The 144,179-nt window shown below is 38.4% G+C and overlaps 3 protein-coding genes across 3 annotated transcripts; 2 read left to right on the top strand and 1 right to left on the bottom strand.

Moving 5' to 3' along the window:
• Positions 1 to 16,988: 16,988 nt before the first annotated feature.
• Positions 16,989 to 35,281, top strand: FAM174B (family with sequence similarity 174 member B). The gene is made up of 3 exons (XM_053461808.1): positions 16,989 to 17,742; positions 30,989 to 31,126; positions 34,471 to 35,281. The coding sequence occupies exons 1-3, from the start codon at positions 17,459 to 17,461 to the stop codon at positions 34,472 to 34,474; spliced, it is 426 nt and encodes a 141-aa protein (XP_053317783.1). The 5' UTR covers positions 16,989 to 17,458; the 3' UTR covers positions 34,475 to 35,281.
• A 32,157-nt stretch (positions 35,282 to 67,438) lies between these two features.
• LOC128491455 (F-actin-capping protein subunit alpha-2-like) lies at positions 67,439 to 68,311 on the top strand. The gene has a single exon (XM_053463776.1). It carries the CDS (start codon positions 67,439 to 67,441, stop codon positions 68,309 to 68,311), a length of 873 nt encoding a protein of 290 aa, XP_053319751.1.
• Positions 68,312 to 76,505: 8,194 nt separating this feature from the next.
• ST8SIA2 (ST8 alpha-N-acetyl-neuraminide alpha-2,8-sialyltransferase 2) lies at positions 76,506 to 129,427 on the bottom strand. The gene is made up of 6 exons (XM_053461807.1): positions 129,066 to 129,427; positions 103,916 to 103,978; positions 89,369 to 89,497; positions 88,060 to 88,317; positions 84,584 to 84,877; positions 76,506 to 77,351 (listed from the first exon to the last, which is right to left on the bottom strand). Exons 1-6 carry the CDS (start codon positions 129,161 to 129,163, stop codon positions 77,066 to 77,068), a joined length of 1,128 nt encoding a protein of 375 aa, XP_053317782.1. The 5' UTR covers positions 129,164 to 129,427; the 3' UTR covers positions 76,506 to 77,065.
• Between the last annotated feature and the right edge of the window lie 14,752 nt (positions 129,428 to 144,179).

Here is a 144,179-nt window from a genome sequence, read left to right as displayed (position 1 = left end):
TGGGGGGGCATATGGCATTTCTGGAGGCAGGGTGCTCTGTGAAATGCCTTTTAACCCCCTTAATGCCACTCTGCCTCCAGAAATGCCTTTTTAACCCTCTATACGCCACTCTGCCTCCTGAAATGCCTTAAACCTCCCTATATGCCACTCTTCCCCATAATATGCCTTTTAACCCTCTATGTGCCAGAGTGGCATATAGGGTTAAAAGGCATATCATGGGGCACAGTGGCATATAGGGTTAAAAGGCATATCATGGGGCACAGTGGCATTTAGAGGGTTAAAAGGCATATCATGGGGCACAGTGGCATTTAGAGGGTATAAGGCATTTCTGGGGCAGATGTGCATAACTGGGGGGCAGGTTGGAAAATAGAAGGAAATAAAACCAAAATATTTTTCTCAATCATAGCTTTTATTAAAAAAATAGTTTAAATGAATTAACATTTACTGGTAAAACTTTTTTCCTATAGGGCAGTCTTATATTCAGACTTTTTCTTTTTTTTCCTAAATTAATATTAAGATTTGGGGGATCGTCTTATAATCGAGCAAATACGGTATTTTGACAGTCTATCCATTACTATTACTGTTTTGGACCTAAAGTGTATAGGATGAATAAAAGGTGTGTATGAGCTAGACTGAGAGCAGCCCTGACCAAGAAGGCCCAGAAAGCCTCCTGTCGCCCTGAACAAGCTATAGAGACTGCTTGGCTGCTGTGTCAGGCAGCTGTTTATCATATATACGTTCTCCAGCTCCTCCTATTTTGTAACAAAGGAGGACTGGATACTTTTTGTGCCATTAACGCAGGTCATGTGTATGATGCTCTAACATGATTCTGCCACAAAGAGTGGGATACAAGGGGTTGGGGGTGAGGTTTTGCCTAAGGTGGTTACCTGGTGATAATACATGGTACTGATTTAACAATGCCTCATATTTGAGCAGCCAAGCACATCTTGTTTATTGGGATAAGCCCTTCATAACTACTCTTGTGTTACTATTTGGTTAATCAGTGAACAGTACCAGGGGCATAACTAAAAAACTCAGGGTCCCAATGTGAATATTGCCCAGGGTTCCTCTTCGTCCCCAAGCAGCATGTTTATGCCATCTTTGTCGCCCAAGCAGCTTGTCAGTGCCCCCAAACAGCTTACGGGTGCTATCTGAAAATTGGCCAGGGGCCCTCTTTGTCCCCAAGCAGCATGTTTATGCCATCTTTGTCTGTGCTATTATAACCCCCAAACAGCTTGTCATTGTTCCAAAACAGCTTGTCTGCACCATTTTTGTTCCAAACAAATGGTCATTGCCTCGAAACAGCTTGTATGTGCCATCTTTGTCCCCAGTCTCTCTGCATCAGTGCTGTGTGCAGACTGATCAAGCATGCAGGAAGTGGGAGTGATATTACTTCCTGCATGCTGGATCAGTCAGAGTTTGAGAAATAATCAGGATGATCTCTTCACTCTGTGTGCTGATAGCTGCGGGTATTGCGGGTATTGCAGCCATGACTTACAAGAACAGGTTATGTACAGTATAAACACATACTTTATGTCACAACCCAGGCAAGGAAGTCAGGATATGATGGACTCTGTCTGCACCCCACAATGCATGACAAATAACTAGTAATTACAGACAGACTAGATGCCACACACAGGGCTGGATACACAGGCTGTCTAGGAGAGTACGGCAGGACCAAAAAGTGCAAACAGGCCTGGACTTAGCCAGGCTGGTAGAACAGACTGAAAACTCACAGACAGGGCTTAAGCTGACTGGGCCGCCCTAGGCAGGATAGCCTACGGACTGGACACACAGACAAGACAAATAGCAAGAGGACAGGGGCCAATGACACAACACACAACAGAAGACTGCAACTCACACAATACAAAGGCCCGTTTGTAGAAAGCAGCATGTAAATAAAGGGCAGGTCTGCACCAGATAACAAGGCCCAGCTGACACAATTCATCAGCAGCCAGATTCCAAACGCATTAGAGTACCCACAAGAGGCTACAAGTTGAAAGAGCACCACAACGGGTATAATATATACAGGAGCCTTGCAAGCAGGGTGGAGCCTTAACACTTTATTAGTTGAGTAGACCCATTTCTACATATGTTTTTTAGGTTGAAGTTCAACTCAAGCAGAAGCATTTATGGTTGAAAACATCCCATTTTCTGCTTAATTGTAATTGTCTTTGTCAGCTGCTGGTTTGACAGTCCAACGTCACAGGATGGAGTACATGTACCGTATTTGCTCGATTATAAGACAAGGTTTTTTTCAGAGCAAATGCTCTGAAAAATACCCCTCGTCTTATAATCAGACCTCAAATAGGTCTGACTATGAGACGGCTAAGATCCAGATCCCCCGCAGCTGCAGGGGACCTGGATCCTCCTGTCCCCCCACCCCCACCCCACTTACCGGTACTTCTGAGTCCCCGGTGTGTAGCTGGGGCAGCAGCTATACTATGGCAGTTTGATCCTCTTGTTTTGACAGAAATGTAATCTGCAGAAATCTAGGTAAGGCAGCATTGGACATCCTGGGAAATACTGACTGTTCTTGAACTACTATTCCCATCTGTTTGGATAAGGATGATAAGACTTTTGTATTAAAATGGATTGTACAAAGTTAATAGTAAACTTTAGGTCCAAAGGACTGACAAACCTTTATTCAATTTGAGGTACATGCATTTTTGTTTGTGCCAAATTATGGAATTCCATGTTCTTATAATAACAGTGGTTGGAATGGCTATGTTTGAAGTGTCCTGCATGATTGTGGCTCCATGTTCAGAACTTTTGATATTGGTCTAACTCTTCTCCCTCTGCAGCCCTTTGTCTTATTTGTTCTTACCGGTGCTTCTGACTTCCCTGACATGTAGCCGGGGTGCCCACGCACTTATGCTGCAGCCGGAAGGAGGCGTGGCTAGCAGCGGGGGTTGTCTGCGTCCATCGCGTAGACCTTCCCCGTCTGTCAGAGATCGGAGTTCCCCGCACCGATGCGGCACCGGCACCGGTGCGGGGAACCCTGATCTCTGACAGTCGGGGAAGGTCTGCGCGATGGACGCAGACAACCCCCGCTGCTAGCCACGCTTCCTTCCGGCTGCAGCATAAGTGCGTGGGCACCCCGGCTACATGACAGGGAAGTCAGAAGCACCGGTAAGTTTGGGGGGGGGGGCGGGGAGTGTTAAATGGGGGGGCATAAGGCATTTCTGGAGGCAGAGTGCTCTGTGAAATGCCTTTTAACCCCCTTAATGCGACTCTGCCTCCAGAAATGCCTTTTTAACCCTTTATACGCCACTCTGCCTCCTGAATGCCTTAAACCTCCCTATATGCCACTCTTCCCCATAATATGCCTTTTAACCCTCTAAATGCCAAAGTGGCATATAGAGGTATAAGGCATTTCTGGAGGCAGAGTGGCACATGGGGTCAAAAGGCATATCATGGGGCAAAGTGGCATATAGGGGATATAAGGCATTTCTGGGGCAGATGTGCATAACTGGGGGGCAGGTTGGAAAATAGAAGGAAATAAAACCAAAATATTTTTCTCAATCATAGCTTTTATTAAAAAAAAATAGTTTAGATGAATTAACACTTACTGGTAAAACTTTTTTCCTATAGGGTCGTCTTATATTCAGGCTTTCTTTTTTTCCTAAATTAATATTCAGATTTGGGGGGTCGTCTTATAATCAGGGTCGTCTTATAATCGAGCAAATACAGTACTTTGTTCCATTGCGCCTGCCCAGAAACTAATACATTTTGGGGCCAACTGACCATGTACAATAAGAACATCTACAGTTAAAGAAGATGGCAATGCCAAGAAGAATACCGGTAGTTATCTCCATCTGGCAACCATTAAGAGAAGAACAAATAAGACAAAGGGCTGTGGAGGGAGAAGAGTTAGACCAATATCAAAAGTTCTGAACATGGAGCCACAATCATGCAGGACACTTCAAACATAGCCATTCCAACCATTGTTATTACAAGAACATGGAGTTCCATAATTTGGCACAAACAAAAATGCATGTACCTCAAATTGAATAAAGGTTTGTCAGTCCTTTGTACCTAAAGTTTACAATTAACTTTGTACAATCCATTTTAATACAAAAGTCTTATCATCCTTATCCAAACAGATGGGAATAGTAGTTCAAGAACAGTCAGTATTTCCCAGGATGTCCAATGCTGCCTTACCTAGATTTCTGCAGATTACATTTCTGTCAAAACAAGAGGATCAAACTGCCATAGTATAGCTGCTGCATTATAAAAGTTAATCTATATATGCCTCGGGGCGTTTTGTGAGATGAGCTCCATCTCTATAAAAGTCAGCACAATATAAATTTAGTAGAGTTGCTTCTATTTTATTAGCCCCTAATTCTAGAGTAAGTCTATTAAATCAAAAGTTAATAGAATTCTAAAATGCACATAGACAATGCTGCATTGTAAACAGAGGTCCCCATTTCCTCTTATAAAAGTGGTGTGGAATTCTGTACAAAACCTTTTCTTATGACTAGTATCAGCTGACTATTCCAAAGACAGCTTCAGCATTACTGGCGGGTCGAGAGTCCATGCATGTCATATATCCCATCTTGTGAGTTCTTTGAGGTGTATCTTTGATGAAGCATGATTGCTTTCCATAATTGTAAATTTACAATTAAAAGCTTGTTCTCCACCAGCAAATGTAATAGAAACTAACGTACATATCCAAGCTTCTGCCTGTTACTTCTAAAGGACTACTACTTTGATCTAACCTTTATGTACTTAGTTTTGTGATTACTTGCAACAAACAAACCAGGCCACCAAGAGGTGGGTCCTCGTCATTCTATATCAAAACAAAGGTTACTTGAAATCCCCTAACATCACTAATTAAAACAAAATAAGGAGCACTCTAATGCTATTTTAAATACATTTCTTTTAAAGCTGCACACCCATGAAGGCCTCACACAATTGCTTCATACTGCACGTAGACAGATTGCCTACTGAGCTCGGTAGCTATCCTGGTGGGCTCAACCAGCATTGCTGGTCATCCGATACCTACACCCAGGTATAAATAAGAATGAGAAAAGTGGAAAAATAAATAGCTGGAACACACGTGTGTGTAATTTTAACTCTTTGACTGCTAATGGAATGAGAACACTGGATAGGTAGTCTAATTACACAATAAATGCATTTTTTTCAAAGCAGATGCAACATCTAAGTATAGTAGCTTTGATATGAGCGGATTCTGATTTCCTTTGTAGACCAGTGCTGGCCTCAATAACATAGTCTCATTTTGCATGGACTTCTCGCAGTCACGGATTAAGGTGCTGTGGCAGTGCCGTGTCTGATATTTCTGCTTTATGCAGCTGAAAGATATGAGAGCACAGAGAACCTTCCCATAATGGAAAATAACAATCCAGTAATTGAAAATCTATGCACTAAACAGGCTGTCTGCTACTTTGCTTAAACAGGAACGATTTCAGAAGGTTGAAGGTATGCAACCTACAAATGTTTAGGACTTGCGGGAATTTTTAATAGGGTTGATTAAACTTAAAAGCAAATGATCATATTTAGTATCTTGAGGTTTCGAAGTAATACAAATACATGAAGGTTTTATGGTTTTCTTATGTTTCTTACATATATTTTTGGTGAACAAATAGCAGTAATATTTATACACATCTGCAAAGTCCCCTGAGTACCACATGACTTTATAAAACAGACTATTACTATAAAACCTACAAAGGATGGGTTTCATGCTCATAAAATATAGCTACACTTTAAAGCTGGTGATAAGAAAGCTATACAATACATATTGTTCTAAGACCTGCCTGCTGTAACCCCAATTCATGGGAAAAAAAGTATTTTATCGCAAAAGACGCTAATCTTCATTTCCTGTTCTGTGCTTATGAAAAACAGAAGCCTTTGCAATGTACAGTAATTTGGCGATTTCATTTGTGGAAACTGTGAAGCCAATGGAACCAAAATCATGTCCATTTCTTAGAGGAAGAGTGAAAAAACAGCAATTTATACAAGAAACAATTTTACTTACAGTTAATTCCCTGTTGCAGCATATTTGCTCCATTTATATGAAGCTGCCACTTGGAATACTGACACACACCTGTAAACAAAACTGGGATCATACCAGGCCTTTCCTCACTCTTCTCTTTATCTTTAGGTAGATGCAGATTGAAGGAGAGAAAATAGGGTGAGAAAGATGACGTGAATACCTGGGAACTCTCCACCAATATATTTATTGAAAGTGTCCACTAAAGGGTGGCATTGAGACACTATGCTAGCAATATCAAACACATATATGTATAGGAAAAAGCAAACTGGGAGCTGGGTTGTATAGCTAGAGACATTAGTATCAGAAACAGAGAGAGGTGATTCTATCTTATTACAGATCTCTGGCCAAATGAGTGGCATATAGGGGGTTAAAAAGGCATTTCTGGAGGCAGAGTGACATAAAGGGGGTTAAACAGCATATGCTCTCTTTTTGCTCTGAAAAAAACCTTGTCTTATAATCGAGGAAATACAGTACTTTGTATCCCTAAAACATTATTAGATTTTATAGAAGCTAGAACACATTTTCACCAATATATTTCCAGGGCCAACATAATCCGTAGGTGTCATTTACAATTTCTAATTCTTAATTATTTTCTGGTAAGAGAGAACTGTGAGATAGTATATTAGCCAGCTTGCTCTTGCTTGTTGCTTTAGGTTCCAGTCATAAGTTCTATCTTCCTTGCACAATTCACATTACAGCAATAATAGCTTCAAATCCTGCCACTTACTTAGTTAATTAGGTCATGGAGTTTTAGCTGGAACAGTGCTTGTAAAATCCAATGAAACTGTCTGGATTGCCGCAACGCTTGTTTGCTTTACAAGGCTGGGTTCACCATGAACAAGTTCTACTTGTTTTCTATCACAAACATTACTTGGGCATTGCTTTTTTTTTTTTTTTTTTTTAGCAAACATCGGCTCGTGTTCCCAACGGATCAGTTTTTATTGTGGTATTTTGCTTCAAAATTAAAAAGAATAATAAGTAGCAGAAAGAGGCAATTTGAAATGTTACAATTTTAGAGTGGCAATCATATGACATACCTGGGAACTCTCAGGGTCTGACCCTGCTTCAATCTCAAGGTCTCAGAATGAAAGGGCTAAATCTCAGGGCCACACAATCTGGAAGAGATTCATTCATATTCTACATTGATCTGATGATATCTAAGACTCCGCATTAGTGCTTTTGCTTCGTGTCTGAGTTGGTTGATTTGACTGCATGTTAATCAATTAAGCAAGTCTTTAAATAATGACAAGTCAAGGACCAGCATTAGAGCAATTTGGTTAACACATTTGATTACTCGTTACATAGAATTTTCATGATTGGGCATTATAGGGTTAATTTAGAAAACTCCCAGGTAAACATCATTATAATATCAAGAAAAAGAAGTAGAATTGATGAATATTCAGAACCTACAGTACTAATAGTAGAAATACTTGTCTACAACATTTGTTACTGAAAAAATCATCTGAAAAAACATCGTCTTATAATCAAGGTTGTCTTTTATTCAGACCTCAGATCTGCGTCGCCGTCCCACAGTGACCAATCACGGCAAAAGAAACCTTGGATTTCTGGAAGCCTCGCAAATGAGGCTATCCAAGAAAAAGGGAAAAATATGGCCACCAAACAGCCCAAATGCTGTGCCACCCAGTCACAGTGATGAGCGGTTAAAAATGACATTTCTAACCGCTCATCAGCCAGGAGGTCAGTGATGCTGATAGCTGGCCCGTCAATCAAAACCCCCCAAACTCGATGCGGAAGAGGCAGGCCTGGAATGCACAGAAAAAGACTTGCTGTATAGAGGATCCACAGCCATCAACCCCAAAATTTGTGGGGTTGGATGAGGTGGGTCGGTCCTGGTAGCTTTGAGAGTTAGGCAGACCAGAATCAACCATTATGTTTTTGAACTTATTCATGTGATCACTGTGAAAATAAATCCCAGTTATCACATCCAATTAATGACAATTCAGTGTTCTGTGAACATGAGCTGTTTAAATCCTTCCTCTCTCTTACTGACATGAGAGAGAGAGAAAGAGAGAGAGATACTGTGTCCCTGAAAATAAAGTAATACAATTAATAATCCGTTTCTTTCATTTCCATTATTGCATTTTAAACAGTAAACAAAGGGTTAAGTCTCTACAAAATGGTCTCAAAGGAAAGCTGTCCATAAGTGCATGGCGGAGTGTAAGTGTGCATATAAGTGAGTGGCAGGGTGTAAGTGTGCATATGTGCGAGTGGCAAAAACTCACTATTTTCCAATAGGATCACCTTATATTCATGTCTTTTCTTTTTTCTTTCATTAAGATGCAAAGTTTGAGGGGTCGTCTTATAATTAGGGTTGTTTTATAATCTAGAACAGCCCCGGAGGGAAAGAAATTGGACGGAGGGGCCACATGAATTTAGTGCGGACAAGGTACCCATGGTCAGGCCTGTTGAAGGGGTTAAGGCATGACTAAGGGAAATTTTGGCACTGAAAGTGTTACGTTAGTGGCACGTGCAGGGCCAGAAGGGAGGGGGTAATTACCCTCCCTTGGGGGTATAAAAGGAAGGGTCGTGGCCTATAGGGGCAACCATTTTAAAGAAAATTTTCCCGCCCGTCCCTCCCCTGATTTTGGCATTTTGCCGGGTACTCTGGTTTTAAGCTGGTACGGTGCAGGAGTTAACCATCTAGGTATGGTTACTTGTGGTGCACAGAGGTGTAAGTGCAGGACACTCCAGGGGCATGCGCCCCTGTGAATCGTATGGTCATGTGACTGCTGCGCTAGGGGACGCCGGCAGTTCCAGCAGGGATACAGGTGGACACGCCCATACCAGCAGGTTACTTATTTGGTTATTAAGTTGGTTATTAAGTGGTTATTAAAATGTTTACAATTGGTTATGTTATTTATATATATTGTGTCAAATTGGTTGTGGTAATATTTGACACTTTGTAACATGTTAATAAAGGTTGAGTGTCGCGGTGCTGAAGTTATTTCAAGTCCGCACCGCGGACAAATAATTCCATATCTGACATTTAATAAAGCTTTTAAAATAAAGAAGTGTCTCTTGTTTTATTTTGTAAGAGGTACCGAAACTGGACGCTACTACATTCATGTATATACGATATAGTAGTGGGTCAAACTTTCAAGGGATCTGTAAGCCTACTTGTATTAAAGGCACCATTTTACCTACTGTAGGCAATATAACTGTTTTAGTTTTAGCATGCTGAGCGTAAAAAGGAACAGGACTTTCGTGTCTCCCCTGACTCCGTTCTTGCGAAGTAAGTTATAGTAATAGTGCCTCCAAGAATATTGGTTCACCTACAAAGTTCATAGAAATGCTGTACTTTGATTCAGGGAAAGAGAGGGACCTTGCTACTTTACAGCAAAAAAAAAGATAGAAAAATACTAGTTTTAGTGTAGAGAGGTAAGCGATATACTAGAAGAAGAAAAAAAAACTTTTCAAAACATGAACAAATCCCTTCCATGAAGCAGCTGTCTCTGCTTGAGGGTTGCAGTGAATACGCTGCCCGTTCTGTGTGTTCTGTGCTCTTTTAGAAGAAAATGTCTTAAGTTACAAATAAGATTTGGCTTAAAGGAGCCTTTGAAGATTTGGAAAAGGAAATAAACAGAGAGAGGCATTTCATTCCTCGCTTTTACTCTACATGCCTTTGAATTGTATGAGGTACTGTTAAGTAAGTAAATAGCACACACTACGTTTGAAGCAATCCCCTTATGTAAACAAAACAATGCGTATCGCAATAACATGCAGGTCCTATGGAATCTGGACTAGCGGAGCGGTGGCATTATATCATTCCCAAGAAGCTTTGTCTTGCAAAACAAAACATAAAAAAGCATACTTGGTACAAAGTGAACGTATGTGTATGGATAAGTATTGACTACCCAGAGGGAGAGTTGGCAAGAGAGTTTTCAACTCCTTGACTTCACTGTACATTGAAGATTCAACCCTTCTGCTGCAGGAAGAGCTTGGCTGGCCCCGTGTAATGCATAAATAAATCAGGGAGATTTCTCCAAAGTCTGCTAACAAATTGAAGCCTGGCTTGCAGGAGGAACTTGCCAGTGTTAATCAAGGAGTTAAAAACCACAACTCTACGGAAAACCTTCTTTTTAGTGAGTAAACCCCTTTGTGTTCTGTGATTGCCAATAAATGATAATGCAGATCAAATTATTAGATTAGTAAACCCTTCACAAGTGCTCAGAAAGAAACCAGTCAGGATGTTAGCGCTGCATCAAGTCATTATTATTACCTTTTATTTATAGAGCCTTGGTAGATTATGAACTATTACAGTAAAGGTGATTTAAATGTGTTTCTTTGTGCATGTCCTCTGTATCTGTTCTGGCTAGAGGTGTCATCTTCCCAGGACCCCTGTGGTGATTTGTGGCCTAACAGATAAGGATCCTGAGTTATAGGAATTCCATTCCTAGCTTAAGGAGGGATTTCCATCACCTTTACCCCACCATAACTTATTGGCACATCAAAGATGGGAAACATTTCTTGCAAAAGAGTCTGATTTAGGAGCAATTTAGCCACCTCAAAGCAGAACTCCATGATATACTCTGTTCGGAACAACATCATAAGAAACCATCTGGACTTAAGGAGTTCCCACAGGCCTACTTATTGAAGAAACTCGTGAGCGAGGGTCCTGTGTTTAAGACCCGTTGTTTGCTGTTTTATTTTTATTTTGTATGTCTTGTTTTTTGTAATTATGGCACTGTGTAACATTTGTCTTTTTGTTATTAAATTATTCATAATCCAAGTCTTCTTTGGGATCTAGTATTGATATCCACAAACCCTAAGAGAGGATCACGTTGCCAAATTGTTGTTATCTAAGATATATAGAGAGAGATAGATCATTTAATTCGGGTACCTCACGAATCTGGTATCAAAATAGTGAGTGGTGGCAGACTACCTGGGGGGATACAGGCAGGATTTGGGGGTTAATTTGGTATAAATTATGCCTTCTTAAGGGGTGAAGTTAGTAAATCCAGAGGCCTGGTGCTATTAACCCCTTCATGCCCACTCCCTCCACACTGTCACGGCTTGGCAAGTAGTCCTGACCGTGACACGAACTCCGTTCCCTGCTAAGTAGACAAGGGCATGTTATTTGGCGAGAGCAGAGAGGAAATTAAAAAATGTTAATGCAAAACATGTGATCCCCGTCTTGCAAAATATGGTTATATATAAATACACAAAGTTGAATGCAGGGATAAATATGTACTCTTCAATGAGTTCTCTTGAATGCATGGTAAATCATGTTGTGTGCAGTACTCGGAATTGTGTTCAGTGTGCTTTGAAACTTGAGCTACAGATGGCTTTTGGCTTAACCCTTTCAATGTGCTTAGGACATACCTGTGCATCCTTAAAACTTGTGGCATGAAGGCCATTAGCATACCTCGGAACTCTCCAGGTTTTTAAGCACAGTTACATCTTACAAAGGAAGTCTCATATAGTGTTTATATCATTTTATGATGCATTTCCCAGATATCTGACTTAAATTCCTATTATCCTCAGAATGATTGCTGTTGGTGGTACATAGGATCTACTTCTGTAACTAAAACCTATTCACAGAAATGTGCAAAGCGTCATTAAAATAACTGACCATGTGGGAGGCCGCAGGTGGTAGGCATCATTCTTGTAGAGTATGTTAAGTGGTTATGTTAAAGGTAAGGAAATCCAGATCAGAAGAGGCCAACAGAATCAGCACTTCAGCAACAGCTGGAGAAGATCGTAATACAATAAAACATGGTTTATATAAGAAAATACATTTTGTAAATGTTTATCTGATTAGAAGATAAAGCATTTGTCATAAGAAATATATTATCTTGTCCATTGTATGTTGCCAGATGTAAAACCTACCACTTATTTCAGTGAACCACCCCTGTTACTTCAGTAGCTGAACGGCAAATGTTATACAGCAGGAACAGAGACCTACAGGCATCTAGCCCGGAGCGTGGGCGTCTTCTTGTTATCCAGACCCACTCATTCATACAGTACTGGCCATGGTGTGGTGCAAACTGTTAGCATTGATTATGTAACACTGATGATAATAACTTGAGCCCTGTCTGCTTTGTCTCATCAGGGTCTACTGCACAATACAAAGGATGGCGCTACTTACGCAAACTTTTTTGGCAGGAGCCATGCATTCCTCACAAAATTTTCCAAGGTTTAGGAATTGTCATTTCACACACATTTTCGGAAGCGGGCAATAGTTTGCATTGAACTCTATTCATCCAGGCAAAGGGGAACTAGTTTCCTGGGCATAATAAATGCCCTATCCACCAATGGAAAAATTTTTACCGATTGCTCCATGTTTAGAACTTTGCTTCAAGTGTACCTTTTTTTTTTTTACTTATCTGGCCGGAGTAATCCGGGTGCCCATTATACAGCATGTACCAAATCAAAATTGGTAATACTGTCTGAATGTGAAGTGAAATGTTGAGAAACATCTGGAAGAGACACTTCACATGATGTCTTGCAAAAGAAGGCTGGTGGTTGTGAGTCATTCCCATAATTTCCCCACAAAGGAGAGATTATTGTGTATTTTCAGAATAAAAAAAATGATTGCTCTATCAACAACCTTTGAACTAAATTATCCGTATTTATTACAGCTTGAGTCGTTGCTTAAAATGTACCCCCTGGCAGTGAAAGGGTTACCTTAAAGTGGCACTATTTTTTTCCCCCATTGTTAAGTGAGTGACTATTCTTTATGGAAGAGAAGACCAGGCACATGAGCAAAAAGTGGTCTTTTTTGTAGGGAACTTATTCTGCAAAACCCTACTTAAAAGTAAGATTTATTTGTTTCTTTAAGAGTCAAAAAAGTTTAGTAAACATTGTATTGTATATATTGTATAGTGTTACACCTGAGGCCTTTTGTTAATTGTAGGTAGAGTCTTGGTGATCTTTGTTGACCTTCTAACAATTTCCCTGGAGGGAGCTCAAACTTGCCATAAGCATACGGATTAAGGATGATGTGTTACTAAAAATCCACAGTACTGGAAACGGTAAAAAGGGGACTTCTGAGAAACACGATCCCAATCAGTGGGATCTGGCGAGTCTGAGGTTACCTCTTGAAACGTTGACCTTACAGAATAATGTGCATCGGCAGAACTAGCAATGCTAACATCACATGTCACTCAAGTGTTGTTCCTTCAACAGATCTACATTCTGAATCCCGGGCTTGTTTGTTGAGTTCAGGTGACAGCAGAGAGAGATAGATTAACATTCAGTTGCCCCAAGGAGCTGTTTCACATTTGGCATTGTAAAAGCTTCACATGCTAAAGGGTTTCTGTCACAAATATATACACACCGTGTTGACTATGGTAGATATGACATTTTATGGGAAATACCAGGATACATTTTAAATAAAATTTACAATTAGGAAGAAGAGACATTTCCGAGGAAAAATAGTTACCAGAGATAGAAGTCTCACTCAGGGGACGGTTAATCTGCTAACAATACCTATTTTGTGTGATCCGCTTTGGCTCACACTGCTGAACAGCCAGCTTGCCCAACTTTTATGTATATTAATGATAATGATGAAGACAGGATAACGCAGTTACATGATGTATGTGACTCAGTACATGTTTACATTACATTTATTTACAGAGCACTACTCGTAGAATAAAGGGGGAGTGAAAATGATTAAAAAATTATGTATATATATATATGCAGTATATTATACGATTCAGATGGGATAAAAAGATTGGGGATCCATGGGACGCTGACAATGGCTCCAGATGAAACCTCTAACGTTTTGATACAGACTTAAAAAAGATTGAAGTCTCTTTACAATTAACATGGGTTCTCTTTCTAGTTTGTGACTAGAGTGGCAGTTATCCCAGTGCTAATATCATTACTGGACATATTTATGGCTGTGCTGTTGTGTATCCCTAATATTGTCCTTTATAAATAGGATTAATGGATAAGAGGTGTTCCTAAATTTTGCAGATCAAGTATGGTAACTAACTACAAACTCCATTACATAGCTTATAGAATGGACATATTTCTATTTATCGAGAGTTCAAAGTGAACTTTGGGTTGAACACATTCTAGAACCAAGAAACCAGTTAGGTGGTTACAGATAAAATCTGCTCATAAACAGAATTATGCAAAGACAATGCTGAAAGACAGGTTCAACGAGATTTCTTTTCGTTAGAACAAGAAGTTTACAGTATCTGAATTACCTGGAATAAATAATACCAGATTCTTAAAGTCAGTAATAGTTTTGCTTTATATGTAGCTGACGTCCTCTGTGCTGTAATTAAAAGTGCTGTTCCACTTACAGAAAACATTATTGGAACTCTGGTATGCTAAGGAAATACATCTTAGTACATGTGTTATTTTATTATTTCCTCTGAAAAGTTAAGCAAATAAAAACAAGTTTTAAGATGCTTTTACAGCTTCTATGGCAACTATCTATAAGCAGCTGCTTTGTGTCCCATGACACAAATATTCCTAGCACACATTCTGAATGAATGAATAAATGAGGGAACAGCACAGTTATATATATATATATATATATATATATATATATATATATATATATATATATATATGACAGGGGAGGGGGCAACTGGGATATCCCCATGCATTTGCAAGGGGGACATCATGTAAAGCTAGAGGGTGGAATGTCCCTTGATGGTTCCTGATTAATGTTTGTATGGCCTCTGGGTATAAAGCCTAAAGGATTAATATAAATCTATGGTGTCAAGGATAGTAGATAAGTGGAACATCCTTCCATTAGAAGTGGTATAGATTATTATATAGTCATAAAGCAATCATGAATATAACACAATATCCAAGAACAAATACGGTTTAAGGGCAGAGGAGATGGGGCTAATGGTTTGCGTCTGGCATTGAATTATTTGTTGTGATGTCCCCTTCTTCAGTCCCCCCCTTCTCTGGGGCCATTTTATTAGCCCATATGCTGGAATGACTTTATTCGCAATGCAGACTATGATGGTGCTTTAATACAAGACTTCCAGCTCTAAAGAGTTAAACTAATCTTCCTTTTGCTTTCTGGTAACATGTATTGGTCATGCAAGCTTATTCAAAATAATGGTAATCATGCTATGAGAAAAGTATAGTTAGATCCGCATTAAAAATGGCCCATTTGTTTTTCTTTACTCTTGTTTGTACAATCTGTCTATCACGTAATGGACTGTTTAAAACGCGCTGCCATTAAAATATGCCATAAACCACATTTCAGTTGTCTTTCTCAGAACTGTAGACATTTCCAAAATTGTTTAGTTTTGAAGTTTATTGTGACAATATGTAAATGTTCACAGGCAACATTTATACTGAGTGGGAAATAACCAACCAGAGAAATCTAGAATATGTAGGTGGCTAGCGCTGTGCTGGAGGGAGGAAAATATAAATATGGGCGCTGTGTGGCGCCCATGCAGTGCCCAGGGCAATCTGCTAGCTGTCTGTGCGGACCTTAAAGCGTATGGTGGACAGCAGGGAAGTAGGAGACCCGCGGGGGACAGCATGGAGGAGCTGCTGAACAGGAGCTCGCCCTTCCACCCGTTTTATAAAAAAAAACCTATATAATGTATTGGCTCGATTATAGGCCACACCCTTAAAGTTTGGTGCTTTTTTAAAGAAAAATGTATTTTTAAAGAAAAACTACACATTAGTGGAATGGTAAAACAGTATTTTAGCTAATAAACAGGAATACACGTATTTGAACATTTTTGGTATCTATTAGGCAGCATAGTTAGCATATATTATATATAAACAGAATTTTGGAAAACCAATAGCCATTTTAAGGTCCCCCCTTAATTCATAATTACGTATAGATATTCCCCTCTGATCCCTTGATATGCCACTCTGCCCCCACAGATATGCTTTGTGCCCCTAGAAGTGCCACTCCCCTCCCAGACTTACCAATGCACCCTCAGACTCCCTGGTGTGGACGTCTGCGCAGACAACCTCCGCTGCAGGCACGTCTGCTGGGGTTTCTATGATGGAGAAGCACCGGCAGAAGCGCCGGCAGCGGAGGTTGTCTACGCGCATCGCGCAGACGTCCACTGGGTGCCGGAAAGGAGGATCCAGGTCCCCTGCAGCGCTGCTTGCCCGGCGCCCGGATATGCATCTCCCGGGCCTCGGGAGATACGAATTGTGCATCCCTATGCTAAACCCCGATTATAGGATGCACCACCACTTTATAGACTTAAATCGTGGGGTGCAGCCAATAATCGGGCCAATACGGTACATTTGTTGTGGCTTTTGTTGGGGTTAACGTGACCTTCTGATTAAGGAGGTGAACTGGTAAGTTTGTTGAAGCTCTGGGTATGGGCCAAGAGCTTTATATATTGTTGATTTATGTTTCAAGTTACTGTTGTTTGTATTATAGCTTTTTAAACCAAATAAAAGACCACAGCCTGTTTCATCCAGTTTGACGTCATGTGTTTAAATTATAGTAAATGTGTTTTTAGTTGAGTCTCTTCACATACATCCCTTATAACCTCATGCATGATAGATGAGTAGATCTAGTGTGTACCTATAAACTAAATGCTTTCCAGAGTGTCTGGATTGTGGGATGAAAAGGGGGATGGTGAAGAATTCAGTGGGTATGAGTGCTGGGAGAGGTGGGCATGGAATGGGACACAGATTGCGGCATTTGGGGAAATGCAGACTTGGGGCAGGATGGACATTATGATGTTTATGGTGGTGAAAGAAGAAGGATTTAGAAGGGGGGTGAGAGATGAGATTGGTAGGGGAAGAGTTAATGCAGAGTATATTTGGGGCAATTACACTTTCCATTCTAAAAATCGTAACATAGTTCCAGGCAGATGGCATGAAACGTGCAGATCATTTGGAAAGCATTTTGTCTCTGCATTTAATGTGTCGTCAGGAGGCTATCAATTTAAGCAAAAAGGAGCTCAATAAATATGAGCAGTAAACCTGCCACAAGCTATCCCTTCATCACTAAACGACATGCCCGTAAAGCCTCTCCGATGGCAGATTCAGGAGATAAAGTCGCAGCCGGTCTCGTCCGTGTATCCCGGACACAGATAAGGAGAGATCGCGTGCTCCTCGCTGACAGTCGTCTCCACGCTGGAAGCAGAAGGCATCTAATAGGCTTTCCTCCCCCTTCACAAAGCTCCCAGCCCTCCCATGTGTGCCCCTCATCAAATGATTCACTGCAACGTGGTGCAAAAACCCTTCCGGGTTCCAGCTAACATTTCCTGCACCGAGTAGCGATCAGAAGCGGCGGGAGCAGCCGAGGAGCACACGGGTCACACCGGACACAGCCAAGCAGCTTGATCCCTGGGACACCCCCCCCCCGCGGCTGGGAGCGCTGCACACGGATACAGCCCCCTGGGCGGGTTATCCTCCTCCCGGCCACAGCTCAGCAGGGACCCCCTCCACCTGCTGCACGAGTCCTGCACACATCCACCGCTACAGTACGGCGCAGTTTGCGCTCCTCCGGGGGAAGCCAAGATGAAAGCGCTCCTGCTGAGCCTGCTTGCCTGCCTGCTGGTATACGGAGCCCCGGGGAGCCCCTTGTATAAGAGAGAGTTGGAGAGTAAACAGAACATCGTGCCTTCTATAGCAAGCAACGGGAGCAGCACCCCGGAGACCCCGTTAGACCAGGTGAACGTCACAGCCAAGGCCACTCGCTTTGATTCCATTGAGAAATATTTGCCCACCATCAAGAACGTCTTCATCTTCGTGTGCGGCTTCAGCACCTTCCTCATCGCCTGCCTGGTGTTCAAGATCTTCAGGTAGCTGCCATGCATCTGTGCACATTCAGTAAATAGATAACGCACGTAACCTGTAAGTGGAGGTTTCACTGCATTGATGGCCTCATGCATGTCCCATGTTTCACATGAAGCACCTGGGCATGTGTAGCAGATTGCTGAAGATGGGGGTGATCACCACCCAGGACCTTCTTGCAGTTAGTAGTCCACCCCAGAGTTCTTCTTGGAATTTTGGGGTCTATTCAGTACAGGGAGGCTTGCCTCAGAGGAGTTTGGCTTGTTTGGTAGATATAATGGGTTTGTGTTTTAGCTCCTTCACTATACATTATGAAGGTCCAACTCCAGTGAGCTTCTGCTGCAGGGAGAGCTTGGCTGGCCCTGTGTGATGAGTAATAGTTCATCAAAGTCTCACCACCCATTGAATTATGTGTTATACATGGCAAGCTTGGCCCTTCATAATGAATAATGTTGGGCAGGCCAGACGGGCCGAATGGTTCTTATCTGCCGTAACTTTCTATGTTTCCCTTTCGATGACCCCCTGTTTTGGGACCACCATCCGCCTGGTCCAGCAGTGGTTCTTTGTTCTTTTTACTTTTTGTTCACTTTGTTTCATCTGAATCTGAATAATAGTCTTTAACTGAAGAAATGATTTTGTCTTTGGATACTGCATGTGTATGTATCTATATGTTACACTCTCACATAGTGAATGTTTTTTTCCTTCTCAGTAAACTCACTGTCTTCAAATTGTAAGAATTGGAGTAAAAATGTTGATTTAGCAGCATAAGTTTCTATATGAAGAACAAAACAGTAGTCACACTTCACAGGTCCTGCGTGACAATCAGGGTGACAGTTTAACCCTTTCTCTATCAGAGAGGGTGGCGGATTGCAAAACAATATGCTGCTTATCCTTTGTGATACTGGAAAGGTCATAGTGATCCACTTTGTATTGAATACCGTCTGATTTAAGCAGGTGAAGATACCTTTTCTGTCTGACAGGTGTGCAATTGTTACAGTGGTTGTGGAAAGGGTGATATTGTATTTATTTCTGAGTGTTACTTTGTTCTATTGTTTTGAGTTTAAATATTTCCACGCGCATTAGTTGTTTGGCCTTTGATAATAGTTTTATTATTGGTGTCCCTTCCATTGGCGTGATTTTTTTTTTTTGGACCCGACCAATTTTTTGATCTCTGGCAGGACATACTTTACCTGCGTTGTCGTAATGGGATTTTGCTTTTATTATTCCATTGCTGTACAAGAACAGTCTAGAAAGTTTTGTCTTGTATTGGGTCTTGTTTACCAAGAAGGTGGTAGATAAGTGGAACAGCCTCCCAGCAGTTGTAGAGGCTAATACGGTGATGTAATGTAAACATGCATGAGATAACTTGGCTATCCTAGAGAAGACCAAGGACTGATTAAGGTTTGAGTCACATGGTTCATCAAATTCTATTCATACTACACATACTGTATACTTTTCTGTGTTTATAAAAACTAAGAAAAAATAATAAATTTTCACTATAAAATCAGACTTTTTTGTAAATATTAAATTTTATATAATGTGTAAGTTCTGAATTATGGTGTATATTCATGTACGCACAGTAATAACCACTTGTGACGCGAGTCTACAGAAGGATTCTTTTCTTTTAATCATAATAAGTTTGCGGGCACTTCTCTTTATATTCGGTAGCTTTTTATGTTTCTATTTATGGGCTAAAATGTCTTCTTGGAATGCATACATTAGAGTTCACTTTCCACATGACATGAAGTAGCGTGTAACTTAATCAATTGGCTATGCGTGTTACTATACCAGTGTTCCGTGATCTGGTGTTAATAAGCATTGAATGTCTGTTAAAACTGATTTAGGGTGTTTTTTTTTTTTTTTTTTTCCTTCTTCTTCATAACCCACGCTAGAAGAAAGCCTCTGTTCCTTACATTGAAGAGGTGCACAAAGCTTATCAACTCTTATTAATAATACCAGCAACAATACATACTGTATCATAGCAAGGTGTTAAACATTTGTATGTGCGTTTGTCCATTTTGTATGCCTGGGTTATAGTATCGCTACATGCCTGTAAAGTGGTATGAACCGGTTACTTTCTCGTGCTTCAGTGATGCTGGTACGGTGATGATGATGATGATGATGATGATGATTGAAGTGTCTATGTAATCTGATTTTTTATTTATTTATTTATTTATTTTTTTTGCCTAGTGCTACAAGCCTACTTTACACAGCCTGCGTCTGCATATATGAAGTGTTTCATATATACCCATATACATTTCTTTTAGAGTTGGAAAATGAGCCCCAGATGCAGGTAGCTTGCTTAAGTATGCTGTCTGCGCATGTACAGTACATGATTTCAGATCAATCCACAAGCAAACAAGTTTTTTTACCCCTAACAATCTTCCTTTTTAAATATTCTTGGCTATGACAAGCCATCCTTTTTTCCATTGCTATTATTATTTATTAATATAAAGAATATTACCTTCATAAAGAACGCTATAGAAGTTTTCTGTCTGGCAGGCTAACATATTTTACACACTTCATGTCCTTGCCTTTATCTGCTACCAATTGAACAAACTATGAACGGATGTTTCTGTTTTGAATAAAATGTCTTTCAGACTTAAGTTCCGTTAATAACATCAATGTAGGGCTGCATTGAGGGACTATATATAATAATATAGTGATACCATGTGCCGTGAAAGTCATAACCCTAATTCAAAGTCCACAATGCAAATTGTATTAACACAACTTCATGAAAACCCTACATTCACAACATGGATCTCTCCTGGTAAAAATCCCACCTCTCTGATCATAATGTTTTGCGTTGCCTTCTCCAAACTTCTTGTTCCTCTCTCACTGGGCTATGTTGATTTGCCTCAGGGCAGCCAAGCCTCTACTCTTCTCTATCTACACCTCTTCCCTCAGACAACTTATATCTTCTTTTGGTTTCTAGTACCACCTGATGACACACTCGTTTACCTTCCCTCTCCTGGTGTGTCTCTTCCAACTCTTATCAGTTCTCATCGTGGATGACATCCCAATACCTGATACCGAGCTTCTGATTATCTCCACTATCCACAATTCCTGAGGCTCTCAACACTTTTGAGAATAACTGAATCTACCAAGCAGGCTAAGTTTGCTGCCTTGGCTCTGTACTAATTGGCCTCCCTATCTGTTACCTTTCATCGCCCCGATCCATCCTGAGCACCTCTGCCGGAAAATGTTCCTTATACCGTTGCTCTTCATCTGCTGCCCACTAAAAACCCATCTACTCAAAGAGCAATAAAGCCTCGCCTCCTAATTGCCTTAACCTGTGTCCTGACAAAACCATTCATCCACCATCAAGATCTCCATATTACCCTCACTATAATCAAATCATCCTTGGCCAAACTGTCCCTCTTCTTCTGTCTCATTCCCCTCAACCTCCCAATGACTGTAAGCTCCCAAGAACAAGGCCTGTCTCATTCTGTACCAGTATGTCTCTAGATATGTTAATGTTATTGTTTTGTTAGCTTTCTATTGTAATAGTGCATAGAATCTGTTTGCACCCTATTAATAAATGTAATTGTACATTTTGTCCAAAAGCAGCAAAACAAAGTTTGAAAAACAACTCGGTAAAATAATTCATGTAAACTTGAGGCACCTTAAAAAAAAAAAAAAAGGCAGTAGATGGACCAATTGGTTCCTTTTTATGCGCTTACTATGTATCAATGTTCTGCTGCTTTGAGTTTTCATGTTTGCTGAGAACTGTTTGGCGCCAAAGACTATATAAGACGGGGTTAAAGTCAACATAACTTTTTTTTTGTGTTGTTTTTCTCTTTTTTTTTCTTTTTCTTAGATTACTTTGTAATTGCAGTGATGTCACTGTATATGAGGCCTCTTTCAGTGCAAAAACAATGCAAGTTGGAACATCATGAATTAGTTAAATGAAGAATAACATAGTCCGAGGAATGAGCTTCTCATAAAGCTGGTTTTACAACGAGAATAAAGAAGAAAACACGAGTTCCTTCTCTAAACACATGTTACTTGAATACAAAAATAATCTATCAGCTGCAACAGATGGCCCTGTGGCTGCTGAGTTTGTTACTGTCCCATGCCATTCCAGGCTTTAATCATCTTACTGTATGAGATGGGATTCCCAATCTCCCAGTGTCATTGCCAATTAAAAACCTAGATATATTACGATTTTGTGCAGAGCACACTGGGAAAAGAGCTGATCATTTATTTTGTTCTTTTTTTTTCTTTTTGTGCGTTTTGGCAGGCAGATGTTCTATGTCGAGTGATGTTACGTATATTTCAATCACCAAAAAAATGAAGCTAATATAGACATATAGAGTGTAGGAGGAGGGACACATTAAAAAACTATTCAGGTTCGCTTAGAGAGAAGTAAAGCGACCGTATAACCAGGAAATCTTATATTTCTCTTGGCAGTGGTTCTAAGATATTCAAACCTGCTCTGGCTTCTTGAAAGAAAAGCAATTTAAGGGAGTCCTTGTACAGAGAAGTATTGATTTGACTGATGTAATACTATAGACATTAGACCTTACAAGTAAAAGCTGAGGGAATGTTGGGGGTTCTCATTCTTTCACCTACTTAATAACGTTTTTTTTTTTTTTTTAATGTAGCTGGTACTTCTTTCTTGAGACATGCGGGATTAACCCGAAATATTTGAAATCCTTTAACAGATGCTTACATTGCTTGTGTCAAATGGCTCAAAGTCACTAATTTAATTAGGAGTCTTTGCTAATTTCCATTGCTTAGCAATGTATAACAGTAAGTTATTTCATTGTAATTAAGCCTGAAACAAATATTTTCAATAATTCTAATAAACTAATTTTAGATTAAATACTCCAAGCATAGGATATGCAACTACTGAAATTTGTTGATTTGCATCACTGTTAGAATATATGTATTGTAAGAAGGGCTGTGTAAATTGTTGGTGCTAAATAAACAAAACTAATAATAATAATGAATTGTATTAGGAAGTACAGCATGAGAGGAGGAGCAGTAATTAAGAACAGAATTCTTTTGTAATGGCCAAATTGGTTGATGGGTATTTAATTTATTATGAAATCTCTTCAGACTTTTAATGCACCTTAATAAAATCGCATCCTCAATACTCAAAACAAACAAAAAAAAACCACATTATATGGCCATCTACAGAAAAAAATGAGGGCTGATAAGAACATAGAACATTTCAAACCATCTGCTGTGAAGACTAAAACGTTGATTGGTCCTTGATGGTGTTGTCCTATATTTCGAGTAGTCTTCTGCTTATCCCGTACATGTTTATCTTCACTGTATTAACCTCCACCGCTTCTGCTCGGAGGCTGTCCCACTTAACATCCAGCCTCTCCGTAAAGTAAAACTTCCTTTTATTACATCTGAGTTGCTGACCTTGTAGTTCTAGACTACGATCGCTTGCCCTAACATCTCTCCTCCTTTGAAATATAACCATGTCTTGTACTTTGTTAAATCTCTTTATGTATTTAAGTTTCTATCGCATCTTCTCTGTCTCCCGTCCTCCAGGCTATATCCCTTAGGGGGTCCTTAAAAATAGTTGTGCCTGGTTTTCAGCTGAGCTACTCAAGTGCGCTTTAATGTTTGACATATGGCGCAGCTGTTTTTATTCACCTGAACCTCGGCCAGATACGTCTTCCTGTATCAGCCACTGGAGCTGGTTTGTATTGTTACTGGAGCCGTGTCTTCCTTACAACATTCTGCTTGTTTTGTGTTCACCATTTTGATTTTTGCAGCCAAATCCTCTATCTGTCTTTTATGTCCTTAATCATTTTTATACTTTGTTTTACAAGGAATCAGTATTTAAGATTTCATATATGGGCGTTTTTCTGAATCCACTTAATTCTCCAAAATGTAGTATTTTTGGATTAGATCACATTGTAAATACTTCTACTTTGACCTGAAATAGGGGGAAAAGGTGACTTGTGAAATCTTTAGTTAGAGGTATTTCTGTAAAGCTGTTTTGAACCAAACACAGTTATATTTGGCTTAAATTATTATTCTTTGTTTTTTGTTGCTTTCCCTCCACTCTAAATCTTTGTGCTGAAAACTTGTTTTATCGGTTTCTATGTACAAAGTACACGCAGAGTCTGGAACTGCAATGGCAAGTGATGGTTTGAAAGAAGTCTGTGTATAAAGTAGACATGATGACGCCCCTATGTTCTGGGAATGTACAATGCTGGGTGTTTTTTTTTGTTTTGTGTACATAAGATAGAATTATTATACTAAACTTGAAAAGGGCAGGGGACATATAGATATAAATAAAATGCCTTTTTTATATTGAAGCACATTTCCTATTGGTAAATGATCCTGACTGATAAAGAGCCATTCATCAAATTCTCAAAATACAGTTTAGGCAGAAATGATTGCACAATAGAGCCAGTCACTAGATTTTATATTTTTTATGTTTCTTTGGGCACATGATGGTTTAAAATTGCCATGAAACACTGCATATGACTTGGAATTTAGCAAAACATCCCTAGGTTAAAAATACAGCTTGGATGGCAGCCTTTGACATGCAAACTCTGGCTCAACTTTCTGCAATTAAAAAGGATGCATGCCAGTGGTACATACTTCGCTATACTCCATTACTTCACTATGTTATGAAGAAGAGCCTAGAGGGGATGTTCTTCCCCCAAAGTCTTCTCATCTATTCAGTGGGGCCAGCTCTGCCCTTCTTACTCGGGGAACCAGTGTCTGCCCTTCATTTAAAAAAAAAAAAAAAAAAAAAAAAGACCAACTCATCCTTTAGTGAATAAGCCCCAAGGTGTACCTATCGCATCCCCATTTATAAAGTGTATGTAATTACAGCACCCTTTCTTGTGCAGTGGAGTACGAAGCCTGTATGTTTTCCGTTTTAGCATCAAAAGGTTTAGAGAAATGGTAATCCAGTTTCTGAGAATTGTTTCTGAGCTGCCACCTATGATCTTGTTACCTTTTGTAACATCATGTTTTTACTGGGAGCTCTTTTTCTAAAACCACAAGTGAACCCTAGTTCAAAAAGTAAGACTTTTATATGCCAGCTTCTATCATTTGAAGCGTCATAAACACATTGGTGGTCATACAATAGAACAAGTTTGAGGGATTCTGGAGGCATTTGTATAACTACACTTTTCTGTATTAAAGCTGCTGTTGCATCTGCTTCTTGGAAAAAATGGTATAGAAATACTGCAATAATCTCCTGTTCTTCAATATTATTTTCTCGGGATTCTTTCATTCTAGTTTATATAAATATGATATGAGCACGGCGCACTGATAGGTTAAAACTCTTTTGCCATAGCAGCAGAATACTCTACGCTTTTATGTCTTTAGCATACTGAGGAGAAAATAAAAAATGAGGCTTGAATTACATTTGAGATCTGTTTGTTTACTGGATTACATCATACCTGTCTTATAACATCACGCAACATCCCTGTAAAGTGTAATATACCAATTAGAAGCTAAATTTGTCATCAAAAACATATGGAAATGGGAAACTGTTTGTTGTTTAGCAAACATCTGGTTTGACGGATCTTTTCCGAGTGTGAAAATAAGTCTTCTGTTGGAAGTCTTGCCATTGCATGCACTGCAAATGTTAACTTAAAATAGCCAGAAATGCTCATTTTGAGGCTTACGTTGCCTTTTATGTTTCTGAATGTGTTAAACACATTTAAAGGAATGAAAGGCGAACTAGGATTTCACTTCTGTCCTATAGCTCACAGGTGATCTATTTTTTTAAAAAAATGTTTTTAATTTTATTGACATAAGGGTAGCTGACATAAAAATAAGCTGTGATTTAATTCACCGCAACTTTTAGATCAGGTATAAATGCCTATGGGCTGCCCTACTATTGGTTGAACTCCCTATTGAGGGATTGCCTCCCTAGTAAGCGTCGATCCATTGAATATGGCCATTTTATACAACTGAGATCTTTGCAGACCTCCATCTAAACGAAGCTTGGAATGACTTCTCTTATTACATATAATACGTCATTAATAGCATTTATATCCCAAGATAAGATCCCTGTTAAAAGATTTTGTAACATTAGCGTGAGGTGTCCTTTTATCAGGGTAAATGATTTACGAGGCACAGGAATGGAAAGGAAGGAAGAGAGGCTAGAGTGATTCCAGCTGAAATGCAAGACTTGGGTACCCACAGCTCCAGAAAGTGTGGTATTCCAGTAAGTATTTATTTTTAGTGTATTTCCTTAAAAACCTACATTTTTTTTGTCTTCACATGCATCCAGATTGGGAACATTTGCTGTAATTATATCTGTTAACTTTTGTTAACCGTGATTTTCCTGTTAGAGGAGGGGGCCAGATTTTGTGCCTTTGAAATTGGCTCCAGATTGATTTCCGGTGCTCACGATAACTGGCTCTGAAGTTTCTTTTGCAATTTTCTTGCTCAGGAAGACTGGAGTAATGAACAGATTGTCACGAACAAGACAGCATTTAATTTATTTGACCCTTAGGGCGTTTTTTATGGCATGAAGTACATGCGCTCAGTGGCTATTTAACATTTTGGTTTTAAGAGCTTTTGATTTTGCTTAAATGGCTTGGCGTTTTTATGGTATAATTTACACAATATCTGCAGTTTTTGTAGGAGTTGTTATTCTGAACATGATTACACCGTCCTTTGTAGCCTTATGGAAAGCACAGCTGAGCGTTGACTCGTTTCCTCCTGCATGCAAATTGTTGGAGGAACCTCATGGCAGCATCCCATACCATCTCCGTACCACCAAAGGAATACATGGCTGTCTATTTATCTCCACTAATATATATTTTATATGTTAAGAAGACTAAATTGTTGTGCTTAATTCCACTAAATGAATGCTGTGGGTCTCCCATAAAATAACATTTTTATTTGTTTTTCATTATGTGTACTATGCCTGGATTACCGATAACCGTGATCGCACAGGCCAGGAATTTTTTCTTAAAGCACACCACACCTAGGAAGGAAGTTCCTGTCCCAGAGTTACATTCCAATCCAGACTTCAAAGTAACACCCCAGAGAGATTGGTTAATAAATTGCTGTAATTTCTTTGAGGAACGCCCCGTTAACCTAGTTTATGTACCTTCTTAACCTGAAGGGTTGATGGCGGTTTAGTGATTTAGTACTTTGCTTTTTCTAGTCAAAAAGCAATTGAAACTCTCCTCCGAAAATCAAGCCAGTCCTGTAAAAAAAACCCAACATATATTACTACATAATACAACGATGGTGAGACGCTACAAGGGCCTGAAGATATTTTTTCCATGCTCTGATCGTCACTGCAGCTCTATAGCCCTGCATTGCTGATCACGGTGCTAATAATCAGCCTGCAGGGGGGTCGTCAGAGGTCCAAGGAGTGGAGCTGGGAGCTATTACTAATTATTTTGTGTTTTCTGAGATATCTTTATTAGTTATATAATTAATTACACATAACCAAAACGTTAAATATATCTGTAACAGGTTGCTTAGTTAGGGCTACCCTATTAACCCTTCGCCTGTCCCGCTGGCGTCGGTGGGAAACACCCCCATTTAAAGGGCAAATGGGCGGGGAGCGGGGCGGGTCAAGACCCCGCTCCTGCGACCCGGAGGATTCGGGTCTTGAACTGGAGAAGCGGTGCTTCAGCTGGCAATCTCTGGGTCAAACACGGAGAATTCCCAGGTATGCTCATGAGGCTAATAGATGGATCTTTGTCTTAGATCACAAAAGTAGTCACGACCACCATGATTGTGAAGAACAAATTGAACATTTTATTGTAACGTAATCTTATGTATCCACAGGATTGTATTAACATAGATAAACAGATGTATACAACCCAACCTTTTAATCCCCTTTAGCTATTAAATCTAACCCTGTCAGCAATCCTATTAATGGGATTAGTTTTATACAATGGAGTTCCTGCCTGTGCTATCTTTGTATAGCAGCCAGGCTGGAGCCATCTCTGAGTATCTTGGGGCGATATCTTTACACTGTGAAATAGGGGGTGCAGTTGTTCAGCTAAGGTTGCACTGGAGGGGTTGGTGGCTTTAGATACGGCCCGGGGTCGGTGAAACCCAAAAGAAGGAATAACATTAAAACTAAACAAGGGGTGGGGAACTCCATGATTCGGGAAGCTACACCTGATGATTGGCTGGCTCCTAGACCAAAACCAAATTTGTGAACCCCTGATTTAGACCATTTTCTATAGAATGTAATAATACAAGTTTTTGTACAGGTGCACTCTGATGTGCTCTTCAATATAAAAGTGTGGAACTGAAGTTTCAGTGCTTATACATGTGACATTTTCTATATAATACAATGGCTACTGGAGGCTACATTCTCTTACCATATAATTTAACGTTGGGGATCGCAAATTGTTAGATTTGCAAGCACTGTTATTTACCAGTACTTTTTCTAGTAGACTCAGAACAACTATCATTTAGATGAAAAAAATAAATGAAAATGAAATAGTGATTATGTGCTTTCAGTTGCTATTGTAAATTGAGCTCCTAGAAATTAATTCCTTGGGGTGGGTAATCGCCTTCAGTATTCTCTCTTTTCTTGGTTTATAAGGAAAACACATAAAGCTGCTGTCAGAAGAATGCAATTTAATAAAGGGAGGATTAAAAAGGATATTTAAGGATAGTTTGTAAAGTAGATTATATCTCAGGCCGTGCAGACGATCAGACTTAAAGGAAAACGCTCTCACCTTCATAGCTTTTAGCTTATATACGTTTTTCAATACTACAGACACCAATCACCAGCCATCAGACAAGGACAGTAATTTATAAATCGGGTAGCGATGGGGAGTTATGACAAGCGCTACATAAATGTCTGCATAGAATAAAACTAGGAATTGGCCCGCATACTGTAAATGCATCCATCTCGGTATAAATATTGGTGAATCTATTACATCATAAAGCCAAATATTTCTTAGCTTGCCTCTGCCTAAAAAGTACCCCAAATTTCGGTGAAGCCTAAAATATATGAATATTTTTACGCCTATGCATATAAAAGCCTTGTCACTTTGGGAATTGTTTCACGCTGTACAGGGCTTGCCTGCCCATACAGAGCTTTACTAGTGACTTAAGCTTACAACAAGTGGCTTTGTTTGTGAATAATAATCTTGCTGATCTGGTATGTCTGTCTTGCTGATCTGGTATGAGTTTCTAATATGTATACAATATATATAATACGTGTGTGCGGCTTATCACAAATTATTGGGGAAAAGTGGCAGGTGCTCTTTATGTTGATGGTGTATTTGATATTGGGACATTGCGTTGCTGTAGGTGCAAGCATAAGGGATTTGTATCCTGTTATAATATATTTTTGTAGCGAGTGTGATGTCTCTTTTTGTTACAAACCTCTTTATACTCACACCAGGGAGGAGTGGGGGATTGTTGGTTAGGTGTAGTGTCATACAAGAGACAGCCTAAGGGCAATTGCCTGATTTTTCAATATTTTTTTTTCATCTTCCAAACCTAGCATGTAGGTTTTGTTAAATGTTTTTGTATTTCAGGAACGCATTGTTGGCAGGGCTTAATAAAAGTCCATTGTGTCAGTTTCCGGAGAGTACAAGTCGTTGAGAATTTCATCCTGTAAGGGGTCCCAGTGGCACTTCTGTGTAAACATTCGTCATACATCACCACTTTGGAGTCGATTGTTTTTTTTATTTTTTTTATTTTTTTTTTTAAACCTTTGGGCTTTGAAAGCACACACTTGGCTTGTCTAAACATGATGCTTTTGGATAGATTTACCCTCCATTTCCCTTAAACGTAACCTCATTATCCTTTGCCTTCTTTTCTTTCTAAACTTTTCATGTTGAAGCGTTTTGATTGAATGTTTTTTTAACCTTGGGTGTTGTGTTGTCACTTATACCTGCGGGACAAGTACAGTTACAGAAATAGTCACGAAAGTTTGTGTGGTTTTTTAATCCATATATCTATTACCCAAACTTTAGTTTGTTTACATTTTGTAATTATGTTCCTGCCGATCATAACCTTTTGTGTGCTCCACCTCGGCTTGTAATATGAAGGTCTTTTGGTAGAACTTCAGGGTTTGGGTTTTACAACATTTAAAACAATATTTAATGTGAAAAGGGTAATAAAACGTAATTATGGAACAACAAAGAACACATATTGAAGTATTCTGTAAGTACTATAATATGCACGCTTTATCTTTGGGGGCGGGGGAATACTTGCCTTATTATGTAGAATCCCTCCATGCGTTTTCAGGATGGACCACACAAAAAATGAACAGGGACACTTGGCTATCATATGCATGAAAGTGCTCATGATTAGCAGAGTATCACTTTAACGTGCTGTTCCATGTGCTCTGCTGAATGTAACACTTTTATAATTAAATTCAGCATTCGAAACATCATTCCTGGTACTGGTGAATGTCAAAACACTTCCAACAAATGTCATGTGACACAAAGACACACTGATCTATCATCACCATGGAAACAAACAAACAAAAAAAGCTTCTGAATTTTTTGTGTTTTTTTTTTTTTGTATGATTAGATCTGCTAATGTTTATTTGCCTGCCATATGAGAGGTGCAATTAATGTTGTGTGTAAGTGGAACAGTGCCTTGTAAATATGCTCTTCCTAAAGGGGAAAAAAAGACATTAATCAGTGGAGCTTAAAAGAACACCTGTATGTTGTGTTGACATTTTGTAGCACGCCATATGGCAGTTACAAAAAAAATAAATAAGTAAAACACTTAGAAGAAGTGTGAGGAAAAATAACTACAAATCTTGTGAGGAGGTGGTGATGTCTAGCCAGCACGCAACTGACCTCTGATTGGCTGCTCGCTTACAATTTTTGAATTTATAAAAGAAAAGGGGATTTAGGTTTTTATATCATGTCTGATAGGAGGTTAGGTTAGGAAAAATTCCTTAGTGCAACGTGGTATTAAGGAGAGCGCTGCGTTGAACATGTCACTAGCTAAACCAATGGGGTAAGACAACTACCGTGGTCGTAAGTAAGCCCGCTTACCAACCTTTCCATTGTTTTCTTTGCTTCTTTTACTAAGCCCGTGCCCCCTGCTTTTCTCTCATCTCCGCCATATTCTGGTTCACTTCAAAGCATAACCTCATTTAATTTGAAGACCTATCTCACTGAAGTTTTCTGCATTTTGTTGGCATTTGTTTGGAGGAGAAACCCCCAGATTTGTATAACATTTATGCTGAAATTCAGCATAGTAGGCAGGAGAGCACTTTTTTTAAGCCTATATTTTCCTTACTGTTGACACTTCTTAATTTTAACCTCTTTTTTCTTTTTTTTTTTTTATTATTATTATGATTAGGTCTGGCAAAAGAATACGAAAAACACGTAAATATGACATAATAACGACGCCAGCTGAACGAGTTGAAATGGCTCCACTGAATGAGGACAACTATGAAGAAGATGATTCAGCGGTGCTTGATGTCAAATACAGATATAGGTAATGTGCAGCCGTCTGTGCTCATCTTTCCAACCTAGATGAGGCCGTTTACATTTGGAATGTTACATTTTGCACATTCTGTAACTATATCTCGGAAAAAAAAAAAACATTATTCATGCACGTGGCTTACAAAAAAGTATTTTTGTTAATCACCCAGTGGTATTTTGGCTAAACAGACAACAAAACATTGAGATTACAATGGCTTGACACAAAATGACTGAAAGCAGGTGGGATAAAGTGGGCCTTTATTAAATCTGGTCTCGACTAACCCCCCCAAAAAACCTGTTTTGCGCATAAATAAAATAAGGAACACTATCGCCAAAACATGCATCCCTATCTTGTTTGCTCTCTTCCTAACAGTGTTTGCTTTTAGCCGATATATACCATTTAGAGTAGCATATTTTTGTTTTGGGTGATTACTGTTCTTTATAGTATAAAATATTTTTCAAAGTTGATGTTTTAATCCAAACCAATGAAATGCTGGATAAGATTTTGAAAAAGTGATGCAACCTGGAATTAGCAAAGCTTTCTGTTTCTGGAAATGGTTGTCCATCTCAGACAGATTTCTGACTGCCTGCTTACTTGATGCTAAACATGAAGACATTTCCATGGCGATCTCTATTTACTGCAGTCACTCTGATGCCGTTTTGTAAGCCTCAGAAAGTAATGTTGTGCTATATAGAAAGACCTGTCCTTCAGAAGTGACAAGGCCTTTGTTGGTCCACAGGGACAAACTTGTCAGGAAAGAAAGTGATGCCTTTTTTGATTAACATGAAAAAGAGAAACATATTGATCTGTTTGCAAGCGTCCCCTTTGCCGTTGTTGAGGTTTACTATTTGTTCTCCTCTGTGCTTCTAGCAGATAGCTTTCAAGTCAGAATTTATTTAAAGACCCGTACAACAGTTTAGACAATCAAGCTTAAAATATGCCCGAACCCTTGCATTTGAAAGGTCCATGAAAAAATAATTTTCTTGGATTTTGCCTGCTTTGCAAGGATAGCTCTTTGATACCTTTTTTTTTGTGTTCTTAACTCTTAACTCTCTTAACTTTACAGTGGAGTAGTAATTCCTATGAGCAGAGTGTAGATTTTGCAATTGAACTGTAATTTCTTGACTGTAGCATAGTACACATGACAGAATATTCGTATCAAGGGATATATATATATATATATATATATATATATATATATATATATATATATATATATATATATCCCTTGATACGAATATTCTGTAATATAGATATATATATATATATATATATATATATATATATATATATATATATATATATATATATATATATATATATATATATATATATATATATTTTTTTTTTTATATACCAATAATTGATGATGGTAATCTTTTTTTAGATTCTGCTTTTTGTTAGGGAACCTTTATGCTGGGACACATAGCGTATGAATGGCATTTCGGCTTTGGGTTTCTGTTCTTGGAGGTGCTTTCTTCTCAGAGAATTGAAATGTCAGGTTTGCACATGATTTGACATCTGTAGTCTTGTACATTTTTATATGGCCTTTTTTTTTCTACAAAAGTTTAACCTTTATTTGATTTAAAAAAGCACTGAAAGAGAAAATGTGATTACAAGCTTTATATGACTGTAGCCTTTGTTATAGCGAGTGATTTTACAATCTTAAACCAGATCCATAGTTTTTGTAATTGTAATTGACTTGCATAGTAAAGCATTAAAATGAATCGGTTTCCTTCCAGAGGGCACGTAGTATTGGATTTGCGTTTTTGATGCCTGTTTGCAGACAATTTCTGATTTTTTGTTAAGCATTAAAGAGCTTATGTCCATGATGCCCCCATTTAATTAGAATGCATATTAAAGTGTTCTTCAAAACAGGTGGGGGGGGCACTTACCTGTCATGGAAGTGGCAGGATCCCATTGAAATTAAGAGTCCACGCTAGAATTGACTGGAGGTAGGTAGAGTACGTGCGGGGAGATTTACTTCGCTTAGTACAAAAAAAATTGCTGGAGGGTAGTGAAATGCATATGGGAGGATTCGGCAGAATCCCACTATGCATTTGCAAATTCAAAGGGAGAACCTGAAAATGCATACGATGGCTGGAGTGTCCCTTTAATTCTTCTGTACTAAGCTTTTCGGAAAGGAAATGGTAACATATGGACAGAATATGTTCCCAAATAGGTACCAGACCATCGCAGGAATTCCGTTGTAAAACATCCCAAACAAATTAAATATATCAAACGTTAAAATCAGTCACAGCGCAGATTATTTTACCGAAAATCACTCCCTTATCTGCTTTTTTAGCAAAATGACTCGTCAGTTAATCCCATTATTTATTTATTTTTCAAGTTATTTGCAACTGGTGACCAGAATCCTGTAGGATGTGCCATGCCAAAAAAAGCTTGTTTGTGTAGAGGCCGGGTGTGTTGTGTAATAATGTTCTGAATGTGTTCCAGAAGGTCTTATGTGTTATTTGTTTAATCTGAAAATCTGCTTCTCAAGAAGAGGGGACCAGTAAATACCTGTGGCACTTTTGCAGGGTTGCCTTACTCCTGTACTCCACAATAAATTTCAGTAAAAGTAAATGGGAACACAGAATAGTAGGGCTTATAAGGTTACCCACCATTCAGCGTTTGATGTCCATAATGCCTGTTCTCTATATGCCAGAAGTGGCTTCCTCCCTTTCTGTCACTAGGTCCTCATGTGCATCTCAACTTTTGTCTATACAGTGGCCTGATCAGCTTGTGCTAGGGCTCGGTTTGCCCTAGTGAGGTCTGTCTGGCCACATGTCGACCAGCTGACTTAACGCATCTACGTATTTCCCTGTGAAATTAGTATTATTCATGCACATACACCAGGAGCGGTCTGTTGGTCAGGGCACCCCGGCCAACAGGGCTAGAGTGGTGAAGATTCGTATACTGCAGGAAAATTACAGGTTGGGGCTGGTGTAGCTTAAAAGCCGCTCTGAGAATGAAGAATTTCTTGTGGTGTGTTTAATATTAAATGATAGAAGGGAATGAAAACCTGTAATGTTGAAAATGGGAATGATGTTGCTATTGTTCATATAGCAATAAGATCATTGTTAGGGTTTTGGGTTTATAATCCTATTTGTAATATAAATATAATATACACACAGTTGTGTGAAAAAAGAAAGTACACCCTCTTTGAATTCAATGTTTTTTACATATCCGGACAAAATAATCACCCCAAGGCTGTGCAAAGTATATATATATTCTTCTAGTAATCCTTCTTCCCTAAGCAGACCTGCTTGTTTCCAGCTGGGAAACTGCATTGTTTTAATTATGTTTAATTTAAGAAATACCTTTTTGTTCTTACATGTTTGTTTTCCTTTCAGGTAAACACATTGGATTTTTGTGAGGGTCTGGTCAATAAGAATGCCATCGGAGCCGAAAACTGGAGTGAAGTTTGGTTTTATCGGTCTTGGAGACAGAATGGCATGTTTCAAGTGAACTCTGGATAAATCAGCAATGATTGCATCTCTCCTTAAACCAACTCCTGGAAACTTCACACAGAGGGCAGCTATTTCTTTCCTACTCTCTGTGTTTGTGCCAAAGAGCGCTTGTGGCTTTTGTGTAAAGACATTGCATATATACGCGAATTACAGGAAGCATTCTAATCGTAAAACAAAATCAATAACCCTTCAGGTGAGACTTAAGTCAGTGAGTCATTTTTGCACGAAAAGTTTGTGTTAAAATTAATTAGCCGCCAGCCACATGGTCAACGGTCAACCTGCTGCTTTGTGCTGTAGAATAAACCCTTGAGTATAACATCCAGACGACGCCACCTCTAGATTTTGGGGATCTCGAATGGCATGTACATGTGTTGTGGCTATAAACCACATTTGTATTTATCTAATGAGTATAAAAATCTAGTGCCAGAGGGACATCAGATTAGTGTTTCCCATCGCTACCAGTATTTTATTAATTCTTTAGTAGTTTTGTAAAGAATACAAGAAGGTTACTGGGAGATATGTCCGTTGCTGTTCCTGGGTGCAAGTTCTTCTACAATTGAGTTGCATAAAGCAGTGAACTAGAATAATTCTACAGTGATCATTTTGATTGTGACGCTTTGTAAATATGTTACAAAATGTTGATCTCTAAAATATGAGTTGTGCTTGGTTGGGATTCTGTGTGGAGGTTTCACTAGTTAAACATTTAGAAAACTTTAAATGGCTGGGTTTGGATTTCTACAAAACTGCAGTGTTACTGCTTTCTGCTCTGAACACCACACACACACACACACACACACACACACACACACACACACACAATCCAGTATTTACACCTATTACTTCTAGTAATACATTTTACAATGCATATCCCTAAACGTGTTTGTTTAACACGTATTCCTAGAGGCAACTGTACCATTTTGGGATTGTGCGTTGTTCAGTTAAGATCCTTGACAGTACTCGCTTTGTGTGTGTGTGTGTGTAATATTAATATATATATATATATATATATATATCACTATATTATTGATTCCAGATACTCATATTCCATATTTTGGGAATACAGACTCCTTTTCGTCACTTTAATTTAAACCTCCCTTTGCATATACCATGTAACAGACGTGCCCAACATATTCCTGTGAGAGCTTTCTCTAATTAACATGCAATTAACAGTTTGCCTCAATGAGCAATGTGTTCTGTATCATACTAAAGCAGAACGGTTCTCGTGGACTGGATTTTTGAGACCCTTGCTCCATAATGAGCTGTACAATTGTGATTTAACAAAGCCAGACCATTCTGTCCAGACAAATTTCCCAGTTACGAACCAGCCAGCTACGCCGGTCTCTGCCCTGCACTTGAACAGGTTTGACCATACATAGCTCTCTAGAATAAGTTTTAACTTGACTGAAACATGAAGACATCCTTTAAAGAGTAACGTTTCCTTTTTTTTGTATTGCAAAACATTTTGCCAGCGGAGCTTTTGTATGCCTCTAGCCATTCGCCTGCTCCGGTCTTTGGAGAGAGTTAGACCCATGATCACATTAAAGTTGTGGTTTTAACTCCGAATATCTCGTTTCACCAGACACTGTACTTCTAGTTTGCTTTGTACATTGAAGATGGATGTCGAGAGAAGCATACTCCTTTTCAAAATGTCTCACTTAAATATAGCGTTTTAATGGGTGCGGGTAACCAAAATATTTCAGTGCTGGGATAGTGAATTATATATGCCAATGCTGTCAAGCTTTGTCTTGCTGGCCCACTAATCCTGCCAGCATTTTAGGACTTTACATGCAGCCAAACCATATTTATACCCATGTTTCAGAAGAGCTGGTGTGTCGATGGCCCTCTTGGACTCGAGCTTGACACTTTTTGATCTATGCTGTGATTTCCTGCTATATATAACTAATATATAAATATATATAATATTTTTGTACGTTTAATAGAAATTTACGTTGGGGTATGTTTTCTTCATTTATGATTAGTTGGTGTGGGTAAGGCAGAAGAATAATGATTGTTGGTTGTTAACCTTTTTACGTGCGAACAGGATGCCCTGGCGATTACAAGTTAGATTTGCATTTTGGGGATTAAAGGGGTTACCTTTCAACAAGTGTGTGTGTGTGTATGTATATTTACTCACTCCTGTGCCGGTTAAGGGGTTAACCGAGTGAAAATGTCTTTGTTTTTGGAATTGAGTGATACTGCCAAGTATCTACACACATGTGATTGTCCTTTTTCTATTTGCTGCTATGTGATCTGTGTTGTGTTAATGATACTCTTAGAATTTTTTTGTATGTTCCATTTTGTGTGGTTTTGGGGAAAACAAGCTAAAAATAGACTACAAATACTTTGTCATTCCTTTTTGATTAGCTATTTAATGACTGCAAGACCTCATCTGTGCTTTAATTACCCGTTCATTTAATCAAATGAAGCAAGCTGGCTGCAGACTTCCTGCGTGTTTTGGTACTGTCGTGTCTGTGTTTAAAAGACACACTGGGTGATCTGTTTCTTTTCACTTGCCGCTGGGCTGCAGTTCTCATCACTCTCAGGCAGTCATGTGTTTTAGCGGCCCTGAACCAGCAACAGATACATCATGCCAAATGCCCATGCCAGGCTATGTTCTGCCACCCTAGGCATGTTGTCGTCATCCCATGACATAATTGCAGGTCTGACCTGTGTGACCATCGGCTAGAATCCGATATACTCCAAGAAGTATAAAACCTTGAGCGTTAGCTGGTAACATGCTCGGAGATGGCCAGCAGGTTGTAGCTCCAGGCATATGCTGCCCAAGCAGCCCCCTCCATGACTCCTTTATGTAATAAAGTCCGGATTTAATAATCTTGTGAAGGAAGCATCAGAAAAATATTCAGAATCTTTTCATTTTTCTCTCAAGCATACAACTGGGAGTTCCGTTGAGGTTTTGGACGTTATTTCATCTTGCGTAAACAGAATGTGTGTGGGGCGGGTGTATTGTGCAATTGGTATGTGACACTTCATTAGTAAATGATGTCATTGGTGTGTAATCGTGTAATATTCTGTGGCCATGTATGGAGAGAAAATAGATCAGTGTCTTTGTACTGCCATGTTTATTAAGACCACACTTCTAGGGCAATGTGAATGCTCAGGATAAATTCCAAAATGTAGTCAATTGTTTGTACCGTTTCTTGTTACATATGCCGTCTGATGTGGCTCCCCTCGTTCACTCAATACAATTGGGTTCTGCACCCAAAACATGTGTGCATTCTTTTGCCAGAAATGTGATGACCTCTAAAAACCAGTAGAGGTCACTGCTGAAACTGTAGTCTATCCAGCTTGAGATTCTTCTGCAAGATGCAGGTGGTTACAGGGGTATTTTATTTCTATGACAAATGTAACCTCTCCTACCTGATACAAGGCAAATAAGACACTGGCTTTGTACAGAAGCCAGAGCGAATCGTTACGGCAATAATGAATTTGAAATTAACATCACTTTTTGAGATATTTGAAATTCCATCAGCAGAAGTCATTACGGGTAATACTTGTCGCAGTGTTGCCCTCAATCATGTTAAAATCCCAACTCCATTTTCCTTTTGAAATGCGTATTTCTGATTTAAATCCGCATACCAAATGAAACTGCTGCTTTAACTCTATAAATGCTGGACGGGTCTGCTAAGCAAAATTTTCCAATGTATTTGTTTTGTAGCTTTTTTTTGTATTTGATTCCTTTTCTTAATGCATTATACTGGGTCAGAGTTTAACTGAATAGAGGTGTTTTATTTTTATTTATATTACCTATAAATTGTACATATGGGTATTTTAGAAAATAAATCTATATCTACATCATATTTATTTGTATCGGGTGTATGCTGAAAATTTAACTCTTTCAGTGCTGTCCTGCAGGGCAGTGGCTGGTATTCATTTTTTTTGTTTTCTTTTCAACGCTCTAACTTTCAAGTCATTACTTGTAAGCCATTTTGGTAATCTGTTTGTCTATTCTAGTGTCTTTTTTTTGTTAAAGACTTTGTTCAGAGGAACCTGGTGTTTTTGTATATCCTATTGATTGTGTTCCTCTCAACTGTACAATGTTAATATTGATATACTGTAAATATTGTTCCTAGACCAGTCTCCAGTCAATGGGATTCCTGCGAGTCTTTGTTCCTGTTACCATGGTAGAATGTTGTTTGTTGCTAATAAAAATGTTCTTAAACTCCATGATGGCTCCATGTCTTTAATATGTTGTTGCTTCTTTTCTGTTTGAATGTTTCGAGTAAGATAGAAAAATCCAAGTGTTTTGTCAATTAGCCGTTACGTTTGTTAAGCTTGTTTACTAAACAAACAAACCTACCTTTTTGTGTTGAACGATTTAACACTATAGATTATTGTTTCTATAGCTTTCTATCCTATTTCTAATATGACAGCTCCTGGTCTAATTATTGTTTGGCACCATGAGTACTAATAGACAGTTACATCATATATAACCTGAGATAGAGGTATTTATTATGGAATAGAATATATGTATGTATAATATATTTTGTTTCATTATGTTAACGTTATTGCTTCCCACTTCAATGTTGCTTAAAGGTGCTATATTTCCTTTACTGCCCCTTATAAGTAAATATAACTTTAGAAACTCCATTCCTAGGAGTTTCCAATACCATAACTCTTCTCCTAAAACTTGGTGAAACACTTTTTATCCAACCATTTGTTGAATAAAGTTTATTTCCCCATTGAAAGAAGCATATTGCATCATTTTAGTAGATTTCTTTTCCAGGGAATGTTCAAGTAGAGAAACCACTCAACATCCCCTGAGTACAGTCATGTCCCAGATGCACAGCTTTGTTGTGCTTTTCGGTTGTTTTGGGGTAAAAATTGGAACATGCGCATTTCAGTTTTTGAACTTTACATTTTGACTGATCACTTTACTGGGTCCGTATCTCTTGTAAGGCAGAATAGAGGTCCCACACTTTGATACGTCGTTTTTTTTTGTGGGGTCAAAATAGGGACATGCACATTTAGGTTTTCAAACTTAGACCCAGTGGAGTGATCTGTCAAAGTTCAATCTCATCTCCGGACTTGTATTTCAAATGAATTCTGCCACAATGATTCCAGGGTTGGCAGTAAAGTAGGGTTTCAAAGATGGCCCCAGAAGGCCCCTGGAATCCTCGCTGAGCCGGGTAGTGTGTATTCCACATGGGTGCAGCCTGAGCACATCTCCTGTGAACCATCATGTCATTAAAGTAAACAGAAGGCTGAAGTCTTCCTTTCTTATGATTGCTGAAATGGCTCCACAACTCTACATGTGAATCTAAAGTGCACACAAACCACTTGTCACATTGTATTACTACGAGATCTGTGATTTCTTATGACTGGACTGTAAACACCGCTCAGCAGGGAATCCTTTTCCAATGTTCACATTCATGTTGTCAAGTACAATTTATTATGTTCATCACTGCCTACACGTACCTGGATTACAGAAACATTTCCTTTCAGACAATGCACCATTACTTTTATTCCTAGTAGTTCTAGTTATAGTGCAGCGGGAGGAAATACCTCCCATTGGAATCAGCGGGAGTGCTTACTGAGCATTTGTCATGTGAGTCTGGTTAGCCTTCAGGCCCAGACTGGCAATCTGGCATACGGGGCAAATGCTTGTTGGGCTGCTGGCACCCAATGTCACACACACACACACACACACACACACACACACACACACACACACACACACACACACACACACACACACACACACACACACACACACACACACACACACCATTTGATGCTCCAGCAGCACACCGGGTGCCACAGCATGCTCCTAGGTTTGCCTGGCCACATTAAATGTAATGTGCAGCCGCTCGTATCCAGGTAAGAACGCCAGAGCCGCCCAGTCATCGCCGGTCCGGCCCTGTTAGACCTTCCTGGAGCACTAGCGTGAGCCGACTCTACAGCTGGCTGCCAGTAAGTATAGTGCAGATTTGTTAGCCTTAATACACCTCCTGCGAACCTAGGAGCTGGGAGTGCAGACAAGGAAATAACTAAATACATAAGGGGGATTCTGCCTCCATACATTTAAAGGGAGTCCTCGCTTAGCATATGCATTAGATAGCTTGGGTGTCTCTTAATGAAAGATATGTCTAACTTTTTTTCCCCTTTTATTCATTTTTATTTCAGTATCATGTTATATTAGACAGTCTAATAGCATACCTAATATTGTTAATAAATCTACATTATATATATATATATATTAACATTTCAATGGGTCTAAAGTTTACATACACTTTGTTAGTATTTAGCAGCACTGCCTTTTAATTGCTTAACTTGAATCAAATGCTTTTGGTAGCTTCCACAAGTTTCTCTGGCCACTCCAGTACTTTCACTTTGTTGTCTATTTGGGTTACAAATTGGAGGCATGCTTAGAATCATTGTTCCGCTGGAAGACCCAGTTTTAACTTTCTAGCTGACAATTGTTTGTACAGTTGATTTTGGCACCAGCAGTTGTTTTGACTTCTTTTCTGAGGTCTTGGCTGAGTGGTTTGGATTTTTCCATGGTATCAATGGCAAAAAGTCCATGGCTCAACTGGTAGGCCCCTGAATACAGCCACAGGTGCCAATAAACTCCTAATTATGGTAATTGGCCATAAAAAGAAATCCTAAATCAAAAACTGTCAATTTGGTGTATATACATTTTAGTGTAATTTATCTTATTAAATTACCCCTTGATGTGAACAGAATAGATGCCTCAATTGACTTGCTAAAAGAAATGTATGATAACATGAAATTGGCAGAGTTGTTAAATACAGCAGTGTATTTTGTGCTTAAGGAGAACATTTTTTTTTATGTGGGACTTCCCCTTTAAAGATAAATACAAAAAAGTATTAATATGGATTGACATATTGGGCTGCAGCTTGCTTACTAAAGTTTTTCAGCATTGTAGGTAGCGTTACATGCCAGCCTTCTCAGAAGAACCTTGTTCAAAGAAATGGAAGGGTTTTTTTTGTATGTGTGCTTTTATCTTCATCTTTTTGAAGTACTCTCTCCTGCTGGGGAGTAGTCCGTTTTATATATGAGAACTGAAATGAATTTATAATATTTTTGCATACTACTTTCAATTTTTAGGAAGCGAGCTCTAGTAAAATCCATTGCAAGAGACAAATATGAAGTTTTGTTGCCTCTTAACGGGTTGTTAATAGCAGTTTTATGCTTTCTATGTGCTAATTGGGCTAATGACTAGGGCCCCAACCTAACAGATTTGTATGTGCTATCAGAATACCCACACTGGGTGGAGCACAGACCAACATATAACGCAGACAGATTCCCAGAGAAAGAGAAGTACAGAAAAGATTATTTCTCTGCCAATCCGCCTAAATTATTCCGGCCCCTTGGAGTACCTCCGCAAAAGGGCAAAGCTACAGGGCAAGCCTGTCCCTCATTCTTCCAGTGGGGAGAAAGTCTGTGTGAAGGCTTCATCATTTCGCTGAAACGTTCCAAGAGGCATGAGTAATGGCGTGGAGAGTGGATAGAAGCAGGCCAAGAAAGGAGAAGGAGACATGGCAGTGATTGGCGGAAAAGGTAGGGAAGCATTGGGAGAGAGTGTGAGTATGCAAGAAACATATTATCCATGAGCACAAGTTTAATAGGTATTAAACAATGGTTGATAATGATTGACTATTTAATATACACAACTACTTTTCCTGAACACAACATAATAAAGAAATAAAGTGACAACTAACCAAAAATGCTGTCAAATCCGGCCAGGCCCATGTATGCCTTCCTTGACAGAGCAGTTGTCTAATTACTGTAGTTAAGGGAATCCATATGACAGAACAACATTTATGATAAAAAAGAAAAAATGGTTCTGCACTCGACTCCCAGGAAGCTGGGTGCTAGCAGGAAAAAAGGGACAGCATAAACCCTCTTGAAGCATACAAACAAAGAAAAGGAATCCCAGCACTCCAAACAGCTTCCAGTCTCTAAGCGAGAGCAAACAAAAGCAACGTTTCGGCCTAACAGGGCCTTTGTCAAGCTAACACTTCACTCCAAATCACACCCTTAAGTAATGAGTATAATTCTATACAAACCAATCAGGTTCAGTAAAATGTCACACCAAGTAATGCAAACAATTAGTGATAATTACATATCTTATTTAAAAACAACCACCAAGTGATTTAAAAACATCAAATAATTAAAATGCTTACATCTACATTATACAGTATCTTACAAATAATCAGACATATTAATGGCACATACTAATCAAATCCTAAGTAAATACCTTGTGTCTCCATAACTTAATCTCTTCCTGTTGCCCTTCTGCCAATGTCTGATCATGTGACCAGACCAAACCATATGATTGCATGATGACACGGTGATTGTTTTTAAATAAGATATGTAATTATCACTAATTGTTTGCATTACTTGGTGTGACTTTTTACTGAACCTGATTGGTTTGCATAGAATTATACTCATTACTTAAGGGTGTGATTTGGAGTGAAGTGTTAGCTTGACAAAGGCCCTGTTAGGCCGAAACGTTGCTTTTGTTTGTTCTGGCTTAATAAACTGTCCTAGAGACTGGAAGCTGTTTGGTGTGCTGGGATTCCTTTTCTTTGTTTGTGAACAAAGTTTATGAATCTTGAGATGTAGAAAAGATAGAGCATATATCAGACATGGGCTTTGTAGTGTTACAGAGAGCCTGTTTGGTTCTGTAATGATTGGTAAGACTGCAGAGTGCTGTATTTCTCTGGTCATCTGGATCTGTAGGTGATTCCAATGAGACGTGGCACTTTCATATAAAACTTAAATATGTTTCCTGAATAAAGAAAAGAGATTTCTTAGAGGTCCACTGCTTCTCATAAGCAAATTAGGTAATGTGATGGAGTTCACAAGGTTTCAGGCATGAATGGTGGGGTTATGAGGACCTACTTGTGAGATTACATTATAAAGGGAATTTTATGGGTAATTGTGACAAAAGGAGTGGGATAGATGAAAAAGTGGAAGAGCAATGGAACTCTCCACACTTTCAAAGCCAAACCACATAGTAACATAATTAAGGCTGAAAAAAGACCTAAGTCCATCAAGTTCAACCCTTCTACCTATCTTTACTGCTTTTGATCCAAAAGAAGCCCCCCCCAACACTATTTTACGGATTTTGTCACTTAGGGGGTAAAATTCCTTTGTGGCTCCAAAAGGCAATCACTTTTCTCCGTGGATCAAGAAGCTTTAAAATATTAATGCTTATTCAATCATTTATATCTCTGTATGTTCACAGAGTCATGCAGGAGAGAATTTGCACAGCTCAGGCATGTAAGACAATTTTCTTCTTTCTATCCTTGCTGCCATATTAGGTAAACTTATTAACAAACTTTGGATTGGGCATGAATTTCCTATGCTATTTATTATTAAATAACTGAACCAAGGACAGGTTCTTTTGCCATTTGACTGTATGATTTTTGTATATAGCTAAAACACCTTACAGAAAATCCAAAGGCTATCAAGAAAAAATACACACATAGTTACGCACTTAAATGTAAAAATTGTGTATAATAGCTGGACAACGCAACAAAACAATGGTTTGTGATATTTTGTGAAACAGCTTTTTTAAAATTCTTGTAAATTCTTACTAAAAACAAGAACATACCATTTATCCAACTTGTCACATTGAAATGGATTTATATAAGGTCTTAGAAAACCTAGGGTCATCCCTAACCACTATTATATGGAAATTTCACACTGTGCAATAAATATTAAAAGGCAGCAATTACTGATTAGCAAATATGCAATGTATCTTATGAGCCACTACAGCCATAATTTTAAAATGGCAAGATATATAGTGCATGTGTGGGTAGCATACTTAAGTACAAAATGAACTCAAATAACTAAAGAATACATGCACTGATTAGCATGCAATATGATGCATCAGGGTTCCCATAAAAATTGTGGGGGTCTACAGAAAGAATCATTAGCAACCAAAATATTACCTGTTTAATCCAAGTAATTGTAAAAAATAAATGCTCTGAGAAGTACTTGTATCTTTGCACGACTTTGGAATTCAGAATTGTGCCAGTGCATAAATGACACTATTTTAAATCTAATTTTTGTAAATTATTCAACATCTCAATGGAACAGAGTATTGAAACATGTCCCAATATTTTGACAAAAATATGTTTGATATGCAATACTGGCAGATTATATTGTCACAAAAGATACATCTTGGTCTATAAGGTTTATTAAACCAGTCTGGAGTGTGCAATACTACAGTTTTGTTGACAGCAAACCCAGATGACAATTGCTACATTCCTAAATATACTTAAGTACACTGTTTTATTTTTAATAATCATTCCCAATAACAAATAATTATTGCACTCTTTTATTCTATTATTATTTAGAAGTTTCCAGAATTCTTTGCAAAATATGTCATAGTACATCACCACAGTGCTGCACTTAGAAAAGTGCTAACATGCACGTTTTCTATTGTTCTACCTACACTAACCATACTGAACATTTTTTTGCCACTTGAAAATGTATTATGAGTGCGTAGGACATTGTACATACATCAATGGTACTTACTAATTTTTGTGTTGTCTGTACCAGAACGCCCACCCGCATGTGACATCACAACATGGTTCCACTTAGATTAGCAGTGTCAATATCACAGCCCACCAGGTTAAGTAGTTGCATCTGCCCATGTTACAGGTTGAGGATTACACATGTAGTTTCCAGCAGTCCCCTAAATCAAGACACTGGGACATTTGTACACTTTCTGCTTCCAGCTATGCAGAAATGTGCTGTTCTCACACTGTAGGTTTTACTTTTGACTTCTGATGTCATCCCGAGTGGCATCTTGCATATTGACTCTAACTGACCACTCTGGTCAGTTCCAAACTCACCCAGGTTCAATCTACTCCCGCTGCTGTCTACTCCCTACCAACTAAAGTCTAATTGGAACTGGTTCTGCCCCCTGAATGAAGCTGTACCCTCGGGGAGGGGTTTGATTAGCTCCCAGAGAGCGACCACAATGTTGCCTCTTGCAAATGGCAGAGCCAAAAATATTTTTTAAAAATATACCGTTTACCTTTGTGAGCAAGTTCTAAACTTCGCACTGTATCTTTCCAAAAACCCTGTCATGGAAAGAGTTAAAAACTAGCATTTGAATTACCCATGGGGTATTAAGTTTTCAAATATATATTGTTTGATGGGGTAAACTAAATTGGCCAGGTTCAAAGATGTCCAAAATTGGACATGGGCACTGACTGACCAGATGTCAAAATGTTTTAAAAAATGCGCACTTCCCAAATGTGGCCTTTTAGCCCTCAAACAACCCTCAAATAGGTTTGTTTGGATTGGTTTGGAGAACTCCATGGACACAAGTCTTGGTGTTGGAACTTTCCCAGCCAATTTCAGATTACTGTCAACTCTGTGGTTTGGAATATATGATCACTCACAAACGTTCTCAGTCTCTGCATGATATGCATTTAGAATAATTATTCAATGTGGGTGTAGCAGCACAAATGGTATCCTGGCCTCCTGAAAGCTTATTAGTCTGACTTTTTAGGAAGGACATCGGCCTCACTGCAGCTGGTGAGCAGATTTTATGAACATATTGTTTCCCACTATGAATTAGTTGCATATCAATGAGATCTTCAACAGCACAAAATGTGTTTTAATTAAATAACTATGTAAAGTAAATCATCACCTACCTATCTGAATACAGGTACGTTGCAACGCAAATCAAAATTCTATGCAATAGGTATTTCAGCTCAAGGGTGTAATATTATGCCTCTGTTCCGGTGAATGTTGTGGAATTGAATAATACCGTGTTTTGCATATTTATAAACGCTGCATATTTTATTAATGGATTGCTTCTTCAGCAAAATTAACATTTTGCTATGATATAAACTTGAAAATATGTACCCAGAGACAAAACTGAGAAGCAACCTTTTTGTTTAAAAATAATAGATCTCATTTATTTCTGATTTATTTAAACTTTCACTCTATTATTTATATTCTCTGATGGCACTCCTTGACAGTTACAATTTTAACACAACTTCAAACCAGAAATCACAGATAAAATTCCTTTACAATCAGAGATATGCCAATTTGCCAGTTTACATTCTATAATAATATATATTTAGCGATATATTTATTTACAGTGGCCCTACATCCTTACAACAGATTCAGTACATTTTTCCACAAATGTGATTTATATATTCTTTATATAACACAGTTTTCTAAAATGAAACTGTCACATTATGATAAAACTATAACTGAATTCACTATTCAATCATCCTCTTCATCCTCTATCATATTAATTATTACTTTATATAATATACACATTACCAAGGGCATTTGACATATTTTTTATTCTTTTACTGTTGTCCCAAGTAACAATGGTAAGATTCCTGTTCTCCAGGTATTTGTATATAAAACCCTCATATTAGTACTTTTAGTAATTGAACTATTATTCCTCCCCAAACACACACTACATATATACTTTATACTTCACCATAGGTGTCCTTGCAGCCTTTGCAAGTGTGAATAATGAAAGTTAGATAACTTCTGGATATGAAATGGATTAAATGCTGTAGGTAAATGAAATTATTATGTTTACAATTGTGACAATTAACGCTATTTCATTGCAACAACAAATACTCCTTGAACAGCATCTTGAGGCTTTTATATGTCAACGCAGTACACACCATTATCATTCATTTTTTAGAATCTGGGACATCAGGCTATATGTTAAGACTCTGCCCACATAACATTGATGAGTTCATGATTTCACATGTACTTTGGGCACATAGATGTCATGGTCAGAGTCCAAAAGTAAATGGTTTAAAGGGGGCAGCTGCTGTTTATTGTTTGATGCTAGACAAGTCCCTCGCCGGTGACCAATAGAGTCGCTCTAATGGGCCTTTAACTCCTGGCGCCGAAGGCATTGGTTTCCCTAGGCCAAGTTACTCCGAGGTGTACCTTGCTCTGCCCTTTGCCAGGGGAACTATAATCCCCGTTTCTCCAAGGCCAAGTTGCTCAGAACGGTTATCTCAGACTCAGTCAACTGGCCTGGGAGGAACAGGGATTTTAGTCCCCCTGACAAAGGGCAGGGAAAAGTACATCTTGGAGCAACCTGGCCTGGGGAGACCAATGGCTTCGGCTGCTGCTAACTGTTACACTGTTTACCCCATATTAACCCCTGCTAGAAAACTGACAAAAGATTAAGAGAAAAACGAATACAAAAAATGTACAGAAAATATACAATATAGTGTTGCGCCTATAATTATGAAAGTGACAGTGAATTACTTATTACATCAATATAATGTGCAATATAAATAAACGAAAAACAATACTTACATTGATTTTCCAGTCTCCATTCATTGTGTCAAAATATGTATCAATATATGGAAACAAAAAAGAAACAAAAAATCATAGTGCTTTCCACAAATATATGTGAATCAGGTGTATCCTCTATATGGTGTTTCACTCACATGGAGATGAGCAATAAGTTTGCTCTGACTTATTGAGTTGTATAACAAAGGAGTTTCAGCTCCGTTCCCGCCGAACAAGTTGTTTCAGGACGCCCTCTCCGAATCACTTCTACGAGTATTATGCCGTCCACACAGCAGGAATACGGGTCGACCAGATATTGATACATATTTTGACACAACGAATGGAGACTGGAAAATCAATATAAGTATTGTTTTTCGTTTATTTATATTGCACATTATATTGATGTAATAAGTAATTCACTGTCACTTTCATAATTATAGGTGCAACACTTTATTATATTTTGTTTACTATTATTGGTATTTTGGGGTTACCCTATTAGTGTTTGCAGCATTATTTATATTCACCTATATATATATTTACATAATTTTCTTATAATAATTATTTAATTATATAAATATTTAGCGCCTAATCACTATTATGTTTATCACTAAAAAATGTACAGGAATATTCACCGGAAGCAAACACGGGAACAGGTGGAATACAAAGGTTTTTTTCCCCGTGCAGATGAACACAAAGACTTGGCCGGCGCCCAAATCTAGTTTAAAGTGTCTCCAAGAATGCCACTAGAGCCCCACCACCCCTTTTCTGATACACTGTTCATTTAAGGGATTAAATCTTTGGAATATTTTTAGAACCATACCTGAGTGCTCTCAGTTTAATAAACAGTTCCAACCTTGCTTTATTGTCAGCCAAAATACCCTAATATGAATATGAAATTACATACTCTGGCCTTTTCATACACTCTTGGCTTTTGTGCACATTCTTATTGAGAGGACTACCGCTATGATGTGTTTGCAATTATGTGAAGTGTTTGCAGCATAGCAGCACCAGGCTGATTCCCACCAGGTAAGCAGAAAGCCTGCAATAGATTAACTCATAATAATAACCCTTCTGAGTGATTCTGAAATATTAAGGAAATAGTCTTGAATATTGAGCAAACTTAAGGTTCTAACTAAAGCTAATTGCGAAGATGAAAATCCATTAAATCCAGCTTGGATGTTTTTTTCTGGATCCTGCACTGATTTGGGACCTGTTTGGCCCCTATCATGGGACGATAGTAGGAGATGTGATAGGGTGGTAGGTATTTTTAACATTCAGTAGCTCTGCTAATCTTTAACAGCTGGAGGTAGGGGAGGCACAAGGTTTTAGAGGCCCTCCTCAAAAATGTTGCCAACCACCTTCCACAAAGAAGTGATCATTTAAAAAAAACCCCCAAATTATACTGATCATAGGTCTTATTTTAACACCATTTTTTAGGATTATTTAGTATCACAAACTGTAACATGTAGGACTTAGAAAAGTGACAAATTTACTTTTATGATATGCAACAAAGTTTCCACTTTAAACTGTTGAGCACACCTTAAGAGCATCCGTACTTAGGAAGAACAGTCCTAAGGCTAGGTTTCCACTTGGGTTTTTGTCCGGCGTTTTTTTCTTGATGAAAAACGCCAGGAAAACTGCCAAGAAAACTGCCACTGCATTTACCTGCGTTTTGGCGTTTTTTCTGGAGTTTTTTCTGGCGTTTTAGCCTTTCTGTGGAAATTGCTTTTTTTGACCTTAGGCAGTTTTTCCAGCCTTTACAAGTTAGAAGTTTCACCCAGCTAAAAGGGATTAGGATAAATGGCAAGTATCTGCCCTCTCCTGATGTCATTTACTTGGTAGACCCTTTTGTCTCTTTTCTGTGGTTTGTAAGGCATGCTTTATTTCGAATGTCTGCTCCTCTGGGAAGATTGGCCCCAAATGATGGTGCAAATTGTTTGCTGTTGCTTTTGGCACGCAGGATCCGGTTGCGTATGTTTGTTTGTAATGGCATGTTTGTTCCAAATGGTGTAAAATTCAATATGGCCAGTCCAGGACTTTGTTTTGTGTGAAACTGTTTGTTTTCAGCCTATTTCTCGTAGGACACACAGATACTGGGTCCATCCTCTGCATTGTAACTGTGGAAAAAAACGCCATAAAAAACGCCAAGGCAATAAACCCACATGGCTTTTTCATGGCGTTTTTTCTCTCCCATAGACTTCTATTGGAGAAAAAAGCCAAGATTTCTTGCAAAAAACGCCAGAGTGTCAACATGCTGCAGTTTTGAAAAACTGCCACAGAGCCCAAAAAAGCAGAAAAACGCCAAAGAGGACTGAAAAAACGCCAAACAGAAAAACGCCAAGTGGAAATGGCATTTTGCGATTTCCTATTGAATTACAGCTAACATCTGGCTGCAGCCGTTTTTCACAAAAAAAACGCCAGGTGGCGCTATTGGCGTTTTTATAGGCGTTTTTAGCAAAAAAAAAACAAATGGAAACCTTGCCTAAATCTTATTTTTTTCACCTGATGTTCATCTTTTTTTGTAGGAGTTCTGAATGTTTTCTGGCTATGCGAGTGTCACAGTGTTCTACAGCTACTCGCCTCCAGCCCTTTTCAGCACTGGCTGTAAGAGAGTTCTGAGTGGGGGGTCCACAAGACCGCTGTTCCAACAAGCAGAAAGCACTCCTATTTACATTCTGGCACTCATCGTGTTTTTTAATTTGCCAGTGAGTGGCGAGAAAGTAGGACTGTTAAAATGAACCTGAAATCATCTACCAGTCTCAAGCACTCTTTAAAACAATCTTTATATTTATTGAATAATACCTCTGACATAGCGTAAGACTATGCAACACCTTGTACACAGTTTCAAAATACTTTTTGTAAAAAAAATGTCTACTCCTACATACATTTGAAAACATTGTATATTTCTTGTTTCAAAATTGCAACAAAAAGTGCTTGAGTCTAGTAAAAAAATGTTAGTCTTTTATTACCTAAAAATATTGAGGAGAGGACGTTGGGTTTGGTGGAAGGGATGGCCTGCATTCAAGTATGTATAGAGAACCAACAGGAGGTTCAAGGGAACATTTAAGCGAGGTCACATCTAGCAATCAGCGGCCTCATAAAATCAGACTCCCTGCAAATGGCACCGACTATCTGTGTGCTTGTTCCTTTGGTTCTCCTGTTCCTCATCCCTGGACTGTCTCTGGATTGACGATTTGTCTGCTGTCTACAATATTGACCCTGGACTGTCTCTTGATTAACACTTTTCTGCTGCCTGCCGTATTCACCTTGGACCATGTCCGGATTAACCCTTTGTCTGCTGACAACTCTGATTTTTAATAATGAATCTAAAATGCTTTTACATGTATTTTGCCTTTCTGTTCCTAAGATATGAGAGTCCCTAATATAAGGGGATTCCTAACTCCTTAAATTTATCTAAAAATATAAAGCTAAAAGTAACCTAATCTAATAATTCAAAGTTAAGACACGTCATATCACTGATAGGGGTGTGTGTACTGCTGCTCTGGAGCACCTCCTTATGGTAAGTCTTTTTTTTAACAGATTGAAGAAGAGATATTAAAATAATAATGTGCAGATAAGGCTGCATTGAACACTAAACTGCCCCTTTAACTAGTTATCAAAGGGTCAAAAACTCATATTGACCCATTTGAACTTTTAGGAGATAGAGATTTTGTCCTAGTGAGCACCTTTCCATTCCAGCAGCAGAGTTGTTAGATATGCATGATTAATGCCAGAACTTTTCAGCTTTCTAATAGCAGTAAGAAAGGATGGGGTTTTGCAGCAATGATCAACTTGGTTGGAAAATGGAACAGCATTTACTTTCTGGACAGTCAAAGTTTAAAATGCTCTCAGCTTCTTTGTAATAATATAACTTTCACAAGTCTTAATTCCAACAACCTTCGTTAACTATATAAAACACTGTTTTCTGGGAAATAGCATGTTTGTCCGATTGCAGATAAAGTGTGATTGACCACTAACTAGAAAGAAAAGGACAGTGATGAGCCTTGATATTTTATTATTAAAGAGGGTGGCATTTTTTTAAGATAACAAGTAATCTACTGGATAAGGCTTAAATTTTGTCAACTACTATTCTCATAATTTTTTCAAGTCTTTATATGAAGCCAAACTTGGTAGGCTTTTCATGTCTAATATACTAAATGAACAAATATATTTGCACACCGGACCATTACACAACAGGGAATTTTTCAGCTTAGGGTTTCCATACATTATGTATTTGATCTATACCTTCAATGCTGAGTTTGCTTGCTGTTTGCATGTGGTGTTTATTTGATCTATATCTGAACTACTTGGGGGGGGGGGTGTAGCACAGTGAAGGAAAGGACAAAGCTTGGCTTCAACAGATATGACCCTGCTCCAAGGCCAGTGCACAGAGGAGGTGGGCCATAAGGTACTTTAAATGGACCCCGGTGCATTTTACTGCAGGCAAACAGGTGCATGCATTATTTACTTACTGGAGTTAAAAAATGAAACGTGTCTCATTTTCATACTTCACCTGGCTGCTTCTACTGAAACATGGAACTGTAAGCAGGAAGCATACTTAAGTACACTTCCTGTAGTTAAGATCAGTAGTGGCAGCCAGTCTCATATATTCTAGGAGAATATAATTTTTCAGGTAACATGTGGTTGGCTCCTGCAACACCTGTTGATTTTAATAGAAGCTTGGTTCTCATTGACTTCAAGGGGAGTGGTACATAACATGTGCATGTAGTATACTTAAATGTACTTCCTGTTTTTAGTAGACATCTAGGGTGAGCAGGAAAGACATAAATCCATTTTAGAACAACAGCAAGAATGCTTGCACTGATGTGCATGTAGTAAAATCCAGTGGTATGGAGAATGGACTCCATCATGCATTTTACTTGAAAATGGTGCTGATGCTTGCCACCCATGCTTGATACAGAACACAGAAGCTTCACATGGCTGAGCATAAATCACTCTTAGTAATTGGAAATCAAGCAGGGCCCCTCCATGCATGTTTAGGAAATGATGAATATGACTGTCCTAGACCTGTAGAATGGAATGCCAGCAGTCCCAAAATTGTGGAGTGCAACAAAGTTGCAGATCTGCAGGGGTTAAATGGTGGCTGAGGAAAGGGTTCTTTCTTCCCTGCCTGGCTTCTTCTGTACAGAAATAGCCACCCGCCAACCCAGTTATATTGTATTATTGTTGCTGTTTTCCTCCTCTTATAATTATTAGTCACAGAAGCGGAGGAGCTCCCCCTTGGCCAGCGTGTGATGGAAGATACCTGTAAGCGTGCCCCAGCGGGTGGTCATGGCACCAGGTGGCCGTGAACTCTTGCAAGTCAGTGGATGAAATGCCTGCTTGGCCCGGCTCAGCAGCTGGCAGATAGTTGAATGATTGGTTATAAATGTGATGTTGTTTTCGCTGGCATGGATTTAATAAAGCTGCGGTCAACATCCTTACTCACCTATTGGGTCATGTTATTGTTATGGGTATGAGTTAAGGGGTGGGAGGCAGGCCTCTAGGCGTAAGCAGTCAAGAAAAAGAAAACAACAAAAATAAAAAGTACAGTTTTTGTTTGAGCATACAGCTTACTATATGTACAGTATATATGTAATGTTGTAGATTTCTGTTGTCCTGGAGCTCAAAATTGGGAGTTGTAACTTTATCCAGGAAAACAGAAAACTCAGTCGATGGCGTAATGGGCACCGTGTCCATGTAGATATTCTCATCTTAACCTTTTTTGCGCTTTAATTTATACACATTAAAAATCATATTAATACTTGATAGGCTGAATAGTCCAGAGCACATATGAACACATGTTTTATGAATAAACACTTTAACATGGGAATAAATTCATAAGTAAATCATAGAGCTCTGGAAATAGGGCATTTATACATTTTGTGACCTACATTGATTAGCCTTTAGATGGCATAAAGCAGTGAGAAGAGATTTCCCAAGGTTTAGTAAATAGATTTCAAGATGTTTTTAAATCAAATCTGCCACTGATAAAAAAAAACTAAATTGTTACATCCATATAAAGGATCTCAGAGTTCTTAAATCTTTATGGAACTGTGTATGTTGCTTTTTTGAGTATGTTAATACAGGCTCTATATTCTCTGAGACAAACTGTTCCCATAAAACTGCAATAATAGCATTGTCCAAAATGTATTTTGCTGTAGGGGACATACAAAGGTATTTTGGACAATACTATGCTTCCAACTTTGTGGTAACGGTTTGGAGAAGGCCCTTTTCTATTCCAGCATGACAATGCTCTAGTGCACAAAGCAAGGTCCATAAATACATGGTTGGATGAGTTTGGTGTGGAAGAACTTGACTGTAGATTGCAAGCCAGGCCTTTCTTGTCCAACATCAGTGACTAATCTCACAAGTGCTCTACTGGATGAATGGGCAAATTCCCACAGGAACACTCCAAAATGTTATGGAAAGCCTTCCCAGAAGAGTGGAAGCTGTTATAGCTGCAAGGGGGGGGGGTGGTCAATGACATACTAATGTGCAATATTGAATATCTATCGAAAATACCATTGCATGGAGGGACAGGCACAAAGCAGTCACAGGGCTTTCCATTGTTTATGGTGGGAGAACCTAATGAACCTAATCCCTTTACAGTGCATAGTTTGCTACCAGCCATTTAACTCACAATATATACCATGTTTCTGTCTTCATTCTTTCCCACTGTGTTATTCCTTAGTTTCTTAAGGATTTCAAGTGTAATTATCAAATTACACTGTGACATTTTTACTGAGGTGCTTCATTCAGACCTGGAGAAAAACTCAAGTGTGAGAGAGAGTCGTATGTACTGTAGGGTCCTTCTTATGAAGATTAGTTCTTCAATCTCATAGTTCCACTTTAGTTCTCCACTCCTGCTATGTGAAGTGACCAACTGTCTGACCTTATGGAACCAGTGGCCCGATCAGGAGGTTTGTAACTAAAGCACTCAGTAGCTCCACATGAAATTCAATTTCTTTAACTCTCTACTACTGTGCTTGCTTTTTTAAAATCAATTTTCAAGCGCTGTAACATACTAAATCAATAACCTTGGTGTCTGTTATTCAATGCCTTGTCCTGTGTTTTCTCTGACCTGTTTTTTTTCCACTTGTGTGAATCCACATGATGGCTACTGGAGTGCTATCAATTCAATAGGACAGGACTGGTTACAAAACAACCAAATCATTTTAAAAAAAGGGCTGTGGTTGTAGATTGTAGATTGCAGTTACTACTTCCCAGTACCTCCCTGCAGTCACACTGATGATTGGCCCCGCCCTTTCTGACTCACTGACAACTTTCCCCGCCCCTTTCCGTATAGCGTCCACACTGCTCAGCAACTCATCTAACAGTAAGTATAAAATTAATATTTGGGCTGCTGAAAGTTAGAAGAGGGGGGGTTAATTTAGGGGCAGTTATGGTTAATGGGGTGTTTAGGGTTAATTTAGGGGCAGTTATGTTTAATGGGGTGTTTGGGATTAATTTAGGGGCAGTTATGTTTAATGGGGGGTTTGGGGTTAATTTAGGGGCAGTTATGGTTGATGGCGTGTTTAGGGTTAATTTAGGAGCAGTTATGGTTAATGGGGTGTTTGGGGTTAATGTAGGGGCCGTTATGGTTGATGGGGTCTTTAGGGTTAATTTAGGGGCAGTTATGGTTAATGGGGCCTTTAGGGTTAATTTAGGGGCAGTTAATGGATGGGAGTGATGAGGATGATGAGTATGAATTTTATGATAATACATTTTTTTTCAAATTTCGGGCCCCAAAATTAAGGTGCGTCCTATACGGTAGATATAATGACATAATAATTAATAATAATAATTTCTCACATCCAAATGTTGGAAAACACTGTTTTTTTTTTTTTTAAATTGGACTTGGTAAGAAATACTTCATCAATGCCAATAATTCTTTGCATGAGTAACCTTTAACTTATCTTTGCTGTTGCTGCCTGACTCACATAACCTCACAAGAATGTTTCCATGGTAATACCGTGAGAAGAAGAGCCGGATTCAGTCAGGTGTCCTATTAAATGTTTCTGAAAAGGAAGCAAAACAGCAGGATTTAAGGTGAGGGTCATGGCATCGCTAAAGAATGCAAGAGCTTGTTCAAAGCTGGGAAGTTAGGTAGGGACTCAGCGGAGAACTCAGGGCTAGTGACACCCCCCAACATCACCTGGAGTGTTAACACTGAATTGAAGACAATGCAGCCGTTCAATCATGTCTTTTCAAAGAGCTGTTTTCCTTAAAGCAATAGCGAAAGGACTCCAGTGAGCCGCCAAGAGACAAACCTTGCTTCTATAATGACGATCTGTTGGAAGTCTAATTGAATGGGTATTACAGTCGGAGGATTTCTCATTAATATCAAATGATGATTCTGTAATCTGTCACCTTACCTCTGCTACTCTGTGAGGCTCTTTGGAAAATGCTAGTTATTATAAAGGATTTGTCTTGCTTCTGTTTCTGTTGAAAAGAGATGCACGAAATTTTGAGGGAACAGACAAGTAGCCATATGGAATTTGTCACTAAATTTGGGATAACCCTATTCAATGAATACCCACTCACGTGGTGAATTATATAAGAGATATGGCTGAATACTGGAATCTTTCCCAATGCTTAAATCATCCATTCACAATATACATGCAGTCAATGATACCTAGTCAAGGTGGCATAGACAGGGCACCAAAAGTAATCCAGTCCTCATTTTACATTGACTCAACATACATAAATCATGCCTCCAGTTTAGACTTCATCTCAAGTAACATCATGGGATACTCAATCTTACCTCATATTGCTTTCTCGTTACAATGGTTTCATGGTTTTTGACAAATTTGCTTTCAGTCAACCAAATTTTTATCCGTCTTTTATTAAATATGTGGCCTGTAAAATACACAATTCTGTCATTCACAGCTTACTTATGTAAGGCAGCACATATATGACTAAACAGGGGTAGGCTGTTTCAGGGCAAATGTCCAAATTCTTCAAACGCATGGAGGCGGGAGCACAACAGGGTCAAGTCAGTAGACATTGTAATTAAGGGTAGGTTGAGCTTTCTGGCTATTGTGTTTCACAGCCCAGGAGTTAGAATTAGCATGGCTACTTGTACGAGTATGGAAATTAATAAAGATACAGAGAGTCATAGGTTTCGGGTAGGGGTGTTTGGGCTCTAGAGTGTAGATAACAACACATGATATTGTATTACTGAAAAAGCTGCTTGACTGGGCATGGAATGTCATTATCATACACACTGCCCAGGGTTCAGGCAAGTGGATTGGGCAGAAAACTTAGGCATGTAAGCAGGAATCATGGGAAGTTATAAAAAATAGAGCTTCACTGACTTCAGACTTCTTTGGTTGAATCTGCCACAATACCGTATTTGCTCGATTATAAGACGAGGTTTTTTTCAGAGCAAATGCTCTGAAAAATACCCCTCGTCTTATAATCGAGGTCGTTTTCTAATCAGACCTTGATTAGGTTGCCAGGCTGCTTACGGGTGCTTTGGTCGCGAGCAGCCTCTCTCCTTCTAGCAGCAGGAGAACAGAAAGCTAGTAGAGTGTCACATAACTCTGCCTCCCCCTCCTTCCTCTGGGGGCGGGGCCAGAGAAGTTGCTCGCACAGCCAGGCCCCTGCAGAAGTCTTCGAGTGAGAGATCTGCAGTTCAGGTAAGGGTGGTGGTGGTGGTAGCATGGCATAGGGAGGCTGTACTCACACTCCTATCATCCCTAGGTTCCAGCATGTACTGGCTGCCTTGGCTTGATAGGAGTGTGATTGCTGTTAGCAGTTATATATATATATATATATATATATATACCTCCAGAAATGCCTTTTAACCCCCTATATGCCACTCTGCCCCATGATATGCCTTTTAACCCCCTATATGCCACTCTGGCATATAGGGGGTTAAAAGGCACATCATGGGGCAGAGTGGCAAATAGGGGGTATAAGGCATTTCTGGGGGCAGAGTGGCAACCCTGGTGGCAGATGTGCATAACGGGGGGGGCAGGTTGGCAAATAAAAGGAAATAAAAAAAATATATATTTTTCTCAATCATAGCTTTTATTAGATTTGAAAAATTGTTTACATGCATTAATATTTACTAGTAAAACTTTTTTTTTCTATAGGTTAGTCTTATATTCAGGCTTTTTGTTTTTTTCCTAAATTAATATTTAGATTTTGGGGGGTCGTCTTATAATCAGGGTCGTCGTATAATCGAGCAAATACGGTAATTTGTTTCCCTCCCCTCCTATTTTTCTTTGTTTCAGATACAAGAGGAGTAGACATGAGAAAACACAAGAGAGGTCCAGGTATAACCAGGAACAGCTGGTACTCCTACAGGAGGACCACGCTTGTATCATGCTTATGACTAAGCACTGATGTGCAAAACGCATCAAGGTTATTTTTTCTTTGCTGCTGTGTTATAATTTATTCCATGTGGATTCCAAAATAAATACTTAACAGTATTGGAGTGGCCTTATTTCCTCTTGTTTTTGTCAAAAGATGACCAGCACTGGTGCTGGTGGGGATCAGAGTGGAACTTAGCTGCCTGAGGTACTGCTAGCTCGGGGGGCACTAGCACAAGTTGCTGGGACCATGGTGGGTAGCAAACAGTGGGTCCAACCATGCAGGGAATGATATGCCAGTGGCAATGCGTATGTCTGTATGGCTCAGCTAGTAATTTAGATCACATTAATTAAACAAATTAATTAAACAAATTAATTAAACAAATTAACACATTTAAGCTAAAAACATTGATAAGGTGCTTCATATCTTTTTTAATGTTTACCCTAAAATAATTTGTAAAAGTGTTCAACAATACTTTGGATTTTTATCTCAATGCCTCTGTGTCTTTATTTTAATATAATTTAAGGACAATATTGACACTGCACCTATCATGTGTCAAAAAAGCAATGTTGAAATTAAAATGAATGTAGGTTTTCTGCAATGATATTTAACCTTTATTGCCTCTTAATATTTGACTTCTTCATGAATAAGAACCCAAAACCGCAAACACAGTAACCTCATATCTCATTTATAATGACCAACAACTTGAATGCAGGTGACTTGAACCACCACAGTGTTTAGAAGACATTTATGGAAGATGTTCAATGTGTGTAAAATATAGGATTGGAAGACATTAATAGATTAAAGGCTTCATGCATGAGTGTGTATAATCTGTACCTCTCTAGAAGGCCATACAAATTACCTGTATGATGTCACTAAAAAGCAGATGCATTACAAGAGGGAATTATTTAGTCATACAAATATAGAAACACATTAATAAAGAGATGTTCACTTTCCTAGTGCACACAGAGGGCAGGGGGATCATTTGCCCCATGGGTTACTTTCATTTGAATATTGAGACTAATCACGCATTTTAATAATATTTTACAGTTCCAAACATAGTCACAAAGGAATCTAGAGTTACAAATAGCCAAGGCAAAATTTTCACCACAACTGAATCCCTTCTATGTTTCATTTACAGTTTTAATGGGATTTCAACATAGTTCCTTGGTCCAGTTCTTATGCTCATGTGCCCATTATAGACACTTTTGACAGTAGACAGGGATCAGCATGGGCACCCTGACTGGTCTGCGGCTACGCAGCCCCTTATCAGCAAACTGCGATGCACTGTGCGTTCTATCAGAAACTGTGTTAACTTTTCAGCAATTTGCGGGACAGTGGCTTGTCTGTCCGATTTGACCACTCGGCTGGCCTTCACCCCCCACGTGCCTCAATAAGCCTTGACCGCCCATGACTCTGTCGCCAGTTTACTATTTTTTCCCTTTCTTGAACCACTTTTTGGAGACCTAGTCGTCTAGCCATCACAATTTGGCCCTTGTCAAAGTCGCTCAGATGCTTATGCTTTCCCATTTTTCCTGCTTCTAACACATCAACTTTGATGACAAAATGTTCACTTGCTGCCTATTACATCCCACCCACTGACAGGTGCCATGATAACAAGATTATCAGTGTTACTTCAGTGTCACTTCACCTGTCAGAGGTCATAATCTACCGGCTGATGTATACAGCATCAACTAAACACATTGCCTGCAAGTTTAGGAGCTGGGGGCCTGGGAAAAGTAAAGATGCATATAGGTGGATTCTAAAGAATCCCTCCATTCATTTGAAAGATTTAATCAAATGAACAATTATAGGAACCACTCTATTAAAGTCCACAACAACTTATTTTTAATGTCCTTTCAAAATCAGTAAGAAACAGTAAATTGTCTATAGACCTCAGACATATTTTTGGAGGATATATCTCTCAAAACTCTCGGCGAGTACAGTACAGTATGATGTGAGTTGTAGTCCACAGTATCTGAAAGACCAGAAATTGATTATTCCAGAAAATTGTATGCATTATTTTCTAAAAATAAAAGCCTGTAAAACTGTGGTGGGATTCTGAAGATATTCTGCCTGCGAGAAGCACAACAAAGCAAATTAGAAATAGACTGACCTTGGAGGATATATTCTCAAGCTGTAGCTATGGAGATAGTTCCATGCATCTGTTTTCACTCCTGTTAACAGGATTAGATTACAGAAAGGTCAGATGGGCCTCTCATTCATTTTCAAATAAAATGAGTTATATCTACAACTGACTGATTATTATATTTATTTCTGTTGCACTTGGGAGAATAGCACAGAGTATTCTATTTCACATGTGTAGAAACTGCTGGGAAACATAAAAATTATCCAATAGGGCCTACGGCGTTAAGACGTATGTGGTATGTTGACCCGTATATAGCCGCATACTTTAATTTATGCACTGCTAAGCAAAACCTCAGAGGAACCAAACACACAAGAAGAAAATATGCATTCACTCCACTGATCCATTGCAAATCCCAATTTAATATTTTATGCACACTTACAGGAGACATAGAAAAAAGGCTTAAGCCTTTTTTGTTAAATGCCCATGAGCACAAAGACTACTTTGCAACCAAAAGCTATACATCTTCCTCCAAAGTAATTAATTCTAGTATCCTGGCATTGAAATGGTTACTACAGTGCAGGGGTTAGACGCAGTTATATACAATTTTTCATTAAAAATTCTGTTGGCTCCATTCATAATGGCTTCTCAGCTATTTTTTCCTCTAAATCACCCTTTTTTTTATTTTTGGAGCAGAATGTTATGTTCATAATCGGATATCCTTGCATATTCCCTGGTGTATCAGCACACCTAGTACATCACCTGTAAATAATTTGAATTAAGCAAAGAGATCAGAATGAAGACAGTTCCATAGCTTCATGGCTAAAAGGTTAGATTTATGTCATTAGAACTAACAAGATTGGGGAAACCAATTATTAGAAAGACATTCACGTCTTCCTTATGGTATAACCAAGCATTTCTTTATCAGAGTAGCTAGGACAGCTCTGTGCTGTGGAATTAATAAATTCCTTGTGATGTGTAAGTACTGTACCGTGACCACATATTTTTCCAGGACATATATGGAGTCAAAAATACTACCGTATACTTTTGTAAAGCCTAACCATCCAAATATTTCCTTGCATTCTGGAGAAAAAGAAATTGTTTTCAGTTTGACCATAACCAATTGTAACCAGTCATGTACAGTATATGGTTTTTAACCCTTGACTTGTCTGACCGCTATGCAGCAGTTAGGGTAAGTATGAGACACTATTGGTCATCAGTCCGGCAGACATATGCCCTGTGTGCCAGATAGCAGACCTGCTAGTGGGCAAAACGAGAAATGTATAAGTGTCTCAGAAAAAGGGCAGATATGGTCTTGAATAAGGGAAATAAAACTGCAGTGGTTGACATGGTGACAAACATTTTTAATCAACCAGTTATTGTTGATAATGTTTTTAGTGAATGTTTTTTTTTTTGGTATTTTATGGAACGTTTTACACCTAAGCAGAGCTGCATAGCTATGAAATAAAAAAATGTTACCCTGGTTATAATCAGTAGACATTTAATGTAAGAGCAAACACAACGTATATTTCAATGAGAAGTCTTGTTCTAACTTTTCATACTGTCAATCAATGAAACACTTTGCAGAGAGCAAAAGATCTTGATACATTGTGGCATACCATCTTTTAATCTTTTATTTCAGAAACTTGTCTTTGCATTATATTAATGTTTTGAGTCACCACTCAACTTTACTAGATAAAAAGCTTCAATAAAATTCCATGAATATTAGAAAGACCATTTGAGTCTTTCTCTTGGTTATAGCAAGGAGACTGACTAGTATGTTTCATCCATTATTGTAACTTAAACCATACGGTGTGTATACTTCTGATACATATATGTCTATTATTCTTAAATTTCAGCATACCTGCTTGGTCAGATTCCATTGGAATCATCTCAGACAAAATAATTACTGTACACAATACACAATCTTCTTCATTTTGGCTTTATTTTTGTGGAATAAAGCATGACACAATGTCATATGTCATGTGTTGTTGTTCATCTGAGGTTGTATTTGCCTAATTTTTAAATCTGCTAATTTAAAAATTAGGATTATGTCCTGATGTATAAAACCATAGCATTCAAAGAGGGTGTCGATGCTATTATTATTTGATTAATAACTTGGTTTGAGTGTGCCAGGCAAAACAACATATGGAATATTAATCTGATTCTTTGTTTTAAGCAGTTTGTTAAGGCATGTATCAATTCAGCAGCATGTTACTATATAAAATATATTAAAAACTAGGGAGCATGTACGTATTCGGAAATCTAATGTCTAATTGGATTGTGACACTATGTATTAAAAAGTTATCAGTGAATTTCTCCTTGTTCTAGCCCTTTTTTTGCTGGATTACATCCAAAGAGCCCTTATGTGACTCTGCATCTTACTCTATGAACATTGGTCCACTAAAAAGTATTACAAACATATTTGTTGGGTAAACAAGCTGGCTTTGCGGCACATTCCCACTGTTTTATTTTGAAGAAATGTAGCCTTGTAAAGATAATTTCCTCATGTAAAGCAATAGACTAACCACATTAGACATATGCTTAGAGTCCCCTGAGCTCTGATAGATAATCAGCCAAATAGCAGTAGCTGCATTGTGCAGGCTGCTGTAGCCATGAGACAATTGCTCAGCCAGGTCAAATAATGCGCAACAGCTTACAAAATGAATAGGTAAGTAGATTTTTCAACAGTGCTGTGAAAAAGTATTTGCCCCTTCCTACTGTCTTCTGTTTTTGCATAATTGTCACTCTTAATTGTTTCAGATAATTAAATTAATCTTTAAAATACAAAGATAACCCAACTAAACACAAACTGCTGATTTTAAGTGATGATTTTATGCATAGAAGGAAAAAAGCTACCAAAAATGAAGTAGGCTAAAAGGTCTCAAAAAAGCAGCCGATGGTGCTGCAATCTAAAGAAATTTGAGAACAGATGAGAAACAAAGCCATTGACATCTATTTGTCTGTGAAGGGCTGCAGAGCCATTCCTAAGGCTCTGGGACTCCAGAGTAAGACCATCACTGATCGGCTCAAAAGAAACAATATTAAGGTTTTGGAGTGGTCTATTCAAAGTCCTGACTTGAATCCAATTGAGTTGCTGTGGCGTGACCCTAAAAAGGAAGTTAATGCTTTAAAAGCCTCCAATGTTGCTGAATTAAAACAATTCTGCCAAGAAGAATGGGCCACAAATCCTCCACATGATGTCTTCTCAAACTTTAAATGCTGCTAAGGGTGTCACAAACATTTGTTTGGTGTTGGGAGAATTTTTTTTCACATGGGTGATTAAGGTTTTGATTAACCTTTTACTTTTAGTAAATAAAACGAATGTTTAAAAGCTGCATTTTGTGTTTACACACATTATCTTTGTCTTATGTTGCTGGATGATCCGAAACATTTGAATCCATTGGACTGAAGTAGAGACTATGCACAACTAGGACATGGTGGGATGCTGCTACAGCCAAATATTAGATCACATTCTCTCCATATGTCTCCACTTTTGCAATTAAGCTACACATCCAGGAAGGCTGGAAAGACTGGTGGCATTCTGTAATGGGGGGAAGGAATGTCTATCAGGACTTCCTCTAGGTCCTAGCAGCAAAAGTTTAAAACTCTATAATGCCTGCTCAGTGTTAGATGAGACAACATTGTTTGATCTTCACATTGCCAATGTTCACTGAGAAATGCCAGGTTATGTTAATAGATTTTGCTTAGCAATATAAATGAGTTCAGGTAACAAATATCTCTTATGTATACAAGTGTGATGAAAAAGATGTGACTATTTCCCCCTCAAGGTATCGTATAATATGCGGGTTGCTAAGACATGGCATGGCACAGTCTGGTATTTCTATTGGGCACGTCATTAGCCATTACCAGTGCGTTTTACTGCAACAACATTCTGATGTTGTTATGACAACCCTGTTTTCATCACATGGCAGCAGAAGTCAGATAGACAACCTCTCCTTCACTAACACCTTTAACATATACTGACAAGGTGAGATCAGTTTATTACTAGTTTTAAATTAAACGGTATTGCTTATAAATGGCATTTTCTCACTGTAGAGTTCTGTTTCATTTGGGTTTATGTTAGAGCTGTATTTTATCAATTTTATTTCTCTAGCCAAGGTCTTCAAAGTAATACTTCTTGCTTGTTAAATAATATCCTCCCGCCGTGTGCATTAAACTCATTTGTAGGATATTACTTTACCACTTACTCCATGAAACGTTAATAGCCATGACACTGAAGCCGTGTTTACTACATTTAGAGAACTTAGATGGTGCTGATTAATGTTTTTGTTATATTTACACTTATCCCATGGCTTACACCCATTTACGACTGTAGTAAACAAAGGGCAGACTAGATGGGCCGAATGGTTCTTGTCTGCCGTCAGGTGCTAGGTTTTTATAACAAGTCTCCTTAAAGAGTACGCATAAAACATTGTGTTCGAAACCATGATGGGCATCATGAATTGTGACAATAAAGTTAATCAGCTTAAAACACTCTCTCCATCAGTCTAAATTTCAAGCTCATTTTAGCAATTTTTCTGCAAATCCAAATTGTAATGTGATTTACTAATTGTTATGTCCTGTTTACCCATTATACAGCACTGGTGAATATGATGGACATACATAACTCAATTAATTAGTGTTAATAATTATAATAATAAGTACATTACTTGAATCATCAGTGAAGCAGCGACGCTCAAACAGAAGGAAACAAATTACGATTATTTATGCATACATATTATGTGTATATAACATCATCAAGGCATGATGAGCAGCTTCTGGATCTGCCATAACACTAAAAATAGCCATATTACGGTAGATATACTATATATATATATATATATATATACTTTTTTTTTTAAACTACAGTATCAAGCAGTAAATCAACCCTACATTGTTTTGTATGGAAGAATTTATCGGTGCAATGAATCCATGCTCAGGTGAATGAATGCCACACACTGATAAAGGAGTCATTTATCAGTAAGTATTGGCTGTAGTCCTGAAGCTACGCATGGCTGGGAATTCTTCAGAGCAAAAGACGTTGTTCTCCCACATATCATTAGCTCTCGAGCACCCTTGTATTGATTCAGTACTATTTTATCTTCCCAATGTGTATCTAATTGTGTACATCATCTTTTTCCACTAAGTGGAATACAGATCTAACCTTTATTATTAGAATAAGTGTCAGCAGCAAGCAGCATAGCCTGCGTATATCAGTTCTTCTCACTAAAATGAATTAGGTGCATGTGATATGGATTTTAGCATTTATTTTACAATAGGGATAAACAACATGTTCTCGATAGTAGGCAATGTAACATAGAATTTGACAGCACATAACCGTTTGGCCCGTAAAGTCTGCTTATTTTTCCTGATGTATAGACACAGTCGTCAATCAGTCCTTGGTCTTAGATAGGTTTATGCCTATCCCATGCGTGTTCAAATTTCCTCACTGTATTAGCTTCTACCACTTCCAATGGTCGGCTGTTCCATTTATCTACCATCATCACAGTAAAGTAGTGTAGTTATGCGACCTTGAAATTTTGAACCCATCACTGAAATTGCCATAAAACATGTTTTCATTTGCAGTAAAAGAGTTAACACATTCATCTTTCATCCATTTAAGCTTTCCACTCCGACCTGTACAAGGAATCTTACAGTGGAACAGTTTGTAATAGCATTATAATAAAATGATGAGTTTTTCTTTTTTTTAACCAAATGTCTTATCGCTGCTCTTTGCTCTGTGACTACTTATAATACAGATTTTTGGTTTAGGAATAACATTAAAAAAGAATCACTATAACAATAAAGTACCAGTGAGGCAAAACTCTGTTTCAGGAAAGATTGTTCACCGTGAAGATCTATTTTGATTAGTATAAGTACTGACATTTTGCTAATAGTCAATAATAGAAATACATTGTTCTTTAAATAAACAAATTAAAATTGGTTTTGAAATACATTGTTCTTTAAATAAACAAATTAAAAGTGGTTCTGAAATAAATTTTTCTTTAAATAAATAAATTAAATGTGGTTTTGAAATACATTGTTCTTTAAATATACAAATTGAATATTTTTTTTTTGTTTTGTCACCAATTAACCTTACAGTTATCAATAACCCATACTCCATATTTTTTAAATAAATGTTTCTTTTTAAAATAGGTTTAAGGATTTTTAGCTAAATTGCCATAGAGCTGATTATGTCATTTTGGACACTTTGCCCAAGGTCTCCAAAAATGCCCAGATTTTGTTTTTCACACAAGTTTTCAATTTAACCCTAAGTACTAATTATACATTCACATCCAACATAGAGATAACCTGATGGAGAGGAATGATAAGATACCTTTCCATTTGGTATAAAAAAGCATAAGGTTTCAGTTCATATGTATTAGTTCCTCACGTTTGTAAACAGTTCCATGGAGTGCATAGAATAGTAGAATGTACTATTGGGAGAAGTGACAACAGCTTTACCCTTATGAGCCTGGCAAATGGGATGGCAGCATGTTGTTACCATTTTTGTTTCATGGATTCTGTCCACTTTGGACACTGTCCATCAGAAGTTGTTTCAAACCATGCACGCTAAAATACAAGTGATGAAAAACTATTTATTGTCACATTAAAAATACCAACTGGAATGTTAGAGGACTTGGAATGTTCCGTTAAAGTGGAAGGTCCTGTGGACAAACATATATTTTTATTGTAGCATAAAAGAGTGCTGTATATAGTGTGTTGTTTAGCATTGAAGGAAACCTAGGCAGCTTTTATAGCATTATATGTGGCATTATGCAATATCCTCTTAGCCAGTGCATTTGCCCATAGCTATCAACAGTCTCAATTCTGCTTTACTGGCACCCGAAGCAGATCACACATCATGTACCCTAGCGTTTCCCAATGATAGAGGCCATGATGCAGGTAAATATGTATTTTCACTGTGTGATCTGTGGCCACAGTATGCTATTTAATGCAATCTAAATGTGAGTCCACAAAACAAATTGGAATTTCTAGTGAAAAAGTAAATTAATTATTATGTTGTGATGAGGATAATTAGGTCTATTGTTTCATCATTCATTCATAAATGTATTTAGAAGAAATTAGCGATTCACCTTTTTTTCATGTTTATCTAGAAAATTGCAAAACACCATATAAGTTGCGATGATGTCGAGCACTCAAAGTTTGCCCAGAAATCAAAGAATTCAGGCTGCGCTTAACCTCCTGATGCAGGCTCCTCCTGGAGAGTTCAACAACGTATTTAGTGATATTCGTGTTCTCTTCAATGATGATGTAGCACTATACAAAGAGGTGAAAAGGTTGTGTGATAAATACAATAAAGACAACATAATACCTATACATCTTAATGGACATCATGTTCTCATTACTCGTCACAACGAGGTGAAGAAAAACAGATTCTTTGATCCACACAGCCGATTGATGTTCACATTCAATCATTTTACTAAAAAAGCTAGTGATTTCAAGCCTGTCCTTGTAGGAAGTAAACAAGAAGCAGAGCATGAACGGTGGAGACATGCCTTCCAGGAGTCCTTAGATGACTATGTCAAAAACCATTACCCCAGTGGTGTTTGTAATGTATACTGCAATACATTGCTTCGTAAAAGAGGTATTGTTGTATGTATCGAAGCACATGATCATAATACCTCAGCCTTCTGGAATGGACTTTGGACGTCAGAATGGACTTTACCTCTTAGTCTACCCACCACCAAAGTTGCAGGATGTATTAAGTTACAGGCCAATTACTACGAGGGTGGCTCAATCCACTTGTCAACCTGTCACACCTTTGAGGAAACTTTGTGTCTTAATGGAATAAAAGAAGCAGCAAATAGATTGGTAGAAATTGTAAAGAAGTCAGACAACACAATTCAAGCTGCTCTAATTGAAGAGTACAATTCTTTCTCTCATACTTCCTTAAAGGCAATGAGAAGACAGCTGCCAGTCACTCGGAGCACTCTGGACTGGAACAAAATATTAGCATCCAGAATTTTAGAATCCAAACCAAACTCAAGCACCCTTTGAAGAATAAAGCCTATGGTTTGAAACAACAATGGCAAATAAATGATTTGTTTAAACAGAGTAACTGGTGGTATTCAGTCTTTGCATACATTGGGAGGAAAGGTCAACATTTTAACACTTTTAGTACAGAATCAACAGGCTTTTTTTAATAGATAGGTATACAAAAGGAAAGGACAGACTCTAACATTAAAACTAAATGTAATTTTTGGAATTGGATGCTGTGTATAGTGTGATTTGAGAGTTGAAAATCTTATTATCAGTTAATGATAGTTAAGTTTGCCCCACTTGATTATCAAAAAGAGAATAATAAAGTCCTCAAAATTAAACAGAAATATAAGAAAAGAAAGAGAAGATATATCCTATTGCAGCCTCTGTATTTCTGAACACTGCTGAAGAATAAAAATATTCCCCTGGATCATGTTCCTGACATACCGTATTGGCTCGGATATAGGCCGAACCCGAATATAGGCCGCACCCTAAAAGTAGAGGTGCTTTTTTAAAGAAAAAAATGTGTGCCCCCCCCGAGATATGCTGTCACACTACCCCCCCCGAGATATGCTGTCACTCTGTCCCTAAGATGTCCCCCCCTGCCAGACTTACCGGTGCAGACTCCACGGGGTTTTGCGGGGCCGGCGGGGGACATCTACGCATAACGCGTATTCAACTTCCACTGCCGGCACTTCCGCCGTGGGAAGTACCGGAAAGGAAGATTAACGTACATCACGTAGACGTTCACCGGCTGCAATGATGCAAGCATAAACAACCTCCGCTGCCGGCACGTCTGCACATCATGCAGACGTGCCCGCAGTGGAGGTTGTTTACGCTCATCGCCGCTGCCGGTGAACGTCTGCACGATGCGCTTAGAAAGTGCTGGCAGGGGAGGCTGTCTGTGTGTATCGGAGAGTAGGATGCAGGTCCCCTGTACCGCTGCGGGGGATCTGTATCCTAACCCTGCTGCCTGCCCGGCGCCCGGAACTGCATGTCCCGGGCGTCTGGCGCTAGACCCCGAATATAGGCCGCACCCCCACTTTAAAGACTTAAAGTGGGGGAAAAAAGTGCGGCCTATATTCGTGCCAATACGGTATATGTTGTAAATGCTGGAATGGGTGGAGTACGGCACAGTAAAAAAAATTATACAAAAAACCCATCTACATAATTTCAGTGTAATCAATCCGTACTATTTTAGTTGAGGGCCAAGTGTCAAATTCACTAATGTAACTGGTGAAAGGCACCCCTAGAGATTATCGATTGCATAATACATGGGAGGAACATTGCGGTGGATTAAGTATGGGTGAGATATGGGGCAACAAAGTCCACATGTTTATAGTTGAGAATAAGCTAAAATCCTTGCATTACCAACCATAATCATGCATTTTTATTTACGTTGTACCCACTACGGATGCCATGCCCAGGCCACTAGCGAGCATGAGCAGGCTGCTATAAGGCTGCAGTTTTACCCTATGGATCCATATGATCCATCGAGTGTAAATTTGTTCTTGCATGAGATCTGTAACGTCTAGGTCCCGACATGTCATCATGGTCACCATTTCATCATCCATAAACAAATCTGTAATGAAGGATGGGTTTTCTAGCAGTCCTTACAGCATTTTATGTCTTTCCTGCTGAAGCTGGTAGCTCGGATGCAGAGAAGACGAGTCACAAAATAGCATCTTTTAAAAGTGCCTGGGAAATTATATTTTTAACATAAAAATGAAACTATGTAAATGCAAAGCTAGAGAAAAAAAATCATATCCACTTGTAGAGTTTAAATTACATTTGTATGTGAAAAACATATTAAATAGGTAGCTCTTGATATGTTTATTTCACCATGAACATGAATTATTCCCGATTAAACAGTTTGTGTAATTTTACCAGCTTACTTTATACAACCATGCCAAACCTTGTTAAATACAGGTTAGGTGACATAATCCCCGTATAGGAAGCAGAATGGCAGAGCAGGAAGCCACCTTGTCGTGTTATGCTATGTATCTACACCAAACCAGGTATAGTTGCATGGCAGACCCCAGACTGGTCATCTAGAAACTGGGCAAACACCTGATGGGCCGGTGGCTGAAGGCACCGCACACTGACCTTTACTGCTGCCCCAGCAGCGAGAGCGTAGCAGGGACGTATGTTCCACGTGTAACCAAGGAAGGCCGCATTTACATCATCTACCAGCCGCTGGCCTTAAAGTGCCAGGGCAAATTTCCTACACCAGGTCCAGCACTGGCAGGCCTATAAAAATCTAAAATACCCCCCTCCATACACACAAGTGATTACTCAATAATTGTGGGCCCCTTTTTGAAAAACTGAAAACGGCCTATAATTAAGTTAAATAAAAATGCACAGTATCATTGGAATTCCAAAAACAATCTTTATTTAAGTATATACTAAAAGTTTAAATTGTTACTGACAGATCAGGAGAGCTCAGCAAATATTATATACCGTATATCCTGTATATCTGTTTCTCTCACCAAAATGTTGGGCAGATCTCACAGGTATTTGTCATCTTTCTCCCACATGTTTATTACCGTATGTTGTGCTGGTATGTATACTTGTGTGCACTGTGAAATATGTATAATATATTGTTGCTTAAATTCCGCCTTTTGTTTTGATTGCACTTATTGGGTTGTGGGAGGCCAAACTTGTTGTGGTCTTGGTACGCATCTTATCGTTCACTCAGTAAATCTTGCTGATGTGTCTAGTTTTAAAAAAAAGACATCTTCATAAATTTTAATATTGGAAAGTAGATTTGTTTGCAATTTTTTGATTACCATTGTGTATTGATGTCATACCGGCCAGATCTGTAAGAGGGCATTAGAACTCGGAATATGCGTTTCCATCCAAATTTGTAACTAGCGACATATAAACATTTAACATAGAATTCTAACTCCACAATATGATTACACTGTAAGGAAATTTGTGTTGTGGCTTGACGGCACATCTCTGCTGGAGCCACTCTATCAATCACAGCGTAAACATTTGACACCATACATTTAATGTTATCCTAGATGTGATTTCCAGCCGTCATTCACTATAGTAATATCTGCCCCACAGCAATACCTGTAGGCTTTTAAATATTGTAATAGATGTGAATTTCGCATCATTCTGGTATTTGCCTACATTTACTCTGAGCACTGGTATTTAGCGTCTGAGGAATCCCTAGCTGGCAGTCATCACCTCTGCAGATTTGCATATAAATATAGGCAAGGAGACGCCAGGTTAAGATTACTTTTTTTTTGCAACAACATTTTATATTTTCTATTACCATATTTTGACTTTTCTTTTAAAATTACAGTGCTATGGAATGGGTCGGCTATTTATAAATAAATAATACATAAGAAAAGAGATATTCCTTGGTTTGATAAAAGATAAATGGTATTTCGGTAAGCTGCAATTTCACAACATGCCCTTAAGTCTGAGCAGTGAATGGGATTCTCGACATGAAGAGAGATAGAGACTTGTTCATAATGCAGACCCATTGTGAGAAGTCTTTTTCCTGCAGTGAGTTTTATTTGGAAAAGGCTGGTGTGTCTACTACTGCGGGTGAAACGCGTTCTCCATTAAAAGAGTGTTAAGGACACTAATGGCATATGGATCGCCTTTTCCCCTCTGAGTAATATCAATAAATGTTATGTACTGTTTGTTTAGTGATGCTGCTAGGCATGCAATGGTTTTTTTATATACAAGACTATTGGGTTTTCTTTGTACATCAACTAGACTTTCAGACTTGCACATTATAGTCGTTTATGCATTCTTGAGGTCTGATGTCTACAAAGATAAAAAAGCCTAGTTAAGGCTCAATATTTACTCATTATGATCACTATAAAATGGGAAACCACATGCACTATATCTGAAGTGTTCTTTGTCTATTAGTTTCTATTTGTTTTAATTATATTATAGTTCTACTTACATATCTTTATTTCCCCTGTAGATCATGGTTAGAGAAACTCCTGTTCATTTGCCAAATTATGTGTCTTGGAGTTAAGCAACTGAGCAGCAGGTTGGCCAACATTAATGTAGAAGGTGGAAGAAACCCCTGGTGTCTCTCTGTATTACTCTCTCCCATAGCAGTGTGTACCCAGTACTGCTGGTCGTTAGTGTGAATAGAGCTGAAAGGCCAGGCAACTGCCCATGGTACTGAAGAGGTACATAATCCAATGCTAATTAAACTTGCTGACACTATTCTATCTGATCTGGATCGATTTAGGAGGATACAATGATTTGGTTTGGGTTGTACCTTGCAAATGAGCTTTGGTAACAAATAGCGTGACCCTCTCTGAAGCTTTTTCTTTTCCAGATCTCTCTCCTCTCTACTCATTCCCATTATTCCTATTAAACTGTCTATGGGGTAGCAATGTCTATAACCAAAAACACAGACTTTCCCTAGCAAAAGGACCCTTTACACATACACAGTACTTTGGTGGGCTAAGTATACTTAATGGTATATGCACCAAACTTAAGTAATTTCTGTTTGCCAGATTTATGCATTATGAAGGACTTTTCCTGCTTGAAAGCCAAGGCGGTCTGCATCTCCTCCAACTTAAACTATGCACTATGGAGGGTCTCCTTAACCTTTCATGTAGGAAAAGCTATTTTAAATGACTTTAAATGTTCACCTTACATGCAAACTCATGGGTTAAAGAATAAACTTGCAAATTCTTTAATTGTTCGGGATCATGTTAAGTGCAGTTTCCTTTCTTCTATGACTGAAACATCCAATTTTATATTCACCTGAAGCACAGGCAGCAATCCACTCAAGCAGACAAATGGTAGGCATAGAAGTGTGATGATTAGTAAGCAGGAAACTAAAGCTTCAGTCACTAATTTCAAATAACTGCCAAGTGGCACCACTGAGTTAATGACACTATTGAATTGTAATCATTGTTTTTGTAACCTCAGAATGCTTTGGAGTAGTTAAAGAAAGAATAAAGGAGGCAGCTTTGTCTGCCTGGTAATGTCTGGTGGTATTAAATGACTGCCTTGTGTGAGGGTCCTTTACAAAGCGGAGGGATTGACAGACTGGGAATTCAGTTCCTTAAAGAAATTCAAGCTCTCTCTTCTTTTTATTTTTTTAAAATTTTTGTGTTAATTTTATTTCCAAATTGAGCATTAGCATGCCATTTAAATAAACTGGTTATACAGAGGAAATAACACACTAGGTGCCACATGGACCATCAATCCATTGCAAATGTGTTGGTTGCTCCTCCTAATGGGGTTTATTCACTATAGCGGGAGTTTACAGGAGGGTTTCAAATTACCATTGAGCTTTTCCTGCCAAATATTCCAGCTGGTCCTATATAATGCATTGTGAATTTGGGGAGATTTTTTTCAAGGTCTCCCACCCTTTGAACAATGCATTACGGAGGGATAGCTAAGCCCTTCTCACGCAAAACCATCAAGGAATGTCATCTACAATTCTTGTGTTATTCCACAGTCACAAATTATTATTTTAAAGAAGGGTGAATATAAAGTCTGTTAAAGATAACCCTTTATTGTTTTATAATTCTTTTACTTGCACACTGTTAATCGATAGCTACCCTTTTTTTGGATTCATTACAAGTGACCTGTTAAATTACAAGGCACGCATACTGTAGTTTTTTGGATGTTTATACAGTTTTGGAGGTTTATACACTAAAGAGGTATTTGCCAGGAGAGAGTTGTGGCTTTAACCTCCTCACTTCACCAATCATAGCGATGGGCCATCCTTAGTGATCTTCTGCTCCAATAATAGCTTGGATTGTCCATTATAATCTTGTCCAGCTCAGCCCTTCTTCCAGAGAAATTTGCCAATCCTTTTACAATGGATAGAGTTTTCCAGAAGTTGAAATCACAACTTTGCTGCCAACTCCTGCCTTAGTAATCAGACCCTATTAACAATAGACACGTCATTACTAGAAAGGCACACACTATATATGTTACCAAAGCTCATTGGCCAAGTAATATCCAATCCATACAACAGTATTCATTTACTCTTCCTGATTGATGCATTCAAACTGTTAGAATCAAGTCCGCAATTGTAATTAGCGATGGATTACTGGAATGCCCTGTACCTCTTCAGGGACCTATTATAGTCAGGAAGACTACAACCTTTAGACTTCCATGCAGAACACAGCAGATTTGGTTTGTAGCATGAAATATACTAGCACAACAGGCCATATTTTATAGAGGGGAAGCCTTTGACCTCATAAGAAGTGATTGCGAGTTTTCATGAAATATGGTTGATGGCTGCAAGCAAAATAGATTTATTTAATGCAAAAGTGTACTTATATACAACATTTTGACCCTGAAGATCTTTGCTAAGACAACCAATTGAAATGGGTGAATTGTTGGGTTTTATAAGGCAAGGACTATACGGGATGATTGAAACTTGGCTGGGTAACCCTTATTTTGACACTATATTGACCGTTGTAGCTTTTTTTTTATGTTTTAAACTCTTATGTTACCTATATTTGCTTTATGACGCTACCAAGATTTTACCGAATTATGGAAAAAGGATGAAATGTTTGCATCTCTAATACAATGTTAGGACTGTTTTTCCTATAGGCTGAGCTACGCAGCAACATCCAGCCTTGGAAAATCCAGAATAAAACAAAACACAAATACTGTAAAATCTTGCAAAGGTTGCATACCAAATATACCTATTTTAGGACGTTTATTGATATGGTTAATATTATACATAAAAACATGGTCCCATATTTACCTACAAATTTAGTTCTAAACTTAGCATACCAATTATGGAACAGTGGGAACCGTGAAAAAGGTGTAGATTCCACTTTAAGACATAATACACCATTCAAGATCTAGGTTGAATTTAGTTATGCTATATTTTAGTTGGACTAATAATCCGGTTAAAGTTTCACCTATGTATCCATCCTTACCATCCATCACCTTATGTGAGCATACCAGGCAATCCAAGGGGCATGGTTTTAACATTCATTAGCTAAAATGGTACAATCTGCTGACAGAAAAGAAATAACAGATCATAACAAGGAAATGTTACTTTAGACAATATGTCATCTCTCGTCTATTTATTTATGTATGAAAAAGTCATTTGGCATAATATGACAATGCAGACCACTGTTAAGTTCATCGCTATTCCATTGTACTCTTTTGACCTCCTTTAAACAAAATGTGAGGCTTAATCCAATGTTTCTTTCTGCAGGGTGCAAATAAAGAGTTTGCTTCCAAGAGATAAATTGTTTCTACTGTCTTTTTGCTCTGCTCCACAGGCAGCTTTCTCTTATTGTCCTTTAGCTGTGACTAGCCATGTGCAATCTTGCCACAATATTGATAGCATCCTGAGAGAATATAAACATTGTCATGATTCTACTTCCAAGGTGGCTCTGATGTTCAAGAAACCGCTCAGAAAGTCAATATTGTTTCCACGTCACTCTGCCAATTATGACACTTTCTTTCGGCCCACAAATGATTTAAGATAATAAAATATGAATGAGTACATCTTAAGTGGCTGTATTTTTTCTCAGTTTTGTTTTCCCAAAATATTAAGATCATCAATCACAAAATATTCTTGAATCACACAGTACATGACTTCTTGCTACCCATCTGCACAAGCAAAAAAAAAAAACAACAAATCAAGACTCCAAAAAAAACCCTTCAATACTCCGGATTACATTAGTTGGCATCACAATAATCACTTTCATAAATTCAGCAGTTATTAAAAACAGCTTTAACATTTTAAGTTATGATAGCAGTCAAGGTACTTCTAACTATCCTTATTTTGCTACACTTGGCTTCTTAAAGCTTGACCTCACCGAAGGGACACAGAATCTGACACAGGTATCAGTCACACTTATAAAACAGCTCTTTGGAACATCTGCTGAGCTATAAATCTTCAGCAGGGCTCAGAGTTCCATTACAACATGGCCAGAAAATGTTTTTTTTTTCTTAACATTTTTCAGAAACAAGAATAATCCAGATTTAGCCTCTATATCGGTTGGTTATAGTGGAGACAGCGCTTTGTAGTATTTTTTTGTTATACTACCTTTGTTTCAGTTAAATTAATCCAACAAACTTTTAATTTAAAAATAGCCTCAATTTCAAAATTGGACATTTGTTTTTTACTTCTGGATATCTCTTGACAAACTTGAAATATTTATATTAAATACAGTGCCCAAAATTAAAGTGCACAAACACAGGCTGATCCAAAATAATAACATGTTATTAAATGAAAACCTTTTACTGCACATTCCACTTACAATTTTTTTTAACATCCTTCAAGATGATTGTCTTATGTTCTTTGAATAACATATCCCTATAATAATGTAACATTTAGGTTTATCTACCACTAATTCAGCTGATGTATATTAGTATGTCTCCATGGGACAAAAAAAGAAACACAGAACATAATAGAAACCTTTTACGTCATTACCGAACAGAATTAGCACCAGGATCACCCTTGGACAAGACATACTTTCTATTGTAGTTGTGGCTTCGCTAGTACTACAGTTTTAGAGCAATGAAGAAGAGACCTACAGCAGAATACTACTAGATGTTCGAGACCTTCAGTACTATATTGATTCAAATCTATGAAGCACTAGGTATCCTGATCACTCTACTTCACCATCACATCAACCACTATAGCTTCTTGCTACCTGAGCCTCGATGCTCCATTAAAAGCCAACAATATTGTTTTCATCTCATTTACATTTGGACAATTAGAGTGTCACTAGCCAGTTTCTCCTATTTTTGTCTCACCAGTTCTTGGTGTATGAAGGAACTAGGTTAGATATGGTGCTATGTAGCTGCTTCACATTCTCCGACTGTAAGTTTCAATGCTCCTTGTAAGTGTAGATTTTTCAGTGCTTTAAATTCCAAGGGCATGGCATGTGGGCCTGCCTGTGATGTATAACCATATTTTAGGCTGTCATAGTAGTGATATTTTACAGGGTTCTGGTGGAGATCTCGGGGGAATGGCCAAAACCCATACAAGTAGATCCTGTTGCAGAAACGTGTTGCCAGAGTGTACATCAGGAGTCCAGTAGTAGGCCTTTTTATGTGTACCTTATTTGTGAGCCAGTACCTAAAGCGGGGGAGAAAACAAGATTAGTCCACAGCGCACTATTGAGGCACATTACACATTTATATAGCAGTTATATACCAGTTCATCCATGCTCACAAACCATGATTGAAAGGGAGAATTGGAATAGCTGCTATTGTTTTTGGCTAAACCAAAAATGGTTGTGATACTTTTTAGAGGACCAATGTTTTTAGAGTAAGATGCTCATGTATCTACGGATACATGATTAGCATAACTCCCTTTGGGAATTTCCCATGACATATCAAATTAAATAATTAATAGTTCTTGTTTATGTGATATACAGCTAATTAAGCTTTTATGGGTTCTTTTCTTCTGCGGTAAATATCAACATGATCAAAGACAGTGTCGAACATTTTTACATCACATAGCTATAGGCAGGAATAATGATCTAAAATAAAATATGAATAGTAATCAATTGGTATAATTATTAAGCCTTTGATGGACACAGGAAAGTGGCATAAAAAAATAAAAAAGTTGTATTGAGGGCTCCCTGTATGTGTGTTTCGGTTTTGGATATAAGTCTTGGCACATATCCATGTAAAAAAAAAAACAGTGGACTTTCATTTATAAACAGTGCTTTTTTGGATCATCAGTTGCCATTGCCCACTTCCTTGTGAACTGGGCTACCAAAGACGCTGAAGCCCTTGTGAACTGGGCTACCAAAGACGCTGAAGGTATGAAAGGTAGGATGGGAACCAGGAGAGAGTAGTGTCATGGGGACCAAGGGGAGAAGAAGTGGTCCACTGTGTCAAAAGCAGCAGAAAGGTCTTATAGTGGCCCTTTGATTTCTGTATTTATTTGTAATTATGTATATGTTAAAATAGTAGTGCGTAGTGTAGTGATTTGGTCCTATTCTATTATAAAGACTTACTCGGTTTGCAATTTCTCTGTATATCTACTGCGGTCACCATAGAGACACAGAGTGTGACTTTCATCTGTGAAGGAGACCAGTTGGAGGCTAGAACAAAACTAATTAATTTTGCATATTCAAATAAGAATGCCTATATACAAGGGCGTTCTGGTACCTTCATTAGGGCTTAGAGTGCTTATAAAATCTGTACCAATTATTTCATGTGCTGCATTAGTCAAAACAACTGTTAAATCACAAAACTGCTGAGTGACAAAACTATGCACAGGAAAATACAATCAGTTAGCGCTGTCATTAGCCACTCGATAAATATGAAAGAGTCACAAAATATCAAAACAGCCAAAAATGTAGCTAAGACTCTATCTCAAGTCCAGTCTAGGATTGTGGGGGCCACTGGTATATATATTTCACCAGTAATGAGGTGAAATATAAAGTTCACAAAGAGGGATAAAGAAAGATGCATGGATGAAGTTCCAAGATCACACATGAGCCAGCCCTTGATTTACTGTTCAACATAGGTCGAACAGAAACAACTTCATAGAATATGATTTTATCTTTATTTTAATAACTACATCTCAGGTGTGTGCCAGGTGTTTTTAGACATGTTATGATGTATCCAAATCCCAAATGCATGAAAAGTTTTCTTTAGGTTGTACACTTTGCCAGAGCAGCACAGAAAGTGATAATCCTGATCCTCAGAAAAACCAAAAGGGAGGGGAGATAGGGAGACGGATGGGCATACAAGATCCCATCAGAGCAGAGAGAGGTTCATTGCCAGTCCTTGTGCCCTGCAGACACATCTGGGTAACATTTTTCATATTGCTCTATGGAACCCAGACCTAATTGCTTGATTAGATGTTAATTTGAGAGATTCAAAAACCCTGGCGATTACATGCCACGTTTATAGAGTAAGTAGGTGTGAAATTCTCTTTAGCAAGAGTAAATTTACTTGTGTGTTGCCCTGTTTAGCAGTTCTTCAATCAAACAATTGCAAACAACAAGAGAATGTGTTATAATGGATATTGGATGTTTATTTTTTTCTTTACAGTACTTTTAAATTTTAAATATTTTAATAAATATAAATATTTTAATTAATGTAGCCTTAAGGCAGTTTAATTAAGCTTTAAGCTTATTAAAGTACCGTTGTATCAGATGCTTGTAACACTTGCCAGAAATGTGCAATCCACCTGGTGGCATACATTTTGTAGCTTACTTAACCTCTTTGTGACCAGTGATGTACCAGATGTCTGGTACAGTGACGTACCAAAAGTCATGAGAACATGTCCCTATAGCACCAGTGATGTATCTAGTATGTCATGGGTAAAAAATGTCCCCTCATCGTCACAAAGTCTGGACAGATCAGCAACAGTGAAGCTGAGCACACCGAGACTTTGATTGCACTTACAGGAGTGATCATGCAGTCGTATCCCTGTGATTGTCAGTTTACCAGCAATCCCATCCAAGCTGCCATAAGCAGCTTTAGGAAAAAAGCCCAGACCTTCCTGTGCTACATGATCATTCTATGATAGTGATTATGCAGCCTTAACCCTTTCAATGCTTGTGTCTTCATTCTTGTGAGGGCCAAATCACAGTCAATGCAGTCCTCCTATCAAGCACCAGTTGCACTGGGGTGGAAGTCAAAGGTGCTTTCTGGTCAATTGCACACTACTGCAGAGCCAGTCAGAAGTGGTAATCAGATCCCTACTGACCAATATGAGTGATCTGATCATTATCATTATCTCTCATAAGTGACAGCTGTCATAAAAGAGTGGTCATCCAAGGTAAAAAAAAAAAACAAAAAATTAAAAAAAACTGACACAAAACACCCCCAAAACTCTGGTTACTAATCCCTTTCACCAATTGTTATTAGTAGAAAAAAAAAGTCCAATTCCTATCCCTGTAATGCAATATAACAATAGCAGGGATTGCACTGTGCCCCAAACCCTGCTATTTTCATTAGTAATGCAGGCGGAGTAAGAGTTTGCATCTGGTTTGCTAGTGTAAGGGGTAGGTTTATGCCTACAGATATGCTTTTCAACACACAGATTGAACAGCAAAAACTTCATGAAATGTGATATTATCTTTATTTTCAAAGCTACTTATCAAGTTTACTCCAGGTGTTTCTTCACATATTATTTTATGATTTATGCAAATGCATTCATTTTACTTTATATAAATTCTGTACTGTGCATCCCAAATGTATGACAAGTTGAATTGCTTTAACATGTACCCTTCAGTTTTGAAGAAGGGAAGAGCAGAACAGAAAGTGATAATCCTGACCCTCAACAATCTTCAAGGTTATTCTGCATGGAGAGGCTCTTCTCAAACTAGAGGAGTTGAAATTTTCTACCAGGAGTCTAGAAACAGGCATTCCAGAATGGAGAATAAAGGAGCAGAATTACCTTAAGAGCCAAGCGTGGAATTACTTGGTGTACTACCTTATTGATCTTTTATTAGTCATTATATCACTGCTGCGTTACAGTGTAAGGCAGGCTTGATATAGTAGTTGACTGGTAGTTACAGATCATGTATCAATTGAACCAAAACATAAATTGTAGCTTTTAAATATGATTTTTTGCCTATTCAGCCAGGCCTTCACTTCCAACATATGAGCCTGACCGCACAAAAAGCATTTTTGAGGACAGTTGTTCATTTAGTCTGGGGGGCTGTATTGCCCAGTATATTCATACTGTTTTGTAATTTCAGACTAATAACAGGAATGTATTAAAGCATGTTTAATACTAGTTTGATGAATAGATGGAAAAGGGACTTTATACAGCAGGGGTTACCATAAACATTTTGCGTGTCAGAGCACAGTCAGCACTTTAGTATCTCAGAACCATTAAATTGTTATAAATGAAACTTGTGTTTTTTGCAGTAATGAAATTAGACAAAAGTAAGGAATGGCTCAATGACTGATCTAATTTCATTACAGGTAAAGTCCAAATGCTGGTTGCCTTATAAAGTCTCATGATCAGGTGCACATGTAGATAAGCCAGTCTCTACTGTTAGGAGAAAAATGACTGGCATCTTCTATCACCCAAAAGCAATTGATATGAGCTCTGGAGATGAGTTAAGTAAATAATTGAATGTGGCAGAACAGAGTGAAAATGGGCAGGTAAGCAGCTGCTATAGAATACTTTTAATTCAATTACTACTAGAAAACAATACCGTTTAATAGGCCTACAGGCTGAAAACTACAGATGAACTTGCGTTAGTCCTTCTGGGTTATTTCTATAGATTACTAGTTGCATGATGGACAAAAATTGATGGCTTTCAGCAGGCTGTATCACACCTGGCGCAGCGTAAGGCTGCACTTCAGCAGCATACTCCGTGAGGTTACTTGTTTGAAGACATTCCAAAGGTAATATTTAAAGAGGAAATATCTAACTCCTAGTTTTTAGCATGACTAGGATGCCTTGTTTTTCAACCAGTGTAATAATAGTTCTGGAGATACGTAGTTTTAAAGCTCTTATCATAGAAGCTAAGCTTGGAGGCAACCTGTGGGATATGCATTATCGATTTCCCATTTTATGTAATCTTCCTTCACCTCTAATCCTTAAAACTACTTGAACCAATAACCTAGAATTAGCAGAATAACGGGGCTGAGATTACATTATGCGGAAGAATAATAATGCAGATACTAATAACTGGTGGTTACGATGGCTGCCCCACATTATTTATGATTTCTAATACCCATGTGAATGGACCAAAAACTATTCAACCCTTTCAGTTCAGCCAAAATTCGTAGTGCTTTTTCCATTAAGAAACAAAATTGTTGTCACTCACCCTCATTTACTCCCTCACACACATTTTTTGTTCCATTTTTGGTTACACAACAGATTTAATTTCCTGTCCTTTAGGTTCGGACAAAATTCTGAGGGCTTTTTCCATTCGGAAACAAAATTCATCACTCACAGTCACTCACTCTCGTGTACTCTCTCTCTCATACTCTCTGCCTCACCACAGTAGAGCCCTGCATGGGACTGCTTTTTTAATCCCGCTCCCACTCTCTCCCGCTGATTTTTTGCCCAATCCCGCCCACTCACGTAATGTGGATGTTCCACTCCCGCCCGCTCCCACCACATTTGTGGCCAATCCCGCCTGCTCCCACCACATTTGTGGCCAATCAAGTCCACCTCCTTACCTGAACTGGAGAGTTCCCGCGCAGTCCCGCAAGGCTGCCCTCCAGTTGCTCCCTCACAGCGTCTCTTCTCTTGCTCAGCCCAGGAACAAGGCAAAGTCACGGGAAGTGACGTCACATCACGTGACTCCGTTTTGTTCCTGGGCGGAGCAAGACAGGAGACACTGTAAGGGAGCAGCGAGAAGGCAGCGTTGCGGTACTGCGCGGGATTACCGGGACCCGCAGGTACAGTGCCTGACCGCCCGCTCCCGCCCGCAACCCCAGCAAGCCCGCCCGCGCCCACAAGTTTTTTGGCGGAAGTACTCCAAGAGACCAGAATATTGCAGAATATTGCATTTCTGCATCTCTCTTGCTCTGCAAATCCATCATCATGCATTAATCTGGCTTCCTGCAGTACGTCTGAAAAAGGGGAGGAGTCAAAGGGTACATCAGGGGGACAGCCTCTCCCACATTCCTCCAATTAGGGACAGGGTGTCCAGGAGGATTGGTTAATGAAGTAGATAGCGGGGAGAAGTGGACAATAAAAGAAGAAAGAACAAAGAAAGAAGACAGAAGAACAAGAAGGGGCAAGAGAAGAAGCAGAGCTGTGGAAATGGAAACGGTTGTTGGAGAAAGTAGGGGGCCATTTAGAGAGTGTAGAGAAAAGCTTATTTTAAACTAGAGATGACTTGTAAGGAAGAAGTAAGGTTTGATTGCTGATTGTAATAGAAGCTCTAAATCAAAACTAAAATTAATGATAATAAGAAGTCTTAAAATATAAAATATATTAAAAAAGGGTTGTGGCTGTCAAGACAAGACACTTATTCCAATGCACAATAATATTTTGCTGAAACTAAACGTCATATGAACCCACTTTTTTTTTTTTTATAACTGAAGAAGGTGCCAAGGAATTGAACACATTTTCTAAGTTAAAGTAATATTTATTCATGTACTGGACTTTTAGTGCTGGAGGCTTTTATATTTTTACCTCACATCAACTCTCCAACAACCCATGATCTAGAGAATAAAACTCCACTCTTATCAAATCTTTCCCTTCAGCTACTTGCAGATTAACTTTAATGCCGATTTTAGAAATCTATGGGCGGTTGTGAGTTTTATGCTCATTTGGCACTTTCTGGTCAGTGACCTTGAAAATTACTTGTCCTCTCGTTAGCTGAAAACAAACACAAAGAAGCCGATCAGAATTCTACTTTCATTTTGTATGTGTCAGTATTGTGTTCTTCAGATTCTCTGCCAAACGCACACTAAGACTAGGCTAGTCTCGTATCCATTTGATTTTCTCACTGTGTGCTATTTAATATTTTTTCATACATTTGTATCAATGTCTTAAAAAATGTTTTACTCAGGTTTAGTACTACACTAAATTAACTCCAATGAGCCATTAGTGGGATGTAAAGTATTTCACGGTAGTTTAAAATATATATTCAAAAATGATTTTGCACATGCTTGTGCCCCAATATATATATGATCCAGGCATTCATGGTGCCCCCCCCCTCATGTTATGTATGGACAGGTGCATGGTATTTGTATTTTTAGCCCTGCCAATAAGACTAATGTGCATCTATACAATGGCACATTCAGCTTCTCAGTGATCACTCTGTGTGTCTTAGTGACCCAGTGGTTGAACCAGCAAAGTATTAGCAACACGTTCCAGCACAGATGGCACCGAGATGTGAATACCATTAACAAAAGCCGGCATTGATTGTAACCAACTCAATACAGGCATTACACATCTGATTATTTAACACTGCATGTCAGGAGGTTGAGCAATGTCTCTGGCGTTCAACATATTTTTTTAAGCAGATTTTAGGCTTACACAAAACTATCAGTATTAAAAGTAAAAGCCAAAATAGACCCTTAAGTCCAGACACTCAATACATTACAGGATTTAAAAGGACCATAGTGGTTGAACCAAAATTATTTGCAGGTAGAAGCACCTAGTGAGCAGGGGTGGTTATGTACAAAAAGTCATGAAAAGAAGGCTTATTGTTTTATTAGCCAACAAAATGTTCCAATGGAATTCATTGGTTGCTATAGTTCTGACACCACTTTTATAACCTTTTTCTAACTTATGATTCTGTGGTCTAGCAGGAATTTGAAATCAAACCAATAATATACGATTAAAAATGGCCATCGCTTTCCACATGACAAGCAAACCACTTTAATTCACCCTCCAATGTGACTATGAAGGAAAAGTCTTACCCTCGGACCGCATGGAGCAGGCGTAAGGAAGGGTAGGCAGTGTGCACATTGATATGATGCTTAATGATGAGGTCATTCACCCACTCCACTCGCTCCTCTCCACCCTTGGCCATAAATGCTGGGATCCACAGGATGCTTTCATTAAGACTTTTCAGACGTTGCAGGAATTTCTCCTTCCACGTATCATCAACCAAGTCCTCAAAGGCACGCTGGACTACTGATGGGTTCATGGTTACTAGATTGGTCTTTCTGCCAACATCTCGAGCATACTCCTCAACAGGTGCCAGATTGCACCTACAAAAAATTTTTGTTTTACATAGAATAAGGTAACTCAGCAGCATGTAGGTAAACATCCAGATGCAATTGTAAATCACCATGCCTGATTATAATGCGTTTCATCAAATCAATGATACTGCAGCTTCTAATATTCTTCCAGCATGTGATTTCTCTCACAAGTCAGTTGACGGCCACTTATTTCACAGTGATCATAGAAAATGTGTTTTAAGTCTTTGTTATTACCGTATTTGCTCGATTATAAGACATTTTTTTTTCCAGAGCATTCTAATCGGGGTCGTCTTATAATCAGGTCTGACTTATAAGAGGTCTGACTATGAGACTAAGATCCAGATCCCCCGCACCGCTGCAGGGGACCTGGATCCTTCTGTCTCCCTCCCGCCCATTTAACACTCCCCCCCCACCCCACACACACTTACCGGTGATTCCAATTTCCTGCTGTATTGCCGAGGCAGCTGGTTGACGTCCACGCGATCCACGTAGACAACTTACGCTGCAGCCGGAAGGAGGTGTGGCTAGCAGCGGGGGTTGTCTGCGTCCATCGCGCAGACCTTCCCCGACAGTCAGAGATCAGAGTTCCCCGCACTGGTGCCAGTGCCGCACCGGTGCGGGGAACTCTGATCTCTGACAGCCGTAAAACTCCAACCCTCCAATTTTAGATTATGGCCTGTTGTTCTCCTCTGAACTAAACATCGCTTCTGTACTTTGTTAAATTCCTTTAGTATTTAAGTGTTTCTATCACACCTCCTCTCTCTCTTTTTTCCCCCAAGGTATACATATCGAGTTCACTTAATCTTTTTTGATAACTTTTATCCTGCAAACCATTTATCATTTTAGTAGCCCTTCCCACAGTTGCCATACCATGAGAGCTACTTTATGTATTGAGAAGGGCACATGTGGAGCTACCAGTTTGGCTGCAGGTGGTCTTTGAGCGGGATATGAACTTTCATACTTTCTAATTGTGCCCTCTGTTATCTGCACCTGTTGTGCTAGAAGGCACTGAAACAGTAGTAACAGCTGCTCACTTAAAGAGGAGATTCGATAGCCCAGCGTGAACACGGCTGGGGACCAATTCCTACAAAACATACTCTTCCTCCAGAGCAGCCGCCAAAGTGTTTCTTATATGAAGTGCTTTGCTCTCTTATCTCTGGATCACCTTCTTTGTTAAACACATACAGTGCAGTAAATGATGATTACATTGGCATGGATACATTTTTTTTTATTTAATGCGATTTGCAGACAAATTGTGAATCACAGATCCTTGGTAATTGAGCCAAAAGATAGAAAGAAGTAGCCAATAAAAACATTCTTTACAAAAACATTTTTTGTTCCAAAACCTAGCAATGTTTATGCCAAGACTACCAATTTAACAATTACTATTTAATTAGCATTTAATGCTTTGGTGTATGCAAACCGGAAAGATGTTGTGCTTCAGGTTCAATGAAGGGTACTGAACAACTTCTAACCATCTGGCATCACATATTGTTGGCAAACTTATTTTATCAGTTAACTTAGGGGAATTGATGCTCTCTGAGCTGTAGATAGGGGTTTCTGAATTATTACGTAGGGAAAAAAAATTATTACGTGTGGGAAGAAAGGGTCACACCAATATGAAGGTGCCTTCATTTGTAATGTAATCATTGATGAGGACAAACAGCACAAACCAGAATTTCAAAATAAAAAATACTGTTATATACAATAATTATACAAATATTTACTTTTTACTTGATTTGTCCAGTTTTGTGCTATATTTTATACTACACTAATGTAGAAATAAGGAAATTATTTTTGCACTAAAAACATAAAAATAAAGGCTTTGTTAGAGATATATAGATATCGAGTATATCTATCTACAGTGGATATAAAAAGTTTACACACTCCAGTTAAAATGCCAGGTTCTTGTGATGTTAAAGAATGAGACAAAGATAAATCATGTCAGAACTTTTTCCACCTTCAATGCGACCTATAACGTGAACAATTCAATTACAAAACAAACTGAAATCTTTAAGGGGGGAAAAACAAAAACTCTTTGCAAAAGCGCTCCAAATCTGTCAGATTGCGAGGACATCTCCTGTGCACAGCCCTCTTCAGATCACCCCACAGATGTTCAATTGGATTCAGGGCTGGGCTCTGGCTGGGCCATTCCAAAACGTTAATCTTCTTCTGGTGAAGCCATGCTTTTGTGGATTTGGCTGTGTGCTTTGCGTCATTGTCGTGCTGAAAGGTGAACTTCCTCTTCAGCTTCAACACCCTAACAGACGCCTGACTAATGCCCCGGTTCCAGCTGAAGAAAAACAGCCCCAAAGCATGATGCTGCCACCACCATGCTTCACTGTGGGTATGGTGTTCTTTGGAAGAATACGGGAGATTGTTGTCGCATGTAGCACACAGACAGTACTTGCCAGAAATTCTTGCACTTCCTTTAATGTTCCAGTAGTCCTCTTGTAAGCATCCCTGACCAGTTTTCTTTTCATCAATTCTGGAGGGATGTCCAGTTCTTGGTAATGTCTCTGTTGTGCCATATTTTCTATACTTGATGATGACTGATGAAACTGAGATTGGATCGTTGAGGAAGAACTTACAGCACCACATATGCTGTAAAAGGGGCACTGCATCATCGAGGGGACAATGAATTCCCAAGTTTATCAAGGTATCATATAGGATAATGTGAGGATGGCTGTCTACCAGCTGAAGCTCAATAGAAATTGGGTGATGCAGCAGAACTATGACCCCAAACATAAATCTACTACAGAATGGTATAATAAAAAAGAAAATCTACCTTTTGGAGGGGCCCAGTCATAGCTCAGGCCTTAACCCAGTAGAGGTGTTATGGAATGACATTAAGAGAAATGTTCACACCAGACATCCTAAGAATATGGCTGAACTTAAGCAGTTTTGCTTAAGTTCCAAAATTCCTCCTAAACGTTGTGCAGGTCTGATCTGCAGCTATCGGAAGTGCTTGTTTGAGGTTTTTGCTGTCAAAAGGAGGTCCGACTAGTTATTAAATCCAAATCACTGATGTTTTCCACCAGCACTATGAATGTTTAATGGGTGTGTTCAATAAAGAAAAATGATGATTATTTGTATCTTATTAGCTTAAGAGCAATGCATCTGTCTATACTTATAGGTACACACCCTACCTACTGCATTATCATTTAAGAGATTAAAAAAAAGTAACGTACCTTATTACAAAGTCATGAGAGTCAATTTCATTTCCACAGCCACTATTCAGCAATATCCCAGAGTTTCCCACAATAGCACATGTTTTAAAATGCTTATTTTTGAGCGGCGATGTTCTTGGTAAGAGTTCATACAGGTTCTTAGATATGTTCATGGTGCTGTCTCGATCAAACACGTAATGTATTATATCACCAGGCTTCAATGTTCCCTTCAGAACAGAGATGTCCCTTTCAGCATCCAAGAAATGCAATATTTGTTTTCTGAAAAGGCACAAAAGACATGATTATCTCTAAGTACGAGAGAACCTTTCAGCTGGAAGATGAAGCACTTTTCCCTGAGAAAACAGGTTACACGGTAGTGTATTCCTTGGAACTTTGATCTCTACTAATCTCCTTTATGATTGTTATGGACGCACGCTGTTTCTTCTTTATGAAGTCTGCATTTTGGCTACATCAGTCTTAAAAGAATTGTATCAAAAGATTGTCGATGTAGATATCCTGTATGTTAACTGATGTGGTTGAAATTATACATTTTAGAACCATTACATTTGAAAGGTAGGTTCCTCTGATGGCTGTAAGCCTGCCCAGGGTTAGAATACAGCGGAAGCTTTGTTCACTTTGAAAGTTTTTATCCATGTAATATTCTAAATTACGTTTTCTTCTCTTCTGGCTATGATTTTATCACACAGATCATTCCTACCTTCATATTTATAACTTCATGATCAATCCTATCTTCATGTTTCCATAAGCATACACTTCAGTCAAAACAACACAGGGAACATTCAATACATTTCTATCTGTATAACATAATTGCAAAAGGCCTTTCTAATGATCTATTAGCCTTTTAAACTTAAACTTGGATTAGCTATCACAATCAACACAGGAGTGATGGCTGCTGATAAAGATATTGCATTAAAAAAACCAGCAATTTCCAGCTTCAATAGTCATTTACACCATTAACAATGTCTACACTGTATTACTGAACAATTTAATGTTATTTTAATGGACACAATTTGTTTTTCTTTCAAAAATAAAGAACATTTCTAAGTGACCCCAAGCTTTCCAATGGCAGCGTATATATATATATATATATATTTAGTTTTGGAAATATATATGTATATACTGTATTATGAAGGAATATGTAGGGCATTTTCAATACATTTTGTAAATGAAGCGAGCAATGTAAGCCATCTACCATTTGTGTAATTATACATTTTATAATGTTCCATGTTCCATTTTATTATGTTACATGTTTGATATACCCAGGGCATAACATGCAAACTAGCCAGCCAACATCTCTAATGTTACTTACCTGATCTTTTGTGAGAGGGTCTGGTTGTGTTTCCACATGGTTGAGGTTGATTTGATGTTGTACTTGATGTGATCATTACTTCTGTCAGGTACAGCTGGAGTCGATGACTCGTTTATTGCTAATTCTCCTCTATTAAAAGAAAATGGACAACTTTTTCAGCAGTGAATGGAGATGCAGAATGTTTGTACACAACATTAGCAATTTGCTCACAAGGTAGAAACAAAAACTAAGCACATTCACCAATCAAAGACACATTGAACTGAATATAATGTACATTTTCTCCTGGGTAACCACAGAGGAAGCATCGGTGGTATACATGGGAACAGGCTTTTTGCTTTAATCTCAGGGTGAAGGGGAATATTCTCAGGGTCACACTTTCTGGAGCTGTCTCCTTATGTAAGACTGTCAACTTGTGCTTTTGCTGCCTTTATGCTATGCTTGATATCCCTGCTTGAATGCTGGTGACTCTTTAAATAATGACAAGTTGAGGATTCCATGAGGACCAGTATTAGATCCATTTGGATAACTTCATAGAATCTTTAGATAGGCTATTAAAGGGTTATTGTTTCAAGCGTCTCAGGGTCAGCTTATTTAGAAAGTAGCCAGGTGTGATCAGTGGAGAAGTCTGTGCCAATAGCTGCCACAGACTCCCACCTCCAGAAAGGCATAGTGGAGCTGTTGGGGGCACAGTGAAAGCTTACCCTGGACCCCTTTAAGTTTAAAGAAGGTCCTGCTTACCAGGACTAATGCGTGTTGTAATGTGCACCTCTGTATGGTACTCTCAAAGCAGGACAGGACTTTATTTCAAGATAAAGTATGTTTTCATTTCACAATAAACACAGCCTATAAAAGAACAACAATTCTCTTGACACATAGGCAGGAGTACAACTCACTTCTGTAAGAGTCTCACAGGGAATCCATCAGGTAACACCTACTGTCAACCTGGAGACTTCTCACACTGGCCTCCACCTTAAAATTGTGAAGAACAAGCAGCTACACTGTGCTACAAAAATGTATAGTATTCATATTTCTTGTTGGTGCTTCCCCTTGAACAGAATATGCATTATATGATCTGCTTGTTGACAGAAATCAGAGTAACAAAAATTCTTTACTTTCAGATAAAAAATCCTTAGCATAATGGACTTATTCCCCTGTAACCATGAAACCTGATGTCTATTGAGGTTCAAGATCCTAAAAAAAACATGAGCAAAAAGTCAGAATGAATGGGATCAAAGTATAACTGTCAAAAGCCTGTGGGGCATATGATAGTTAACTCATCTTCGAATGAAATGGGGAAGGAAGGGCAAATTCACCAGACAGCTAGAAGAAAGCACAACTTGTAAATACAGCTTAAGGAAATGCTTGTTTCCATTTTAAGCCATCGTTGCTTTGGATACAGCAGATTCTGTAGGATAAAGCAGATTGATCAACTTCCCCGTGAGCTCGAGTAACACATACAGTATTACAAATGATCTGCTTTGTGAATTAGGCAGCTTTTGTTGTGTCTAGGGATTTGAATTAGCATTACAGAAGAATGCAGTGCAAACCTTGCAACTATGTTATTCTCCTCTTCAATGTTAGAGGTGCTTGTGAAATGTTATGCCATAGTTATTGATATTAATACGACAAGCACCCTTCTAACCTCACTAATTCTTGAATCATGTTCTTTTTTTTTTTTTTTTTTTTAACTTTAACTGCGTCTGAAGTGCTTTGACCCAGAGCACATGCTAATTAGTTTGGCCGGTGTGACCACTACGTGCCCTGGTACTAGATGTTAAGTAATCTTGTCAGGCAATAAAGAATCACTTGCTCTGCACTCCTGCTTCACATATTAAGTAAGGTGTTCTCCTCATGAGGAATCCAGCTGCTTGTATACCACACCGTTCAATGCTCAAAGCTCATGTCATCTCTGGGACTGATGCCCCTTCCCTTTTTTCATTTGGTTTTAGAACATTATGGTAGTCAACCATAAGGGCACTTGTGGGAATGGAAGTAAGTCACTTGTGTATAATCCATTGGCTTAACTACCTCTAGGGGGCCCGGTGCGACACAAGCGACCCCTTCCTGTCTCCTCGTATTGGTTCAAAATTGTTTAGAAGGGGCCCTTCTGACCTGGACTGCATTTTAAACTGGGACGGAGAGACAGGAACGTATTGGGGTCACATGACGTCACAGGACCCCGCAGTGAAAACGAGGCTGCTCGCACAATGTGCGTGGGTGGCCAGAGGGAAAGCTGCAGGAGCATTGAGAGGTAAGCGGGGGCGGGGGGGTAAGTATATGTGTTTGCATATATCTATAGATGTATACATGTGTGTGTGTTTGAGCATGCATGCGTACTTCTGTGTGTGTGAGCATGGATATGTATGTGTGTGTGCGTGACCATGGATTTGTATGTGTGTGTGAGCATGGATGTGTACTTGTGTGTGAGCTTAGATTGTAATTGTGTATGTGTGAGCATAGATGTGTGATTGTGTAAGTGGGGTGAGATGGTGTGTGTGTTATTGAGTATAAGTGAGTGTGTGTAATTTGTGTAAGTGTGTTTATATATACTGTATGTTGGAAGGGGGGCACAGACCAGTTGTTTAAGTTGGGGCCCCGGGCAATAATGTACAGATTACATCTGAAGAAAGTACTTTTGAGGTCTCAAAAGGTTACTTAACTCCCTATGAATTTTGGTCCACTGTACTGCTCTTTGTGATGTATTTTTCATTCTAAGCATTGCAATGTAAAATCAGGATTAAAATGACCCCAAAATGTAGCCTTATTTTTATTTCCCTTTCTGGGAGAGCCCTAAACTATGTACCCCTGCAGGACTAGCATTCTTTTTTTGTTATATGTTGTGAAAAACTGATGTAAACTACCATTAAGTAAAAATAGAGCATATACAATATCAAACAATGATGAACTGGGTGAAAAATAATGAGACTCCTGATGTGTAGTTCAACACTAGATTTACTTTAAAAAGGCAAAACCAAAAGAACATAAAGAAGCAAATAAAACTAACATAAAGACAAAAAAACTATTGATACAATTTGCAAGAAACTGACTAATAAAAACCAGTTTATTTGGGCAACTAAAGTTCATTAATAAAATGAATACCTAATCTTTAAAGTTAATTTAGGTTTTTTTTTTTTTTTTTTTCTCTCTTTGTCATTTGTCAAAATGATAGCATGTATAATGATAACGTAAATACTCAGAGGAACGGGAGAGGGAGGAGGAAGGAAGAGAGGGAAAAAGAAAGAAAGAAGAAAGAATTTTGTTTTTTGAAATAACTTAATATTAAGGAAAGCCTTTTGTTTTCAGATAATAAACTAAATAGCCTGCGAGTATCGTTTACTCTACCGTATGTCTTAAATTAGACATAGGAGATATGTCCTTTAGGAGATTTCTCACTCGAGGGGACATAGGCCGTGTGCCTATTGCCTCTGGAGATATGTGCATCGTTTTATGTTTTTCTCTGGCCTTATTTATCAGAAGGCTAAGAAAATATATGTATGTTTATATATCCCAGCTTTTAGACTTTGTGATAATATTGAGATTGAAGGGGATTTATGTGTGTGTTATGTTCTCTTTATCATCATTTCGTTTTTTTGTTAATTGGTCTATGTTTGGCTGCATAGGGAATTTGAGACAGGGGATCCCAAGAATCTTTGAATGATCAAGGTGTGTTCAGTCAACGCCCAAGGTTTAAATTCGCCACATAAACGCTCTATAGTATATAACTTTTTATGTAAAGAGCATATAGATGTAGGCTTTTTACAGGAGACCCATTGGAGAAGAATAGATAAAATTAAATGGGGAGGAAAGAAATTTCCGATTATGATTCACGCCTCAAACGAAGTAAAAAAAAAAAAAAGGAGTCGCAATAGTGTTTTCTGCAGCACTCCAAATTGAGGTTAAGTTTGAATTTCATGATCCGGAAGGCAGATTTTTAATTGTAGTATGCAAACTAAATGAAGAGTGGTTTACATTGGTGAACGTATATTTACCAAATATCTCCCCAGTACATCTTTTGAATAAGATATTAGATCAGGTAGATAATATTAAGACCGGTTGTTGTATTATAGCAGGAGACTTTAATTGCGTTTTAGATAGTGATTTAGATACGAAAACATCTAAAAAAAGAGCTAATGAAAAAAAGATAAAGTCTCAAGCAAGAGCTTTCAATAATTCTTTAAATAACCATGAACTTATGGATACCTGGAGAGTTTTCCACCCACTTGATAGAGACTTTACGCATTTTTCTCATGTTCATCTGTCCTATTCTCGTATTGATTATATATTATGTTCTCCATCTATTATAAATAGGATTCAAAAAATCGAGATTAGAAATAACACCTGGTCAGACCATAATATCATTATTATGGTTATTAAAAATAATATTAATAAGAACGTACGGACTACTTGGAAATTAGATGACTCTATTCTCCTTAATAAAGACAATGTGAAATATCTATCAGATCTAATCAACTTGTTTTTTAAGGAAAATAATCCCAATGATACCTCAATTGTAAACAATTGGTGTGCCTTCAAAACAGTAATGAGAGGATATTTAATTAAGCTGAAAAATACAATTATAAGAAAACAAGGAAGATCATTGGCGGAGCTTTATTTGTTGTATAATCAGGAACTTTTAGAAAACAAAAAAAATCCAACTCTAGATAAATCGGAAAAAATTAAACAAATCCAAGCCTGTATCAATGATAAATTGATGGAAAGAACGGTTATCAATATGGAGAAACTAAAAACTACATATTATTGTTGTAGTAATAGAGTAGATAAAATGATGACCAATAGACTGAAGAAATTAAAAACTAACAATCGAGTCCATAAGATAATATTGGACAATAAAATTTATTCAACACCAGAAGCAATTGGTGAAAAGTTTAACCAATACTATGAGAAACTCTATAATTTGAATAATAAAGTTTCTCCAGAAGAAATAGATAGCTATTTGGATAAAATAAATCTCCCTCAGATAACTGTAGAGCAGAGAGCTATTTTAAATGAAGATATAACCCCAGTGGAATTAAGAGAAGTAATATCTAAATTAGTTAAATATAAAACCCCTGGGCCAGACGGCTTTACAAATCTATTCTTTAAAGTATTCAGTCTACAAATTTTAGATCCTTTAACTCTTACTTTTAACTCTATTGCTAATTATGGTAAACTCCCTATTGAAATGTCAAGAGCTAATATTCTTCCTATTTTGAAACAAGGGAAAAACCCGACAGATCCCGCCAGTTACAGGCCAATTTCCCTTATCAATGTTGATGTGAAATTGTATTCCTCTATTCTTGCCAATAGATTAAAATCTATTCTTAAATCTATTATTGATCCGGACCAAGTTGGCTTTATCCCGGGCCGATCATCCTGTAACCATATTAGAAGAATTATAAATATCTTAGATCAAACAGAGAAGAAAAAAATTCCAATTATTATAATGTCAGTGGATGCAGAGAAGGCCTTTGACCGGGTGAACTGGGAATTTATGAGTAAAGTTCTATCTAAGTTTGGATTTTTTGGCTGGATTCATAAGGCGATTATGGCTCTTTATTCCAATCCCTCTGCTAGGACAGTAGGACCAAATATTTGTTCCCAATGGTTTGCTTTAAAAAATGGAACAAGACAAGGTTGCCCCTTGTCCCCACTGCTATATATATTTTCGGTAGAACCTTTGGCTACTAGCATTAGAGATAATTATGATATTCAAGGCTTTTCCACTAGACACTCGGAGTTAAAAATCAACTTGTATGCAGATGACATACTAATTTCAATTACTAATCCCCGAGTCTCCTTAAAACATCTTATGGTGGAATTTAAAGAATATAGTAAGGTCTCGAACTATAAAATAAATACAAACAAAACAATATTATTAGATATTAATTTAGAAAACTCTTTAATTGAACAGATTAAAAAAGAATTCGATTTTGTTTGGGCTAAATCTGATTTTATTTATCTTGGTATATATATAACAAAATCTATGCCATTACTAGTTGAGACCAATTTTATTCGACTATTGAAATTAACAAATACTTGGCTAAAAGAATGGAGAAATAAAGAATTCTCCTGGTGGGGCAGAATTAATATATTAAATTCTTATATAGTCCCAAAATGGTCCTATCTGTTCTCAATGATTCCATTAAGGGTGCCGGATTCGTGGTTAAGAATGCTACAGGCGAGCTTTGAATGCTTTGTCTGGAAAGCTAAGAAACCAAGAATAAAATTGGCTGTTATGGCACGCAAATCGAAGTATGGAGGCCTGGGTTTTCCTATTGTAAAAAATATATATCTGGCAAACATTATGGTTCATATTTACAGATTACAATTAGAGCATTCCATTAATGAAGGGTGGTACGCAATTGAGATGGGAACAGATGGTATTATTAACTTACATAACATAGTATGGTATCCCCTAACTTCAAAATCTCTTTTAAAAATAGAAAGCTCTAATATAATTTTGGGACAGATTCTTCCAATTTGGGAGTCGATCAAGAAAAAATTAAATCCTACTAAAGGGATACCGTCCTTTTCCAAACTTAAATTTGTGGAACTTTTTATTCCAAATATAAATCTTGATGAATGGATAACTAAGGGTATATTTACTTTAGATCAATTGTTGACCTTCGGGGGACCTAAACCTTTTTTTCAACTAACACAAGAATTTGGCGTATCCGGTGCGGATATATTTAAATATTTGAGAATGAAAAATTTCTTGTTGAAAGATTTATGGAAACCCAGTCAAGAGTTGTCAATTCGCTTAAAGAAAATATTTACAGGAAAGGATGTAAATAAAGTGTTATCTAAAGGTTTAGATTTAATTAACTATGTTATGCTTGATCATATCCCATATGCTACTGATGTTTGGGAACAGGAGTTAGATATAAAAATAGATCAGGACAATTGGTATAGTTCTCTATATGATGTTACGAAATCTATTCATTCGCTGTCACTGGCTGAAACCCAATTTAAAATATTAAACAGATGGTATTTGACACCATCAAGAATGCACAAAATGTATAGTAATTGTTCAGATACGTGCTGGAGATGCGGAATAGAAAGAGGGACTTTTCTTCATATTTGGTGGGACTGTGCGGGTGTAAAAAACTTATGGTCCAATATTTACGATTTAATTTTTGCTCTAACAGCAAAAGTGATTGTCCGATCTCCCGTAACGGCTTTACTACACTTAGAATGGCCTAATTGTAGTAATAATGAAAAAAAATTTTTTATTCACTGTTTCATATCAGTGAAAATTATGATTGCCCGTTCATGGAAACAAATTAATGTAGCCCCTTGGAATATGATTATTTCTCAATTGAACTACCAGATTAAAATGGAAAGGCAGCTATATAGATCTTATTTTATGTCTGAAATAAAAGCTAAGAAATGGGATGTTTGGCTAAAGAGGTTGGAAGAATATACGCAATAATGTTTGGGCGTGCTGACTGTAATTCCACCTATGATAACTGGAAATTATTACTGGTTTATGATTACCCGGGGTCCTTCCTGTCCCTAAGATTCCCTAATGCAGCTAAGAGATTTATGTATTTATTTATTTAAATGTATTATATTATTTTATATTATGCATATTATTGTGTAATCGTCCTTTCTTTAATTTTTTTTTTTTTTTGTTTGTTTGTTTTTGTGTATAATTGTGTATTCCTTTTAAATTGAAATAAAGAATATATTTAAAAAAAAAAATAAAGTTCATTAAAACATTTTCATGGCTAAATTTGGTAGCCAGTTTCAACTTTAAGATTAAAAAAACCTATTTGCTAACATCTTGCTATAAAGACCATAAGCACCCAAGTCACATTATAAATAGCTGCCAACATGCAGTAGAATATGGCTAAGCCACATGGTCTTTCATTACTTTGATCTCTTGGAATATACAACAACCAGGTCAAAGAATTGACTGTGAGCAGATTAGCAAACCAGAGAGAATAAAAACCATATGCAGACCATCAATTTCATTAAGTGATATATCTGTTTTAAGAACGCTTCTTCCACCCACAACGTAAAACTGTAACTCAGTCTCAATCAGCCATTTTCTGATCCTCTCTTTGATTGCTGCTTCTAACCACGGTAAAAGCCACCAGTGAGGAACCTGTTGTGTGTGCGCGCTGAATGCAGCGATGATGCCACCAGCCAGTAATAACATTGCATTAAGATATACTACACCAGCATGCTGTAATCCAGCTCACTGTTTTCAGTGATTAAATAACAGTGCCTCTTACTGATTTATTAAATCAAAGTAGATGTAACAGAACATTTTAGAAGTCCTTTTAAGTAACAACAGAAATGACTGCTAATATGGATTTACCATTCAGTAAAGTTGGGCTTGATGCCAGAGGAGGACCCTGCAGGCGACCAGTAGGCTCACTTGCACGGCCTTTTTAACTCCTGGTGGCGAACCTACGGATTTCCGCTCCCGTTAACCCCTGCGATGCTGCGTAGAGAACGGGAGTGGAAATCCGTAGGTTCAGGGGTCAACTTGGCTGGCAGAGACCACTGGTCTCCCTGCTCCAACAGTTAAAATGACCAATAAAGTCGCTTGTACGGACCTTTAACTGTTGGAGCAGGGAGACCAGTGGTCTCTGCCGGCCAAGTCCGTACCGTGTTAAGCGCGTATTAACCTCTTCTACAAAAATACAGAAAAAAAAGAACACGAAGAATGTACACGAATATTCACCCGAACTGAACACAGGAACGGTCAAATATTTGCGGAATCCGAAGATTTTTTCCCCCACGAAGACAAACACGAAGAGTTGGCCGGCACCCAAGTCTACCGAGGATCATCACTGCCACTGACATTATTTTGCCCTCAGGGGAACAATATAGCGGCGTTTCTGGTGATGTCATCTTCTCAATCCTACAATGGGGGAGAGGACATCACTTCACGCGCTGTCATTTTGTCCTCATGTGAACTGAGGGCAATATGGTGGCCCTTGCCTCCAATTTGAAGATCTGAGGGGACATCACTACAACACAGCCATTTTGGTGGAAGTTGCTGCCTAATTATGTCCGCAGAGATGTGGACGAAGAAAGAAAATACCAGATTAAGGGTTGAAGATTAAATAGAAAAGAGAGAAGATAAAGATGCGGAAGACGATGCGGAAGTGGAAGTGGATGGCAGAAGAGAAATTGTTTGGCAGAGAAGGTAGGGAAACATTAAGAGAGCGTGAGAGAGAGAGTGAATGGGAATGAGAGTGTGAGAGTGTATGTGAGAATGAATGAGGACCCACAGATTTCAGAAGAAAATTCAGAGCATTTTGCTAGAAGCTGTTTTCCCTGTTGCTTTCATCCCAGGAGGTTACCAGTTCATTCATACTGGTAAGTAGAAGTGCTTTTAAGAAAATGACGATGCTGTTATGTGTTATTTTAGTCTATTACATACATTCTATTGCAATTTCCACAAAACTCAAACTAACATTTTGTTTTTATTATTTTTTTGAACCAAATGTTCTCTCTACTGAGATATGTCCAAAACTCAAGCAGTTTAGGGCAGGACCAGAAACAAAATATATAACAATTAACCTGACAGGTCATTTTAGTAGCCATCTTAACATTTGCGAATATAGGAAAGGGGATATTTATAATATTTTTAAGCATAAAATGCAAATGTAAAATAAGTTGTAGAAAATTTTTTAAAAAAATATTTGAACGTTCTATGTTTCTGCTTATGAAAAATGGCAGGATCTCAGAGCATTTCCACGAACGATGGGTAGACCTAAATCAATAGTTACGTTATTTTATGCACAGTAATAAATCATAATAGTGTTCTTTGTGTCTCATTTTTGGGAACATGATGATATATCACCATGCATTGTATTTTAAGATGTCTTTGCAGCTGAAATGTTCTTTGTTTTACCTTTTTAAAACTAGGAAAGGCAATTTTATTTTTGTTTCAGCACTTCTCCATGTGACACAGCAGGGGTCAGTGGACACGGATGCCTGAAGACATATCTTCGACTGCTACCTGCTGTGAGCGAGTTCATTGCACCGAATGAGAAAAAGCACATTTCCAACATTGTCTTTGCAGTGATGGGCGAGGTCATCTCTGCAGCAGTAATTTCTGCTCTTATAGAATTTAACAGTAGACTTGCGCATTTCTTTTCGTAAAAACCTTACTTTTAACGAAACTTGCCTGTTTTGTGCATCAACTATAACAAAGGCCATCTCTGACAAAATTTCAAAAACATAAGTGCCGAAAATTCGTCATGATTCGTCCATTTGTTCCCACGTGTGGCCACCGTTACAATTATCTTTCTATCATATCATTTATTGCTCTTCATTGATGAATAAATATTGGTGACAAAAACAGGCATTCTACTGGCCTTTTGCTTACGCACAGTGTGACTATCTTTCAGTTGTTTAAGACAGTTGCCCATTTAGGCTAGTACCAGCCAAACCTCTCATTTGTGAATAACATTTTTTACGGTGAAAAACATTTTTTACGGTGAAGCACAGAATAAAACCTCAACTACCAGTGCAACCACACCCAATTCTGGGAAGAATCAAGACCTATGTACACACCACAGTGCAGCTTTGCTTCGGGGGGGGGGGGCTGAAGGCATTTTCACTCCATGTCCAAGGGATGTGACTGAGGACTGAAGCCAGAACACCTGCCTTGAACAACAAATGCCTGACTTGCTGGAACAGAATGAGTTCCTTCCAGGTGAAAAATTACAAGTGTAAAGATTGAGAAGCTGATTAGTAGGCTGCAAGAGAAGCTGAAAAGTTGCATGCAAGCCATCATGGAAACCCTGGGCATCCTCTGTTACCCAAGGGTTAAGGGTAAATTGGAGAGACATGCTTGTCCATAGAGTATGTGAGATGCAGCATAAAAGGGGCCTGCTAATCTGAGAAATGCAGGAGTTGGAAATGGAAATTCTCAGCAGCAGTGGTAGTATTCCCAATCCCTTGCATCCATGCAGAGCAACCACATTAGACCCACCGGAGCATCACCCATCCGGGCAGCAGCCCTTGATACTTTGGTGGATGCTAGTACCAACAAAGCTCCCCAAAGTCAGAGTAGTGCCTCTGAAATGGTGAAAGCCTATCTTGAGGAAATCCTACTAACTCCCGGTACTGATCCTCTACTCTATTGGGACCAGAAAGTTGTTGTCTGGCCAGGCCTCTCTTTAGTGGCCCAGCAGTTATTTTCATGCCCACCCACCACTGTCACAGGCAACACACTTAAGCCTGCACACCTGGTTGAGCAGATGGCTTGAAAGTCAATTTTCTGCACATTAGGATACCCAGCACTTAAAATTTAGACTAGTGAGTGAGGTATAGTGCTGCAGCTCCTTCCTTTCTCTGAAATCCGTTGCCTGAAAACAAACATGCAAAAAACAAAATGCACAAGGGCACAAGTCTAGTTAACAGTTATAAAAGCGGATCATCCAGCCCACCATAGTTTATGCTAAAATATATTTATTATTAATCTCTAGACCAAAGCTCTTCCATACTTAATAACATAATAACCTTGAAATTTTGTATCAACACAAAAAAACATTAATTCTAGCAATAATTTAATAAATAATAGCAAACATAATAAAGCAATTCTCTGTATAGTACACTATAATTGTTTTGGCATTTCACATTCTCGTGTAAACAGAATTCAAACCACAGATGAGGTTAGATTAGGTTCTTACATTTTTCCAGATCCTACATTTTATGATCCATAAGCTTAAAAAGCATGGTCAATGTTGCTTAGAATTATATACAAACAAACAAAAACCCTCCTTACAGGTTGTGTTAGCAGCCATTTTAAACTTTCCGTGCTCAGAGTCTGCATGATTGACGTGACGTTATTGCTTCTATTTTGTTAAGTAACTGCTGACCTTTGACAGAACCTTTTTTCTAACTGGAGTTTAAGAGTTGGATAGATTTTAGGACATTAATCGTTATGCTGGTTTTGCCACCATTTGCCCGATATCTCAGCATCCCTTCACACATTTCTCTAAAACAATTACTTGGATTATAAAATCAATAAAGGATAAGCTATAGATAGTTTTAATAAATTAAATAAATTATGCTAATAGCAGAGTTACAGGTTCTTTTTATTTTTTTTTCCAGTGTGTATCAGTGTGAGAGTGAAAAGTTATCTACACTACGGTTCAAACGTTTGTGGTCACTTAGAAATGTCCTTGTTTTTGAAAGAAAATCTAATTAAATCTATCGAATAGATCAGAAATACAGTGTAGACGTTGTTGTAAATGCCTATTGTAGCTGGAAATGGCTGATTTTTAATGGAATATCTTCATAGGCGTGCAGAGGCCCTTTATCGGCGGGCATCACTCCTGTGTTCCAAAGGCACGTTGCGTTCGCTAATCCAAGTTTAAACCACTAACTGATCATTAGAAAACTCTTCTGCTATTATGTTACACAACTTGTGAACAGTAGTGTATGTGGTACCCATTTTATATTTGGCTAACTTGAGACTTATTTTTTAAGTGATCTTAATTGTAAAACGAATGGTTTTAGCTCAAGAAAAAAATCTAATGGCTGTATGCCTAACAAGCCTGTAAAACATAATGAAACGTTAAAAAAAATGCAGATAGATTCCAATTACAAGTGACACTGAATTTATGGCCATAGAGCCTGCAGCGATTAGATTTTTCAGTGATATTTCTGCCAGCTCTCCTAATTTCTAGAGGCATTTTTCAAAGTCAGTTGTGGAAACACGGATAGCTGCAAAGGATAAAAGTAGCCTGCTAAACAAAAGTGGTATAAGATTGAGTCATTTCCACATTTGCTGTTGACAAAAACAATTTAACAAACTTTGATAAAGCTCAGGTATGCTAAATAGTGTCACAATTGCAATGTATTGACCAGAGCTTAATTCAGAGCCAATGCGTAGAGCAAATTTTATGTTATGGTAAAACGAGATTGAGAGTTCTTGGGTACATTTTTCTGAAGGGACAGTTTTGTTTTATTAATACAAAATTGGTCTGGCCAGGTTGATAACTGGTTTATTTAAGGTACAACCTGTCAAGGGTTGCAGTTGAAGAACATAACTGTCTTTCCCATCCATCCAGATGGAGATTCATATGTGCTCCACAACATGTGGTGAACCCATGCCAACGAAATCCTGAGACACACCAAGATCAGATGACCAGTGATGTTTTAGTCATTGGACTGTAAGTCACTGGAACTTTGAAGGTGAGATTACACATTTTATCTCTCCATTTTAACTATGCGCTTTAAAGAACCAGACTGAGATAACGTCAGTCTTCCACAATCAAACTGAAAAGGTATGAAATTCCATACTGGCCACCACTATGATTTCTACAAATTATCACACGTAGCCCTCCAATTTCAAGCCAGTACTCATTTCACCATGCCCTTTTGATTTTCAACCCTACTTAGTATTATAGTTGAATTTGTGGTAATTGGTAATGGGTTTACTATCCAATTTCATCACTCTAACCTGTGGTAATTTCGTATATAATAGCACTGTAATAACCCCTTGTCAAGCGATATAATTTTAACCTTCATGCACAGAATATTCACTAATTCACAGAAACTAGAACATATTCTCTTTTTAAAGCTATTTAGCTTTGGGTGGTCCTTTTTATGAGAAGTGATGTTTATACGATTCTGGCAATTACCCTAATATGACCTTAAGGGCTAGTAGTTGAAAACACCTGCTTACTTCCTGACCGGTACCATGTTTTATTCGGATGTAGAAAACTTGAAGCTATGAATCGGATTCTTGGCCTTGGCAATAACTGTCCAGCATCACGGTCAGATTACTAACCATCGAAGTTGCAGAAACAAAGGAGTGGAAACTTAGAGCATTGGTCCCTACGTGGGGTTCTCCAGGCATAACAACCTCTCCTTTTCAATGAACACATGTTCAGTGTTGGGGTTTTACTGTTTAATACTGCTTATTCTACTTGTCTTCTGGATCGTATTACCTCTCATCCATGATACAAACAGGTGATATATAAATATTCTGCAAGCTTCTGACAAGTTGAGTGATAAACTTGTATAACGTGAATTACCAATTCAGCTCCGATGAACCAATCCTGGAACCAATATCACATGGTTGGTTCCAGGATGGTTTGTTAGAAAAATTTGGTTGAACCCTAGTTTTTCTACTTTTTCTTGTTACTGGTTTTGCATCTTTATGAATCTCCCCAATAAACCCAGTCAGCCCAGGGCACTTTCACTTTCCATGAAGATGCAAAATCAGATATCTTGCTTCCCCAAACTGTTTGTAGACATGGTTGGTCTTGACACCTTGCAATGTGTACTCTAGACATTTGGAGACGGTGTTTAACATGTACAATCAAAATGTGTATTATGTTGCATAAAATAGATACTGTGATGTTCTGATGGCTTCACTTCACTCACTATTTTGATACATCTTTGCAATGTTAAAATGAAGTTGTTATGAAAGGGAACTCAGACATGGGAAGAATTGGGATGAATGATAACCATTCCACATAAAGGGTGCATCACGAGTTAGGACAGAAGCTGATTAATAGCTGCCTCCCAGCCAAAACAAATGAACGAAAAATCTCATTTACAAACCTATTAGATTTGCTATGTAAGCTTTCCACAGCTGATCTGATTGTGCCTCTCCCTCCAGGACTCCTGAAAGACAAAAGACAATGCATTATTTATCAAATTCTGTTACTGTCTGTAAGCTTTGGTTTAACAATCAAATGATCCCTTATAGAGAGCTCAGCGGTTTCCAGAGTGCCTGTCCAAAAACTGGATTTAATATCCACTTCCAGACAGAGGAGCCTGTAACACACAGCATTTCATTGAAACGAAAAGTACCCAACAAACATAGCATGACACATGTGGTAGAAAGGAAGGCAATGTATTATTAACTCTATATATACTAAAGACACAGTCATAAAAGGCCTAAGGGAGTATGTAAAATCCCAATTATTTTAAAGCAAAGAACGAGCTAAATGCAGTCTGATATATAATGTCAGTGAATGTGTACTTCTATTTAAACATATATATAGCAATGGATCACCAGAGCTGCTTATAACATGGACTCCGCTAAGCAAGAGTTAAAATAATTTAGAATTTAGATAAGTTTGTTCCAAGATTGTTCTGTATTTAATCATTCTGTACAGGTTTCTAACAAGAGGATGTCTAACTCTAGTGATTACTGAACTACAGTTCCTATGCTTCTTAGCATCTAGAAACCCATAAATTGCTACCATTGCTTTATAAAAATAAATTTGCCCCCACGTTGCCCTATGTTTTTGATTCTAAATATATCCCCTGTTGCTTTGTTTTTTGCAGCTGGCAACTCTTACTCGGATATCCACCAACGGCTAGGGATGTTCCTCTTCCCAGCGCTGTATTTCGTTATTAATTGCAGTGTGTACGTTCTGCACGAAGAAGCTTTAAAGGTCACAGACAACTTTTTCCAAATTATCTTTGCTCAGCTAGTGGTTTCAGACCCTGCTGTGAACAATTCACAACAGAGGACAAGAAAATGATTGAGAGTCAGATTATCTACAGCCCTAAAACATTTTCCCCTCATCCTAATACAATATCCTAAGTGAGCAGACACACTAACACTGTACTTTCACACCAAACCTAAAGTGAGGTCCATGGCACTAGGTTTGTCTTCTACAACGACTGTTCTTTATAATATTTGGTACTTGGATTGTTTTTAGGTTAAGAATACTGTGTGTCTCAGTCTGCTTTTTAACTTTCATTTATTAGCATTCATTCATCCTATTTCTGGGTTCATTTTGGTGTAGATGACAGGACAGTGTTCTATGCATTATGCAAAGCCAGGTCAGCTTCTTCATGCATGAGAAACATGTTGGATTCTAAACACTTAGTTAAGTAAGTCTGGGGTTTGGAAGGTGACTTTGCAGGAGAGTTTTTTACTTACAAAACTCATGAAACCATTGGAACACCCAAGCCCAATGAGCTTCTTTTACAAGACAACCATGATTGGAACCATATTAGAGATAGTTCTTAGCAAAATTTCTTGAAAATGAATTCACTGAATGAAAGTTCTGCCTTTCATAAAGATAAACTCACCAAGTTTGTATTTTATAATAAACAATGAAGTCAGTTCAAACTCGTGGCTGGGTGAAGCCAGTCAAACATTGAGGGCTGCCAGGTATGCTTATGTAATTGTGATGAGAGATTTATGAAGCACACCCCAAAAAATGCTGTTATTCTTGGGGGAAAGAAATATGTATTACGGTTATCTGATTTGTAGCAGTGGACCTTTAATCCACACCAGGGTCCATTTTCCTTCCATTTATATTGATCTTGCAGCTAAAAGATGAGGTCATTTAGACACTGGAGATGGCTTCCTCTGACTGTGCATTATGTTTTAAATCTAATATGTGCTGCATGGATCATTTCCAGCAAAGCCATAAAACAGGTTCAAATATTAGGCTCAACTCATTATTTGTGAATTGGGAGATAAGTGAATCCAGCAGCCGGTTGGCATTGATGCCTGCCTTTAGGCAACCAAAATATGTTTTTCCAAATAAAGCTGTCAACCTTGTGATTCTTCAATTTACTGCTCGCTGTATAAGAAGGGAATGTCACAGACATTGATTGAATTGTGTGGTTTATTTAAATTGCTGTCATATTTAAGCAGTACACAATAATGTAAATCACTAAAAATAAGACATCATTTTTTCCTAAAGTGAAAAAAAACATTGAGAGGCCATCTAATGGAATTTAGGAGACTTAGGAAACTGTTTAATGTTAATTTAGTGTGAATTAATTTGAAAAGGCTTACTTATCCCAGTGTTGATTTCACACATAGTAGATAATGAGATTATACACATTAGGGTATTTATCTGAGGCTATGTATGAAGGTTTAACTCCATCAGATTGTATTTATGACTCAAACCAAAACATTAAATAGGTTTGTAAAGCTCTATTATATTTATGTATCCTGATTGTTTTGGAATCGTTTACAAAAATGACTAGTAACATTATATATATATATAGCCATCCATGGAACTTTCCAGGATTGGTCCCCAAACAGCTCAAGACCACCAACTCTTTAGAACAAAGGCAGGACCAAGTAAAAGACAGAGCTAATCATGTACATGGAAAAACTTGCAGTTTTATGTATGCCACTTTTTAGGCATGGGCTGTTCTAGTTATATGTTAATGAAAATAGAAACAGTTGAAACCTATCTCCCTCACAGTTGTAAGGCAAGGAAGTAAATCCACTGAACAAACAATATAGAAATGAAAAAAGGGGAAGAAAAAGTAACTTTTAATAGACACAAATTAAAATTTGGGTGTATAGTAATCCTAGGGAAAATAAAAATAACAAAAAAACAATAGACTTGATTGTTCTTTATAAATAATAAGGGATAAGCCACAAAGCAAGTGACATACAAAAAGTTGCGACAGGTGGATGTGTATCAGAGCCGGCCTTAGGCGTTGTGGCGCCCTGTGCGGACTACTCCTCTGGCGCCCCCCTCACTACCCCCCCTCTCTGCCCCTTCAAACTACCCGCCCTCTCTGCCCCTTTAAACTACCCCCCCTCAAACTACCCCTCCCCTCTACCCCTTCAAACTACCCCTCCCCTCTGCCCCTTCAAACTACCCCCCCTCTGCCCCTTCAAACTACCCCCCCTCTGCCCCTTCAAACTACCCCCCCCTCTGCCCCTTCAAACTACCCCCCCACACTTACCTTGTTGCCAGAGTCCTGCGGTAAGAGCGGGAGGCATCCGTCTTCTCGCTCTGCCGGCATTTCATGTTGAGCGCCGGTATAGTCTGGCGCTCAACATGAGATGCTGGCACCGCGACGGAGTCACGGAGAGTAAGGGGCGCCGAGCGGTTGCCGAGAACTTCACGAGCAACCGCTCGGCGCCCCTGACCGGGACTTAGATTAAAGCATCGTTTTTTTTTTTAAAACTTTATTTAACATCAATGATGTTAAATAAGGTTTAAAAAAAAAACAAAAAAAAAAAAACGATGCTTTAATCTAAGTCCCGGTCAGGCGCCCCTGCAACCATGGCGCCCAGGTCGCACACCCCTAAGGCCGGCCCTGATGGGTATAAATACATTTATATACCTGTAACCTAAGCCCTATCCCTGCCTACCTAAGAAAAAAAAGCATCTGGGTACAAGCTTATCAAATAGTAGCCTACAAGCTGGGAAAACCAGCTATCACCGCTTTCTACTGCATTCCCAGAAATAGAACAAACATTTAGCATAAAATTGTAATCTTTCAGGTTTGACAGTCAATTGCTGGGGCTTTTTGTTGGTGCTTTATTTCTTAGGAAGGGGGCACTACTACATAGCCCTACACACCCTGCTCTCCCCATTCCCTGCCCAGAAGACAGCTGGCCTTTCTCCCTTTGCCACGTACCATCCACCATTAAATCTCATCCCATTCCATCATCATCATTACAAAGAACAGAAGGTAGTCACTTTTGGATAATACCCTTTCCCTTTCCTCTCCATTCCCATGTCTGTCTCCTACTAACATCTACAGTGGCTTACTCAATCACAATTATGACTATGCTGAAATAGCATTGAGAAGTAGATAAGCCGTGTAATTAGCCTGTTTCTCAATCTCTCATTTGGAGTTAACTTTGTGAGAAATGGCAGACAGAGCTAATGCTACAAAATGAAGGAGAGGCCAGCTAGTTGGCTATCTCTCAGCTTGTCTGTTCACCTGGTGCAGGGAATCAATCAGCAAGAAGAATTACATGGGCACACGAGAGGAGTCACATAGACCTAGAGTTTCAGGTCTGATCATTACTGTCTGCATAGAGTTTTATTGGAAGTAGAAAAAAGAGGTAATGTTTCAACCTGGTTTTACCTATAGTAAACCAGCAACTTTTACCTGTGGGTCATTCAAGTGTAACTTAAGGGCTGGTTACAGTCATATTCAACCAATAATACGACTGCATATGATTATGATTATTATTATAAAACTGCTTTGTTACAGGGAAATCTGTTAAAAATAACAGAAAGGAGCTGTGAGATTTTATTTTTATCCTAGTAAAAAAAAAAATCATCAGACCTGGTCCTCTGGCACAATAGACAAATGACTGGTGGCCTGCTGGCAAATAGCCCCATATACTTGCCCTAACTGATGATCCGGCAGCAGATTGGGTCCCACAGTGTGCAGATAGTACCAGGATATCCAAAGCCACATGCTGCCAGGATAGAAAATAGTGAGGCTGCGTATATGCCTTAAGGTGTCGGGACAACTTTGCCTTCCTAGCCCGGCCCTGTTGCTGATACATTCCTCATTAAATGGTGCTATGGAGAATCTAAACCAGTGATTGACTAGGGGAAAGACAAGGGAATACTGATATAACACTTTCGGGAATATATGTTTAAACCTACCCTGTTGGTGGTAGAGTTGAAACCTACTGAAAAAAAATACTGGCTACGGAATTGCTTCCTTAGGATTATTATCATCTTTGATGGCCTAAAGGTGGAATATTAGCTGGGAGGAAACCTACTTGATGGGTTATGATTGTCTTGACACCCTTTTAAGTCAGTCTATCTTTCCTTTTCTCCTTCAAGTACAATATTGCCACAGTGTGTCAATTTAAACAGCTATCTGCATTTTTAAAGTTGTCAGCTGCTTATATCTCAGTAATAAAGCGTAACTGATCAGTGACTAGATGATGGACCCAGAGCTTCTTAAAAAATGTTTTATTTAAATCATGTCACTTTATCTTAGGCTTCATAGTTTCTCTGTATGATTGCAATCTAACAGCATATATCACTTGCTTTCAGATGCCTAGATCTGTATGTGAATATCAGAGTTGATGTTTTTTCGGTTTTTCCAGTTTCTAGCGATTCAGTTCAGGGGTTAAATATATACTTACTTGATTATATTATCAGGGAAGTTAAATAGTTAATTCGACTGTTCCCATACTCTTTGTAGTTGATAGGTAACTCAACAGTTCTTTGGATTCTTGAATATATATGTATGTATATATATATATATATATATATATATAATATGCATATATATGCATATAGTAATAAAATTGTCTCTCTGGTTTAATAATAAAGAAAAACAATGAGTCATGTGCAGATGCACAGTATATTTTTATATACAACTCAAATTCAAAGAGCATGTGGTCAGTTAACATAATAAATAACACTAACAGGTCCCACTGGAAAAAATATTGTTTTAAAAGCACTGTTGAAGAGAGGACATAAACCAGGGTCTGTTATAGGACACAAGCAACACCGTTAAACTCAGGGATGAGCCTAAGGTTGGCACCTAGGGGCAGTATTACTTCAGCAGCACCCCCCTTGTAACCAACACACAGACATACAAATAATAACATGCAAACACCCACATATGCTAAACAGCATAGATTAACACGCACTCGACAACACCATACATGTACGCACATACATACTAACACCATACACAAAAATGTGACATGTCGCCCAAGGGACTGTCTCCATTGCCAGGGACCCACTGCACCTCCCTTAGCACTCCCCTGGTTGAACTGTTTAACAGAGGACCTGCTAAACTAAGTGCCAGCGCCACCAGGGAAATTAATCTATTTACTGTGTACTGGGCAAACCTGTCAGCAGTTAGGCAACACAGCTAGCTTTATTCCAGTTACACGGTTTCGACCATAAATAGGGAATGTGTCAAAAGCGTTCGTGTTCTATTAATAGCAAGCCAGCTTTGGATGGGTAGCCTTGTAAGGAATATGTACACACAAAGGACTGCATCTTTATCATATAAATGGTATTAGAACCATAGCAGCAGGTACCGGATTCTATACAACCCTCTCAAAGTTAATAATAGAATTAAAAATGGTGTTTGTATCATGAGAAAAACCCTGGCGCATGTACTTCAGTGTAACTGTTAATACGCATGCATGAGAACAATGTAGGCTCCTTGAAGAATTTGATAAATTCCCTATCTGGGTAATCCAAGCAGAATTTTATTGCGAAATGCTTCTTGGTTACCTTCCCAGTGGCTGCGTTCTGACAATGTGTTTGTCACAGCCATCAGTCTGGCACCACACAGCCCAATACATGTAGATGCATTCAGCAATAACTTAGAATGCATTCAAAGACAAAGCCTGGTGTTAGGATCCAACCTTCACAAAACTGCCACCAGGACCTGCCTTTCTGCATACTTTCTGTATGCTATACTGTAAAATGTTTCAATAATCAGTTGCCACTTTGATTAAACAATTAAAAAACAACCCCCCCACACACATACACACAAACACACATGCCCAACGAAAACAACTAAACCAACAAGAACAGAAGGTATAGAATGATTGAATGATTATTTGGAAATTATAACATGCATGGCGAATAAGGTAAAGAAACTAGATACGGTATATTGCCATTTTCTCTTGACTTCGACATATGTGCCAAGAGATTTCCCCAATCCCATATGTATGTCCCAAAAAAAGGCAGATACTATTGCTATTAAATGATCAACCTCATTTTAAAACACATAGTATCTTAAAATTATAAACGTTATTCAATGACCTTACACAATTTTAAAGCAAACATCTGTGCATCCATCCAAAATATCATGGGCATAGTGACTACTTAAAAAGCTGTTTGTCCATGGACCAACATGAGATAGTCAGTATCAGATTCCCTTATATTGCTTATTTCGGTGGCTATCTTTGTTCTAGTAAAGCTGTGTCATATGCTTCGCACACAACCTGCATATATATACATAGAAAATTTTATCTCTGGATTAGAAGCAAGGTAGACATAATTAGCAGTTTAACAGTAGGGTAAAGATTACATAATGGGAAGGAATAAAATGCCCCCCAACTGTTCTGCTTTTGCCACTCTATCTTGCTGTCCATCCAAGCTCTGGGATCCTGTGGTCCAGATACAAGAGAATGCATACTTGGCATGCGTAGAATTGTGCGCATGTGCAATAGTGCTGCAGTAGCGCTACTTCCCATGCTCCACTCCCCGGCGTCCTAATTAGACAGGGGTAGAAGCTGGGAGGCATGATACAATTATGCAGCTCTGGAGAACAGAATGTAAAGATAACTTTGCTTATGGTACAACAAGTATATATTACTGCTACTAAAAACCAGACCTGGACATCTGGCAGACCAACGGGCCAGTGCCACCATACACCTTCCTTTACTGCTGCACAATCAGTAGATCTGGTCCTCCAGTGCCTTTGGTTGGATACATGAGGTCTTCCGCTGTGAGAATGTAAGAGCGTAGTGTGCAACCACACGTCTGCACATAAGTCATTTAGCTTGCCTTAATGTGCCAGAATCTCTTTCATCCACTGTCTGACCCAGATAAACAGCATTATATAGGTTTAATTAGTGTACTGTATATCTTATATGGATTATATCTTCTAAAAGTAAAAGACGTATTTTCTGACTTTTATGTGAAAACTATTGTACTCATCTACAATAAAAAACCTCCTAAATGGATTACCAATATTTCTCCTGAGTTCAGAAATATCCATTTTTTTGCAGGAGATAGGGCAATAAGTACAAGTAGCATATTGCTATTTTATTAGGGTGTAAAATACCCCCTTACACATTCTACACCATTGTTGTACTTTGGGGGTAAGAAAGGGCTTTTAGCTGGAAGGGCACACTTATTTTTTCTTTTTGGAAATAGCTAGTTCACCTTATAATATCATGATGACATCACTTGATTCTTTATTATTTTAAAAAGTGAATACACTTCAGTTATTCTTTAACTATTTCAATATTTTGTTATATTTTTGATTTTCATATGTTATATTTACAGGACTCCACTGGCCTGCATTTCTGATCGCAGCCTCTGTGATCAGCCTGCAGGGGGAGCTCAGAGGTCCCAGGGGTTCTAACCTCATTTAACTGCATGACATGCCCGGTCTATTGTCACTAACTGTATGCATTTCCATGATGTGCTTGGCGCATTTAGTGTTGCAAACGGGTTAAATAAATGAGCTCTGTTGTCTATGCTTAGACCCAGGCAAGGAAAGGGTTTCTATGAAAATTATTTTTGGAAATACTCCTTTCATTTAGCATTACAGATCAAGCATACAAAACATCAGTGTTTGGACACTGAAAAATGTTAATGAGTCATAAATATTCAGTTGGGGATAATTAATATGACAGAGCCTGTATCCTCTGCAAGCTTTTTATTGACACAGTTCCATAGAGGTTTAAGAGGATGGATGTGTTTTCACATCACTCAACATTAATGTCTAGCAAAGTACATCTACTAAAAAAGTGAAAAACTCAGCCCATTTTACAGAATTACTGAACATTATAGCACTAATTATATCATTATATATTTGTACTGTATTTAATTCTAGCTATTATAATCACATTATACTGTAGAGTTGTAGTGGAACTATCCAGGGAATTCTTGATATGAAAGGGGTTAAATAAAAATGCAAAAATAGGGCATGGGTAACTGCCTGACAGTGTACTTCACAGTGTGCATAATGGGGAGATTTAGAGAACCTTGGTTAATATAGTTAAAGTTCCATGATAGGGATTTATGCGCAGGCAGTATTACACTGTTCCAAATGTATATTTTGTAATAAACTCTGCAGGTTACACGAAAGACGTGTGGTTTTGGTATCGGGGTGGTAACATAAATGGGGCAAAAGGGGCCGCTATTATCTCCCTATTATCTACCCTTATTCTCCCTCCCTATTATATACCCTTACTCTCCCTCCCTATTATCTACTCTATCCCCCCCTTTGTACTTACCTTTAGCAGTCCTGCAGCGAGTCTCCCTGCTCGGCCTCGGTGACATCATCTTCCGGTGCTCAACATTACAGGCCAGCACCGAGCTAGAGGGCTCGCAGAGGAGAGAGAGGGGCGCCAGGCGGGTACTGACAACTTGGTAAGCGAAAACCACTCGGCGCCCCTCTCTCTCTTCCGCTTTTAAAAAAAAGGGCTTGGGGCGGCAAAGTGCCGCCTGGAGTAATTGCCCCACTCTGCTCCATGGTAGGACCGGCCCTGGCCACAAGCTGCCTCCTTGTGCTTCCTTCCACTTCCGTAAGCACCAGATCACACCAGAACATCACTAACATATAGTTAATTGGTAATTGGTAAATATATCACTTCTAAATATTGGAAGCATTTGAGCATATCGGACATTAGAAGTAGATTGGCTACTAGAAGTCCAAATGGGCAAAAAACTATTCGGACAAATCTTTTGGTTCATTTTTGGCCCATTCGTTTTCAGGCAATGAATTTAGTTACATGTCCATTCATTTTAGACTATTAGGGGCATTTTTGATTTGGGTATGAAATGTGTTGCCTGGTGCCCATATTCACTTTCGCTGTCTCATTCACCCTCTCTCTCGTTCTCTAAATATTTATATATTTCTCTATTCTATCTTCAATCTTAAATCCTTAATCTGCTATCTTCTTTCTTAGTCCGCATCTCTGCAGACATAAACCAGTGGTCCAAACTTCCGCCAAAATGGCAGCTGTGTGGTGACACCCCAAACTAATCTAAAAATATAAAGCTAAAAATAAGCTTATCTAATAATTCAAAGTTAAGACACATGTCCTATCACTGATTATGAAGGGTAAATATAGAAATATAGTTCTATCACATCCACTTCTTGCACGCTGGATCAGTCTGCATACAGCATAGCGGAAGACAGACTTACCACTTTCGTAGGTAAGTGGTGTGAGCAGGGGCGCATACAGACTGTTTGAGGACAAAGATGGCACAGGTGGGTTGTTTGGGGGCAATGATAAGATGTTGGGGACCAAAGCTGGCACTGTGGGACATGTTTGGGAAGTCAGGGGCCCTGGGGCAATTTTTCTACAGGGGCCAAGTGGTTTCTATTTACGCCCCTGCTTAAGTGATGCTTTCCATGAAACCAAAATCAACTCAAAAATTTACAGTAGCTGAGGCTTTTTCAAGTAGAATAATGATTTTAAATAACAAAAACATTTGGCAAGACCAAGCAAATTGTTAGAAAATAGAAGAAAGCCTCTGCAAGTACTTCAGAGAAAAAGTAGTTGAGTGATCATAATTAAAATGGACTTTTTGTTTGTTCCAGACAGCTTGCTTTTTCCGCATTTCTTCTTATTAGAGCCGAAGACTTAAAGGTTAGCTGGAATTTGTAAAAAAATAAAAATAAAATCTTTAGATGCTCTGACGCCAAATTCACTCATAATGCATTTCCCGTCTTGTCTTGCACACAGCAGGATGGTTCCTTATTTTCCATTTTCTTTCCTTTTTTTTTTTAAATACAAAGCAGACACAAAAGAATCGTTATTATCAATTCCTCACCGTTTCCGGAAACCCTTTATACTTGTGTTCTTAAGCTATTCGTAGATACGGTGCGGTGAAAAAATATTTGCTCTGTTAAAATTCTTCTATTTTTGCATGTCTGTCAAACTTAAATGTTTCGGAACATCAAACTATTTTTTAATATTAGACAAAAATAACCCGAGTAAACAAAAAAGTTTTTAAATAATGATTTCATGTATAGAAGGAAAAAGCTATACCACCCTACTTGGTCTATGCAAAAAAGTAACTGTCCATTTAGTTACTAAATCAACCAATTAACCTAATGTAATTAATAATTGGGTTCAATTTTTCTAGACAGACCCATTAAATAAAATGTGTCTTGTAAAGTGAAGTAGGCTAAAAGCCCTCAAAAAGCGGCACATGATTCTTCAATCTAAAGAAATTTAAGAACACATGACACCTATTAGTCTATAAAGGGTTGCAAACTCATTCCTAAGACTCCGGTACCCCAGTAAACCACAGTAAGAGCCATTATCTAAAAAGTTTGGAACAGTATTGAGCATTCACAGGAGTGGCCGGTATTCCAAAATTCTTCCAGGAGCTCAACGACATCCAGGAGGTCACAAAAGAACCCAGACTAACATGTAAAGAACTTGCCTCCGTTAAGGTCAGCACAATGAGAAAGAGACTGGGCGAAAATGGCACCCATGGGAAAGTTTCAAGGTGAAAACCACTGCTGGCCAAAAAGAACACAAAGGCTTGTCTCACATTTGCCAAAAACGTGGGACTTTTGTACGGTACAGTTACATCTGGTGTAAAGCTGACACAATGATAACATGTAAAAAATGTCTATATCAGTGTGAAAACTAAACCCAACCGTTAAGGGAGATTATTTTGTACATCTGAACAGAAGACATGAGATTGCTACACACCTGAAGATTCACAGTAGCTGTTGGAAAGTAACTAAGCAAAATAGTGACAAACCACTAGTATGGCTGAGAAGAAAGCCCAGTTTGCTTCACTGATCCAGAAAAACGATATTACTCTAATATTAACACTTTTGTACGGGCTTCTTCCTAGTTAGAGCTTTCATTCTGGTTGCGAAGAGACTGTCATAACTGAAATGAGAAAATCACAGGGATAAAGTCTACTAATTATAATCACAAAAAGTTGACCTATTTACATTACCTTCATTGATTCTGACTTCCCAGATTTCCATTTCAAAAGGAAAGATCATTAAGCCAAAGAGACATGCATTGACTTTCAAACACTGCATGAAGTTATAGAGCTGTTAATGCTTCAAAGTCTAGTTAACTCTCTTGTTGCCAGCCTCAAGTGGTATCCGCTCTACTGTATATATGTCTACCAAGCACCATCAATGTTACAGGTCACTGTGCTAGAAAAGAAACTGCTTGTTTTGTCACGGAATGTCTTACTGGCATCATTCATTAGAGTATTCAAGTCAGATATGGAGACTAAATAAAGATTACTCATCTGTAAAACAATTGTTTGTAAGTAATGTGAACCCAGGAAACACCATATCATAACACGTTCCTTCTGATTCCTACGATCTTATAATGACTGTTTCTGAGAAGAACTTATTGTGTTTTCACCAGGGTGATCACATTGTCCATTTCTTCTAGGACAATTCACATTTTATATACTGCTGAGGAGCACAAGTAAAATGTTACTCTTGCGTGGTGTATATTTGATTCCTTGAGTTTCAACATACCACATAGTTTAGGGTAGCACTGTCTGTGCTGGTCAACAATATGTCTAACACACATGAGTCCATGAAAGAAATGGCAATTTTAGTTATTTAATTAAACCATGCCAAGAGGTTTCTGACATTGATGGTCATTTTATAACAGAGATTTCAATGTAAGTGATTTAGATTCAAGTTTTCCAACCCACCACGGTATGGCACACGTTTGAGAGATAATGACACAAACAGAATGGCAGACATAGTTGATGTGAAAAAAGCAATATAGTAGTAAAACAAAAATAACGGCAAAATGGAAACATGCTACTCCAGGAGATAGTGGTGGAATATGATATATAATGGCATGGGTTTAAAAAAAGGTGTATAATAACAAAAGTAGAACAGGGAGCATAATGACGTGGACTGATGGGAATGCTACGGGGAAGAGAATGATGGCTAATGAGAAGGTTAATGCTATCCAATGATAATGAGGTTTGCAGATGACATGAGAAGAAAGACAGATGCCTGTTAAGACTCATATTTAGCTGTAGTGGCATTTGAATCACTTCCATGTCATGGGCCTTGTTTTTATATACACACGTATACTATATGTTTCACAAAATAAGGATTTAAATAAACAAGTAGTTAACAAGAACATTTTTTTTCTGTAAACTCACTTTTTCTTTAAACAATGTAGCAAATTGAACAGTTAACCTGCACTCTCTATAAATAATGTCTGTAATCAGCGTCATTGGATAATTATAGTTATAATTAAAATCCATTCTATTTTAGTGTTGCTGCGATTCAAAATACATCTTACACAATCTCCAGTACTATTCAGTGGGGGAGTATCAATAACACTTGAATACTAACTGATACAAATGGCTGTGAAAGCCTTGCTTGTGGATCTACACAGGAATGCTAGATAATCACACGTCGGCTGCTAACAAGCTAACCCATCATTTCATTCTCACGTTGTTAGGAGCTATGAAGAGAGTCAATATTTTCTATTGATTATCTTATCTCTAATACACTAAATGCTGCATACTCAGGACCAATCTCATAAGGACACTCTGATGTCCCACAGACTCATAAAGCCTACAGCATTCACCGAGAAGCTTAGTCAGTGCAAATTATGGCTTAAAGGAACATGCCAAACAATGATAACTAAATATCTATAAAAAGAAATAATTTTTTCTGCTTCAAGCATAGTCGGCACTACATTTTTTTCCTTTTTGATGGAATTGAAGAACTAGCAGAAGACAGTCAGCAATATCCCTATAATACAGTGGTCTGAAAACATTTATAATCCATAGAAAACACATAGACAGGAAGGTTCATTCTGTATGATGAATTGTCAGTAGCTTATGGTAGTGACCCAAAAACCCTAAATCAGAGCGTCCCAATGACACTTCTGCTCCCTTACCAGCCCTTTCTTGGCCCGCGTTGTCTGGTAACATCTGTAATACTAAACATTTAGCCACAGTAGCAAATCACTGAGTCGTATTCATCCTATCACTCTATGTAATGGTTTACTGCTCTAAGCATATCTTGTTGAGTCTTTCCTGAGGTACACAAGTCTAATCAAACTATCATTAAAAACAATCGCATGCTTAGTTATTTAATTATTGCAATCTATAGATGAAAAAGCTAGGCTTTTCAAGATGTTGGTCCATCTACTAAATTCAGTGTTAGAAACATAATTTCTAATGCTGTTATATTTCCATAACCTTACTGGAAATAACTATTTAATCATGTAATAAATGTGCCTGATTTAGATTTTTAGGGAATGCTAGCCATATGACACAAAAGCGGGCACTGATATGATGTTGTCATAGAAACTAAAAAGCTTCTTGGTTCTGGTTTACTTTTATGTAATTAAACCTTCAGTGGCAGATCTGCTAAGGATTATTAGTTTAATATACAAGAGAGGTCGATTAATATTTTTTCTAAGTGCCACAGCATCTTTAAAATGGACTGCATCACTAGTTTCCATCCTTGGATAGATTTATATAAGAAGGGAGTTAGCTGTTACCAAATTTGTATTTCTGACTTCCTACTTTTGCAATAGTCCAAGGGCTAGTGCAAGGATGTTTGCCACCTTAGGTGTAACCTTGTTTTGTTGCTCCCCTTGGCTCTACTGCTACCCTACCCCTCTACCTCATGTGACCATATCATACACATGACATGCCCTCCCTTGCATTGATGGGACCCTTTGTCCTTTCCTTCACTGTGCTACACCCCCCATGTAACCCACGTATAGATCAATTAAACACCGCATGGAAACACAGCATTACAAGTATAGTTCAACTGAAAATTCACAAGCAAACGCAGAACTGAAGGTATAGATCAAATACATAATTAGGAAACCCTAAACTGCAGGCAGATATCACAGGTCACACACCCCAGAGGCCAGCCCTGGCACACATTGGCTTGCAGTAGCAGACAGATTTCACACATAGGACTTGCTGTAGCATCCAGATCGCACACATAGGGCTTGCAGCAGCACCCAGATTGCACACATAGGGCTTGCTGTAGCACCCAAATTGCACACATAGGGCTTGCAGCAGCACCCTGATTGCACAAACTGGACTTGCCGCACCACCCAGATTGTACAAGAACTTGCCCCAGTAACCACATTACAGATGGCACCCACATCCCTTTTCTTTCTCATTATCTCCTCCTTCTCATTATCTCTCACTTATTGTCACCATCTATCATCTCTCCCCTTTCTCTCTCCTCCTGATTATCTCTTCCTTTCTTTCGTCATTTTTTTCTATCTATCCTATGCTTTCACTCCCTATCACTTACCTTTCTCCTTTCTGAAGTCCTTCTTCTTGTAGGTGTGTCCGACCTCACTTTAGAGCGCCTGGATATGATGTCATATTCCGTGGTTCTGCAGTGAGGTTGGGGACACCATGATCATTTGCTGGCAACAATTTGCAGTGAACAATTAAACTTTAATGACCTGCCTATAAGTAGCGTCAGCCCTGCTCCAAGAGCTCAACCATAAGCAGTATAAATTCCAATTTTATAATTACTAGAGTGTATACTGTATACTGTTCCTTAGCAGGTCTAAAAATGATGTAAATACAACCTCAGATGAACAACAACAGATGACATATTAAACCGTGTCATGATTTATTCTACAAAAATTAAGCCAAAATGTAGAAGCCAACTGTGTAAAACTAATTACACCTTATGATTCAAATAGCTTGTAGAACCACCTTTGGCAGCAATAGCTTTGAATGGGCCATTGCAACACCTTGATTATTTTCTTTTTCACCCACTGTGTTGTAGATTTGCTGGTGTGCTTCGGATCAATGCCCTGTTTCATGACCCAGTGTCGGCCAAGCCTTAGCTGTTGGACAGATGGTCTCACATTCGACTCTAGAATACTTTGATATACAGAGGAACTCATGGTTGACTCAATGACTGGAAAGTTCCCAGGTCCTGTGGGGGCAAAACAAGCCCAATTCATCACCCCTCCATCACCATGCTTATCAGTAGGTATTAGATGTTTGTGCCGATATGTTGTGTTTGGTTTCACCAAACATGGTGCTGCGCATTATGGCCAGACATCTCCACTTAGGTCTCATCTGTCCAAGTGATATTGTTTAAGAAGTGTTGTACTTTGTTCAGATGCAACTTCATAAACTTAAGCCATGCTGCCATGTTCTTTTTAGACAGAAGAGGCCTTGTCCTGACAACCTTTCCAAACAAGCCATACTTGTTCAGTCTTTTTCTAATTGTCATTAACATTTAACATGCTGAGGACTGCAGAGATGTTTATTTGCAATTGTTATGAGCATTGCATGGTCTGACCTTGAGGAGAATTTGCTGGGATGTCTACTTATGGAAAGATTGGCAACTATTTTGAATGTTTTCCACTTTTGAATAATGTTTCTCACTGTAGAATAATGGAGTTTAAATTGTGTGAGAATTGCCTTATGGCCCTTCCCAGATTCCCTTTATTTTTCACATGACTGTATATATATACATATACTAGACATGGGCTGGTGGACCAAAGACGATTCCGACTAACTTTTCTCCAGTTCTTTTCAGATAGCAAATTCTGTTTCCTGTCCATTCATTTCCCTCACTCACTCTCTCCCACTCTCATTTTTGTTCGCTCTCTTACATGCTCTCTGAATGTCTCCCCACCTTCTCTGATAACCACGTCCATGTCTTGCATCTTCTTGTTCTGCATCTTCTTGTTCTCCTCTCTTCTATCTTCTCTCTTCTTTCTTCGTCCACATTTCAGCAGACATAAACTCCCAGGGAACTTCCACCAAAATGAAGGAGCTTCCGTTCTCTCCCTGTTCCTTACCCAGGGTTACATTAGGGCCAAATGGGAAGAGGATTTCACAGGAATCTCCACCATTTTGGTGGAAGTTTGCCAGGAGGTCATGTCCGTGGACATGCATATGAAGAAATAAGAAAGAAGAGAGAAAATAGTAGAGAAAAAAATGTGAGACATGGTAGAAGAGCTGCGAGTCACAAAAGCAGAAGCGGTTAGCAGAGAAGGTAATGAGACAGAGTATGAGAGAGTGGAAATAAAGAAGCCTGCAAATTTCGGATGAAAATCCAGAGCTTTTTTCTTTGTTAAATTTACATTTTTTATCAATCAGAAGAGGAATGCATATTAAAGAACATTATGGGTATTTCATAATAAGGTGATAAAATAAACAAAAGCACTTACCTTAGTGAGAAACAGAAGTTCCCTTTCTCCTCCATGGTCCGAAGATTCTCGCCATTGATCAGGGCCAGGAAAGAGCTTATACTGAAATCAATGGGAACCTGGGCTGGAGATGACTGATGGTAAGTCAGTCAAATGTGTCAGGAAATGTGTAACACTAAGCACAGAAATAGTTGGGGGATGGGGGAAGGAGCAAATGCATATACGGGGAATTCTACAGAATCCCCCCATGCATTTACAAGGTGGAACCATCTACATTGAAAGGGACTTCTTAGCTGTCACACGCATTAAGGTTCATATGATGGCTGGTGTATTTCTTGTATAGATGGGGTGCCAACCCATCTCCCACATTGAATGCACAAGGATTCTCCTAGCCCAAGCCCATACATTAATCTTGTTCACTTTTTCAGCTTTTATAGTCAGTGGAGGGGAATGACTGGATGGAAACATTGCTAATAATTTTAAAATGTTGGGACAGTGAGACATTATAATAAATCGATTTATTGTCTATTTAACTATATTTAAATAAATACATGCGCAATATAATAATAATTTAATTCCATTAAAATGTTCATATCAAGCTGAATCATGTTATTTTGTAATGTATCTAATGCTGCACAATCTTTACGTAATTGAATTCCGACTTAATTTACCAAAAAAGTTCAAATACCCGGTTAAAGGAACTTGTGGGATGTATATCAACCAACAGGCTGAATACTATGAATCAAATATCTGATTATATTGTCATATAATAATGAAATGCCTATTATTCTCTTTCTACTATATAGGGCAGGGGTGTCCAAGTTTTTTCTGCGATGGGCCACTTCATCAGAAATGTATGTGTGCGTGGGCCGCACTCATTTTTCACTGAGAGAAACTATGGCCTTTTAGCTTTATAATGCATATTTATACAGGGTTAATTTGGCGATAATGAAAAAAAGCAGTGGACAAACAGTTTTTTGATCAATCTTAACTCCTCAGCATTGGTGTGTACTGGATAAAGATGACATCACTGCTCGGAAGATAATACAAGATCGAATCTTATGTGATGAGATTGGGAGTAATCAGTACAATAAAAAAAGTAATCATACACGGAGCACCTGAAGCTACAATTTAGCGTCACTAATCCTTTCAATAAAAATTGCAGATTGAAATAAGAGTAAATAACACAAAACCTTTACTTTTCCTCTCACTGATTTCTGGGCCTTTTTGTTCTGTGAAGTGACTACAAATTCAGGAGAGTTTTGTATCTGGATAAGTAAAATTAAATAGTTCTATTTATTCCTACAGTAAGGAAAGTGCCAGGACACAGAAGACCAAATACAGGCTCTGCCACACCAGCTCCCAAACACACACCAGAACAGGCTCTGCCACACCAACACCCACACACACCATGGCAGGCTCTGCCACACCGACAGCCAGAAACACACCACCAGGACAGGCTCTGCCACACCGACACCCAGACACACGCACCAGGACAGGCTCTGCCACACCGACACCCAAACACACACACCAGGACAGGCTCTGCCACACCGACACCCGCATCAGGATGGGTTAGGCTACACAAAGCATAAAAATGCTGTTGTTGTGTTTGCCCCCTTGTGCATTGATGCCCCAGCCAGGCCCCACTTTAGTATTAATGAACTCACTCTCACACCCTTGTGTATTACCCCATATGCATTTGTGCCCCCAGCCAGCTCCCTTTGTGCATTTATGCCCCCACACCCTTGTGTATTGATTTTTATGTAATGCCCCCAGCCAGCCCCCCTCCCTTGTCTATTGATGCCCCCAACCTCTTTCGTACTGGTTAATATAATGTCCCCATACCCATGTGTATTGTAAACAGCCACCCACCTACCCCTTTTTGTATTGCTTTATATGAGATGCCCCACCCCCTTTTTGTATTATTAAACTGTTGTCCCAAGGAATCCCCCCCTTTGAATATCACCTTTTCGACTAGGGTGACTTTTCCTGCTGGCTTCCTTCCCCTGCAGACTGCTCTCCTTCAACATGCTCTTCTCCCTGTCACGAGGAACTTGTCCATGTGAGCCCGCCCCCTCGAGCGTCACGTCACATGTTCAAAGGGGCGGGACGAACAGCCTCAACGCACTGGACGGCATGGTGCCTGCACACCGGCCGCTTTAATCCGCTTTAATTAAGTGGACAGTGGAGGCCGCCCATGGACCGACCGGCCCACCAGGAAATCTCACGCGGCCGCACGTTATACGCCCCTGATATAGAGTTATGACAGGTTATTCTGCCTCTGGAGGGAACATTCAGGGTGACAGAAGCACCCACAGCAGCAGGCACCCTGACAGCTGAGGTGGACTGCCCCCATCACCCAGGCCTCGATACAGCAATGTCCAGCAGCGAGTATCCAGGGCTTTTAAAGAGGTGGCAATACACTGTAAATGCCCCATAGGAAACAGCAACCTCCATAAGTGCTTTCATACACAAAGTTGTCTGTTTATGAACAATTTTCCTGTTTCAGCTGATGGACATATACTTTACATGTTCCTGACCAATAGAGCCAGAAAAAGTTTACATCTCTGCAAGTAGGAGGAAATTCTCACATAAAAAACCATGTTCATGTTCCTCAGTTTCAACATTTTACTGATCAGAACATGCAAAGTGCTGCCATGCAGAAAGTTGCATGCAAATAATTTGCTTTGAAGAGTTTATACATTTCACATAAAGCAACATATGCATGTATATGTGCTCTAGGAAAAACAACTGATGTGGTAATCCTATAATTGGAACACGATCAATGCAGTTCGGAAACCTTAGGTTGCCAGTTCTTCTGGTAACATTATTCGTCATTACGTACAACTGGGAGTTAAAGTCCTGTTCCAATTATTGATGCACTACAATATCATACAAATCAATTAATCCCCTATGTGCCACCTGTGGTGACAATAAGGACATTGACTATTTAAATTGAAAAACCAAGGTAAGCAATATCAGAAAGACCATTTTACCTCCCCATTAAATAGTATAAATAATATATAAAAATGATTGTTTTGGTTATATAATTGCTTCAAATTACCTTGGCCAGCTCTTCATGAAAGTCTCAAACAGAACAAATTCTGATACATATCTGCTATACTGTGAGTGATTTAGAAAAATGGCATATGCCAAAAACCAAGAAGAAAAAAGTGTAATTGTGCCTTTGTATAAATATTATTGCAACAAAAAGTGCCAATACCTTCATAAATTAAACATCCAATGGCTGGGTGTATTAAATATAGACTTTTTGGCCCATAATCTACATTTTGATTTACACAAAACATAATGGTCCTACATCAACCCCACTGTGTCTATAAAAAAAAACTGTTATGCTGCAGGCAAAATCATTATAAAGCAATGGAAGACGGGTAATTAACCTGGATCCCAAATCATTCATGGGCAGCAAGCTGCAGGCAAGCACAGAGGGGCCAGCACCATTGAATGTATGCAGAAAAATGGCAAGAATAGGGGGGGTACTAAAGCTAGTCTATCTGGTATTAAGTGATATATATATATATATATTCTGACAAATTATAAAGCTTTACACACTTGGTGCCATGATGAATAGCAGTACCATTTTTTATTCTTTTTGTGTATATGTAGCCAAATTCTTGCCACTTACTTGTGCTTTATTACTAAGAATTGTAATATAAATGCATAATGACTGAGCCTGTAACTAGCTTAATGCATTTGCTTTTTGGTTCACTGTCCACTTTCTTTATGCCTCTTGACATTTCAAGAGCTTGTATACTTTATCTAACAATCTTATATACTGGACATACATTTTAATAGGCCATATTATGTTTTTCATGTTTAGAAATACTCTTAAAATACAAGTGAAAGTAGAATTTAGAGCATTTTCTAAATGTAATTGTATGTTATTCCAGGGAAATGGAAAGTATCATCACAAGTAGTTAGTTGCCTAGTATATTGAGTATGTCATGAGTCTGTTATGTCTGAAGAATAAATTACAGCAATAAGCTTTTTCACATTATATTCACTCCCAAACATCTAAGAGAAGTTCCATCTCCAAGTCAGGATTACATGCATTATGAGGGTGGCGGCAGGAGATCTGTGACAGTTTCAGGAGGAACGTAGAAACTTACTGTAAGGATTTAGTGGTCAGTGATTGCTTCATTTCAGATATAATCTTGTAGTCTAAAAATAACAATATTTTTGCTTTTAAGCCTGAACAGCAATTTGGGAATCTGTTCAACACAGGTACAGCCTGGCTGCTGTCTTAGTGGGGGAGAATGCTTTTGGAACATACTAAAATATTTGCCCAATATTTAGAAATGGAGAGAAACAAAAAAATCAATCCCTGTTGCAAGGGTGAGTACACCAGGAACTGGGGTGATGTCAGAGGACATGGGACATTGTAAAAGAGAGGTGGGTAAGTGGCTGTAGCATGGAGAACTAGAATAGAGTAAGTAAGAGAGGGAGTGGAAAATGAGATACATGCATATGGGCAACTGAAATGGAGTGAATGAGGCTCAAGAGAAGAAGGCATCGTGAGACATTAAGAAGAAAGACAGGAGGTGCGTGGAAACGAAAGGGAGGGCTATAAGGAACTTTCTTGATGAAATTGAGGAATGAACCCTTTCAGACAATGGGTTAATATTTTTATTTGGGAGAAATGTTTAACGCATACAATAATTAAACTTGAAGGTGTGAGCTTCGGTGACATCATCATTAAGCCAAGTAATTAAGTCTGTCTAATTAATGCCCTTCAATTAAGAGGTCCTAAAAGGAACAGAGCCAAAAAAAGGAAGCTGCTGCAACTTTTGTGCTAAACTGAATTCTATGACAACTACATGTAGCATTGGAAAAAATAATTCCTAGAGCTGCTGAATGGCCAAACCTCTCCCAGAAATAATTATTTTATAGTGTAAAAGTTTCATATTTTTTTCCCACGTGACCAAGTAGACAGTGGCAGGTTGTTCTGTATATTTTCTTGCAATCAAACATTATTAAAACTACTTTCCTTACAAGGAACATGGATGGCATATCATGACCAAAACACATTAAGGGCCATTTTAGGGACAACAACTTTTGAACTGGAAAAAAAGCACCCAGGTAGGTAGCACAAACTTTCAATTTGTCTATGCGGTTTCTTAACCCCATACATTACAGTGTACTAAAGCTTTAAAAATGTAATAACGTATAATAGTCATTAATATGAAAACTGTTAAATTAACTATATTTGCCCTTGCAAAGTTTAATGGCCGGAAGACTATGTAAATAGTTCTAAATACTTTAGTATCACATTGCATCCTGGGCTCTTGTATCATATTCTTACTGACTGTGTCATTTTTTACAAGAGCTTCACGTCAGGATTCCTATCAGACCCAGCTAGAGACATCCTGAGCTATTTGTAAAAACAATTTGAGAGTTACAAAACACCACAAGAAAGTACAGACACAAAACCAGCAATGTAAATATATTTATTACCATGATCCTCTTTTGTAAGAACATAGATTAACAAAGGTGTTAATATTTATATGGATCGGGTTTGGGTAACAGCTTGAGACTTTCATAAATAATGCAGATCTGCTATATGGGCTCATCCTCATCTTCGTCATAATTATTATTATTATTATATAGCGCCAACAATTTATGTAGCTTTTCTTACAATACATTTATTCAAAGGGTATGACAAAACTAGAATAGACAGACCGATACATTAGGTAAAGAGAGCTTACAATCTAATAGAAATGACTCAATACATTTTAAAGGAATTGTATGGTTCTTAAATTAGAATGCTATTTGAGATCACTGGCTACTTGAGTGAGGAAAAAGCCTTAACCCTAAAAATTGCAGACCAGAAAAGAATGGCAAAAGCCTGCTATTTGAAATTGCTGTCGCTTTGCGGATAAGAGAAATTACAAGATAAAAGGCATTTGAAAGACAGACACTTTTAAGAGCGGCAAATGCCACGCATTGAAGGCAATATCTACAACTCCTTAACCCATTCTTAAAGGGTTATCATCAGCAGTGCTTTGAAGAAAGAATAGGACAGTCATTTGAAAAATGTTTGTACCGACCAGAAGGGCATCCAAGTCAGTGATAAAAATATATATCTGTTATCTAGCTTTCTCCTGCTCTAGTTGCCACATAAACCTGGTATGTTGATATTTTGGGCGAGCCACTCATAGATCAATGTTTAGATTGCTGCTAGAATAAGATATTTAATATATAAGTATTATTATGGCTGGTAACTGTTACACGTAAAACTGACCCAGTATGTAACAATGGAGCTTAAACTCATCTGAGCTCACAAGCCTACATGTTGCTGCCCAGAACATCAAAAGCTCTGCCTGTAGTTGTACAGTGCTACGGAATATGATGGCGCTATATAAAACAATAAATAATAATAGTATATGTTATGTATAAATTAGTAACTTATTCCTGTGAGTGTATGCATCCCACATGCTGCAGGAGAGTACTCTGCATGCTCATTAGCAACATATAAAAATTCCTGGTGAAATTGTCCAGAGTGGTCACCTTAGTTGCAATGGATTTGGGGTCTACATAGATGGTTCCTACTTGGGGGAAAAGCAGGTTTTGGTTCTGGCTACAACTACACTTTGAATCCAGACATTGATCAGTTATATTGCTAGATCAATGTCTGGATTCAACACATAGAGAATATAAGGAGTTAAGATATGGAATGTTCCTTTCACAGAAGCCAACATGTCAGTCAAGTATGCATTCTAAAGGTTGACAGAAAGAAAGATACAATACACAATATGGGAGAAATGACACATTCTCCACAATTTATAGATGCCACAATGAAAACACTCAATCCCACTAGACATTCTCAGTTGAATCTGGACATGTTTAGATGCCTCCATGCTTTTCACATCCATAACAATGTTCCAAAGCACCTATAATTCTATCACAACTACTATAATCTCAGAATGGATTAACCCATTGTACTCTACCGTTTAAACAGTTGTAGGTACCTATTGAAATACATTTTGGGCCATAGATCATCTTTGGGGTTAGAGCTTCGGGTTGGACTGCATCAGCAGCCAGACTTGAGGAAAGGATGAGTGTCCGTGCACTCAGCAAACCCAGCAGGTACCGGGAAGCTCTGAGCTCATCCTTAGAGCCGTCTGCTATTGATCCAAGACACGTGTGTTAAGACAGGGGGGAAATCACCGCACCCAACACTGGGTTGGATCTCTCATCATGAAGGACACGAAGAGAAAGGCAGCAGCCCACCAAAGGACAATGCCGCAGATTCAATAGTTGCCCTTTAAGTCCTACTATTCTTAAGAAAACTGAAGTTCGAAGATTGGGGAATAACCCCCTCCCTGTATATTTAGCAGGCGTGGAAATAACGTGTTAAGTAAAGGTAATAGCTGGGAAACCCTAGGTTCTCCTAATTGTCACTGGACTTCAACTCCCATCATCCAAGCCAGATTGCAGACAAGTACATTGAAAATGTACAACCCCCACCAAAAAATATAACTTGGTTGACAATATCTGACAGTACAGATGTTATGGACTACAACTCGCATCACGCTAAACAGCATATGCTCTCCAAGTAAGCAGTGCAGTCTGCCCAGGGACTATGCAATTCTCTGCGCTGGAAAGCACAGCTTAACGTGCCAAGGTCTCCCTGCGATCGGCAGCCTTACTTTGTGATGGAAGCCAAGCCTTGCATCTGTATCTTTGCTTCTCCACGATACACTGTTTGGTATCATCAGCTCTGCTTTGTCTCCAAGGCATGATCTTGCATTAAACACATCGCTTTCCAGAAACACATTGGCTTTTGCATTAGAATCAATTCATTAAAAGCCTGTGCTATTTACACTACACTCTCAAGTGCACGATTGCCATCTCAATACTAATGTTAGCATTGCCTTTTTTACTGACATAATCTAGTATTGTGTACATTCCATCTAGAAATTAAAGCATGTAGTTGATTGATTATGATATTAAAGCTCTATATGAGAATACTGCATGGAATCTATAGTGTACTCTGTTCCTAAGGAGGGGAATGGTCTGTATTACATAAAAGTAGAAAGACAAAGAAACTAGCAGTACACAGGCAAGCTCAAACGGTGAGATAAGAGGGAGTAAATGTATATTTACCCGATCTCCACTTCCAGCTCAGAGATATCAGCCAGGATGAGAAACACCACTAACAAGGTGACAGTGGCCAGCACCCAGCTCTTAAAGTCCAGATTCATGGCTCTGCCTGTGAGTGTGGCGAGGTATATCAACAAGAAGGAGAGGAAAGAGAGCTCTGTCCGCAGCCCCAAAGAGATCCAAGTAAATCCCAGCTCATTGCAAGCTTAAAGCACTCCTAGCCAGAAGGCAAGTATCCTGGCTGTCCTCTCTCTCCTCCTCTGATGACTTGATGTGGGAATGGTGCTGGTGGCAGATCATTGTCACCTATCATCAGAGTCCACGCTGCTACAGACACAGGGAAGGAGAGGAAAGAGATCCATGCAAAGCACTCACATCCACAGACTGACACAGAGATCCTCCCTTTTTTCCCCCCTTCCCTCTCCCTCTTTTAAAGTTAGTGTGACAAAAGAGAAGTCCACACCTGGGAATAGTCCCCAGCAGCAGAAAACAGGAGTGGAGTTCGTTAAGAAGGAAGAAAAAGAAATTCATAGCTACATTTCACTAGGGGGAGAAGAAACCATGGCTTTGGGAAAAGCAATTACTAAGGCTGAGCGCATCATCTGCAGGTTATAGGCAAGGAAGGGGTTAACCGTGTTGTTGTTTCTGTGGCATTAATGCCAGACAGATTTTGTTTGCCAACGCAGAGTTAACCGTTTGTGCGCCAGAGAGGTGTGCCATGCCTTGCTTGCGCAGAGATACAGCGCTATTTCATCCTAGGACATGTAACCAGTGATTTAAACACTGATTTACAGACAATTATTTTTGCTATAGCTCCTGTATATTTTGTTAGGAGGATAACCTGTAATATAGCAAATATTGGTGAATTTGATTTTTGTTGTATGGTGACTGTTGGCAGGGCAAAGGTTAACAGAGTAAAGAAGCAAAGGTCAGTTCCAGTTGCCTCTTTAACCTGTTAAATATTTGGTGATGTTACCATCATTCTGTATGATATAGGACCAGGTATGGTGGAAATGGAATTAATAAGTTAATCATAATTAACCATTTAGTGCCAGATAAGAGTACAATGCCAGTTACTCTATTCTAATCTTTTGTGTTTTTCTGTTTAAAATACTTTTGGAAAAATGAAAATAAGGGCAGAGAATATTTAAAACAATCCCCTGAAGCCCAGGAGCAGAATTATAAAGGAGATGCCAATTAGAAGTAATTGAGGTCTTTAAAGTTGAAGGCAGCTGTGGAGTTTTGTAGGTATCCTGAGTTGTGATCAAAACATTGGTAGCAAAATAAGCACAAGTTGTTACAGATTTTTGAAATGGAATCATAACATTGGTTTATTAGGAACTTCTGTTTGTCTTTGGTGAACTTGATACATTCAGTTACACTAAAGGATTAAAGATTTGCCAATGTACTGTTAAAGAGACAGTCATATCACACAGCCATGTTTGTAAAGACCACTTGTGGTGGAAAGTCCTACATGTGGACCAATCGCAAAGAACAGTCCATTGGTTGCCACGGTTACTGCATCCTTTTCAGAACTTTCTCTAAACAAGTCCCAGTCACATCATTTACAGAACCATTGCTAGTTAAATGCCTGAGCGATTAGTGTCTTCCTTCTCTTGGAATTTATACCCAAAGATCAAAGCTCTAGGTCTAAAAGCAAATGGAACTGCTTTATCTGAGAAGGGCTTTAGATCATCCCTATCACAATTTCAAACATCTTAAGATTCTAAGGCCAAGAAAGTCTACTGTCTTAATTATGCCCTAAGAAAGCACAACCACCCCTATAAAGCCACACACCATTATCCTGCCCTCTCCTTAGAGAGTGCTGGTAGTAGAGTGCTGGGAAAGACCACTGCTATAGTTTACTTACAGTTAAAAGCAGCAGGAAATTACATTTCCATTGGCATTCTAGGGCAGCGCATGGAAAATTGAAAGGTTTTGTCACATATGCTCAGCTCCTGTGGTGCCCTCATGTATTAATTTATTTTTAGAAGCATTGCAGGAAGGACAAAAAAATAAAATGGGGGCGGCATGAGTAAAAAAAAATCATTAAGCATTCAGGGCTTGTGAAAATGGCTGGAGCATAGCCAAGAGTTGACGCAACTATAATTTAGGGTTGCCCCATTATTGGCTATTTTCTGCTAAAAAAATGCCCACTGCAATCAGCTATTTTAAATTTGACACTGATATGGTGAGAAGGGAATTTATGACAATATAATGTCATCTGACTTTTTTATTTAAACAGGGTATGACAAAATTCTTGCTGGATGCCAAAATATGATGCGTCATGTAAGACGCTCCTAAAATATGCCATTGCTTGTATAATCTCTGTGTTATTTCTCTCAGCAGATAAATGGATGCTATTTTAAATCTTGTAAACTATACCAGATGAAAAATTATGCTCAGATACTATACTATATTTTGCTCAGCTTTTATATTTCTTCCAATTTCAGTCCACAGTTACATTACAGGTGTTTTGGCACCCATGGGGTGCAGACCCTCACATGGTCTGACGGCCAAGTGACTCTCGCTCAGAATAAGCAAGCCAGAGAAGATTAAAAATAGCCACCACAAAATGACAAAACTGCTTTGTCTGCCAGTGCCTACAAGAGAAGAGAGGGAGGGAGGCAGAGCCCTTCTTGCACCCATGATATACCATGAAAAATGCAAAAGTTGACTCATTTGCTTTTGAATGACAAAAGAGTCTTGGCAGTGAACGGATGGCAATTTTAGTAAATTCTGTGCTTTGGGAAGTATCATATCTACTTGAAAAGATAAAATAAGGGGTTAAATGGGGTTTGCTTAGCCTATTGTTTTACCCAGACTGTCTTGACTGGCTCAGATCTTCTAATTGGACTTTCTATCAGGAACGAGTGTCTTTTTTGGAAGGGAAGTATTACTGAAAATGTAGCACAGCCAATGTGAAGACACAGCTGTGCTTTTACAGAGGCTGATAAAAAATAAATTCTGATTGCTTATGTGTATGGAGTGCATTATTTAATCTAAGATTGGGACAAAGCTCGGTTGCCTCTAAACAAAAGCGCTAAATACTGTATTCTCAGCAGAGACCCCGCAAAACCATCTCTGCAGTGCTACTGTATTATCATCTCTTAAGTTCTATGAATAGCTGTTTAGCATACATGCATGGCCATTTCCCTATTGTATAAATCTGTTGTTGCAAAAGTCTTTGATTTTCACCCCCCCCCTTCTAGAACAGAAGAAGCATTTGTTGAAGCTTTTTTTGTACAGATAAAGAACACTTACAAGCAAATTCATTCATGATAGACTGGCCCAGAAGCCTTCATTACCCAACAGTCACACAGCATAAAGTGCTGCCAACATTGCTGGGAATTCTGGGTCAGGGCATGCAAATGAGCGGTGTATTACTTGTATTGTGTTTATCTGGTTATATAAGATTGGCTTCTCTTTAAATAACACATCATGCAGATCTTTATTTTTTTTTTAAATAAATGTAAACCTATTGTGGGTTTGATGGAGACTAATGGGAAAAGGGTCAGAGGTTAAATCAATCCTATTGTTCTGCTGAAAAACAGCCTCAACATTTTTGACCCATAATTTCAAAAAATTAACTTGTCACTTCATATTTAATGCACAATTTTGACCTTTGTTAATCTAGATTTTAAATGGTTTTATTTTAAGTTGTTCTTTTCTCCTAAATTATACATTTAATTCATTCACTTACTCGTAACCATATTTGACATTATTTAGACATGTACATTGGCTTTGAATATCCTGTTCTGCCTACATTGATTAAGTTAACAATTTTATGATTTGATTGAAAATGTTTTATTCAAATACGGCATTTGTCACAGGAAATGGCCACTGAAGGTTACTTTTGTGGTAGGGAAGTAGGTTGGCTTTTTGGACCACTGCCTCCGAAAAGACTTTTGGACCAATGCCTCCTGTTTGGAGGGGACCAAGAAGATTCTGTACTCCCACAACCCTTCATACCCCTTTACAGAGTGCGGCCACAGGGGATGAAGAATTACAGATCCAGCAATCCACTGTGTCTCTTCCAGGCACTTTTTTGTCACCTATCCACTTCTTTGGCTTCATAGGAAAGCATTACACCTCAGGCTTCAATTATGGAAAAATAATTGAATACAGGATTCCTAGTATTGTTAAATGCCCAGACCTACATGAGAAATAATTTCATCACTGTGTAAAATTCTGTCTCAGAGTCTGTCTCTTCCTACTGAGTAGAAACCTATAGGTTGTTGCCACATTCAATGAAAAGTGTACCTAAAAACTTGTGCTTTTAATGTGATTAAACCTTTGTAGGCAAGTGACCCCCGCTCCCAGGCAGGTGTAGACACCAAACAAGCTGCTTTATTACTTTTAAGATTTTCATGTATTGAGTCACAGTTTATGTTTAGTTATATAGGACTATAATAACACAGGAGTTGTAGGAACACATGTAGAGTAGATTTGACAATAATTGTTCTGCTTTAAGACGCCTAAAAACCAGACTAAATAATGTTTTTGTTTGGCTTTATCTCATTTGTTTTTATACAATGAATTGTATTTTCTGCCCTTTTAGTTCAGATGAAATTACCCAAAAATAAGTCTCTGTCTCTCCCTCTGTGCTTCCTGCCCTCTCCTCAAGTCCTGTCTGTGCCCTTGCATGCTCCCCCTAAATCTCTTTGTGCTCCCTGCTCTTATCCCCCTAGTCCTCTCTTTACTCGTTCCCCACAGCCTTCTCTGTCCTCCTCATCCTGTCTGTAATATTGCCCTTTCCCCCTGCTTTGGGTCTGCCCCTACACCTGCTCACTTCTCCAGACATTTTTCTGGTCTCCTCGGATCCCTCAGGAGAGATGGGAGGAGGAAATGAGATAGAGGCAGGGGAGGGATTCAGTGTGTGAGAGAGCGTGTGTAGTGTCTTTCCTGACATGAAAGAAGGGAGAGACCATGTGTAGTGTACAAAGCGCCTGCAATAGAAGCTGCCCTAAATTATAATATAGTCCTAATTTGTCTGGAGGAGTGACTTAATGCACAGCTTTCCTTACAGACATTGAACTTGTTAATTGTCATTTGCATATTAAATTATGCTAGTAGTTTACAAAAAAGTGTTGAGTTGCAATACCCAGTATAATAAAAAGATGTGTTAACTTGGTGGCAAAGTGTCCCTGGAAATTTTCCAGTCCTTGGCCCAGGAGGATCCAGAGCTTGACATTGGGAATGGCACTAACACACAGAGACACTCGACACTAACACACATGCACACAAACTAACATACACACTTAGACACCCACACAAACATACCCAAATACTCCAGCTAACACAACCAGACACACACATACTAACATACCCAAAGACAAATGCTAATTCACTAGCACGCACACTAACATACCCAGTTAAGACACACAGGCAGACATATACTAACATATCAGTCAGACACGCACTAACATACCCAGATGCACACACTTACATGCCCAGACAGACACCCATGCATACCCAGGCAGACACCACCACATAGGGATACACAGGCAGACACTAACATACAGACACATACATACATACCCAGAAACACACTAAAATACCCAGCCAGACACACACTAACATACCCAGGTAGACACACACTAACATACAAGGCAGACACTAAAATATATACCAAGACACAATAACATGCACACAAAATAGCCAGACACACTTACATATCCAGACACATATAAATATACAGGCAGACACAAACTAACATACCCCAGCAGACACTAACCTACATCCTCTCCTCTTGGAAGATAGGGAAATAAAGAGGTAAGTTCAGGACTTACCTCTTTATGCCAACTCCCTAAGCATGCCTCTGTCTCGGGGTTTTATGCATCAAACCTCTAAAATATGAAACTGCCTGACGTAAGGATGCCGATTTCACAACATATATATACGTAAAATATACTCAATCATACTGAATATGGTGTATATTATATTGGTAAAGGTTCACATGGCATGTGCCGCTGGTCATGACTAGCAGCTATGCCTCCAATGACTTTCTCCAACAAGTTTGTTTTTTTTAGTTCTAGAGCTGGCCTGGTTAATTAGACAAGTTTATTTATATACACAGGGTAAACAGTAACCACTAATGACCTCCTCAACATTTGTCAATTTCATCCCGTCTGCCCCTGACAGGAAGCTTCCCCGCTGATTGCTTGCTGGATATAAGTGACAGGTATTACACTGACGCTAAGGTCATTGGCTTTAATAACTGTCTGCATGGTCAAGCTGATGCTAATGCAGTCTCATTGTTGCTTGTAACATTCCAACCATTCTGTTTTGTGACTTTTTCAGACTTGATTAGCTGCTATGCTACACATGATTTAAGTAAATATTAATCACCGGAGTACTATACATTTAGTGTCTTTTTATGGCTTAAAAAAAAAAGACAAAAGGACACCAAAAGTACGTAGACTGTACTGCCTTTTATTTCGTAATAACGTTGATCTACAATTTCAGTTGATGTATCATTTCTTTTCAGAGAAGATAGATTCCCTCAAGCTTCCAAATTATTGTCCAACTTCCCAGAAATGCCCCCAATCTATCTTTCCCAAGGTGGCATTTTCCCCAGCACAATGTGTTACCTGTCAGCAATGCAAATTTATTGATAATTGAAAAAGTGTACTGAACAGCATGAATCTTAACCACTAGCATAACACTCATCTTCACTCTGACTGTCTGCAAATTGGTACCCAGTCTGCTATATTTACAAATTCTACAGTATACAGAAACAAATAATATTGAGCATGTTTCTGTCAGTAAAATGTCATTGTTTAAGGACTGTAAATGCAACTTTAAATACTAGAATTTATTTCTGCAAACCATTCCTTTTTTCCTATCATTTTTTATACTAACAGCTATATCTAAAGAATGGGTTGGATGAACTTGTACAAAGAATTGACTGCATCGCCCTAAACAAAATTGGTACCTGACCACTGGTAAAGATCATCAATCAAAACATCTACTGTTTCTCTTGTTCATGGAGGATATAGTCATTTTATTTATTATTAGTAATAGTTCACACTGTTTCCAAGGCAATCAGCTAATTCCCAAGGAATTGTCACCATTGCAATCTTACGAATATTATTTGCCTGACCAACTCTGCCATCTTCACTGCAATAGTTACAAAAAACTTAGGTCCCACAAGTTTCTGCCTAGTTTAGCTCCTGCTATGAATCTCCTGTGAAATCCTCTCAGGAAAGGTCAGGGAAATACTATAGGCCCCTGCAGCTCCTGCGGTACAAAGAGTAGCACCCTTGCAAAAAATGCATGGCCCCAACAAAATTACCACATACGGTACATAGCGTGACATGTATCTGAGGCTAACTCATGAAGAACATAAAAGAGTACACCAAAAACAAAGAAAACATAGTATGTGAAGTGCAAGAGAGTTTAACGTTTGCCAGGAAATGCCATAAATCAAAAGAATAGTAATAGTCTATATGATTCTATATAAAAATATAATTGTTCCTACATAGTCCCACTTTATTTGGATGGAATATTCTTACATTTAATAACACGAATAAAGGAAATTCTCTGTAGTGCTGGGCAAAGAGTAACTTATTCCCTGCAGAAGTCATTGGTGTTCTCTGGTAAATGGTCCATATGATAATGCTAAGCTCACCCTGGTAATAGGGATGTAAGGCCAATCAGCTCTCGGTTTATGCATAATTAGACAAAATCTGCAGTGTAGAAGTCAAAACAGGCTAACAAAACCCTTGGAAAAAATAATGGATCCATTCACAGTTTGTAATTGTTTTTTTTATTCCTTAGCTATACAGGAGTGTAACAAAACCTAAATAGTAATTGGGAGGAAATGTCCTGTAAAATACATTGAACCTGCGATTTTTCAGCCTTCTGAAAAACCGTGGTCTGTACTATAGAATGTCTCCAGACTTTGGAAAATAACAAAAAAGAAAAAAAGAAAAAAGGCTGTAATACAGCTTCACAGAAAGCTGTCATGCGGGGAAAATGCAATTTAATAGCACTCACACAGGTGTTAAGATAGGCTCCTTCTACACTGTACCCATGTGTATTGTTTTCAAGGGAAAGAAACAGCAGCCCTGGAGTATAGGTCATACAAAGACACAGAATGATAAAAGAGCTTTGCACGGTGGGGATGTATGACTTGTATATTAAGGGTTGTATATCACCCACCAAAATGTCCGCAGAAAACATTGATAAGAGGAAAATCAAGACTGAGGACGGACACTTTTTAGTTGTCATAAAATGCAGACAATCTTATGATGCCAATTGCCCCTGTAAAGTACAGTACCATTATATTTTACTGGCTAAAAACGGAGCTTCATACAAATAGAAATATCAGGCATTGCTTTGTATTGTGTCAGGTTCACTCTTCTAGTCTGGAGCCGTGAGTGATACCTGAGGATGTCCTGCTGCTTTGTGTTTTAGGGATGAATACCTCCTTTTCAAAGCTTTTCCTTCATTTTTTTTGCAAAGCCAGTGAGTAATGGAAACACACAAAAAACAGAAGCATTGACTTGTTTTGGGGTATTGCTGTTTCTTAATGAGAACACTGATCTCTAAACACTCTCTCTAAGTAATTCAGACTTACTCTGAAGCCATGCTTTTAAAAGTCTCCTTTGTGTTGTTTGATAACGTCTTGATTTTTTTTATGATGCTAACATATTTTGTACCGCTTTTCAAAATCAACCTTTTGGATTATGAAAAAAGGCTTCGGAAAGCATTGCTGTTGAATGTTTTTTATTGATCTATTACTGATTCATGGAGACACCTACTCGATTTAGTCTCCATTGTATTATAGAATATACTAAAACCATTGACCAATATTCCCTCAAGTCATTTTTATAGAAACATATACTTAAAATACCAAAAAACAATATGACCTCAAGAAAATTAAACACGGAAGGGGCTAAGGAAGCAGGCTCAGGTCTCCATGCCTATAAAACACAGACCTACATGGACAATGTACACGGATCCTTGGTAAGTGGGGACGCTAAGTATTTAGTTTCTGGAGTCAGAGTCTACTGCTCCAAATAAAGTAGAGCCACAGGATTATCACCGCTACATCTGTGGTTATAAACACCAACAAGAAGATCACCGAACAGCAGCACAATATGACAAAACAGTAGCAGGTGGGCTTAGGATAATGGGGTAAGAGATATTGGTTAAAAGACTTTGGGTGGTCCTGTATATGTAGGTCCTTCCATATTTTGTAACTGTCACTTCTAATCAGTTTTTTCTTACCTGAATCTTCCTACCCTTCCTCCCTGTTACCAGTAGTGTGACCAAGGTTCTTCTCGTGAAAGGTGAGGGTGGAATAATGGTTGGCTAACCCCTTAACGACAAAGCCTGTACATGTACGGGCTTCTGTTAAACAGCTGCATCGCCGAATGTTTCACTCTGTGTAACATCCATAGTTCATCTCCATGTTTTGAGTAGTTCCTTTCTTCTAGATAAGTGGTTTCCCAAGTAATGTGAAAATGACCCACGAAAGTCAATAAATATCTCAACGTTCTCCATGCACAGTTGGTATTTAGGTATGTTCTGCAAAGACCCAATGATTAATACAATAAACAGCATATTTGATATCTAGAACACTCAGTGTTCAACAGAGAGATTCTCAGTGGGAAGGCAAAGTGTTAATAAGAACACAACAACATAACTGCCTGGTAATCTATAAGTCATCTTAACAAAATCAATAAATTGTATTGTTCTTGAAATATTCGTATTCAATGTATTCTTCTAAATATACCGCATTGATTCTGGTAATTCTCTCTTCATTAAAAAGTGAATGTTTTTTCTTTTGCAACACAACAGCATGTTTATTTGCAGAATATTTAGTGATTTTGTTGCGTGCCAAAGCAAAGTGGGAATTTTACATATAATTAGTCACTAAGCTGCATATGATTCGACTATAATATACTGTGTCTTTTAATATTATAATGTTAATGTAAAATTATTTCTATATGAGTGCCTGGTTGTGGCCATTGGCTTAGCGCTGATATTTGATGTGATTATGATGGCTGTGTCAGATTTTTCAAACCATTTCAATTTCCATAAGGTGAACTTTTAAACTAAATATCAGTTACACTGATTGATAAAGCCATAGTTTCAATAAATGAATGTACTATTCTAAAAGTTGTTGAGGGCAACAGTTACAGGTTATGGGTCTATGGGTTTGGGCACACAGAGTTCCAGGTAAAATAGACTGCAGTGTGTGTTAAAACATAGACTTGGCCTAGAGTGGCAGATCCCCCTTTTGGGTAAACAGGCTCCCTGATGTGAGCAGTGATGCTCATTGGCCTGGTTAATAGCGAGATCTTTAATACCCCAGCCAGCCCGTTTACACTATGGAGATCTGTACATCATATCCCAGTGAAATGACATCATATCCTAGTGAAATGACATCATATCCTAGTGAAATGACATCATATCCTAGTGCTTAGGTAAATGCTGAGGAATCTACCCTTGATCAGGTCTAGGGTCAAAATATACCCCTACATGAAAATAAACAGCCCAAAATAACATGTTTCCTTATTCTCCACATGCCTTGTACCTACAAGAGTTTGGTGTGTATGCCGGAGGGGTATCATCTAGACTGAGTTTTGCCATTTACTAATGAAACGTCGAAATAATTAGAGCAAAATATTATATTTACAGGCAGTAATAAAAGTAATTACGTGGCATGCATTTTAATATTTTATATTAAAATATTTATGTTATTTTATATTTTTTATATTAAGAGGGACTCTTTCTAAAATGAAACAATTGTTAAAATCTTTTGATACTTAAAACCTGCTCAATATAACAGAATCCAAGACGCTAGAGGGCAAGTCAGAAAAAAGGAATAAGAAAAATGTATTAAATAAATATTCCCCCGGGAATAGTCAGACCAATAAGGATTATGCAGCTTAACGCGAGACCCTGCTGATAAAAGTCAATTAGTAAAAATAAAACCTGCAGTCTGCTTATATTTACCTGCTTTACAGCCAACAAATCACATCTGCTTACATAGCTTCGTATAATCCTAATTTACAGCTTCACGCACAATGGTATTTATTTATACCTTTTGGAATTCATTTGATTTGCCGAAAATGTCGGAATTCTTCTCTAGTCAGGTTAAAGTGGAATTGGTGCTTTGCCATCAAAAATATCTGTATTCCTAGCCATAACCCTATATATAGTTACTGTCCCTTTTAAATGGAAAATAACTTTGCGAGAGGGGGCTTTCTAATACACGTAAAATATATTTTTTTAGCTCAAGGAATCAATGCATAGGAGTTATTTCTGCTTTACAGAACATATGTTTTATAAGCTTCCCTAACTGAAAAGATTGACGCTTGTACATTGGATTGTGATCCTATGTTTTATACAGTACTGATTTTTATATTGTAGTCACTAGGAATAACTCTCTGCAGCAAAGCCTTTTAAATATCCAACTAAAATGTCCTATATTTTTTACAGTAACAGTGGATTAATCTGTCAGTTCTTAGAGGAGGATGCAAAAGAGAAGAGCATTCTGTGTATGATAAGGTATGTTTTCTATTGGTTAATTTTAATTTGGTGTCCCAGCCATATCCAGAATATGAAATTATGAGTGAGGAATCCCATTAAGATTTTGGATTTGGGGGCTTTTAGTATCCCCTAAAATAGTACTGGAGAGAAGATCCAGAGCAACAGTAACTGGGTGAACGTCAAGGCTTTTGAACCGTTGATCAACCATTCTAGTTGCATTTAATCATGAATACTGTCTGAGGTTGGCTAGCTGCACAATTTCCTTTGCCATTTATTTGGAGTTGCTTGGATATCATAACCAGTACACATTGTACAGTGATAATTGCAATGTGTGCTTTGCAGATGTATACTAATTATGAGGCTTTATAACTTTATTTTGCATGTGGTTGTCACAGACTCCAGCTGTGATATTTATGAAAGAAAGCAGCACTTTAGCATTATCTATGCATTTTCATCCTCCCCTCTGTGAGAATGTGATCGTTGAGCAGTGGGAGATTGTCCACTCTCATCCCAGGCAGCAAGACAACAATACTATTTCAGAACCAAACTATGCATCTAACCCAATGCACATTGGCATGTTTTGTCCAATACACTCTGGTACTCACTGAAAGGCACTGCATAGAAAGGCTTGTATAGGGAAAACTGAACTTATTTGAAACAACCTTGCTTCAAATTATTTGAGATTCTTCATCTCACAACTTCTGGATTGGCATATTGAAAAAGCCACTTTTTAATCAATGCGACACCATATTTATGCGGGTTCCCCCCAGGTCTGACTCAGAGCAGCACACCCAATCACTCACCAAACATCTGCCAAGCAAGAATGTCCTCTTCCCCTGCTACCAGTATGCCAGGGTATTATGTAACATGATGGCAGTCCAAATTAGTTGACATGGAAATGATAATATAGTAAAATCAGGCCAGTTTCTAGTAAATTTACATCTCCTCAACTGGCTCATTGAGAAAATTCAATTGGCCCCAAGTAAAGCAGCCCACAGGCTGATGCCCACCAAACATGCTACCGTTGGCCAAGGACAGAATATGTCACTGATGTGTATTCACTAAGTGGGAATTTGTGGGTGAGGTTGAAGGAACTGAGTTATTTTAACTCAAAAACATCATCCTGCATTATGAGACAGCAATCCTGGCAATTATTTCCTGCAATAAAGGCTGAGCTGGCCATGCCGACTCGATCCATACATTTAAATTCTTCTTGTGGCCTGCATAGTTTTTCTTCAAGAAATCTTCAACATGGCATTATTTACAGGGCTATATATACCCCAAGTGGACTCCTCATAAGTGGGCAGTTAAGAGTTACACTGGAGGGAAACTGGAGGGAAATGACATACCAAGTACCACTGCAGAAAGCAGGATTTCACCCATGCCGCACCCCTCCTGTGGAATTCCCTTCCCCGTTCCATTCAGACTTTCTGCCTCATACGCAACTTTCAAAACCTCTCTGAGAACCCTCCTGTTCAGGGAAATGTATAATTACATACTTTCCATTACTCCCAACCATCATAATCAAGCCATCTGAACAATCAACAGCTTCAACACATCATCGGAACCAGATCAACTCATCCCCATCCAAGCAGTCCTTCTACTATTGTCTCACTTCCCCCTCAACCACCGACTAGATTGTAAGTTCACAAGAGCAGGGCCTTCTTCTCCTTTGCACCAGTTTATTACTGTGTGTGTTATTGTATGTGAAATTGTTCTACTGACTTTAACAGAGCTGCGGAATCTGCCGGCGCTTTATAAATAAATGTAATGTAATGTATTTCTGCACCATTTTTGTCATCAGTAAGACATATATGTTAACATGAAGAGGAAGGTCAAAGGGTAGATCACACATGTAAGATCCAGACACGCATATTGCTGTTGGAACATTTTATTATGAAGATATTTTAAATGAAAATGTGGAGGTGGGGGAATGGTGTTCTGCCACATTATTGTGTATTATTATTATGTACCTGTGTTCCACACTTTCATTTAATTAACACAATTTGTAATATGATTTCCCTTCAGGCAGCTGCACATGCCACAGCAGATTTCTACAGTCTGTGTGCATACTTAAAAACGTGTCTATAAACCTCTGCTTTGAAAGGGCAAACATTGAAAAGGTTACAAGGTCTATAATTCATTAACCGAAAAAAATTTAGTGATATGTATAAACATTATCCTTCTCTCCATTATAAACAAAATATTTTGGCTAAATAAAGACGGGGGTATTTCCCCAAGAATGCAACAAAAAACCTTAAATGCAAAAGGAGGACATTATTTTTTTACTAGGTAATAAATCTTTGGGAAGACCTCATCTTAAAAATAGAGCTCAACTTCTGGCGCATAAAAATTCTATGGCACTTTGGAGAGTTCAAAAAGGCCAACACAATTAATTAAAGGATCTGAGACTTTTAATTTACAAGACTATTCTAGCCAAACTGTATTTCTTTACAAAATAACTTACAGACTGCACTCCAAAGCACATTTTAGCTCATATATATAGGGACTAGCACCCACTATTATAAAATAAACATACAAAGTATGTATTTATATTTTATATAAATGCTGAATATATATATATATATATATATATATATATATACATAGAATCACACAATTTGATTGCAGTTAAGAACCATTTGACCCATCAGTTTGCCCAGTTTTCCAGCTATAAAAAACACAAACCTTAATCAGTCCTCGGTCTTGTCTTATATTCAGGATAGTCTTATGCCTAAATTCACTCGATGTATGCACCTCTACCAATGCTGTTGCCTCTCAGTGGCCCATTTGTTCTGATTATACATAATAAATGATTAGGTATTAAATAGGAGACTTCTATTTAGTACTTCAAATGTCAGCGTAAGTGAGCTTCTAAACATACGCTTTTGGTTTAGAAAATGCAAAATTAAAAAATAATCTCAGTAGAATGCTATTCTATGATAGAATCAATAGAAAGTGCTCAACATGTCTACTATGCCTGCTTTGTTCCGAGTGTCCAACTCAGTGTGAAACAAGCCTGTTCCAGTTCAATAAATTGCTGAAAAGCATAGTTTCTTTAACAAATTAATCTCGCCTGCTACAGAATACTTTTTTTGTTATATCCAACTGCAGCTTCATCTCTTCCTTGTGTCATTTATGACGAGAAAGCCATTGAGTAGTCAAAAATAATAATAAACTAATTTGCATTTTAATGAATTTTTAATTGAAGGCAAATCTGTTGTTTCTGTGTAAAGATGCAATGTTGACTTTCTAGGCTATGTTGTTGAGAACAAAGTGAAATCATAATGTGATAAAGAAGTGATAACATTAACCTTAATGAGGTATGAAAGCTTTACTAGAGGAGAAGGGACAAAAAGAGAAGGCAAAAAAAAAATGAAAAAGGAATCTGAAAATAGAAAAAACTACAATCCCCAATAATTGGCAAAAATAGAATTATTGTATTTCCACAATCTAGATTTTACTTCCACTGTTTTCAGAGGACATATCGCGATCAGTGACATATTCTGGTCTAGGCTGGATTGGTCTACGGAGGCTGGTCCAGGTCGATGGCAGCAGGGAGACTGAGGTAGCCCTGGGAATGTAACGCTGGTGGACGCCTATGAAATA

Source organism: Spea bombifrons, chromosome 4, assembly GCF_027358695.1.
Source record: "Spea bombifrons isolate aSpeBom1 chromosome 4, aSpeBom1.2.pri, whole genome shotgun sequence".
Classification (NCBI taxonomy): domain Eukaryota; kingdom Metazoa; phylum Chordata; class Amphibia; order Anura; family Pelobatidae; genus Spea; species Spea bombifrons.
Note: the sequence above shows the minus strand (reverse complement) of the source record. Positions and strands in the feature narration are given on the sequence as shown.

What these genes read in the sequence shown, in the direction of transcription:
- FAM174B (XM_053461808.1), top strand. Translation starts at nt 17,459, where the DNA reads ATGAAAGCGCTCCTGCTGAGCCTGCTTGCCTGCCTGCTGGTATACGGA. An exon ending in CTGGTGTTCAAGATCTTCAG is followed by an intron (nt 17,743 to 30,988) that starts GTAGCTGCCATG and finishes TATTATGATTAG; the next exon opens with GTCTGGCAAAAGAATACGAA.
- LOC128491455 (XM_053463776.1), top strand. Translation starts at nt 67,439, where the DNA reads ATGTCGAGCACTCAAAGTTTGCCCAGAAATCAAAGAATTCAGGCTGCG.
- ST8SIA2 (XM_053461807.1), bottom strand. Translation starts at nt 129,163, where the DNA reads ATGAATCTGGACTTTAAGAGCTGGGTGCTGGCCACTGTCACCTTGTTA. An exon ending in TTACATAGCAAATCTAATAG is followed by an intron (nt 89,498 to 103,915) that starts GTTTGTAAATGA and finishes TTCTTTTAATAG; the next exon opens with AGGAGAATTAGCAATAAACG. An exon ending in TCTCATGACTTTGTAATAAG is followed by an intron (nt 84,878 to 88,059) that starts GTACGTTACTTT and finishes AATTTTTTGTAG; the next exon opens with GTGCAATCTGGCACCTGTTG.